The 144,179-nt window shown below is 44.7% G+C and overlaps 1 protein-coding gene across 4 annotated transcripts; it reads right to left on the bottom strand.

Moving 5' to 3' along the window:
• Nucleotides 1–46,756: 46,756 nt before the first annotated feature.
• PKDCC (protein kinase domain containing, cytoplasmic) lies at nucleotides 46,757–107,931 on the bottom strand. Of its 4 annotated transcripts, none has more exons than XM_077337916.1 (7): nucleotides 106,939–107,925; nucleotides 85,459–85,581; nucleotides 84,336–84,607; nucleotides 79,442–79,521; nucleotides 78,196–78,303; nucleotides 57,912–58,085; nucleotides 46,757–49,245 (listed from the first exon to the last, which is right to left on the bottom strand). In XM_077337916.1, exons 1-7 carry the CDS (start codon nucleotides 107,656–107,658, stop codon nucleotides 49,160–49,162), a joined length of 1,563 nt encoding a protein of 520 aa, XP_077194031.1. In that variant the 5' UTR covers nucleotides 107,659–107,925; the 3' UTR covers nucleotides 46,757–49,159. The 4 variants fall into 4 exon arrangements, 2 of the variants coding, with proteins under 2 accessions (XP_077194031.1, XP_077194040.1); XR_013231070.1 differs by lacking the exon at nucleotides 46,757–49,245 and adding an exon at nucleotides 61,595–63,402 and having other exon boundaries at nucleotides 57,952–58,085; nucleotides 106,939–107,931; XR_013231069.1 differs by lacking the exon at nucleotides 46,757–49,245 and adding an exon at nucleotides 58,283–63,402 and having other exon boundaries at nucleotides 57,962–58,085; nucleotides 106,939–107,931.
• Between the last annotated feature and the right edge of the window lie 36,248 nt (nucleotides 107,932–144,179).

Raw genomic sequence — 144,179 nt, forward strand, 5'->3', positions numbered from 1 at the left:
AGTACTGCCAACTTTCCCCAGTAAATACAGTGGAAGCATTACTGTCAACATGGGTGGGAATAGGCCAACCAACACTTGCCTTTTTGCATCTTCAAATACTGTTAAAGGCAGAAACCTGTTTGTAACTCTGACAGAGAAAATGAGAAGTCTGGCCCATGTTTTCCATGGGGGCCATACATCAAAGCCATCCTAAAGGGTGGGAGGGAACAGCCATCTGGAATATTTTCATATCTAGCCATTGTTTGATTAAGTAGCCATTTGTAACATTTGACAAAAACCACTAGCTTAAATACTACACGGCTGCTCTCCAGCATTTATTTTTCTTAGCTGACTTCCAAATCTTAACAATCAATCTTCTCGCAGTTTGGCTGGCCTTTGGCGGGAAGGCTTCTTGCGCCTGACAAATTGTTCGTATCTTTTACATAGGGGAAGCCTAGGACGTGGGCCTATAGGTAAAGATTAGATTAGTACTGCTGTTTAGTTCAAAGAATGTACGGATAATATCATTTTATAGATAGACAGAAGATATATAGATATAGATAATATTATCCTTACATTCTTTCAACTAAACAGCAGTACTAATCTATCTACCAATGCCTGTCTCGTTGCCAATAATTAAATATATAATTAAATTTCACCAAAGCAGGGAATGGAGGAAGTCTGAGTGAGAGATGAGGAATTCTGCATCTCTCTTTGAGTCAAGATCTGATTCAGGGGGAACAGATCATTTATATGACCTCTCACCATTTCTGTGAAATGTTCAAAACCACTTTGACTATCACAAAGGGAACTCAGACAGTTCCTTTGCATTGTGTTTCACACAGGAAAATCCAGCTGCCAAAGCACATTGAAAGTGCATTATCCAATATGTGTGTAATGGGTCCTGGTTACAGCATGGGGCTTCGGCTCCCCCCCCCCCTTTGCAGGCTGGGAGCCCTCTGACCGGGACTGATCTCTGACTGGAGAGATGGCTAGGGTGTTGGCCTCTCCCATGTTTTTGGAGAGGGGGATAGCATCCAGCCTCCTGGCCTAGAGACCCAGGAGGGTTGCTGGGTCCCGGATGTCCATACAAATACATTTAACAATCTTTTAAAAAAACCCTTTGATTTGCAGACCTTCTGAAAACACACATGCACACACACACACACAGAGCCTATTCCCACTGTCTAAAAGGAAAGAAATTCTCTGCTGTTATGCTGCCAGGGACTGTTTTTTTGTGATCATCTACAATTGAAAAAAGCAACTGACTGCTACTTCAGTGAAGTTCTACAATTGTGCTGCTTCCCCTTCAGACTCAAGAAATGGCTTGTGCTGTCCAGAAAATACCTTTAAAAATAACACAGATTTTTTGTATGTGTGTGAGGAAAGGACAAGCTGATAGAGGATGATTGTGTGGAGGCGGGGGGGGGGGTCAGTCAGGTGTCTGAAACACAGGAAATCCTTGCTGTGAAAGCAGCCCTAGATCATGTGTCAGCCCTTCAAACAGGGAGATCGTCCGTGATTATGATGAGGAACAATAAAATTAGGCCATCTCCCTGACTCAGATCTCCCCCTCCCAAGATGCTCTTTACATGATCATTTTCTCACTCCCTCTGTCCCCTCCCCCTTTTCTGCTACTCAACACACACAGCATTCTGTACCCCCTAAAGAAGAGAAGAAGAGTTAGTTCTTATATGCCACTTTTCTCTACCCGAAGGAGTCTCAAAGTGGCTTACAATTGCCTTCCCTTTCCTCTCCCTACAACAGACACCCTGTGAGGTGGGGTGCGGCTGAGAGAGCCCTGATATTCCTATTTGCTCAGAGCAGTTGCATGTTCAGTTCTCATCGAGGTGCTTTTGGGAGACAGTTTCTTCTCTACAATTTATTAATACTTTCCCCCATATCAGAAGAGTGTCCTGAGTATGTAAAAGTCCCCCCTTTCAGTGGATGGCCTTTGTCACACTGCTCTTCCAATAGGCACTTGACTATTGTGTGAATTTAAGGAAATCCTCATGATGTATCACAAGTCACAGTAGGACATAAATGGTTGGGAACTCCCCTGCAACCTAAACCACCCACGCCACTTTAAGCTCTTAGGAGTTCATGTACACATGCATGTGTAAGCATGAAGTATCATCAAGTGCTAGGTAAATAATGATGGAAAGAAGTGGAGAACTTGCAAAGACTTGTGATGAGTCTCTTCATTTTCCCTTTTAATCCCCTTCCCCACACTATTTTCTCACCTTGGTCTAACCAACCAGTGTTAGGAAAATCTTTTTATATATCTATACGTATATATAAATAAATGAGGGAACATACCTGAGTGAGTAGGGGAAAACAAAAGCAGATCAGCCCTGAACTTCTTGTGTGAACAGAAGTAGCTGCTGGCTTCTCGTTTCAAACATCAATAAGAAAGGATAAATCTGGGACGTCCATCATCTTCCCATGCCAGGAACTCAGGAATCATGAGACAAGCCACATCATTATCAGTCCGGATCATCTTCACAAAGAATGACTGTATCTGATGGAGGAATCTTCACATACTCCAAATTCAACAGTATATTTTGGCAAGTGGTTGTGTATTTTTGCCTTCAGCCCTGCAATTCCCGTCTGACATGACATGCATCACTTCAAGAAAGTAATATTTCCAGGCCTTCATTACAGCAAACAAGGCTTCTTTCTTACACAAGCCATCGGGCCCATCGTTAGATATCCTTTTCAAGGTCTTTCCCTTGAACCCGTGTTGAAGGGAGCAAGGACTGCCAGTAAAGTCTGTCTTCCTTAAGGTAACACTATTACAAAGTAGGGGCTATTTTATTTAATAAGATGTTATTCATTTTAGAAACAACCCCGGAGTCAATCTTCCTGCCAAGCAGACAGCCTTGTTTTGATATCTCGGTAATAAATAGCACCTTCAGCCTTGACTGTTACAGACTCTAATAATGTTGAGTTGGCACCATTCTCATGTTTTAAGGTCCTTTTATTTTCATAGCAGAAAAGGACCAAAAGATTTTTATCAAGGCATAGTGTACATTCCAGCAGAATGGACAATTTCTGTACTGTGAAAAGGGCAGGTTTTTAAAAAATCTATACAGTCTACCTATGGACAAAAAGTAAATCTCTAAATACAGCTGTATTGTGTTGTTTCCACTATTATTTAAACATAGAAGTCTGGCCAAGAAATATACAAATGATTCATAAAAATATGGCCATACTACACATGTGTGCACCACATGGAGTGTGGTGTACATATTTCAAAAACAGGGGCACTTTTTATTTTTGCCTTTGTGTTTTGTTGAAATCTTTAATGGTCCCATCCTAGACCGTAGTTTGAATGGCTATGCCAGAGCTCAAGAAGTGTGGAGCAATTACTGAAGGGAGATAACACAAATGTTTAGAAGCTGGTTTCTAATGGGAAAATGTAATCTCTTCCCACATGGAACTTTTCAATTAGTTTATTTTAGAACAGCTGAATAAAGTACCTGAAGCAAAATGTTTCCTTGTGAATACAAGGACATTAATTGAAAGTGGGATGTTTGTTTGTTTATGATATTTCTATATCACCCTCCCTTCTGGCTCAGGGTGGTTTACATATAACATGTTGATTCCATGTTTGCACAGATGCAGTCTCTGGTATGACATCTCAAACTGGTGTTTGAGGTTTTCATTCAAGCTTTTAGCTCCACAATTGCAGAGTTTCTTGGAAAGGCATGGGAAAAGTTTCCTGAGAAGTCAAAGAAGAGAGTAGGCTTCATAACTTTGCATTACACCTTGCATTTGCCATGGAAAGCAAGAGGAGAAGGTATGAACAACAAGTAATATGCTAATTGGTTTGATCAGCAGCCCACCACCTCTACCAGGCTCATCACCCTGTGTCCTGGCCCTGAGTCTGACATCCACAAAGGCCTCCATTCAAGAAGGGAATTTGTGGATTGGTGGACACCTCTTCCTTCTTCTCTTGCCAATTCCCTTCCAGAGCAGCTTGGAGTAGGTATCTAGGAGCATTCCCATGGGTCTTTTCAGCTTTTCATGAGGATGCCTCTTCTTGCTAGAAGCTCTGCCTTGATTCAACCTCTCACTGAGCAGCCTCAAGACATGACTGATCAGCTGTTCCAGCACTAGTGATGGACCTTTAAAGAAAGAGCTCCACTGTGGCAGCCACATGAACGCTCTTCCAGCAGAAGACAGCCCTACCAGTCAGAAATGGGGACTCCCCAGTGGGTAGTTCTTTGTCCCTGAGGAAACATAGTGGAGATCCAGTAGAATCTTATAGCTAGGAGTTTGAGCTATGATCAGGGAAATTCCTGGTTTGAATTTTGGTTTGGTCATCAATTGACCAGGGGACCTCAAAACCAAACCAATGTGATACTGGGAGTTTCACGAATGAAGCTCCCAGCACTTTCCCCACCTTTAAACTGCCACACTTGTGAGAGTCCAATTCAGACCAGAATCTCAATATTCTAAGGTGCTATATACATGTTAAGCACTGTTGTTTTATATAGGGCTCAGCTATACAATTCCCTTCTTCCAATGAAGAAAACCTTCTTTCATCTAAGAAGTCTTTCTCTGTCAAAATAATATTTAGTGGCAAAAAGCTGTATAAATAGTAACCCTTGGACCCTTCGGGAGAAGTAGAGGGGTTGGGGATGGAAATCTTGGAGGCTGCAGCATTGCAGCTGATGCAGAAAAGAGTGGGGAGTTCTGCCATGTTGCAAAGGTGCTCTCATCAAAGAGACCTGAGGCCAAGAAGCTGCCTCCTGACATCCCATCATCCAGCAAATCAGAAAGAAATGGCTGTGATGTGAAGGAAGTGGAAAGCTGTGTCAATGGTACAGATTCAGTCTGTTTTCATACACAAGTACCATTAAGATTAGGATCTTGCGCAGCTATTTTTACATTTCCTGCTCTGGGTGCTCCGGTCCAAATAAAACTCCAGCTGACCCTGGATCAATGGAAGCAGCAGGAATGAGAACTGGATTGTGACTTACTACAAAGGCGGGATAGGATCTAGAGAACTGTAGGTTAAAAAAAAAACAACCATCATGATTGTTTGTCAAGCATTTCCAAGCATAACTTGGTAGGAATGAGGCCTTATAAAATCTAAAATAGTGCCAGACCAAGAACCTGGAAAGCTTTATCTGCTTTTCCATTTCCCTCTATTACTTCCTGCAAGAACTGATTTAAAAAAAAAACAGCTCAGAGATCAATAAAACTGGTGATGAGGATGAAGGAAACCAAACTCTCCTGGAAGTCCTGTCAGCAGTGGAACTTCTGGGACAACAAGATATCTTTACTGGGGCACACTTTGGGTCAAAGCACAAATAGCACCAAAAGTCATGTATTATACTGGAGGTATAGCAGCTAAGGCAATGTTAATGTATGTCTTCTTTCCTCCATAAAAAACTTAAAAGAGTTTCCCCAGGGCTCCCTCCCTGTTGTGGGGAGAGGAATGGGAAGGCGACTGTAAGCCGCTTTGAGCCTCCTTCGGGTAGGGATATAAGAACCAACTCTTCTTCTTCTTCTTCTTCTTCTTCTTCTTCTTCTTCTTCTTCTTCTTCACATGAGAAGTCAGATATCAATCTGCTCAGACGCTTAGTATGGGAAGTACATGAGGCAGACTGGGAGTACTGAAGCTTTTGTTTTATTTAGTTTTATTCACATTTATATACCACCACTCTCAGACCCAGCTGGCTTGTGGAGGTTTATAGAAAAAATCTTTAAAACCCTATAGAATACATATAATAAAATACATACCAAATACAAAGTTTCCCATTGATCCTGTGTCTAGAGCCTAACTTGTTCCAGCATTGAATATTGCTGGTCAAGGGAGAAGATTGGGATCATGTGCTACCATCAAAACCTCTGTGTTTTGGTTTTTGCACAACAGCTTTATATAGGAGCAGTCTACCTGTCTGGTAACAACTTGGAATTTTAAAAGTTGTTCCCATCAATATCCACAATCACTCTGTTACCAATTGCCCTGAGTCACAGCACAAAGCTTTATAGACCTCGAACCTTCTGTCCAGGGTAAGAGAACTGGAAACATCTCCTATACGTCAGAGCAAACATATAGACAGAAAACAATGCATTTGCACATTGACACAATGTGCAATGTACATGCCGCATATATAGTTCTTATGCAAAAGTACATGTTCACTTTGGCTTGGCTGTCAGAGACTCCGCAGCCACGGAGAATGCCACAGGAGATAAGACACACACTTCATTGTTCACGCTACAGGTTTCAAAGGCTGCCTGCTCCGAGGTATGGCTTTGTATCAGAGGCGGCAGTGTCAAGAGCAAGTCTGCTTCCAGCATGAGTTCCTGGTGCCAGGATCAGCAGAGACTTCCTCCAGTTATTTTCTTTTTCCAACCATGAAAAACAGGCAACAAAAGTCCTGGCTTTACTGTATGAGTTCACTGATCTAGGTTCAGTAGTTCCAATGCACCACGTTACAAACAGTTCCATAAAACAATGTGAAGAACAAAGGCAGCTGTGGTGTTGAAAAGAGTGAGACATGCACAGCCCTGCAACAGGGACTCGCTCCGTGCATATCAATAAAGGAAGGAGAAGAGGCTGGAAGAGAGAGACCTGCCCAAGTGGCTGACTGCTGCACCTGGGACTTCAGAGCTCCTTCTCTTCCTCTTTAACTGACAGTAGCTAATAGCCAGGCTTTCTCTCGATGCAACACGGAGCTCCCTCGATTTATGAAGTGTTTCTCCATGAGGCAGGGCTGCGAATGAGCAGGGGGAGGGGGACAGACACCAAAGTCCAGCATCGAAATGGAAGAATCGTGTGATTTGTTTTCATGCAATGTTTACATTGCCTTTAGGTGATATGCAGGGAGACCAGAAGGAATCTTTGTCTGGGGGACCCTGGTGGCTCTCAGCAGTCCTGCCATGAGGCCTATTATTATTATTATTATTATTATTATTATTATTATTATTATTATTATTAGATTTATTCCCTGCCACTATCAGCAAGCCATCTCATGGTGGGTTACATGATACAAACCCCACATAAAATATAGCAATTATAATACCTCATTGAAATTTTATACCCCGGTTGCAAAAACCTATCTTCCCACCCCCACAGCAACTAACTCCCTCTCGGAATGCTATAGGAGAATCTATGGATGCTGGCAGTCTACCACAAGGTGATGGCCTGGCCTCATGGTGATTTCTCCTGGAGAGGCCCCTGACCTTCCTTACTTGACCTCAACCAGATAACAAAGGGCCTTAAAGGTCAAAACCAGAATTTTGAACCTGATCCAGGCCACAACCAGTAACCAATGTAGCTGCCTCAGCACAGGCTGGATATGAGTCCTCCAAGGTGTTCCTGTGAGGACCTAGCATTTTGCACTACCTGCAGTTTCTGGGTAAGAGACAAGGGCAGACCCACATAGAGCAACTTACAGAAGTCAATTCTGGAGGTGACCGTCACATGGATCATCATGGCAAGGTGCTCTGAATACAGGTGGGGTTCTAGTAGCCTCGCCTGACATAGTTGGTAAAACACCTGACAGGCTACCCTCTTGACCTGTGCCTCAAGGGATAGTGAGGCATCCAGAATCACCCCCAAATTTCTGGCCAGGGGCGCAATGTTAAGTTGCGTCCTGGCCAGAGATGGTAAATGCACTTCCTAGCCACCTTCTTTCTTCCAAGTTATAGGACCTCCATCTTGGAGGGGTTGCGTTTGAGGCAACTCTGTTCGAGCCACCCAGTTACCAAACATCTAGCAAATGGTTCGGGGGGGGGGGGAGCCCAGGTGGCCATCCATGAAGAGATAGAGCTGGGTGTCATCTGCATATTGATGGCACCCCAGACCAAAACTCTGGACCAGCTGAACCAGAGGGCACATAGAGATGTTAAAAAGTGTAGGGGAGAGCACTGCTTCCTGTGGGACCCCACAAGGGAGTCAAAAGGGTTATGATAACTCATCCTCCACTGCCACCCTCTGTGTCCGGTTCTGCAGGAAGGAGAGCAGCCGTTGAAGGGCTGTCCCCCATATCCCAGTCCTGGTGAGGTGGTGGGCCAACAACCCATGGTCAACCACATCAAATGCAGGTGATAGCTGTAACATCATGAGGATGGCTGAACCACCCCAATCCAGCTGGGTGACAAACACCATCTCCAACCCATGGCCAGAACGGAAACCAGACTGGTGGCCTGTTCAGCTACATTACCCAGAAACACAAGATGTGATACTGGGCAGTAGCTGGCTGAGTCCCATGGATTCAGCAATGATTTCTTTAGTAGAGGGTGAACCACTGCCCCCTTCAGCAACTCAGGGAACTCTCCAGTAGACAAGGAGAGATTGATACCATACCTGAGTGGGCCTTCTATCCATTGGCCACCCTCTTTGGTCAGCCAAGATGGACAGGGATCTAGGGGACAAATAGTTGCCCAAACTAACCCCAGCAACTTGTCCACGTTAGTTAATGAGAGTTGTCTGAAGCCATCAAATGTCACCTCCAAGGGCAGCCAATGGGCCTCTAGTTCCCTATCTGTATCAACCATGGCAGGAAGGTTGTGGCAAAGCAACAAGACTGTGTAAAAAAACTCCTTAATGCTTCACAGCTAAAATTCAATTTACTAACATTTACTAACATTTTGTCACCCCACCTCAAGGACAATAATAGTCTAAACTACCTTAAACAATTGTGCTGAGTGAGAACTTGGGGATGCAATTTCTGTGGCATAGAAGTCATGTTTTGCCACTTTCACTGCAATCTCATATGCCTTCATGAGCATGCAACAGGATGTTCTTGCCGCTTCATCATGAGTTTTCCACCACACTTGCTTTAGTTGTCTCATTTCCCTTACTCTCCCAAAGCTCCCTGGTATACCATGGAGCCTGTTTCAGGCAAGGGTGGAAATGATGCCCCCCTCAGCCAAACAGGGGAGGGGTAGAATCCTGAGCCAGGTCCACAATACATAATGGTCTGACCATGGGATGACAGACCATGGACCAGATCCACCTCTATCCCAGAGCCAAAGATCAGATTGAGGGTGTGGCTGGCCTGATGGGTGGGACCGGTAACAAACTGCAAGGGGCCCGGTGTCACCATGGTTGACACCAAGTCTGGGCCATGACCCATGAATGGCATACACACATGGACATAGACATCCCCCACAACTATAAGCCTGGGGAACTACAGCATCTGGGTGGCCACCACCCCAGCAGGCTCGACAGGGCATCTGGTGGGAAATTGGGCTGGCGGTACACTAATCAGATGGCCAAGCCCTCAACCGAGTGCCATTTTATACTGACACACTGCACCCTAGAGATCACAGGTGCTGGGAGAGCCCTGTAGGAGGTAGCCTCCCAGAAGCTGCCCTGGCTTTGTGGAATGAGCTCCTGGATTAATTGAGAGTACTTCAGGGTCTTGTAAAATTCCACAGAGCCTGTAAGACAGAGCTCTTTTGCCAGGCCTTTGGCTGAGGCCAGGTGGAATTGGGAGAACTTCCCCTCCTCTGGTGTGCCATTGATCATCTCCTGGAGAAAAACAGACAGAGGGCCAAGGGGTGGGGGTTGTGGGGACTGATGGGGGTTGGGAGGGTGGGTTGGGGATTTTATTGTTTTATTTTGTAAATTTTATTTGTTGTTCGCTGCCTTAAAGCATCTGTGTTGGAATTGGCGGCATATAACTATTAATCAATCAATTAATATGAGAGAGAGAGAGAGAGAGAGAGAGATCAGCCTCCTGAGTTTTTTATTCTTCACAGCCTCCAGTTTTTCACAACCTGGAGCTGGCAACCCTACTGCTCTTCTTTTCCATATCTCATTGGTACTTAAATCCACAACTCCATTAGAGTGGGATAAGCAGTAGAGCTTTTGCTTTAGTCTTAAAACTGGAACTTGAAGCACTAAGAAAAAGCTACATGCTTTCCATTTCCCCCCCCCTCCCCATACCTGCCCTGCCCACTTTTTCTACCCTGGAATTTTGTTATTGGCCTTTAACAGCAGTAACTCTATGTCATTGCAGGCAGACTTCACTAGAACACAGGATTGTATGGGCCTTCTAATTCTACGGGGAGGAAAGCCTTGAGGGTACTGCATTATGGCTGCTGACAGAGTTGCCAGTCTCCAGGTGAGACCCAGGGATCCCTTGGGATTACAGTTCATCTCCTGACTACAGAGATCAGTTCTTCAGGATAAAATGGATGCTATAGAAGCTGGACACTGTACCTCACTGAGGTCCCTTACACCTTCAGGCTCTACCCCCAAATCTCCAGGAGTTTTCCAACCTGGATCTACCAGGCCTACCCCCCCCCCTCATCCCTTGCAGATGGCCAGGAGGGACCTGGTAAGCCTACAAGTTAGCATGCTACAGCCAGGGATGCAAGTTATGCTTATCTGACATTGCACAAGCTTGTCACAAGTACAGGGAACAAACCCTGGGCAGCTGCTTTGTCCAGGGAAAAAGATTCTTCTTGTGCATGCACAGCAGGAGAGAGAAATTATAGTTTCGGAGAGAATGTAGCTAGGGAACAAGAAAGACATGTGAGTGTTACTGGCAAGAAGCACATGCTTGGAATGGCAAAGTTTTTGTCGTGACTTTCCGAGGAACTGATTCTGCTTCAGCATCCTATGACTGGATTATATTCCGAAAGAACATCCTAGAATATTATGATTTGGTTTAATAGGAGGATTTGACAGAATAGCAATAATAAAGGTAAAGTCCTAAACATGGGAAAGGGGAGGAATAAATTGCAGGGAGGATGGAGTTTAGATTCAGGGCAATTATGTTATGTCAAAATTTGTTTGGGGCAATCACATATACATCTAGGGAGATTTGCTGAATACAATACATGTCTTTCAAGAACAAACAAGAAATTTTTGGCCTAGGCAACTGCTTGTTCCCCTCGAATTAAACTTGTATACTCGTAATATATCTGTCATTTTTCACACAAACAGTTTCAGGGCATCCTTAAATGCTTTTCACTTTCAATGAAAGGGATGAAGTTAGACTTTGGAATGTTAGACCTGTTTAGTCCTCTGAAATGGGGATCTGCACACATACAGCAAGATCGGCCAATATTTCCAAAGGGGTTTATTGGGAGGCAGAATCCATTGTTTAGGAGAGGAAATGAAGGAAGTTTGCCTGTAGTCCATGCATATCAGATTTGTTTATTATTGAAACCCAGATGCACATTAATTATGTGATTCAAGCGGCTGGGCAACATCAGCAGACTTGGGTGCTGCATGTCGGAATGTCATTATGGCTCATGCAAAATGACCCATGAAAGGACCACTGTTCTGCCAAAGATTAAAACGGGACAGTCCTCCATCTCCACTCCTGGCATGTTATGGTGGCTTGCACTCAAGCCTGTGCCTCAAAGCCCACAGCCCTCTTTGATATAGCGAAGGGGTGCAGCAGTGTAGCTTCAATTTCACTTCTGTGTTGTGATTGTCCCTGAAAGATCATCTGTCATTGTGAGTTCTTGCAACACATTTGCAAATAAGGTCAAACAATTTGTTCAGAGGTGAACCCGTAAGTATAAACACATTGTAAATATTTTAGTATGAGTTTTATGGTGTTTGAGAGCCACACACACTCACACATTTTTTAAAAGAAGGGTGGGAAAAAAGAGCTCTGTGGGACTGAAAAACAAATTAGAAACTTACACATTATTTTAGCCTTTGGTGGGCATTCATCATCATTACGAATGTGTCTGTTTATTTTGACAGACTGTAAGGAAAGTTGGACATGCACATGCAATTTATTATGTCAATTCACTGTTTGAAAGAGTCCCCCTGATCTCCCAACCACTTCATCCATTGGTTTCAACAAGTATTGTGTCTGTTTATAAACTGATTAACTAAGATGTCTCACATTTTGAGTCTCACCATACATATGTTACAGCATCACTGCTTGCAAAAGAACATCAGATCCTAAATTGTTGACTTCTGATGAGCATGAAGCTATGATGCATTTTCAGGGGGTGCCCAAGACTATGGTGAAAACCCAAATCAGGAAATGATAAAGATCTTCCCTGTTCCAAAGGGTAATAAAGATCCAATGAAAAATCAGTTCCTAGATAGGAATTTTCCCCACAATGTAGAATTGGGCTGAGGAGATGGAGGTGTGGGATGGGCAGGAAGGGACCAGCCATGTAAAGAGGAGCCAATTTTTAGACTCTAATTTGTTACTACCAAAGGGAGGTCCCAAAGTGGCTTACAAACACTTTCCTTCCTCTACTCACACGAGACACCCTGAGCATTTCCACATGGAGGCAGACAATGCGTGCTACCTTCTGACTGTAAACTGCGCATTTGGCTGCTTCCTGATGGGAGAGACCGCCCTCCACGTTATCCCACCATCTCATCATGGCTTTTCCTTTCCCAGTGAGTCAGTGGAGAAGACGAAAGTGTGGACAACCCACAGGCTCTCCACTACACCTCGGGTTGTCAATCAATGCAAGTCACCAATCCCCTCACAACCGTGGTTTGGGGGACTCAAACTTTCTCTCCCCCCCCCCAGTCCCTAAATTATCTTTAAAAAAAATACAGTTCTGCATTGCTAAGGGATCATGCCGCAACAATAAAACATTTTTCAAGATTTCTTTTCTGGGTTCTTTGTATAATTGTCTCAAATTATGTTCAGGTAGATTTCTGATAGGCTGGCCATGGTAATTGGACCCTGATGATGGTGTGTTTACGATAAAGATTAACAATACAGAATGTGGACACCATGCTAATACAAAAAGGTCTGCTTCATCACATGCCTCCCTTTCCCCACTCATGCTCTACCACCAGAAAACAAAAACATTTGTGTGTTTTAGATGGTTGCTGCCCATTCCCAATATTATTGTGCAAACTAAAGAGAATGTGACAGTACATTTTATTTCCACTGATACACAGGCATGTCGCTTTGCGGTCCCATAGCAAATGCTGATGTGCCCCTCCAGGAATCTTGACTGATGGACTGATAGTCCATGTAGAATCAGGTAGTATGGTGTAATCATAATTGGCCAGGTGCCAATTGAGTCTACCCAAATTTTAACATTGCTAAGGGATGCCCTACTGAATGTGCTTCCAATCACTGAAATAACAGTGCTGGAAGTGTACATGGAAAGCTTACACCTGAAATCAGAGGGACTGAAAAAACTCTTCATTTTGTTAAATCATGTCTTTTTTCTCCTTCAGGCAAAACTGGGAGAGGAAATGCTAGTGAAAATAAATTCAAAGATAATAAGGAGGACCCGTGTGAAAAAAAAAAGTTATGCCAGAATGAAATTATTTAGGACCATCCATTGACCTCTAAAGACTTCCTAAACTTTCTACTCTCTTCCTCCCACTTCATAAACCACAAGGCTATTTTTTACTTTTAGAAGTCTCACAATCATAAATTTCAAGTTGTGGGATCCCCCATTCTCATTCTTCTGTGCTGGCGCTCTCAAAGCAATGTATCATGAGGCTGTCATGCCTCCATTTGATGTATGACCTGTGAGCATGGCACTAGCCAGGAAGAGCAGGTCAAAAAGAGTTTTAATTTAATCTCTTGCAGCTATAGATGAGTCAACTTTTAAGAATAAAATAAAAAAATAGCAAATCAATGCACCTCATGATTCATGAGTGGGAGGGAAAGGATATTAAGAAAAAGGAAGCTTCAGGAGCCACGGACAGAGCCGAGTCAGGACACACGACTGCTTTTGGTAGATTACCAACACGGAAATAGCAATGCTGAATATCGACACACACTTTCTTTCAAATCTCCACTTTGCCATAAACTCCCCAGATAGTCAGGGCAGCCATGGTTTCTCTGCCTTCTGCCTCTTATATGGGGATAATAATTTCAAACTGACCTTCAAGAGTTGTTCAAGGACTGCAATTTGCATGAAGCACAATCAAAACTTTGAAGAGCTGTGTAAATTTTAAAAACTATTGTTTGGTCCCTAACGTATTGCCTTGATCGTCCTTAAAAAGAAGTGTCTGTCTCCACCAGTGGGATGTTACCAGCTTCTGTTAGCTTCTGAACTATGGAAGTAATTAGACATGTAAAGTTTCTGTTATCAGATAAAAACGAATTCATACTGAAAACTGTTGCCTGGGCCCTTGACAGCTATAAATCAGTAGAATGTTGACTGATGGTAATGAGTAATCTTAATTTCCATCAGATGCATTATCTCTCCAGCTATTCATATAATCCTAGTCTTCTGACAATGGCCCGAAGACACCTGGTGTAGTTCCAGTTCTGAAGGTAAGCAAATCTGAAGATGCATTTAAGAACCTCCACTTATGATCCCTTGATCTCAAATAATGGGTAGATTACAAACAACCTGCATAAATAAATACAGCTAGGTTGTTTTTTATAGTGCTTTATCAATGCACATAAAATGTATAGTGCTTTATCAATGCACATTGCAAACTTAAATGGACTCTGGGGAATGGTAGAGGACAGGAAGACCTGGAGGATCACTGTCCATGGGGTTGCGATGGGCCGGACACGACTTTGCATCTAACAACAACAATCAATGCACACGGGTATGCAGGTGACACAGCAGAGAAAAGATTGAAACAAACTAAAGAAGCCAAAAGCTACAGCCATCTGCACATGATCCAGTTCTGGAATGAATGAACATAGTGGAGGGAAAAATTCCATTGCAACAGAAGAATGGAACTAGGGAATTTTGCTCACCCCTATTCGGAAACTCCCAAGGGAACAGCAAATAAAAAACAAATGTGCAATAATAGAGTAATATTATTAGATCAATTTTATCCCATCCAGCATGAGTCGTTATGGGGACTCAGTGGAGGACACATATAAGACCTGTGCTCTCTCAGCTGCACTGGCTCCAGATGGGAGATCAAATCAGATTCAAGATTCTGGTCATGACCTTTAAAGCTCCGAATGGTCTGGGACCATCATACCTACAAGACCATCTCTCCACATATGACTCCCAGAGAGCTTTAAGATCTAGTGAGCAAAATTTGCTCAGGAACTTGAGCCCCAAGGTTAGATTGGCCTCAACACTTTTCCAGATTAGATCAGAGCTCTGTGGGACTTTGAACGGTTCTGTAGGACTAAAATAACATCTGAATTATGCTGGTCTCCACACCAAAGCCTTATTTATATATCAACATGGATGAGGAAGATCCCCACCCCCAATTCCTCTCTCCATCTTTCCTAGTATGGCAAGAACTACTAGAAAGGTGACTCAGTTTTTGTAATATTAATGTATTTAATTTCATTGTTTATATTTTACTGACATATTTTATCATACTGATACTTATATATTTTATAAGGTAGAAATATATAATAAATACCCAAGGAAGCATACCTCATTCCCCATTTGATCACAACTCTCAGAGATATATTAGGCTATGGTGCAGTGTCTCAGTATTTTTCATGGCCAAGCAGAAATTTGAACCCAAGACTCCCTAGTCCAATTTAGTATTCTAAGCACTGTACATCCCTGGTTAGTTGGGTAATTGTTAAATCTAAGTGGCTCTTTGCTAGATCCAGCTGGTCAACATGCGGTTGCCACATTGCCTTCAATGAACCACCTCCTGGAGGATACTAATGTCAGCAATATCAGTCCCCCCAGCAACTGCTTCCTAGAGTTGCCTTCATTATGGTTGGCCTCTGCAAGAGACTGCTTATCTCCTGAGGTTTGATGTGCAACTGCACCTTTTACTGTATATTGAAAACAAAGTCTGTAAGAAACCCTGCCAAAGGCCTTTAGAAATCCCAAGTAAAAGCCAACTTGGTGTAGTGGTTAAGAGCTGTGGCACCTAATCTGGAGAACCAGTTTGATTCTCCACTCCTCCACATGCAGCCAGCTGGGTAACCTTGGGCCAGTCTCAGTTCTCTCAGAGCTTTCTCAGCCTCACCTACCTCACAGGTTGTCTCTTGTAGGGAGAGGAAGGATAGGCAATTGTAAGTCGCTTTGAGATTACTTCAGGTAGTAAAAAGCAGGATACAAAAGACAGCTCTTCTTCTAAATGGTGGTCAGTGCAAGGTTCACTTTTAGCCATTACTTTTGTATCTCTTTTGAAACATTTACATCAGCAAGAAGATGCTACACTCTGTCCTTACAGAAGCTGAGTCAGTAGGAACTTGCTCCACTGTGCTTATCTTAATGTTCAATCAGTCCTGGAGAAGTTTCCATTTGGCGCCTGATCTTCTCCAGCTAAAAACAATTAAAGAACAAAGTCTTTTATGCACTGAAGAACTATGACTCATTCACCGTTAAATCCTCGGCATACAAGAAGCTTGCGCCTGCACAGGGCTGAACTCATTGGCCCATTTGCACAAAAGCAGTTACAACTGGCCTAGTGTGATCCGTTGCCTGTTTACTGCAGAGCAACTGTTACTTAAGAATGAGGCCTTTGTACACTTGCATTGAATACATGGGGACAATTTAAAAAGTAGCCCCAGTACTTATCTGGAATGTTGATTCACTACAGTGTAAAAATGACCAGGTGGATGGAAGCTACCACAAGCAGCAACCTGTAAATGACACATGTACTTTTCTTCTCAGGACATAACTTGCCCATAACCTGTAGCATATGGAGCAATGTATGTAGGAAAGCCTGAAAAAGCTATTCCTTTTTAGGCACAGAGCTATTTAGCATGGCCTGATACAAATTTTGAGCAAAGCATTAAGGCTAGGGATGGATATGAACTGAGAAAACATGATTTGGTTCATAGGTTGTAACGTGCAAGGTGGACCGTCAGGAATTTTTGTGTGGTTGATGAACCAGTTTGGGTTTTTTTTTTTTAATTTCATGACTGGTAGAATGTCCCCCTGGCATGCTACAGGCACCAAACTTTCAGGGCAACTCTCACTGATTCCCCTTTCATGCCCACTAAGTTTGGTGAGAATGGGATTTACAAGTTATAGCCCCACAAAGAAGGTGTCCTCAGGAAAGTACATTCTGGAGAAATAATAGGTGCAGGGCTAAGAGTGTGTGGGATGGATCCTATGCAAGCTAGAGATACCAAGGGGCTTTTTGCACGGCTTCAAAATAGCACAATGGTTGCTAATTGAAAACGCTACTAATTTGCCTTAACGCACGACGTCGTAGACAATCTGCAACACTCCTGAAACCGACCAGCAAAAAGCGCTTCGTTGTAGCGCTTTCAGGGGAATCCCAAAAAGTGGATTCACCCTCCGGAAAGCGATACACTCCTGCAACCAATCTGCAACAATAGCGATAAAGACCTGTGCGTTAACATTGTTGCGGTTTCTTCAAAGTCCCTCCTCCTGAGCCTGTCCTCCAAACTTCCGGCGAAGCGATCGCCATTTTTTTTTCCCCGAGTGAGTGGAGATCAACGCACCGGCGAGCCTCCGTTTAGCCAGTGAGGCTTCCCAGGCTGCAGTCCCTCCTCAGAGCTGTTTACAGTCACTAAGCACAAGAAGCCCGCAGAAGCCCGTTTGCTGATGTATTTTCCCTTTATTTTTCACACTGTTTCGGCTGAAAATCGCGCCCGTGAGGGGGGGGAGGGGGGATTTTTTTTTCCCACTCGGAGGCAGCGTGGCCACGATCAAATGACAGCTCAAACAGAGGCTTCCCGGCTTCAGTCCCTCCCCTTCAGTCACTAAGCACACACATTTCACACATTCCATTCAGCCGAAAATCGGGCCCGTGAGAGGGGGGGGGATTTTTTTTTTTCACTCTGAGGCAGCGTGTTAACGATCAAACGACAGCTCAAACACCCCAGGCAGCTGGATGGGTCTCTCCGTTGCAACGAATCTACCCAGATTCGTTACAATGGGTCTGTTTTTTTTAAAAAAAAACCTTCCTTAAAGGGAAAGGGGCTGTTTGGGAGCATGCTAACGGCTGCCCATTGGCTGCTTGACGGCCAGGGGCGGGACGAGCTTGGCAATAGCGCTTCCTTTCTAGCGATTTCTGCCGAGACCGGAAGCCTGTGGGAAACGCTAAAAAACGCAACTGATTCCACTACAAAGGCAGGTATGCATAACAACGAATTCCACTATTTTAAATGGCGATTTTTCATTCAGTGACCAATTTGCAACAAAGATCCCCGTGCAAAAAGGCCCCAAGTTTTCAACAGACCTCCGGATGACTCTTGCCCTCCAACTTTTGTGAGGATTGGATATATTTATCACACTTCTGTGACTTAGTTCCCCAAATGCTAAGGGTGGTTGACAACATTTTAAATACAATAGGTTAAAACATTACATCATTAAACCATTTATTAAGTTATTACAGCCTTCCAGATAAGGTACTCCATCTTCCATTTTTCCAATGGACTAAGGTCAAATCAGAGAACTTTTCAGTAGAAACCAAGGGGGAGCATTTTTGCAAGCCCAGCAGACCCAGTGCACTATGTGCAGCAAAACCTGGACCACTGTGGAACTGCAAATCCAATAGGACTAAGGTCATGCTGAAAAATGGCCTTGGGGAGGAAAGGTCAGGCACAGGTTCAAAACTGCATACAATGGTGCCCCTGCAAGCGATGCGCCCCAAACACACAGGGAATCTCACCCTTCTACCCACTCCTCTACAATGTATCCAGTGTAGAGGTGGATTACACTTCTGGGGTTCCAGTTATGGACCACCTAAAAAGATCTCTCTTGGGCAATCTCTGAAAAATACAGTGCTGTTACAGGAATCTATGGAACTGCTCAGGAAAAAGCCAGTGATACCAAGCTCACAGGGATATTTCGTCTGGGCAGACACACACAAACATACACACACGCTAGCCAGACACTGGAAGCAAGAAAAGCACCTCCCCAATATTCACAACCTGCTCAAGTCTCCAGAGGCAGGCTCCAAATGAGAGAAAGGCAGACAGCCGCAGAGTTTCAACAGGGGCTCCCCAAAGTTACACCAGGACAGCTTGGTGGGTGCCCCTGCCCTTCTAGACCTGCAGCATTCAGAGTTTTCCAGAGCTTTCTGCAATGACAAAAAGGCAGACATGACAAGAGACTTCCAACAGATTCTCCCCAAAGTAACCCCATGACAACTTGGCAGCCAGGACATCCCAACCCCACCAGACTAGTGGGAATCAGTTTTCCATGTAAATTGACTAGTGATGCCAGCCACATTAGAAAGGAAAACATCTGACAGACTTATGATGCTCACTGAAGGTTCACTGAATTCTTGGAAACGCCCTCTTCTCCCTCCTGAAAAGGAGTGGGCCTCTTTGACCTTTCACTGGCTGACCTTTGCAGTTGTCTGTGGAAGATGGAGGAGGACAAGTATTGGGTAGCATGAGTGTGAATGTCATTGGTTTAAGTCCAATAATACCTTTAAGACCAACAAAGATTTATTCAAGGCATGAGCTTTCAAGTGCATGCATTCTTCCTCAGACAATGGAATAAGGATCATAAGAGTACAGATATAAGGAAAAAGTAAATTAGTAGCAAATTAGTAAACTGTGTCATAACATCCAAATTATGCAGTATGATAATTCTTTGCTTAAAAAACTAATCAGTCTTTGGGTTCAGTTGTAGTTCACAAAAATACAAAGCTGCAAAGGAGTCACTGAGGAGGGTGCATAAGTGTTCCCAAAGTGTAGGCTGCTACCCAGAAGTGTATGTTCCATCCAATATGCATCCTTGTCATTTTTGTGACCCAGATGTAGAACTCTACACTTATTTAATTGATGGAGGCCCTGTGGATTGGTAGGAAAGGTCCAGGCAAGAAAGCACGATTGCCCTACCTGGATGGGATGCAGCTGGATTATGATCTTTGACACCTCTCCTTCCAAAGAGGAACAGATCACAAAAATAGCTCAGCTAATGTTCTTCCAACTACACCAAGCCAAGCTACTAGCACCCTACCCAGAACACCTAGCTACAGTGACCCAAGCAACAGTCACCTCTAGGCTGGATTTCTGTAACTCGCTCTACACAGGCCTACCCTTAACCCTGATCCAGAAAATTGAACTGGTACAGAATGCAGCAGCCAGGGCTCTTACAGGAACATCTTGGAGGGCCCACATCTGGCTTGCACTCCAACAGCTGCACTGGCTACCAGCTGACTACCAAATCAGGCTTAAGGTTCAGGTTCACCTTCAAGGCCATACGCAGGCCCTGAGTAACTAAGAAACCACCTCTCAACCTACTCCTCCCCCCCACAAGAGCATTATGCTCCAGAAACATCAACAAATTGGTCATCCCTGGCCCCAAAGAAGCTTGACTGACCTTGACCAGAGCCAGGGTTTTCTCAGTCCTGGCCCCCACCTGGTGGAATAAGCTCCTAGATAACATCAGGGCCCTGCTGGAGGTAAAACAATTCTGCAGGGTCTGTAAACTGGAGATCTTCCACCAGGCAAAGATATAAGTTGACCAGTTAGAGTCCAGAGGTCCTTTCCATCACCAATTTGCACTCACAGAAAAGAACCACAGTGCAGAAAAATGGAGAATTGTCCTATTGTTAAATGTTGATTTTGTAAATAATTTCTATTTGACACAAGTTCCTATTATCAAACTGTTATATGTTCAAACCAATATGTTTATTTACAATGCACTGTTTCATGAAAATTCCATATAAACCACCCTGAGTCACAAGGGAGGCTCACAAGTTCTACAAGGGTTCATAGTCCCATTTATTTCTTACATTCAACTGGTAAATCAACCATCTACTGGCCATATTAAAATCCAAAGTATCTCAGTTGTAGGGATAATTCTGCCAACACAAAACCCATCAATTACATGTTAATCCTTGCATGAAAACATTCTTCCAATCCAACTTCTGCTATGCCTTCCACAGGAATTTGTTTTGTTTTGTTTCAGATTCTCCAAATCAAATGCAATCACTGTTCTTGGTTCAGGCAATTGTGTTCTCTTTGAAGTTTGTTTCTTTTTTTCCACCTTTGGTAAAGGTCAAGAGAGGATGCCCTCCCCCTCTGCTTCCTCCTTTGGCTTCTGTATTCAGTCAAGTAACTTGGGGTTTAGCCATGCCTGGTACTATGAATCAAGCTTTCCCCTCCAATTGCTGCATTTCAAGCTGCTCCCTGGGCTTTCATTCATTTATCTCCTCTGACACACCAAAAGAAATTGGGAGGCAAGAGAGATTATTTGTATTTTAAGCTAAATTGATTGCACATTACATTTGGGCACAATCTGGCAACATGCTGCATTTAGGCAAAGCAATGCGGATATATCGTGAATATTTCCAGCTTGGTTGCAAGTATCCATCAAAGCAAATATCAGCTTGTTTCCACATGCTACTGCTTGTCGGTAATGCTCTCATTACAGTCTCCCCACTCTTTAGCTGCTAGAATAAACTCTGATGAGCATAACATTCCTTGAAGGAACCATATGATCTCAACGTGTACAGGAAACATTTTGGTGACAATATAGAAAGACAAGCCTATCGGAGATTGACCTTGAGTGCTTTTGCTCATTCTTAGCTGAGAGATTCTAGAGTGATAAAAGTACATCCTCTCGCACCCCTTTGTTCCCCAGATCTTCTATGTGGTCTTTGTCCTTTTCCTATCAATGTGCCTAACTAGGAGAGAAGCACAAAGAAGCACAATATAGCAAACAAAAATAGCTGTGTTTCTCCTTGTGTCCTAGCTCAGGTCCAGGATTTTGCATGAATGATGGATACAAGTATCTTAATAAACTGATTGAAAGTCAGTCCAGAGTAAAATAATAATGACTGGCAGGTCCTGTCATTGAGGACCGGTAAATTATCATCACCTGTTACAATAGTATTGGGCTTATCTGCACAGGGCATTGAAAGCTCATTGGGCTTGGTTTTTTAAAAAGCCATTTGCACCTGACCCCGATCTCAACTCTGATGCTGCTTGGGTTTTTTCTCCAATCTGCATTGCTCAGAATTGACTCTACTTGTTCCCCAGCATGTCCATGAGTGGGTTTTCTCTGCTTCATCAAGGAAATGCAGGCCCATGGCACTGTCTTCCAGGTGCAGATGCCTTGCCTCTTTTGGATTTTCTTTCCCCCCCACCACACCTCCAGCACAGGCACTGTGTAGAGGTCTCTGCTGATTGGTTGGTTCCTGGCAGTAGCAGACCCTTTTATTACTGGTGCAATTTCACACTAGCCCATTCATTAAATGCGTCTCCCTCATTCTTCCACAGTGGCCAGGAATAGGAAGATCTGATTGAGACTAGCTTCTGTGTTCAGCACTGAGGGCCAATCTCAATGTGACATCTTCTTTGTCACCATCATGGGGACATGGTCACACTTTTAAAGTAATTTGAAAAGGCTGCAAAGGCCCAATCTTGATTGGCCTGCAGCACAGTGGCTAACAAGAGCACCACACTGCAGGACTGATCAGGTTCAGGTTCTGTCAGCATTTTAAAATCACTTTAAAAGAGAATCTTTTAAAACTGAATCTATGATTCTATGAGTCATCAGTCTAGCTTGGCCCTATGGTGGCATGGGCCCATTTTAAATCATTATATTTTTCAGTATTTTTATTATATTTTCAGGATAGCCATATATTTCTTTTTCTCCTTCTCCCATGGTACTAGAACTCAGGCTCATCTGGTATTCAACTGATGCAGGATGAGCAACAGCACAAAACCCTACTTGACTCCATGAATGATTAAAGTATGGAACTCACTGCCAGCAGATGCAAGGCCAGGGAAAAGGGGATGTAGTGGAAATAGGGCTGCCAGCTCTGGATTGGGTAATACCTGGATACATTTGGAGTAGAGCTGGGAGTGGGCAGGATTTGGAGTGGGGAGGGACCTCAGTGTCACATAATGCCATGAAGTCCACCCTCCAAAACAGTCATTTTCTTCAGGGGAACGGATCTCTTGAGTATGAAAGATGACCTCTAATTCTGGGGGATCCCACTTGGGAACTCGCATTCCTAGAGGAGAAAAGTTTTGTTCTTGGTCTCCCATGAGAGGAGGAACTACTGGGCTTCTGTAACTCACTGCATCAGTCCTCATCAGGGTCAGATTGCAGGCCAGGGAGGAAGGTAGTATTGGTTCTCTCCATAGGCTTCTGGAAAGAGGCCAACTAGCAGAGGAAAAATAAGGTGAAAAGAACCCACCTCTCCTCTTTGTACCTGAGATCCTGCAGGTCCCAAGTTAGGAACAACCGAGATTCAACCAAACAACAGGGTATGAGCACCTATCAATCATATAGCAAAGGAATCCTAACTTGGGTGAGGTGGGGGGGGGGGTGGCAAGTCTATTTGTTGTTCTGATTACTATTTTTCTATTTTTTAGTTTTTGTGTCTTTTAATGTTATAACTTACCCAGAGGCCAGGGGATATAGTAAGACATTTAAATGAATGAATGAATGAATGAATGAATGAATGAATGAATGAATGAATGAATGAATGAATGAATGAATGAGTGTAGGGTACGGTCACCAGGCCTGGTTCTCAATGGGAGGGTTGTGGAGGGGGGTGGATCAGAGTCCCAAGGGGGAAAAAATTAAAAGAAAAATAAGGCCTTGTCAACTTATGGAAAGTTCTTTCCTGGTGATTTCTAGGTCCATTCCACACGACTTAAATATAGCAGAAGTCTTACCTTTGGTAAACGCTACAAATTCAAGGTTCCGTATGACATCACACACAATCTGCAACACTCCTGCAACACTCCTGCAAAAAGCGCTTCGTTGTAGCACTTTTCGGGAAATCGGAAAAAGTGGATTCCTCCTGAAAAAATCATTACACTTCTGCGCACAAGCTGCAGCACATCAGCAAAAGACATGTGTGTTCTCAATGTAGTGGTAGAAAGGAAGTCCCTCCCCCACTCTCGCCCCTGAACTTCCGGAGAAGCGATCGCCATTTTTTTCCCCTTAGACTGGGGAAAGCAACGAACAAGCGAGGCTTCTCATAGGCTTCTCCAGCTAAAGTCCCTCCACAGAAGTGATTAACACAGAAGTGATTAACTCAGAAGTGATAAACAAAGCTCCCTACTGCAAGTGTCTTTAAAGTTCCCAAGCACAACACAGCCCCCTGTTCAGCACTGCCTGTAATTTCGGCCACAAATCATGCCCGTGGGGGGGGGATTTTTTTTTCTACTTGAGGAGCATGTAAACGATTAATCGCCAGCTCATACGCCAGCAAAAATGTCTTTCCAATGCAATGATTGAACACAGATTCATTGCTACGGGTGTGTTTGGTTTTTAAAAAAACAGTTCTTAAAGGGAAAGGGGCTTTTCGGGAGTATGAACACAACAGCCCATTGGCTGTTCTGTTTGATTGACGGCCAGGGGCGGGAAGCACAGAAAAAAATCGCTTCCTTTGTTGCGATTCCAGCAAGACCGGAAACCTGTGGGGAATGAATGAAACACTACTGGGACTTCTATATTCTGCTAAAAAAAAGGTATGCGGAATGACGAAATTCCACTATTTAATATAGTGTTTCTGCATTCTGTGAACAATTGGCAATATTGGTCCTTGTGCAGAATGGCCCCTAGAGTTCCTGCACAAAGGGTAGCTGGTGATTCCTAGAGTTCCTGCACAAAACTCTATCACTGAGCTTTCTGGAATTCTGAGAGCTAGCCTTACTAGACCTGAGGGTGGCAGCCTTAAAGCAGAATTACATATATCCTTGTAACCTCTTCTGGCAGTTGAGAAACTCTGGTGCAGGCTTGCTTCCTTCAGCCACTGTCTTTTCAGTGGCTGCAAAATTTAAAAAATTCCTTGTGCCATGTGAGCTAGAATCCAGTTGTAGTGACTTCTCAGGAAGCCAAAAATGCAGGTAGACAAAGCCATCTCTCTTGATTATCCACAGTTTTCCATCAATGCAGCAAATAAAATTACTTCTGCAATTCTGTCTTCAAGTCATTTGTTTTTCTAATGTTCTAGCAACCCTGACATTTCCCTTCCTGATGGCTAAGGGTTATTTGCAGAGCTGCTTGAAGGTGCACTGGCTTATGCCTGATTAATCCCCTATACAACTTTCTAAACACTGGGAGATGCTGTGTGCCATAATGAGAAAGCTGCTTGCAGAATCTATTCTGGCAAAGGGCAGCGTGTAAATACTTCAGCCTGTTTGTCCACTGAAAAGGAAACAAATCCTTCTTGCTGGAGGTAGGCATGAGCGGAAAGGCCTGAAGAGATGTTAATCGCCTGAGCAGTAATCCCTTTGACTATTCCGCATGCCCTACTCCAAGTTGCTTTGCTTTATCGGGCTTACTTAAGCACTCTGTGCTCCACCTTCCAGATAAGCAAACATGAGATCCAATAACAGGCAACTTGAATGGCAAAAGAGCCCTTAACAAGACCTTTCTTTGTAAGGTTGACGGCTCAAGGTTAGGAAATTCCTGGAGATCTGAGGGTGGAGTCTGGGGAGGACAGTAACCTCAAAGGAGTACAAAACCATAGAGCCCAACTTCCAAAGCATCAATTTTCTCCAGGGGAACCGATCTCTGTAGTCCAGGGGATCCCCAGGCCCCATGTGGAGGCTGGCATCCCTACAAAGCAAAGAGCCTAGTCACAAGACTGAAAGAGAGAGTGCTGATTAAAATGTGCTTCTTTTAAATCTATTATTGATCTAAAGGATTATCTGATCTAAAGGATTATTATTGAATTAATTAGTGGATTAAAGGTTAAAATGTAAATAAAGTTATTAATTGACAGAAGGAAAACAAAGCTTTAATTGTTTTTTTGGGGGGAGGGAAATCCTCCCTTTTTAACTTAATATAACCTAGATCTTACAAGATCACAAAGTAATTGTGTTAGAACTATCTCTTTGCCATAAAAGGGCATAAGCAGTACACCAAATAATGGCACAGGTAGGCTAAATTTTGTCTCTTCCCCATGCCGTGAACCTGAAAGTGACTTCAGTCTTCTCTGGAAACCATATAGTTTCCAGAGGTTCCAAGAGAGGTTGTGACATTACTTCTAGGTCTTGCTGTTTCCCTCACCCACCCAAGTCTCCTGCTGATTGTTAGGCCAGGCCAAGCCTGTCTGGAAACCCTAGTAAATTATCTGAGAATGTGCATTAATGGAGGGAAATGAAAATATTGCATATGTTTAGTTAATTTTTAAAATATATATACTTGGTTTTCTTCCTACACAGAGTGCTCTGGTGTGTGGGGAGAGTAATGGCTCGGAATGCCTGACTGAGGACAGCCCGACTTTTCCCGCTTCCGCATGGCCCAGCCACAACAGACACCCAATGGAAACCAAGCCAAAAAATGGTACACAGATTTCTGAGAATTCCCTTAATGTGAACCAACTGAGGGGGCAAGTTGGAACAACCCTGGGACTGCCCCTGAAGGAGCTCATTTCCATGCAGAAGTGTGGGGGGGGGGGGCAGATGCAAGCAAGTTGAAATCAGAGACTAATTGGTCATGGGTAGACTGTCCCATGGCAGAATGGGGATTCAAACCTGGTTCTCCTCTTACAGTTTGCATCCCGGCAAGTATATGGCTTATCAGAAACACTGCACAAAAATCTTTATCCACTCAGCTTTCCATTGCGGCTTCACTGTTTGAACCAAAAGTTCAAAGGTGGTGCTATATTTTTCTCTTAACTGCCTCTTTGTAAACTAGCCATTGATTCTAGCTTGCTGAAAAGGGAAACATGTTCTAAGTCTGCAATTTCAAACCCTCAAATTGCCAGTCTTGGGATTATGTCTAAAGAGTTGGCAGTTAACGGTTCACATTTGCTGTCCCACTTAAATCAGGTCTGCCTTGAACAGAAACACCTAAATTGGAAAATGAGAGTGGCTACAGGATACAGTGTCCACTTGCTTATTTGCAATGAATATAGAATTGATGTAATGAGTACTCATTTTTCCTGCATTGTGCAAATTCCATCTTAAACCCTCACTGTTAAACAGTAATGAGTCCCTTTTAAAACCAAGACTAAAACAGATGCTAGGGATGTTTTGTTTGCAATCAAGATTCCATGCATTTGTCTTTTGAACCTTGGAAATGAATGTCCTGAAATTGATTAACATGAGGTATACAATATCATCAACATCTTTAAAGTGGGTGACTTGTGTTTGGTGGCCTATTGGCTGTTGTTCATTTCAAAGCAAATGTTCATTTCACTAGATTTTGAGCTGCAAAGCTTCCCTATACCGTTTCTGCATGAGGGATTTGGCTGCCCTCCCCGCCTGTTGGGGATTGGGCAAAATTCCCGCTTCCTGATGATGTCGGCGCCAGGCTGGGGCCTTCCCAAGCCTGGCCCAACTCAGGATCTCATTTTCCCTGCAGCAACTACATTCCTTTTTTTGCCTTGGGCATCAATGGAGCATATGTCAGGCCTGGGCCATGTGTCTGTGGGAAATCTGGGCTGTCCCCAGTTGGAGCTTTGCTCCTACCTTCTCCCTCCCCCACCACCAATCACCACTTCCATTATCTACCGTTGTAATGTTTTTTAAAAGTCTGATCACATTACAAGATGATTCCAAAGTAATGAAATCTGGAGATGAGCTGTAATTCCAGGGAGTCCCCAGGACCCATCTGAAGGCTGGCATCCTCATAACCTGACTCTCAGGTCTGTCCTCCACTTTCTGTCCTGTATTAACCTCCCTGAAGCAACCTACTCCAATCTAAAAGTTGCTTTCCAAAAGGGTTCCCCACATCAATGCCCTTCAGAAGTACCGATACAGAACGTGACCTTTCCCCATCAAGGTGCCTCCACTCCTTTCATTGCAGAAGAAGCTGCATGTCAAGCAGGATGTTGCTATGCCCTTCCTTATCATTGGTGTGTGATAAAACAATTCCTTGGCACCTGTCAGAAAAATAATTGCAATAGCACTTTCCACTCCAGCAGCACCTTTTATCTGCAGACTTTTAAGTGCTTTAAAATTCTAGCCAGAAGTGGGAGTGTTATCTTCAAAGTGTCCCGACAAATTCCAACTTGGGTAATTCCATTTATACCTACACAATAATTTCCCTCTAGTCTTCATTTAGAAAGGATGGGCTGTTTATACTTTAAGCTAAAAAAAATCCACAAGCAGCGCCAAGGCAAAGTGTATGTATGTGAATCATGTTCTCTATGGAAACAGAATGAATATCCTGCTTTCGTTACTCTTTCTGACTCTGATCTGTGGAATTAGGTTGAAGTATGCAAGATATCTAAGGACACGAAACGCATCAGGCAATCAAGGTAAAAGCTGGGAAAGGGTGACGATAGGGACTGAGAAGGTCTGACTGAGAAAAAGCAACAAACTGTTGAGGGACACCTCAGTCTCTGTACTCCAGAAACCTTCCCAAAGTACCTCTGAGGTGCCTGGATACACATACCATTGTGGGAAGATTTCCCATTGCCTGCAGTGCCCTATGCAAAGGTTCACCTCCTGGCTGCCAACAAAATGGACTGGATGGAAGCTACCTTCCTTTCCTTCTATTCTATATACTTGAATTAGGTAACTCTCTTCAGCCTAGGCTTGGCGTAGTGGTTAAGAGCATTGGCTTCCAATCTGGAGAATCAGGTTTGATTCCCTACTCTTCCTCCACGTACAGCCAGTTTGGTGACCTTGGGCCAGTCATAGTTCTGCTCAGAAGTCCCTCAGCCCTACCTACCCCACAGGGTGTTTGTTATGGGAGAAGTAGGGCAGGTGATCATAAGCCGCTTTATGCGGCTGGGGACTTACCTCACCCCCAAAGCCGCTATTGTTGAAGTGGCAGGGAAGGGGAAGAAGGGCATAAAGAGCCCCGAGGAGGGGTGGGACCAGCGGCGCAGGGAGGGCGCAGTGCGAGCGAGGTGACGTTGCAGGCTCGGAGCACCTATTTAAGGTGTGGGCGCCGTCGCCTCACCCTCTTTGTCCCTCCCTCCGGCAGCAGCAGCGGCCAGCAGACGTTCCCACCCACCCACCCTCTTGTTTGGTTTTGCTGAATTATCATTTGGTTGCTGGAGTAATGTTTGAAACCTATTGTAACAGCTTGAAAGGGGCGGAATGGCACAGTTAGAGAGCACAGGGGGAGCTCGATTGAGCTTCAAAGGTTACATCGGGGCCTCAACATTCAAGGCGGCTTGGAGCGAGTCAGACCAACCTGGAAAGGGAGGCTGGACACTCGCTGAGCCAGGTGGCTGGTGATGTCCCGAGGAGGTTTGCGCCTCTCTCGGGCACATCAGGAAGGAACACTTCCCAGGGGTGGCTCAGCGCCAGAATAGGGTGTCCTGCGCTCCCAGGGAAGGAGGCGGGGGGCACCTTGGTGGCGCAGCACCAAAACAGGGCGGCTGAGGCTGCAGGAGAGGCTCTTCTTAACCGTGCTCATTTAATGCCAACAGAGTGGTACTCAAATAAAGCTGTGGCCATGTTAAATGCCATCCTTTGTGTAGTGTCGTTCTTCTACCCAAAAATCTGCCTGCAAGTCAAGAGACTTGGAGTGGAAGAGTAAGGAGGTCTTTCCTTTTGGCTTCTGCAAGAGACAGGCAATGGATGAAACCACTGAGTCTCCAGTCCTTTCTCAGTCTCCAAATGTATTCTAGCTTGTTTGAAAGTTGGTTTTATTACTTTATTGCATTGTTTTTACTTTGTGGTCTGCCTCAATTGGACCTCTGGGTGAAAGACGTGTAATTTTTAGATCAGTAAAAACAGTCTCTATTTTTTTAAAAATTAATTCCCAGGGATCTGGCCTCTATGACATTTTCACCCAAGTAGTATAACTTCCAGCTGGTTTGAGATATATTTATTTACTAGGGGCAAAGCCCGTTGTATCCAAGAATACAACGGGTGCTAGAGCTTGGCAGTGGGAAGAGGAACAGGAGGAGTTGTCCAGTCTGTAAGGGCATGGGGTTGAATGTGTGTGTTGTGTGGGGGGTTGCGGTGGCGTGGTGGCAAATGAGGGCATGGGTGTGGAGATATGGGTGTCAAGAACCTGTGGTGTGGAATGTTCGTTGAGTGTGGGAGAAGAATGACCTTTGGGAATTTTGGCATAGTGGTTACAGATGAGCATTCCAGAGCCATGTCCTCAGATATGTGAAGGGAAAATCAGATAGGAGACTCTTCTTAGGGGAAGATTACATGGCAACCAATTCCTCCCAGTTCTGCGTCATTTCCCTTCTTGTGTGAATTAGGCCACATTCACCGATTTTGAAGTCCCACCTCCAAACCTCCAGGAATATTTCCAACCCAGGGGTAGCCAACCTACAGGTGTGGCCTGGAGAGCTCCTGCAATTACAGCTCACTTGCAGAGTATAAAGATCAGTTCCCCAGGCAGAAAGGGCTACTTTGGACAGGGTTGTGATAGAGAAGAAACATTTAAGGCTTCCCACAGAGGTTGTTGTTGAATTGAAAGACTTGAGGCCTACTGCACAGGGTTGTTGTGCAGATGAAACAGGAGACAAAAGAGCTAGTTTCCTCTGCAGAATAATGCTGTGCAGTGGCCTGAAATCTGCAGAGAGTTGCAAAGAAGAAAGACACATGGCTTGGCTGTGTCTAACCCCTGGCCAGAGCAATATTTTAAGTGAGTAGGAGCTTTTCTGTGGCCTCCCTGTCAGGCAACTGTTTGGCAGAAGGGGTCCCCCCCTTATCTGGCCGCAGTGCTGTATTAAAATTTTTAAAAAGTGAAAGTCCACCCCCTCTCAAAAGGAAGGCCCTCAGGCTCCCCTGTGTTGCTCTTGGAAAGGCCTCCTTTCCTCAGTCAGGCCTGTCAGAGGCTCCTTTGCAGCAGGCCTGAAGTGGGAAGGGGGAGCACTCTGCAGCCTCCTGCCAGCTCTGTCAGGGTTCTGAGGCAATTTACAGTTGGACAGCCTTGGGGCGAAAAGGGCTGGCGCAGCCTGTCCAAGCCTCTGTTCTCATCCCTCTTGGCAGCCCTACTGACCTCCTCTCCCTGCGGTGGTCAGGAGCAGACTGGCAGCCAGACTGGGCTGGGTGAATGGAATTTTGGTCTGTCCTGGTGAGGGGCCAATAGGAAGGCGCTTTGCGCACCTCCCCATTGGCTGCTTGGCCCAGAATGGACACTCGGAGGGCCAAATCAGGAGCCGCTTTGCGGCTCCTGATTGGGCCCTCTGAGTTTTTATCCTGGACAGGGCCCACCCTAACTCCTCCCCAGGTGGCCTTACCCTTTTATTTAATACTGCAGGAGCGGTTAAAGATTGGTTGGTTGCAGGGCAGGCTCGGGTATCAGTATGCCCCACTTAGTCTTTAAGCAAAGGAGAAGGCCCTTTTCTTCCTATCAAAATTTTCTGTCACTACATAAGAGTAGAGGGAAACAGCCTCGTGTGATTCCATTGCAGACCATGGAAACTAGGGAGATTTCCACACCCTTTAAAATAGGTACTTACCTTTTGTTGTCATTATATTCTACCCCTCCACATAACGTTGCCAAACATGCAGCGTCTGAGCAGTAAACGGCCGGCTACATCCTCCATTTTAAAGCACTAGTTGGTGAATCCCAAAATGTGGATTCACCAACATATGTAGTGCTACCACTGGAGAGCAACCAGCAGGCCACTAGAAAAAAAATGTATGGAGGCGAAGAAGCGCTCTCTCCACCTCCAACATCCTACCCTTGCACCTGCCTCCCTCTCCCTTCTCCTAGGGATGGGAGTTGTTGTTTTTTTAAGTGAACTGCCTGGAGCAATGAATAAGCATTCAATCATGCAGGCAAAGGCAAAAAAAATTCTTCCCCAAAGTTGTAGCAGAAAGCATGCCTCTCTAAGCTTCCCCCCCAAATCAGGAATGAGATTTATTTTTAAAAGAAGCAACATTCATGATTCCATTAGGAGTGGCAATAAAGAAGCTCTGTGCATCTATGAATAGATGCATAGGTATTTCAACAGAGAACTACTGATTTTTTAAAAAAACAGTGGGCATCGTGGGCCCTTTAAAGGGATTGGCTGCCTGGCTTGATTGACAGGCGGAAGAGAGTTGCATATAAATGGCGTTGCTCTCTTCTAACATTTCTAGCAGCACTTGTGGAGGGGGAGAAGTGCAAAATGGTGGCAGGGAAGAGCGAGACAGCAAAAAAGGGAAGGAGGGGCCGGGAGACAAGATTATATGTAGCGTTACGCCACTCAGGTAGCATAACGCTTTTTTTAACAATGTGCGGAAATGCCCTTGATGATAAAGCCAGCAGAAGAGAATAGATACTTTCCAATTTGTAACCTATAGCAGTGGTTGTCAACCCCCGGTCTGCAGCCCGGTGGCGGGCCGCGAAAGCCTCGCCACCATGCCACAGCGGGGGAGAGAGAGGCACCTCCCCCCCGCGCAGAGCAGCGCTCGCCAGGCCTTCACTCAAGGCCTGGCGAGTGCAGCACTGCGTGGAGGGAGGCACAGCTGCTGGAGGGCACAAACGCACTTGCACAGAGCTCCGCGAAGACGCATTTGCACCCTCCAGCACTGGCCGGTGCAAACGCGTTTGCGCAGAGCTCCACACAGGCACGTTTGCATCCGCTGGTGGGGGCGCAAATGCGCATGTGCAACTGCTTCAAGCATGCACATTTGCACAGAACTTTCATGCATGCACGTTTGTACCCCCAGAAGGCGCAAACACGCATACGTGAAAGCTCTGCGCATGCATGCTTTCATGAAGCTGCTGCACGTGTGCAGTGGCGCTGCACTGCCCTCTCCATTCCTCCCCTGCTAGCAGTCCCCAGCCTTAGAAAGGTTGGGGGCTGCTGCCCTATAGCACCCATCTGAAAATGGCTCACAAAGGAAGCACATCCCATTTACAGAGATCCAGTGAGAATTGTGATGAGCTGGCAGAAGAGCCAATAAGAGCCAGTCTGGTGGTGTAAAGTTCCTCCCCCTAGGCTAGGCCTTTCCATCTAAACCAGTTTTTTCATGGTGTGAAGAATACGATAGTTCTTGCTTCCTGATATCTGCCTGCTTATCTTTATGCCATCCCTTGGCCCCATTGCTTTACTGGACAAGAGAAGAGCTGAACTGGGCTCGAAAAGCCAGGATCACACCTAATTTACTTCACAGAAGCAACTTAGATAATGGATCATGGACCAGCGGTGCAGTGGGTCTAGGCCTTCACCCTGCAATCTATCTTTCACCATACGTATCAGTGTCCCTAAGGTGGGGAGATAATGCATTTCTGTAAGCTCTGTGCATAGATACACAAAGCCCAATACTAAAGAGAACATATAATAAATGGACACATAAAACCATCCAACTCCAAGTTATTCCACCAGCTAAAAGGGCCAGTCACTTCCATCCATAGAAATGAAAATGGATTATCAAGCCTTCTCCATCCTATCCAGGATGAAGTCTTCCTTGTTATAAGATCTGTTGCTCTCAACAGACCTACATGATGCATGGGCCACTCTCTCCATTTGTCTTTTTTATAAGTGCATTCTACTTGTGGTTCACAGTAGCTTTGTTAATGGCCAGTTTCCTTTTCCCCATCATTTGTGGGGCGGAGGGGGACAGAATCCAGGCATGCAGAGGACACAGACACAAATACATTTTTGGCATGAATATGGCCACAGCATTATTGTCATGCAAATCAGTGTCGACAAAAACACTTGGGTGGATCCACCCCCTCCGGCCTGCTGACCAGTAGGAAGGCAACCCACCAGCAGGCCATCCCGAGGAGACCAAGTAACACATAGGCCAAGTTCCTCCTACCATCAGGCCTGTTGGGCCATGGGAGGGTGACGTGTGGCAGGAGCACCAGCGGTGTCAGTTTCTATTGGTGCTCCTCCTGGTCACCTGCAATACAAGACACCACTGCCCAGCATGCACCCAACCTCTTAACAAGACCCCCATCCTGATGGAGCCTGGCATGCAGCCATGGGCTCTCACTGAAAAGGATCCACTCCCAGCATAACTGCCAGGATTCACAGTGGCAAAACAACAGCATAACAGAATAATGAAATAACGTAACACCACACTTTTTATAAAGCAATCAATATCTAGCACCAACAGAAAGGGTGGGTGCCAGGAGGGAGTGAGCAGAAGGAGGCTGAACATGCAAGCCACCAACACTTATAAAGCTGGCCCTGGAGCCCTGACCAGCCCATTTCTCACTGGAGATCATGTGTGACCACATCTGGCTTTCCACTGGGCTCCGTCAGCATAGCCCTCCACTTCTCCTTCACACTGGATATACATTTTATAGAGTTAGTTAATAAAATCATGCCTGGATCCATCAGTGTGTTTCCATTGATGGAATGATTTCTACTCATGGAGAATGACTTTTTCTCCTCCCCTTTCCTGCTGCAGCCCAAAATTCTCCTGGAAATGCTGCTCCTGGGGAACAGAGGAGCCCCATGAGCAGTGTTTTGGAGAACATGTTGGACTATAGGAGGGAGGCAAGAATCCTTCCATCTACAGAAATGCTCTGGTACATCCAAGACAAGTCAAATCCAAATCCACAGTTCTACAATGAAAATACTGTATGGGTAATCTTTTCACAGCCTTCTTACAACAACCCAGGTCTTTGATCCCTCAGATGGACTCCTAGTCCAACATCCTAGCCACTATTTGAGGTTGGCTAAGTAAGGAGACAGGAGCCAGCATCACCATGTCACTGCCCGTCTGACAGTATTTACTTCTTGTGTAGTCCTCTGAGGTGTGACCATGCAGTTCCTGACAAGCTTCTCATTCACCCTTGGGATCACATTTGTATCCCCTAACTCTTACGTCTTCTTATATAAAGATTAAATATTATGCCAATATTTAATTCTTTAACTAATGTTGAAGTCTATTTCTTGCTTGCAGTGAAAAGTTTACTAGTGAATAACAATGCAATCCGGAATGCAACCAGCAATCTTGTGGAAGCACTTTAATTACTAATACTCAAAAAACCCAAGTCCCACGGAACCTGTTTTCCTACCTCCACCTCATTTATCATTTCATACAGGATATTTACACAAGGAACGCTAGCGAGTTCAAAGAGCATTCAAATGTGCAAGATGTTAGGGGCATGTGGGCAAGAGAACGTGCTCTCTTGAAAGAGACTATGCAGAGACTAATGCTGAGGTGCAGATCTTAAGTATATCCAAACAATCAATCACCAACACTTTATCTATTATCCCACCCCACCAATTTGATGCACCAGAGGTAGAGGTTACACTTTGTTCTTCCATTCGTTCACATTCTAGGCAATCCCTCAGGACTGTGCTGCTGCTGGATATGTAGGAGGAGAGTGTAGAATATTAGAAGCAGTTGAAATGGCATTCTTCACAGCCTTTTGATAAGGAGCCTCCTCCACACTGTCCAGGCTGAAATGAATCAGTGTCTATGCTGTTCACTTTCTTATTGTGGAAAACATCCCTGACCATTAGCTTGAAATTATACAAACATACATATACACACACACATAAGGAGCATACTGGATGTCTATGAGTTTCAGTATCCAACCTCTGTGTTTTCAGTAAATGAGCTACCTGAGAACATGAATAAGCACAGCTGGTCACACAGAAGGCACTAGAACAGATCTACCACAAGTTTGACTTGGTATAAAGAAGTTCCATATATTCTTAAAACTGGTCTCATGCCGTGGAAAGATTGTAAAATATAGGGCCTGATCAAGACAACACTACTTTTTCCTAAGAGCCAGTGACTTCAATGGGAAAGTTAAATGTACACTTCAGTGTCTAAGAAACACTTTGGCATTGTGGCAAATTGTCTCTTTCATCAGCCATATCTTGCTTGTCAGTGATTTCCCTTTCTGGATCCAGACAAACTGGCCAGACAGATCAACACTATTATAATGTGCTTCACATAAAGCTGTGCTTAAAGACAACTGCTGGAAAATGCAAAATGAGGCCTTTATTTGTTTAGATAAGCCAATACAAGCATACACCAGTTCTGGTGGTTGCCGATTTGTCTCTGGGCTCAGTTTAAGTTAGTGGTTTGATATAAGACCTATAGAGGAAGCAAGAAGGACCATGTGTCTCAATATGAATGCATGTGCCAATGGCATTCCTTTTTTCAGCTCTAGTTTGCTATTCTGCACCTAGGATTCAATTATTTTATTTATTTATTTTTATACCGCTACTCTCCAAAGGTCTCACAGCAGTTTACAAAAATAATAAAAATACAATAAAACCGATAAAAACACCCTGTAATAACAATTACAAATTAATCCCAATTAATCAGATGGCGATTTAAATCCTGTAAGAGCCTGAACCCTCACTCCCCTCTGTTCAGTCCAAGGGTCAGGTTTCTTATACTAGAAGTGAGGGCCACATCTAATCAACATGGGGGGGGGAATCTTCTGTTGAAAACACCTGGACGCCGCCCCAGCCTCAACCGTATGCCTGGCATAAGAGCTCGATTTTGCATGCCCTGAGGAAAGCTAACATCTCCGCCAGGGCCCTCAGCTCTTCTGGGAGCTCATTCCACCAGGTTGGGTCAATTGACCCTGGCCAATACCAGATGAACATCCCAGGGGCCCAGGACAACCAGCAAGCTTGTACCCACAGAGTGAAGAGCCCTACGGGGGACATAAGCAACTAAGCGGTCTCATAGATAAGTAGGACCCAGGCTGCATAAAGCCTTAAAAGTTAATGCCAATAACCTGAACTTGACTCGGAAGCTGACTGGTAACCAGTGCAGATGTTGAAGCACGGGCTGAATATGGGCCCTCCATGAAGTTCCAGTGGTGATCCTTGCAGCTGCATTTTGTATCAGCAGCAATTTCTGGGCCAAAGTTAAGGGTAGACCTGTATAAAGCAAGTTACAGAAGTGTAATTTGGAAGTGAACATTGCATGGATCATTGTAGCCAAGTGGTCAGAGGACAGGTAGGTTACTAGTAGCCGTGCTTGGCACAGGGGGAATAATGCCATCTGGGCTACTTTCATGACCTGAGCCTCCATTGAAAGGGAGGCATCAAAGGTCATCCCCAGATTCCTGACAACTGGTGCAGGTGTTAGTTGCATTCCATCCGGGCATGGGAGGCACACTTCCTGGTCCTGCCCTCTTCTACCCAGCCACAGGACTTCTGTCTTGGATGGGTTGAGTTTCAGATGATTCTGCCTAAGCCATCTGGCCACTGCTTCCAAACATTTGGCAAATGTAACTGGGCACGGGGGGGGGGGGAGTCTGGCCATTCATCCATTAGAAGGTAGAGCTGAGTGTCATCTGTATATTGATGACAACCCAGCCCCGGACCAGCTGAGCTAGAGGGAACATATAGATGTTAAAAAGTATGAGGGCGAGTATTGCCCCCTGTGGGACCCCACAAGGGAGCCCTACAAGGTCCAATAATTCATCCTCCACAGCAACCCTCTGAGTCTGGAGACCAGCCATTGCAGTGCAGTCCCCCTAATCCCAGTCCAGGCAATGCAGTGGGCCAATAACACATGGTCGACCAACAGATCTAAAAGCATGAGAATTTCGAAACCGCCCCAATCCAGTGGTTATCTTCCTCAGTCATAGCATGAGCCTTTTTGATGTGGAACATCTACTGGTGCTCTCCCTCAAAAGGAAATGTAGATGGATGTGATGTCCATCATCCCACCTTAGGGAGCATGCCACTATATGGACTGCAGCAGCAGTGGTGGTGCCAGAGCAGCGAGGTGCTCTCATTGCTCTGGTATTGCCACTATTGGCAAGGTCACTCCCACTCTCTGGAGAGCAGGTGCAGCCTCGGAAGACTGGCAGTAGCAACAGCAGCAGGCTGGTGCTGCATCCGCTGGGCTTCCAAGGCCACTCCCCACCTCAAGGGACTCGTGGGGGTGGGGGCAGTCCAGCGAGTCACAGTGCTGGGGCTTGCTGGCCTGGCCCCACCTACACTAGGCTTCCAAGGCCACTCCCACCCTCCAGGTAGTGGTAGCGGCCTCAGAAGACTGGCGGAGCAATGGCAGCAGGCACACCTTTCTCTTCTCCAAGTAAGTTCCCCACTGGCCAACTGATTGACACCTGGGGGGCAGGGACTGTCTATGGAGGAACTGTACCCCCATTGGGGAGGTCTGTCAACCTTACCCTTGGGACAAGAAACTTGATTGCCCATGCCAATCCATAGAGCACAAATATATTGATGCAAAATTATGTCCATATTTAACTGCAAATTCAGTCTTCCCTCCCTCACTCCTGATGATATTTCTATTAAAATATATTTTGAAAGAACTGTAACTATATACATTCAGTAACACACATTAAAAAGGGAAAACACTTACCCTTTTAGTATACAGATGTAGCTCTCCTGCAGTCCAAACTAGCCTCTGGAAGTCAGCATCCTATATTGGTTATGTCAGTATTGTCAGGGACTTCCTGAGTTCACAAGATCTTGCCTCTTCAGTTTTATTTCAGCTTGAAGTTTCACTTCTACTCTGAGAAGCAGTACCAGTGGTGAGGAAGAGTCATTGTGATATGGAGATACAAATACACAATTGAGCCACTGCTGCTCCAGGCCAAGTGAGGATGTTACTCTAACAAGTCTCGCACAACCTTGCTACTACAGTGGAGTGGGCCCTGGGAAAACCAACCCACTTTGTCTTATGGTAACTTGCTCTTAAAGCATCAAGCTGATTTAGCATCCTACCATCAACAGAGCTATGACCTCAACAGTTTACATACAAAGCTGTTCTAGTTTAGTCACTGGTCCATCTTGTCCAATACTGTCAAGTCAGGTTGACAGCAGCTCTTTGGGATCTTGTGCTTCTCAGTTCCTGTGATTCATTTATTAGCAATGTCAAGGTATGAATTTTCACCCTTCATCCTACAAGGGCATATGCCATGTCACAGAAGTCTCCTTCTCTCCATCTTATCCTACCTCTTTTTTTCCCCCAAAGACCACTGGAAAATGTACCTCTGTTTAATAGCAGCCAAAACATAGCATTACTATATTTATTTTAAAAATGAGCCAGAGAGCAATATTCAGTGTCTGGAATGTTGAGCTCCTAATGAATTTGGAACATTTCCTACAGAATGCATCAAGACCGTGTGAATCATGTACAGAGGAGTATTGTAAAAACATACTAACTATAGCAAGGATAGTTTTTGCTAAATATTGGGAAAGGCAATTGTTTTCTAATAAACATGAATGACTATCAACAGTTTGGAACACAAAGAAAATGGCAACGCTGACCAGATGACAACAGTCTAGGAATATCAAGTACAGTATTTGCTGGTGTATATGACTACTTTCCCCCCTGAAAAACATGCCTCCAAGTGGGGGGGTCGTCCTATACGCCGGGTGCACTTCAGTTGGGATAGACATAGTTGCCCATAGTGGCCCATAGTACTGTAATGTAATGTAACAAACTCTATATTTTGAGTGGAAATGTTGGGGGATCGTCTTATACTCCCAGTCGTCTTATATGCCAGCAAATACGGTATATGGATGAGAGCTGGACACCTTTAGTTCAGAGTTTGAGTTTAAAAGTATTATAGTTTGGGTTTTATGCCAATAAAGGTACTCTGACTCTATTATAGTTTGGGCTACCTAGATGTGAATGTGTTGAAAATACTAGTGAAATTGCTGTACAGAAAATAGATTGAAATATGATGGAAGACTGATTTATGTATTGTGTTTATAAAATAAAATGATTTGAAACAGGGAAAAGAAACATCACCATATTTAACTTTTAATAACCAGTCTAGGGTGGTAAGTGGGATATGGGGGGCAGGGAGTGTTGGTCCATCTATTGATCTGAGAAGGAGCCCGTCGGTATTTAAATTCATTTCTCAGAAATTACAATGGATGCTTCTGCCTATGAGTGCAAAGAGATGATGTCTGTAGAATCAATCATCCCCCATTGACAAGTCTGGTTAAATTATCAGGTTGTATGAAATTTTATTTGAGTGTAGGAAAATGAAGGTTACAGCCAAGAGCTTGGTGGGGTTTTCTTTCCTGAGACGATGATTTATTCCTCTTGGCTTCAATAGCTACGGTGTCAGGCATATTTTAGATTTCTCTAGCTTTGACACTTCAAACATTTGATTTCCCTTTGCAACTTCCAAGCTAAAACATGTTTCCCATTATGGATATTCAAGCAACTGCCATCCACACACTGACTCATGAAGCTGTTTTTTTATTCTCACAAAATATATAACCCTATTTGAATAAAATACAGATGGCCTCCAATGTGTTAAACACAGCAGATTTGCCATTTTCTTTCCTCCCTCGTCATCCCCTCAGGTTCTACCACAGGAGTTTCCTCTGGGCAGTACTATGAAATGTTATCACCCTGAGTCTACATGCATCAGAGATGCAACAACAGGACTGGGTTTGAAATGTTATTAAAAGCTTGTGTGCAATACAAACCAATTATGTACAGGTAGAAGGGGAAAAATAATATGAAGACTTTATCTAGGATGCCTCAGGATGGAGTCAGAGAACTTTATCAGAAGAAGTCCAGTGTTCAGTGGATTAATAGTGTGAACCTACACAGAACTGAATAAATCAACAGTGTGTCATTCAGCAGCAGCCAACTCATGGCAACTCCATCCACAGCACTGGGAAACCAATATGGCAATAAAATATCCAAATTGGACTATATAGAGTCTTCTCTCTTCAGTAATTCTTTTATTCTTATTATTTCACATAAGTCCCGACACATTTCGCCTTACAACGTTTTCAAGGGACGGTTTTTATATTTAAGGACCTACTTCAACTTATTAAGGAATCTCTTGATAGAGTATAAGGTCATGCTCACAATAGCTAAACTTAGCTTGTGGCGCTTCAGGTGTCCCACCCCTCCCAGTTCATTATTTTTGCAACTCCATCCACAGGGCATTCAAGGAAAAAGCGCTGTTTTTTAAATACCTCACATCACTACCTGAAGAATTCCCAAAACAGCTTTCAATCACCGTTCCAAGGTAGTTTGCTATTGTGCAGTACCCCACTTTTCCTTGGTTGCTTCCCATGCAAGTATTGAGCATTGCCAATCTATCTTAGCTTCCCAGCTCCAACAAACTTAGGCTAAGCTGGGCTATTTGTGCTACTCCCTTCCAAACCACTTGTAATCAGTAGGCTTAGAAGGGTATATCTCTAGGTTTGCACTATAAATGGATTTATATCGACACCATAGTCAGCTCTTATTGGGCAAGTGACATTTTCTCACCTTTACCCATTGATGTTCGGTATAACTAAATGCCTAAATCAGTCTTTTTCAACCAGGGTTTTGTGAAACACTGGAGTTCATTGATGGCCCTGGAAGTGTTTCCCAAATGGGTAGGAGTTAATTAATATTAATATATTTTTTAAAGTTTGTTAAAAATTAATTGGGTGATATGACCATATATCGTCATGTCAACCAGTCTCCCCCTCCTGAAATGGCCAATGATGGGCTGGTAGGGGCAGGAAGGGGAGGGGGCCCAGGTGGGCAGGTACACAGCTATGTTTCCCAACCATATTCTGCACAAGCACATCACTTATGGGCTTTCTCGAGGCCTGAAGAATGTTTCAGGGGTTTCTCAAAGGTAAAGAAGTTGAAAAAGTCTGGCCTAAATAAATACAATGGGGCTGATCCTACCCACGTGGTTCTGATGTTCACTTGGATATCGCAGCTACAAAGAACAACAGCAGAAGAAAGAAGTTTCCACACTACCAAAAGTGAACACAAAGGAGATGGACTTTCTGTTGTGGTCATTGAAGTTTTCAGCATCATAATTTTAATACCTGTCTATCTGACAAGCAAACAGTGGAAAGGACTCCATTCATTTTGAAGCCAACAGAAATAAAATATGAACTGACAGAAAGAAACTTCTGGGCAGCTAAATCCAAAATGGTGGCTGAGTGAGCATGGTTTTATTTGCATACAGAGAGCATAAAATATCCAGTGACTGTGGCTGAGAGAAGCAGCAGGACTCAGGAACCAAAGGAGGGTAAACACAGACAGACCTGGACTGCAAAAAGAACAGAGGAAATTCTTAAGGAGCTGGGAGCTGAAGCAGCATGAACTGTGCTATATCCTGATTTGGCTTTGGGGAATTAAAAATTAATCCTTTTTTGAGTCTCCGAGTGGAATTTCTGGTGCTATTTCTGTCATGCAGCCACAACCAGTTTAGCACATGGAGCGAGCATCTACCGTGTCTTTGTTCGAGCCTGACTGATATATTTCTTCTTTTGACACGTTCTATTCCCCTATTCCCTTTACATATCACCTGCAGGATTAGATCTGTTTGCCAGCTTGTGCCAGAAGTATGATTTCAATATTATTATCCTTTACACAGGTAATGCGCCTGTAAATACGACAATCCTAGTATTCTGCTCTTATGTCCCCTGTAGATTTCATGTGCTGTTAGAATTATCACTGTGTTGCTTCCTCTGGCCTCTGCCTAGCCAATGGCCATTGGAATTGTGCAAATGTTGCCATGAGGAATGCTATGGCAAGCATCCTGTATGCTTCAACCAAATCTCACTGCTTCCTGAAGGTAAGGGGAGAAGCAATACTCATACCCAAGCAATTCTTCCCTTGATGCTGGGTATATTCAGGGCCCAGGATGACCAGTGTCCCTCACTCTAACAGAAGCACAGATCTTACTGCATTATTTTATGTGTTATGTTATGTTAAAGAGAGATGCTAGCTATGGAAACACATGTGGTTTGTGGCTGTGGAAAAAGAGCAGGATGACTGAAGGGTGGTGAGGACAGTGGAAACACATTGCAGAAATATATTATGAAAATGTGGGGTGCAAGTCACTGGAGCAATGCTGTCTTAAATGGTCATTTCATGACTGAGATACAGACTTATTTTGGGAGGAGGTGCCAATCCATTGTATAAATTTAGAACTTAAATACCGAAGTATGCATTTTCTAGTATGTATAGTATGTTTACTACAACTTAGCCTTTTCTTTATCCAGTCTTTTGTCTCCCTCCTGCAATTTTTCTTCTCCTCTATGCCCTTTTCCAAAACATTGCCCTCTTCTTCCAGCGTTTCCCCAATTGGCCACAACCTCCAAGCCCCTTCTGTTGTCTTCCTATTTCTCCATTTCAGGTATTGCACCCTTTTCTCTGGTGTAGTTCTGCAATAAACTTTCTACTACTACTATTGCCTTGCAGGGTGGGAGCCCTGGGCTCAATAAATACGCTGACACATATTGGCGTGAAAAAGGCCACAACTTTATTCACCGCCACCCCAGCGAGGGTTGGCATGGCAGAGGATTAGGGGCCGGAGCAGTCAGCCGACTGCCTCTTTTTTCCTGGCAATGGCTTCACCCTTCCCACTCATTCCCGTCCGGGAACGCGGGTTCCCCAGCCATTGCCCCCACTATCCGGGAAGTGTCCCACCCTGGACGCCGGAGGAGGCGCAAAGCTCTTCAGCACCCGTCCAGGGCCACTTGGCTCTGTGAAAATCTGTGCCAAGCCCAGCTGGGCTTGGCACCCGCTCACATCCTGCCACCCCTTTAGAGGGGTCCCTTTCCTGGGGAGTGGGCCACGCAGGGCGCACTCCCCCCAAAACCGGCTCCGTCCTCTGCCACCCCCAAAGTTGTGACAAATTGCTTACACAGTGTACCCATAATATAACTAAACCAAAGTTCCAAACTTGAGTAACTTCGCTCCCATAAATGTGTGAGAAGCTTTGTACCGCCCCATAACATAATAATGGGAGGGAGGGTGGGGATCCCGTTCGCGTCCCAGCTGAAGAGGGCCAGAACAGCACGAGGCGCTCTCCTGTGCCTGCGCTGACCCTCCTCAGCCTGTCACAGCGTACCACGCCGCCTTTGGCAGCGCGTGCGCTCGCTCCCTCTCCCTCCCAAGCGTTTTTTCCCACCCGCCCCACCCGCCGCGGCAATGGCGGCCTCGGCTTAAGCCAAGCCGCTAGTTATTGCTGCTGCTGCTGCTGCTGCTGCTGCTGCTACTCCTACTACCACCACCCTTTGGAGAGAAAAAAAAGGATTCTTTCAGTCAAATGTCAGACAAGTAGAAGCAAGCCTCATAGACAATTACACTCATAGACAATTACACTCAAAACTTATTTAAAACTATGAACTTTTGTTTTTCATTCAAATAGGATCCTGGGGATTATATCCTGGTCACCACAAATGAAGCAGGTAAGAATTCTGGACAATTCCAGAAAGGAGTAATTTTTGTTATTGTTTTCAGGTTTCCCAGTGTTGCTTTAGATGGGAGGTTGCTGTGAATTGAATACTTTCTACCTGAGTGCTAGCTTCTGTAGCCACCTGTGGTTGCCAACATGGGGGGAATTGACCTGCCCTTGAATACAGGCCTACTGTGTGCAGTGAGCAGCTGAAGCTTTTCATGACCTAGACATAAAATAATGTCATTTGGCAAATGCCATCCTGTTAAGCCTGTATTAAAGACATTTTCCCACCCTCCAGGGTGTTGTTAACTCCAATAGTAGCTGCTCTCCTAGCACAAATAACCAGGCTGTTACAAAGATACCTTTGATCTTCTGTTCCCAAATGGAACAAATCCTGTTAAAGTCTGTCATTAACATCAACAGTTTAGGGAAATCAGAACATTAAATCAATTTTGTCATGTTTTCCCAATGAAACTGAAACTCAGATTCCTGTTAAACTTGAACAACTTGAATATATAAGGTTAAGTTTTCTGAAGAACGCCCGCCCTTTTATTGACTGAGTTCTACTTTCTACTCTGCTCCATTTAAGCCATTCATTGAGGTGCCAGATTGGTCATTTTTTAAGTGGCCCCTTTGCACTGCATTGATGGCATCTCTCCATTCTGATCTGATAATTTTTCTTTCTCTTTTATCCCAAAGATCAATTGTTCTCTTCTTTTAGTGTCCTTACCTTGGAACTCCAGGAAGCTGTTTGAAGAAGCCAAGAAAATATGTAAACTAATAATATATTGCTACAAGAGAACTATATCTGCATATTGCCTCATGTCTACAGGAATTCAGCTGGTCTTTCTTTCCTCTGAGTATCTTTGAACCTATCACCTGTATTTGAAAAAGAGGTTGCAGACAGCCAGGGAAATGGGAGCCTTCCCCACTTCATTAGGCTGGCCATTCCATATGGGAGAAATACAACAGAGAATATATTTGTAGGGGCAGTTGTACTGGTAGAGCATAGATGGGGAGTAGGTCCTAAAGATACCAGGGTCCAAAGAACATGAAGAAATTTTAGTGTAACAGTTAGTGCGTGGAATTCAATCTGTCAAGAGACAGGCAGGACATGGAATGGAAGCAATATTTAAGCTCCGCCTAATTCCTGATAATAACTGAGCTCTGGAATTTTGCATCAGCCCTGCTTTAAGAAGGGGACGACAGAGAATGAGGTGGCTGAATGGAGTCACTGAAGCAGTTGGTGCAAACTTAAATGGACTTCAAGGAATGATAGAGGACAGGCCTAGAGGATCATTGTCCATGGGGTCGCGATGGGTCAGACACGACTTCGCACCTAACAACAACAACAAATTGCCCCACCAGAATGGAACACGGAAAAATCCACGATCCCTTTTTTTAAAGTGGGGCCCAGCTCCTCCCTGTCTTATGGTGGCCCAGAGGGGGCAAAAAATGCCCTGGTCAGCTTCGCAACGCTTCTGCGGGGACATTTTTGAATTTTGCAGGGAGGTGGGATTGCATTTCACACAAACACACCATCCTGAAAAATAACCCCCCTGAAGCTGCCCGGGGGGCTCTATCTGCCACCACTGCATTTCCTGGGGAGACACATTTCAGTGGGGGGACCAGGTGCCCCACTGAAATGTGTTCCCCACGAAGACATATTTCAGGGCTGAAGCAGATCCAGTGTTGAAATATGTCCGCTATGGGGACACTGAAAGCTACAAAGCTCCACAGCCCCACACCATCGGTGGCATGGTGCAGCCGCCATGTGGAATCAGCCAAAGAGTGTCAAAGCAGCTTACATTTGTCTTCTCTTCCTCTCCCCCCTCTTTGGTAGGTAGGGATGAGAGTCTTTTGAGCAGGACTGTGACTGGCCCAAGATCACCAGCTGTCTGCATGTGAATGAATGGGGAATCCAATCCACTTCTCCAGATTAGAGGCCACCACTCTTAACCACTGCACCAACCTGGCATGCAATTTGATCACAGCCTTGAAACCACAAAAACCATTGTGGCAGGACTAGTCTCTATTGGTGAATCTATTCTCAATTAATATGTAATCCCTTTCCAATGTGATTTAAGTTATTCTGATTTACTGGCTTCCAGCATCATGCAGGACCATGGTTTAAATTATAGCTAATGCGATTGTTTGAACACAAGCCAATCCTTTAACTATGGCCATTTAGGATCTGTCAGGATATGGAACTATGATTTGGAGTTGGTTTATGAACCAGGGTCTTAACTATGTTTTTGTGCGATTTAGGATACAGATATTCAAGCTTCATCTTAGCTTCTTCTCCAAAGATACCTTTATCTACTTGCAGATTACAGAGAAACCTGGCCACAGCAAAGGTGATCAATATCTGTCAAGGCAAGCCAAACTTTGAGTGACCACTGCAATTTAAATTCTGGTTTCACAATTCAACACAATTTTGCATTATATCTTAAGTAAGGCATTGTTTCTGCTTCTTGAATAATTTCTATCTAATCAAGTGAGATAGGGAGCAAGACAATAATATGACCCTTTCAGTGATAGTTCTTAGATTATGAAACCCACCTGAGCTACAGTCTAAAAAATCTTTATTCTGATTTTGTATAGCCACGATGTCAAATATCTAATTTTCAAACTCCATGAACCACCTTGAACATATTGTAAGAGCCAGTAAGAAAGAGATAAATGTAAAATCGTCTCAATCAGTTAGAGAATCAGTTAGAGGTTCTATTAAAGATTTTCGTTTCATTCTTATAGCCACTAGTTGCTAGAATTGCCAACACCCATGTGGTGGTTAGAAATCTCCTTGGATTTCCAGGCAACAGAGATCAGTTCATTTGGAGAAAATGGACACTTTGGAAGGTGGAAACTAGGGCATTATACCCACTGAAGTCCTTTCCCATCTCCTTCCCCACCCTTCTCAGGCTCCACCCAGGTTTTTCCTACCCCTGAACTGGCAACCATAGCGGTTACAGAAGAATCTCATTTAAAGAGAGCTGTAGTCCAGAATAAATCAGTTCTGCCATTTTTTAGAGCAGCAGAAAGAAGAAAATGCTTCAATGACAAAAACAAGTTTGTCCATTTGATTTTATTTTCTTACAAAAATAAACAATTTAAAAACAAAAGTACAAAAGATCTGAATGTACAAACTAGAAAACAGTATGACATTTGTCATTTTTAACATCTTCTTGCTTGCTTTCATTGAAAGCATATTATTTAAGACGCACATCACATGTAAAAGGTTTGCTGTTTCTATTGCATTATTAAGGCTCGGGTTCATTTGCTGTGGTTCTGGTCATTCATTCTTAAAGCTTGTAAGCAGCGCCTTCAAAGAACCAGCAATATAACTGTGTAACCTGTTGTACGATACATTTGGGAAATTGTGCTGCTCCTTCTTATCAGCGGATTTGCTGATGCATCAGAAATACAGTTCTGTGTGAATGCTAAAGACAATGGCAATGGCCAACATGACATGCTGAGGTTTTTCAGGTGTTCTCCTGATCATGTGCGGAGGTTATGACCATATGAATTATCCACATTGCTCCCCCTAAGGCATATAATTATTAGGATGCATGAACAATCCAGAGTACCTCTCACAGTTGAATTTCGAAAACAATGACACAGGTGACCCATTCTGCAAACCTGAGTATATGAGCCTTACAGCTGAATCTGTCGAATATCAAATATATGTGTCTCCCACACATTTGCCATGCAGTTCTGAATGCACTTACACTCTACTAGGCCCACTGATCTCAGTGGATTTACAAGGGTGTAACTCTGCTTATGACTGCACTGCATACTTAAATCTTAGGGCCAAACTAGATGTGCCATCTCATGACTTCCATGAGCACATCACTACCATTTTCAAGTAGTTATTTACAAATGACTGTGACAGCCTACACTGTGGTGAGGTGCTCTCTCCCACACACACACACACCTTATTACCCACTACCACCCATGTCTCTTTTGGTACTTTAAAATGGGGAGGGAGGAGACCAAAGCACAATGCTGGAACCCAATCAGGATTGGGCCCCTCAGGAAATTTTTAAGTGACTTTAAAAAGGTGGCAGCTTTCTTCTGGTAGTCACAAAGACACCATCACATCAAGTTTGGCCCTTACTTACTGCACAACATTGGTCAACATCAAACATTTAAATTGCACATTAAGCTGAATCTGAGATGAGGCAAATGAGAGACGTTCTAGTCTTAAATTAAATTACAGAGCTTTGATCAGCTGAATATATATATAGCTAGCCACTCCTGGATTCTGTCTCTCTGTACCACACTCTACCATGACCATGGTGTGGTGCCTAAGAAGAACCTGTGTAAAAGTGAAGACTCGATTGTCAATGGCTCTCATAAAGTTATAATTATAAAAATGGCTGCAAGAAAAATACTTCCCTAGGCAAGAAGCTAGGGTCACGAAGCCCACAGCTCAACAGTATGAGTTCACTTCCCCCAAATAAGGACATGATTTCTACTCACTCCTTTGGAAAAAGTAAATTGTCTGCACTTAGGGACATCATTGAGCAGTGAAAATCCATGTCCCCCATTCATGAGGATAGGTGCTATATAGATCTGTCGGACTCATTGTGCCAACCCCAGAGGTTTCCATTCATTTCAGTGATGGGTGCTCTGCTGGTTTACAGTAAATGGGAAGTTGGTTGTACAGTGAATCGATCTATTCTGCTTTGATCCACTGGACAAAGATCATAATAGGTTTTGGTCATGTATATTTGGTACAACAAACCATGAGCATTGATTGTCTCCCAAGAGATTTGATCTTTAGTTTTGAAACACATGAGGTCTTTCACTGCTGTGGTGATTGTACTTGTCCACATAAATAATAACTGAACAGAGGTCTCAAGCTTCCTATGGAAAGGAAAAATTTCCATCCCAACCCTATGCAAAAAAGCAACATAACATTTATAATCCTAATAGGAAAAGCAACCTAAGGCTGATCTTTGCTTTCTAACAACCTATGGATAGCCACACAGTGTATCACATTCTGGATTTCATTCTGCCTTTAAAAACAAAATCACATTTTAAAAATGTCATTCTATTGCACATTCATCCTGGGCCCATTCTGCACACATTGGATAGTGCACTTTCAATGTGCTTTGGCAGCTGGAATTTCCTGTGCTGAACAAGAACATCTACTTCTAAAGTGTATTGAAAGTGCATTATCTATTGCATGCAGAATAGGCCCTGGCCATACCGGTGCCTTCTTTAAAGTTTGGTTTCACACTCCATAGATGAGAATGAGTGATAGTGCAATGCCCTCGCCACACTTAGCTTCCTCGGATGCAACTGCGGTCTACATTTATATGCAAACTGCTACCTTTACTGACTAGCTGGACTAGGGCAGCATACTGCCCTTTACACACATACTGGGGAGGAAGGCTGATTGAATTTCATGGGAGATACTTTTGAGTAAACTTGCATAGGATTGAACTCTCGGTCACGTTCTCTTTCAATGCATCACTTTCACGAATGTTGTCTTGTCACGATCAGCCATAATGGACGTGGATCCCATCTTGAAGTAGACAAGCTGCCGACCTATAGAGAACAAAAAAGAAGGAAAGAAAGGTTAATAGAAATAAAGTGCACACTCTAGATCCGACAATACCCTCTGAAGTCATCCAGGAGTGCCCTCTGCATTTACCATCTATTCACCGAGTCAAGATGACAAAAGTAGATATAGATGTTCTCAGAGGCTGCTCTTCAGTTTTTGGATTCTCTTGCCTCAAAGACTCAACAAAGTCCAGATCTATGCATCTCCAGGAAATGGCATAAAATAGTTTCAGTCCAATTAGATTTGGATCACTGGGATAGTGAATGGAAGGAGTATGATAAGGGCTTAATCACACTTAATCCTTCTGACAAATTCTTACCTATGCTGATCCATTGGGAAAAGGCAGGATCATCAAATCAAAGAAACAGAAATAACATCACCATATTATGGCCACTGACTACTAAGGGGAGGATGTACACATTACATTCATTTTATTTTTTTCATTGTTTGCTTATAGGCTGCCTTGTTCACCCTCCCTCCCCCCAAAAAAACTAAGGCATGATACAAAATCCTTAAATAGAACTGATCAAAATAAGAGATGGGTCTGTGATCGGAAACCCTTGTCAATGTGACATATATGATAACTTTACCCATGTTGTAAAGTCATTATATTGTGCACTTCGCTGCCCCTAGAGTGAGAGTGGGGAGAACCCACAATAGAATGGCATCATATTAAGTATGTTGAAGTAATGCATGGGGGAGGCAAAGAATTCAAAGCAGGGATGCCATTAGTGGGCATCTGTGCTCTAAAGTGCAGGGACAATCTACACATAATTGTGAGATTCTGTGCTCTGAATTCCATATGTGTTGTTCTATTACCAAACAACCATGGAACAGGCTTCCTCAGGAGGGTTCTCCTTCTTTGGAAGTCTTTAAGCAGAGGCTAGAAGTTTTTGTGAACTTTGGCAGATTATGAGTGGGTGGTCAGGGAGGGATGGGCCAGTGTTTGTCTCTTGTGGCCCTTCCTTGCATAAAGTGTACCTAACTGTCAGTGTTAATGACAGATTCAAATGGGTAGCTGTGTTTAACAGTCTTTAACAGGATTTAAGTTCTCCAGCTTTGGAAGGTTTTAAGCAGAGGCTAGATAGTAATCTCACAGAAATGCTGACTTATGAACTTAGGCAAATTGTGAGGGGTGGGCAGGAAGGGATGTGCCAGCGCTTCTCTCTTGTGGCCCTTCCTTGCATACCCAGGGAATTGCTGATTTCCGCTGTGGGTCGATGAGTTTCTTCCAGGCCAGGCTGAATTCTGAAGATTTTTTGCAGGTGGGGGATGGGAATCACTTGTGCATGAAATTGGGGCCACCGTGGGTGGTCAGGTAGGTGTGAGTTCCTGCATTGTGCAGGGGGTTTGACTAGATGACCCCGGAAGTCATCCAACTGTATGATTCTATGTATGAGCCACAGTGGATCAAAAAAACCATGCATGAAAGCCACTGAAGGCAAGAATGAAGCTAGGTGTGTATAATAACCCAAATTATCAATAAATATATATCCATGGGATTAAAACCATCAAAAATAATTAAACAGTGGTTGCACATACAACTGGGGGGGGGGGAGTTTGGATGGCATATTGTATTGCCAAAACAATCCAAGTGTCATATGGAAATGAGGTGACACTGGCCACCCTGAGCAGGCAACAGATGGCTTTGGCTAGCCTCCCTTCCCTTCCTACTTCATCTCCACCTCCCTTTGCTGAATAGGACAGGACTGGAAAGGGAAGAGAGAATGAAGACTGGGTGGGGGACCAAGTGGGCAGGTGGACAGAGGATGGGAAGGAGGCAAAAGCAGGCAGGTAAGTAGACTGGGCAGATAGAAGCAACACCAGGCAGATGGGTGGGTAGAGGGAAGGCTGGGCACATGCAGGAAAGCACCGGTGGCTAGAAGAGAAGGAGGGATGATCATGCAGGAAAAGCAGTTGAGTGGGGTGCAAGAGGAAGAGGGTGCAGGCAGGTAGGCCAATGGATGGGTGGGAGAGGAAACAGTAAGAGGGGGAGAATGAAGGACAGGGGGGCAATAGGATTAAAAGCATACTGGGTGTCCTGACAAGTCCCCTCTTCTTGAAACTAAAAAAAGTAATTGTGATGGGAGGAACAACAGTGCTTCTGGTGAACCCTTCCCCTCTGCACCATTCCCTCCTGCACACATGTGTATTAAAGCAGCTTGTCAGGGAAGACCGACAGATACTGCCAGAAGGTGCAGGGAGATTTTCATCTAAAGAAATGGAATGGGGGGAGGGGAGGGGGCAGGAGAAGAGTTTAGCTCCTCTTGCTTGTGATTGTGTCCTAACATATACCAGGAGTCCCCCATAACTAATTTTCAGAACCAAATCACATGTTTAACGTTCCCATCATAGAACTTCAGTGTCACATGCGGTTTCACTCTTGTGCTTGGCCAGCAAATTAGGTGTTCAGACACAAAGTCAGAAATTGAAACCCAGTTGCTGTTGCCAGGAGGGGCAGGATATAAATCGAAAAACAAATAAAATAAATATATTTTTTAAACCCAGAAAAGTCACTCACAATTTCAAATTCCAAGATGTATGAGGAAAAGTTGAGAGAGCTTGGTCTGTTTAGCCTGGAGATAAAACAACTAAGAGGTGATACGATAGCCATCTTCAAATACTTGAAGGGCTGTCATATAGAAGATGGAGCAGAGTTGTTTTCTGTTGCCGCAGAAGGTCTAACCAGAACCAATGGGGCGAAATTGATTCAAAAGAATTGTCAGCTTAACATCCGGAAGAAGTTTCTGACAGTTATAGCAGTTCCTCAGTAGATCAGGATTCCTCAGGAGGTGGTGGGTTCTCTTTCCTTGGAAGTTTTTAAGCAGAGAAGTTTTAGATAGCCTTCTCACAGAAATACTGATTCTGTGAATTTAGGCAGATTGTAAGTGGGTGGGCAGAAGGGATTGTGTCTGAGCTTGGCTCTTGTGGCCCTTTCTTGCATGACCAGGGAAATGCCAGTCACCATTTTAGGGTCAGGAGGTGAATTTCCTCCAGGCCAGACTGGCCAGGGATTCTGGCTTTGGGTATCATCTGGGCATGGAATTGGGGTCACTGTGGTGGACACGTAGTTGTGAATTTCCGGCATTCTGCAGGGGGTTGAACTAGATGACTGTGGAGATGCCTTCCAACTTTATGATTCTATGATTCTAGATCCCAGCCTATTCAACTGAGAAATATACTGTGCCGTGTAGGCCAAACAGTAGTTTTGCCAGTTTTTAAACATTTAAGAGTTTTTCCCACATGTTTAGAGTTATCATTTCAGTTATTATTGATTAGTATCATATCGTTATTATGGATTGATTGTTGATTGTCATTCCTCGTAAAGTGCTTTGCTGTTCTAGGACAGAAAAGAGATTTTAAAAGCAAAATGAAGGAGCCCAACATACCAGACTCAACATGAAGGACACCTCGGACACGCATTCTCCCTGAGGTCACTTGGAGCTGTCCTTCAAGACAGGTTGTCTTTGTTACTATCTGTTAGTGCTGAGACAGCAAGCTTTGGCCTCCAGCCCCTCAACGGAGGCTCCTCCTCACATTTCATCCAGCTGGAAGCAGTCTCCTTGCACACACATGCTAATCTCGATGGCACTCGCCACGACCGATAAAGGGAAGGCGCTGGAATGTGTTCCACAGGATCACTCCTGCAGCTGTTCAGCCTTCCTCTACTTTCACAGTCTCACCATCATGCAAAGGACCCTAGCCTCTCCCATATCCTGCCCCTCATGACTGCTGCCACCAGCAATGTCATGAGGTGTTCCAAATACGGCCAAAGGAAGTTCTGTATATTTCACAGCCATCAAAAACACAGATACTGATTTGCAGCTAATTTCTTAGTTTCTGGGGAAGTGTTTGTTATTTCCCACATGTCCTCAAGACAATTAAGGGAATGCATTGGGTTCTTGCTAGAAAGATCAGTTTTCATCTTTAAATTAATATAGTCTTAGCTCTTGTGACAGAAGTCCAGCAGATTGCTTAGGCATGTAAGATAAGAGCAGTAAAGGATCCTTTTATGGGGGGGGGAACAGGCTAAAAGGAAGGCAACAGTTTCTTCAACCTATTGTTGAAGTTTTTCCTCCTTTCCCACAAAGTCCATCTGCTGTTCTTTTAACAAAAAAGACCAGAGAATCCTCCTCAGTTCTTTCTTTTTAATTCCAAGGCTATGGCAAAGAATTTGATGCTGACACAGAGTGTGACATTTCAGATCTAAACTGCTGTGCTTGGACCAAAGGGCAGAACAAAAGGCCACATCAGCTACTACTAAAGGTAAAGGTATCCCCTGTGCAAGCACTGGGTCATGTCTGACCCTTGGGGTGACGCCCTCTAGCGTTTTCATGGCAGACTCAATACGGGGTGGTTTGCCAGTGCCTTCCCCTTACCTTCAGCTACTACTAGATCCTTTTAAATAGAGATCTCCAGGATTGGGTCCTTCTGCATGCCAAGCACATGTACTACCATTAGGTCACAGTCCCAGCACATGATTCCCATCAATGTGTCATACACCTCCTTCACTATGGGACAGCAAATGTTTAAGGATCAACCTGATTAATTAACATGTGGTGACAATATAAAAAATAATAGGTCAGGAAAAGTTTTTTAAAAAATTTAAATAACCTTTACATTTTTTCCGTCACCAACTCCCAACTGCCTAAGTGTGTTTGTTTATGTCTTTATTTATTTTTACATTTGTATTCCGCCCTTCCCTGAAGGCTTAGGGCTGATCACATCAGATAACTCCCATTCAATAAATAAGATAAAATTAAAATTCTGAAATTATCATTAATTTGCATAAAAGCCGTTCCCTTCTCCCGGGAGAAAGGAGGGCACGTAATATATACCTCGATGGTTGGATTTTGGGCAGGAAGGCCAGGAGGTTAGATGCCATTTCAAGACCTCAACAATAGGCCTGTCTTTAGAGGAATTAGTTTCAGGGTGAAGTAGGCATCTCAACCTCATATGCACCAAGCCAAATGAAATAAGACTGACATGACAGCAGCCCACTAAGAGACAGTGTGGCATGCCGGCTATAGTGTTTGATTAGGATCCAGAAAATCAGTGTTTGAATCCACATTCTGCATGGAAGCTTGCTGGGTAGACCATACTCTCACAGCCTAGCCTACTTTACAGACTGTTGAACAGATAAAGCAGAGGAGAGGAAACTAATGTAAGTTGCTTTGGATCCCCCACTGAGGAGAAAGGCAGGGATGTAAATAAATAAACTTACCAGCCTCCTGGTTTTGCTAATGGCCTGAGAAAGAGGACTGTTGATCACTGGCAGACCATGTAATAGATGACTGGTGAGATGCATGTGGCTAAGTGAGTCAGGACTTGTGCAAATCAAGATGAAAGAAAGGCTCAGTGTGGCAGGAATAACACACAGTAGGCCTCAGGAGTGAGGCTAGGACCTGTGCATGTGCCCCCTCCTCTATAAAAAGAATAATTCATGTCCTCCTCTTTTGCAAAGGATCATGCACACATCTGGGGTCACACACAATATTCTATGAACAGAGGCAAATTCACAGAAAACTGAGGTTTAAGCTATATATGACAGCAGCAGACCTGTTTGTTGAAACCTGGGTCTGTCCCCAGTCACACTGGAAACAGTGTAACGGAGTAGATTTGTGGAGGGAGTCAGAGGAGTTGAATCTGGGCCATGTCTGCCCTGAAAACACAGACGCAGTTAAAGAGAAAAGCGCCTGGTGGCACAGATACTAAGAATATAAACTGTAAAATCCATCTCTCTTTATCCACTTTCTAAGCAACTGGTAGATCTAATTTTAAATATTCAGTCTGCTGACATCAAGGCTGAACCTTGTTCTTGCATCCACCATGGACCCAGCCTTCAAACTGGTTAATAAGACCAACCCATTCAAAAGATATTCTGTTCTGACTGAGATTGTGGGTGGCAGAAGAATGGGGAGAAATGTGATTTATAGAATCATAGAATCATAGAGTTGGAAGGGGCCATACAGGCCATCTAGTCCAACCCCCTGCTCAATGCAGAATCAGCCCTAAGCATCCTAAAGCATCCAAGAAAAGTGTGTATCCAACCTTTGCTTGAAGACTGCCAGTGAGGGGGAGCTCACCACCTCCTTAGGCAGCCTATTCCACCGCTGAACTACTCTGACTGTGAACATTTTCCCCCCTGATATCTAGCCTATATCGTTGTACTTGTAGTTTAAATCCATTACTGCACGTCCTTTTCTCTGCAGCCAATGGGAACAGCATCCTGCCCTCCTCCAAGTGACAACCTTTCAAATACTTAAAGAGGGCTATCATGTCCTCTCTCAACCTCCTTTTCTCCAGGCTGAACATTCCCATGTCCCTCAACCTATCTTCATAGGGCTTGGTCCCTTGGCCCCAGATCATCCTTGTCGCACTCCTCTGTACCCTTTCAATTTTATCTATGTCCTTCTTGAAGTGAGGTCTCCAGAACTGCACACAGTACTCCAGGTGTGGTCTGACCAGTGCCATATACAATGGGATTATGACATCTTGTGATTTTGATTTGATGCCCCTGTTGATACAGCCCAAAATGGCATTTGCCTTTTTTACCGCTGCATCACATTGCCTGCTCATGTTTAGCTTACAATCCACAAGTGCCCCAAGGTCTCGTTCACACACAGTGTTACCTAGAAGCATAAACCCCATCCAGTAGATATGCTTTTCATTTTTCTGACCCAGATGCAGAACTTTACACTTATCTTTATTAAATTGCATCTTGTTCTCATTTGCCCATTTTTCCATTGTGTTCAGATCTCGTTGAAGATCTCGTTATCTTTGTAACCTGCACAGACTGGTAACAAAGCTCCTGGATATGGTCTTTTTTTCTTTGCACAGTTCAACTAATTGCAGCATTACAATCTGTTCATGGCTACAGGTCAGGTGACCTCCCTTCAGTACATAATGCTGTGCTCACAACTCTAGCAGTGACCTGTGTGGAATCTAGTCTTTTTTATAGCCTCTATGCTGTTTTTAGAAAATGATAGCTGCCTCCTTCATTGTGCTTTTGCATAGTCCTGCCAGCTTTTTCAGCTGAAGGAAGTGGTGGAGAATTTACAGCTCACAAGCCAGATGTGTCACCTGCCTATTTCTGCATGAGCAAAACAGTGACTATCAGACATGATCTAACCTTTTGGTACCATTGATAGACTGCACAGTTTGGCAGCCACCAAATTAAAATGCACTTTGGGACTGAGATTAAAGGATTCCCCTTCCATGCAATCCAGTATCCTCCCTGTGCCTACTATGATGAAAAAAGGATTACAGATAGTGGTTTCCTAACATTTCATACCTAAACCTTGCAGACATTTCTGTTTCAGAAGCATGAAGATCCACTGGCAACATCCAAGTTGTCAAGTGCCATGCATCCCTGTTGATTAGACTCGTTGGGTTGGGAATGGATGTGATATTGTGATTCTGCTCTTACTTGACTGGCCACTTTGATAAGTAGTTGCTGGGGGGGTGTAGTGATGTTTGGCCCAGTGACCTTTATGCTGCATGTCTCTCATGAAGTTTAACGTTTACATGGAACCTATGGGAGAGATTAGCTAGGGATTTGAGTGAAGTGCCACCAATGCACAAATTATACCAAGTTCTATTTCTCCTTGACAGTTGTGTGCAGTGGGTCTGTGGAAGTGCTGAACAGGGGTCTAGAGAAGACAACAGGAGCACAATCCCCACAAGACTAAGGTGCTATTGTTCAATGGCAAAGGCACTTGAGGTCACAGTAGTTAGCCCATTGGGGGGGATCGTTCCCTCTAAAGGAGGTCTGTAGCTTGCCAGTGCTACTGGATCCTGCTACTGGGGCTCAGTTCTGCAGCATGTAGTACCTTTGTTCCAGTTGATGTACCACCTACATCCACTCCTCAAAGGGCATGATCTGGCCACAAGTTTTGTTCATCCACAGGTTAGATTAGTGGAATGCACTGGAATGCACTGCCTTTGAAAATAGTCTGGAAACTTTAAATGCTGCTGTTGGGAGCTTGATATCTAACACTTGGATTTTCCAGTAACTCTGGCCCCAACAACAGTGAGAGTAATTTGGGGGTGTAGGTCAGCAAGACAGCATCATGCAATGTTGCTTCCTGCTCAGAACTTGAAACTGATATTGCCACACTAGGCTTTCCCCTGTGGTATGAACCACAATGATTGAGAACACTCCCAGAGTTCTGTGCACTGCAGCAACATCACATCTGGATTCCTAGGTAGGAGAGACAGGGTATAAATGAAGTAAGCATGCATATAACAGTTTCCCCCCATTTGCAGGGAGGGGTGGTATAAAAATGTAACAGATAAATAAATAAAATCTGCAAACAAGTCTCACTGCATCTCCTCTTCCTGACAATTTCGCTGGTATAGAAGGAGAGTCGCCATCAGAAAGATGAGAGAGGAAGGTACTGGGTTTGGGAATCTTGTTAGAAAGCCTACTCACATCTTCCAAGTTCCATGGGAAAAAAATAGTACAGGAGAGGTTCTTTCAATGAAAAGCTTAAGGAGCATGTGACAGCAGCAACAAATAGATGATTCCTATCTCCCTTTGTTTGTTTCAAAATGCCAATTTCTGAATGAAAAGCAAAGGCACAGTGCCAATTTCAAATAGTCCCATCATTTGGTGAGCATGTAACTTCAGCTTGGTAGCACGTATTACCTGTCCATGTTGTTTGGTTGGTCAGAACAAAAGCTTTGCACTGGGAATGGCTCTCACAAACGTCCATGGCTTCATTAACATCAAACACAGAGAGAAGGCATCCCTTGTGATGATACGATGGCCAACATCTGTAATTCTCATTGACAATAGTGGCTTCAGGCATCCTTCTATAGTCTATAATTTTTAAAAAGGAAAGTAACAAAAAAGGAAATGAACATTCACTTCTTCAGTCAACCATGAGACAAGTTGGAGGGCTTCAACAGGCTCTTTAAAAAATTGTTACTGAAACACTTTTCAGTTTCTGCAAAATGCATTACTTTTTCTTATATGCGCCTAGCTTGACACATTTGCCCCCAAGAATATTTTGTTACCTTCATTTTGATGAGGAATAACGTTGACAATATGCTCTTCCCCAGCTCCATCCCTCTCTTCCTGCTCGTCCTACACAAGCTGCCGATTTGGTCGGGGCCTTTATGGGCCGTGAACAACATCCAGTTGAGTAAACCAGACAGTGAGCTGAACTGTCATGGTGAGATCCAATGAGGCATTCCCAGCCCCCCTTCTGAGGCAGGAGAGCGTGGCTGTTTTTCTCTTACTTTGTGAAGAAAAGATGGGGGCTTTAATTAAGCCTTTTTTTACTCCTTCCTTGAATTAATACAAAAGGGCAGTTGCTTAATGGGCCCCAGAAGAGAAAGCCACAAGGGAGGGGGGAGGGGAGAAGAAAGGCCACAAACTTTGGCTCTTGCCTGGCACCTCTCCCTTGGCTGTGGATTAACTGACCCCTTTGGCTGCCTTTCAGTCTCCCTCCTTTTATGAGCTCCTTTTTCTCGCTTGTTTGCTGCTCACAGCTCTCGTCCGTTTCCCAGCTGCTTGCGGTCTCCTCTAATGAATGCATCCGCCAAATTAAACTAATCATTTGTAAATATTTCTGCTTAGCCCTCAGACACACAAAAAAATTCACCAGGCAAGATCACGAGCTTCCAAATTGTACAGATTACAGAAACTGTATCGGGAGTCTCAGTTTCACGGCTTGCAAGTCTCTGAGTCATTTCAGTTCAAGGGCTTTCGCCTGCAAGCTATGAAATTTCAGCCTGTCGACATTTGGGAAAGGGTTTCATAACGCTGCTTCCAATGTAACAGGCACGGAGGTCACTGTTGGCTGCAATTAGGTGCCTGCTCACCTGGGGAGAAGTGGGATCTATTCCCAGCAAACAAGCATGGAAGAAAGACCACATATCCCAATAGACAATAGAGCTAATACACAATTGCTCTCCATTGCATTTAGTATGCATTCCATACACTATTGCTGGAATATGCAAGATCTGCAGATCTGAGCAGAATATAAAGGGTGTCCCCACAAGGGGCATTAGAGGAGATGTATTTTAGCATAGATAGGACAGAAACTTCCCAATTATGATCTTCAAATTATCTCCTCCTGTGGCCTGATTGGCTCTACAGGGGACTTCCTGCTTTTTGAGTGTAGAACAGCAGTTGAACAGAAAAATAATAGCAGACAACAGCTAACAGTTAGTTAGGTCTCTTCTCTCCTCTTTCTATGCATAGTTGTCTCTCTCCTGAATTAAAAAACTATTTAAGTTGTTAAGCTGCCTGGTGCTGCACCCTCTCTGCACAATGAAACCATGCCAACAGCTATATCCTTGTAAAATCTTGTGATCTGTTTAGTGAACACAGGACCACGTTGCACAGTCTTCAAGTACAGTATTTGCTGGCATATAAGACTACTTTTCCCCCCTGAAAAACATGCCTCCAAGTGGGGGGGTCGTCCTACACGCCGGGTACACTTCAGTTGGGATAGACATAGCTGCCCATAGTGGCCCATAGTACTGTAATGTAATGTAACAAACTCTATATTTTGAGTGGAAATGTTGGGGGTCGTCTTATACGCCCAGTCGTTTTATATGCTGGCAAATATGGTAATTCCTTTCCCTATGATGACAAAAATACAAAGGCATACCCCAGAAAACATTCTGCCCAGATATCAAAGCTGTGTACTTTCTGGCTTCTTTAATTCTTCAAAGTAAAAACTGTGCACCAAAAGAAATGATACAGTTGGCAACCTACATAAATTGTATAATTGGTCATTGGCTTGTTTTGCCTAACTCATTTTGCCTCTTTTACTCATAGGCAACAGATCAAATATTATGGAGAGCCCTGGGGTGCTATGCCTGGAACTGATGCTCTGTGAGACAGGTAAGAGAGTAATGCTGAGATGAAATTGTAGGTGTTGCTGGGTGTGCAGCTAATATTCAGGACTGATTTTAGCACTTCTAGTCACCTTAGAACTAATATAAACGACTAAACCCAAAAAACTTCAGACAAAGCACATTATAAATAGGAATACTTGACTCCCTGCACGTCAGGGCATTTGTAATGGAAATGAGCTTGAAAAATAAAGCTACTTGGGAAGAAGAAGAAGAAGAAGAAGAAGAAGAAGAAGAAGAAGAAGAAGAAGAAGAAGAAGAAGAAGAAGAAGAAGAAGAAGAAGTTGGTTCTTATATGCCACTATTCTCTACCTGAAGGAGGCTCAAAGCGGCTTACAGTTGCCTTCCCTTTCCTCTCCCCACAACAGACACCCTGTGAGGTAGGTGAGGCTGAGAGACCCCTGATATTACTGCTCGGTCAGAGCAGTTTTCTCAGTGCCGTGGCGAGCCCAAGGTCACCCAACTGGTAGCATATGGGGGAGCGCTTACCAGATTAGATAGTCCCCACTCCTAACCACTACACCAAGCTGGCTCCTAGGTCTCTTAGTGCTCAGGGATGGTGTTTGGGAGTGGAGGGATGGGGGAGGCAGAAAATGGCACCCAAATGGTCAGGGTAAGGGCCTGTCTATATGGCCATACCTCAGAGGTCTAATGAATGGGGGCTTCATCAGTGAAATCTCTCAAGCCAAGCAAAAAAATGGAGAACAGGAGAACAGTGTAGGCTGTTTTCAGTCACCACTGGGTAGAAAGGTAAAATATAAATGAAGGAAATTAAATAAATAAAACAGAATAGCCTGGTTCCTTGCTTCTGGCTCCTTCCCTGGATAAATTTCTCCCTGCCAGTAAGGTAAAGGTATCCCCTGTGCAAGCACCGAGTCATGTCTGACCCTTGGGGTGACGCCCTCTAGCGTTTTCATGGCAGACTCAATACGGGGTGGTTTGCCAGTGCCTTCCCCAGTCATTACCTTTTTACCCCCCAGCAAGCTGGGTACTCATTTTACCGACCTCGGAAGGATGGAAGGCTGAGTCAACCTTGAGCCGGCTGCTGGGATTGAACTCCCAGCCTCATGGGCAAAGCTTTCAGACGGCTGCCTTACCACTCTGCGCCACAAGAGGCTCTTTCAGTCACCACTGGGTAGAAAGGTAAAATATAAATGAAGGAAATTAAATAAATAAAACAGAATAGCCTGGTTGCTTGCTTCTGGCTCCTTCCCTGGATAAATTTCTCCCTGCCAGTATACTACTGCAAATGCCAGAAATGTAACGTTCAATAAAACTGCAATGCACAACAATACTAAACCAACAGTTTGGAATTAAAATGCACTTCCCCCGAGACCTGATCTGCACATGCTGCTGAATAAGGTAGACAAATTCTGAGGTAATAGAAAGGATATACCTTCTCAAACTATAGACAGGGATATTTAAATTCTACCCTTTCAGTTTCCTGTCACTTCATATCACCTTATTCTCCATGTATAGACCAGGCTTTAAACTGTGTTAAAGGAGTACAGCAACATCTTTCTTCTCCCTCTCTCAGAAGCGCACACACATTTTCACAGCCTTCTGGCCTTTTCAAGAAGTCATTGTTCCAAGGCTGCTAACAATCCAGAAAGGGCATGGTAAAATTATAGAGTTTTTGATGACCCCTGTAGAGTTATCATTTTCACATCCAGATATTCCCCAGGAGCAACATCATGCTACGGTTGCCCCCCTCCCTGCTAGTTTCCAAGCATGACCTGCAACCCCACAGGGCCCAAAGCCTGAAAGCAGTTAAATGCAGTTCTCACTCTCAGCCATGACACAGCCTTACTTCCACTCCCCAGCCTCTGAAGCTCTGACCCAGAAGAACCTTTATCCATCCCTAAGCAACTCCAATCATCCTGTCGAATCCTGCAAACTTCATGAGGAGATGCTTAGGACTTCCGTCCCATCCAAAAATGTCTTGCAATGCTCTGTTCCTCTACTGTGTACACAAGCCAGTCAGTCCGTTATCTTGAATACATCATGCACTCCACACCAAAGACAACTGAATATGAGACAATCAATATGAAAGAGATAGAAGACAGGATTTCTCCAGGTTTTGTGAGATCCAATCTAGTATCACCAAAAACGGTGACCAGCATTAAGCTTGAACTGCCACATCAGTTCCTTAATCAATCACTCATCATCCACTTTCCTCACTGATTACAAAACAGAGAAAACAAGACTTCCAGCAACCATGCAGTAGGACTAGGATCACAGAAACCAGCAAATAATACAAGCAGAAAGTTGTCCAAGGAATAACATTCTATAAACAGTGCAGCGAGTGAACGACAAAGGTACAATACAGTGCGGGAAAATACAAAGGATATGTACTACAAATATAATGGACAATAATACTATTCCTCTATATACTTGTCCAAGGCTAATGAACCTTTAGGTAGAGCCTACCACTTTCCCAGAATTACAACTGCTGGCCAGTGAGGGTTGCCAAATCCAGCTTGGGAAATTCCTGGATATTTGTGAGCATAGTTTGGGGAGAGTGGAGCATGGCAAGACAACTTAGCAGGGATGGAATGCCTCAGAATCTAACCCTCAAAAGATGCTGCATTCTGCAGAGGAACCAATCTCTGTCATCTGGAGATCAGTAGCAATCCTCAAAGGAAGCAACCTGGAGGCTGACAACCCTGCCTTTAAACCAGAGACCATTTGTCCTGGAGGGCACGGCAGCGTCAGAGGGCACACTCTACAACATCACACCCCTGATGAACTTCTTCCCCTCCCCAAATCTGCTGCAAATCAGGAAATTTATTTTTATTTTATATTTATTTATTTATAATTACATTTGTATACCGCCACTCTCAGGCCTGCCGGCTCATGGTGGTTCACAACATACAAAATAGCATCTATCTATAAAACACAGCCATTTAAAATACCCCAATATATTAACAATAAATCCCCAAAATACCTAAAACCAAGGTGGTGGATTAATGCAAAAACTTGTCCCAACCTCACACGCAGCTGAACCAGTATGGGCTGGGAACTGGAGATAAAAAGAAAACTAGAAGACTAGAAAACTAAGAGGGGATCAATCAGCAGATCCAGGCCGGTCTAATACTTAAGCCTGGAGCCAGGGGAGGGGGGACACGGGAGGGGACAGTGAGAAACAGCCAGATACTCATCCATTGTGCTGCAGGTTTCGCTGTGAATCCCCTCCTCACGGATTGTTCACACTGAGTCACACTGATTTGTCCCATGAGCAGTTTTGGAAGCCAATTCTGGCTGAAGGGCTGGACAAAAATATTACAAACCAAATTAAAAAATTTCACCACTCACAAGAGGAGAAGGGAATGTGAAAACCTGAGAATCCACCAAAGCCTCAACCAAGCTTCTGTGTCCAACTTGCTCATGTTAGAAGTTATACATTATGTTCCAGATTCATTAGAGCCATTAAGCAGGGTTTGTATAATTGGTTTTGCTTGCAGAATTCAGCATTCTGGTTTGTGGAAATTTTGTCTTTCAGCTTTCCAGAAATCCGTTCCACCCTTCCTGCACTCAGAAATGTCATTACCCAGAGACAGACTAGCTGTAACTTTGGACACAGCCCCTGTGAATTCAGTGGTCTAAATAAAGCTCTTGTAATGTTACCTAACATGTTCTGTTCCTGTGAAAAGGTTCAGGCAAATAAAGTAAATCTTTCCACTCTTGGCAAACCCACATAGGTATGCAGCACAGACCCATCTGTCAAATTCCTAGAGCCCGGAAGCCACAAAGGTCTACAAAGGTCTCCAGGCTCTGGACTAATGTAAATAGTATGTCATAACATATTTAGTAAATGGTAATGCAAGCCACACGCAAATATACAGAGAGGAGAAAGAGGACTAATTGGGTCCCGAGAAGGGAAGTTAGTGAACATGATGAGCTGGTCTAAGTTGAAAGCTTCCCATTGACAGAGAGAGAGCCTTGAGGAGAACCACAGCAGGACAACTGGAAGGCCCTCTGTCTGACTGAAGGGACACAGAACAGCTCTGTTTCAAATGGGTTTTTTGCAAACTTCCAACACGGGCACACTATTTGGAACAGCCAATGATTTCAACAGTTGTTATCTTTCTTCCAGACTAATTAAATGAGGACTCACTGAGGCAAGGCAATTAACAGGAGTCTGGGGAGGTGGGACATATGGGGGGTCACTGTTGGATGACCATGTGATGTCACTTCCAGGGGAAATCCAGGAATGCTCTCAGTTATTCAAGAAATTGACAGAAACTCTATGGAAGAACTATAGAGTTTCCAGCAATTCCTACGCTGGACTAACATCACTTCCAGTTTTCCCTGAAAGCAGTGTAATGTCATCATCCAAGAGCAACTTATGTCCTCCCATTTGCCATTGGAGAGGTAACAGGAAATAGGAGCCAGGTATGTAGGATCCCTCCAACCAGAACATAGGAACTCTGGAAGCAGTAACACAATAAATACTGGCTATTAAGCTTGCCAGCCTCCAGGTGGTGGCTGAAGATCTCCTGCGATTACAACTGATCTTCATTTGACAGAGATCAGTTCACTTTTTAAAAATGGCTGCTTTGGAAGGTGGACTCCAAGGCTTTATACCCCACTGAAATCCCTTCCCCTCTTCAAACTCTGCCCTCCTCAGGTTCCAACATCCCCTCCCCCATTTCCAGGTATTTCCCAACCCAGAGCTGGCAACTCTACTTGCTAATCTCCTCCTGAATATGAAGAGCCCAAACTCACATATATTTGTCAACACTGACAGAATCGAAATGTCAGTATTCATTTCTATATGTTCAAAAAGCTGGGAACTGGATGTTTTTATGTTTTAAGCATTCATAAAATTCCCCTGGGGTTATTGGCATTCCCATTTGAATACCGACATTTACCAAAGTTTTCTGTAACTAATATTTATATCTATATATTGTAAGTGGCATCAAGCAAATCTCTGAAGAGGAGGCATAGAAGTATTCTAAATCATCATAGCTGCTCACTGAAGCCCTGACAAGACATTCACAGCTGGAATATGTACAGTGTAACTTTCCAAGGTGCACCAAAGAGCAATCTCTAATTCTAAATTAGCTTTGTAATGTGTGGCTTGCCCAGAGTATGGAGCAGTTGACCTTGCAGAGCTGCTAGGTTAAATTCGAATGCCATGAACTTTGCTTAACCAGAGCTGTTAAATAGCTCTAAACAAAAGTCTTGCCAGCGAACTCCAGCTCCTGTGTCAGCAAACTGAACAGACGCCTAGACTTTACAGAGCACGATACGATATACATCCAGTGTAAGGATATATATCTTCTGTTGCCTATCAAGTATGCCATTAGAAAACATCCAAAAATTGTGCATTTCAAATGCATTTACCTGAGGCTATTAAAATATGTATGGCTTCATGATTGTTATGCATGAAGGAGTCAGTGAGCAGAACAGCTCCAAAGTGTCAAGCAGGAGAATTGATCAACTTGTCTTATTTCCTCCGTATCAAATATGCAATGTTAATACAAATTATGTATACTCTGCTTTGTGCCTTAGACATAACCACTCTGTGAGGTTAGCAATTATCGTTTTCACTTTCCAGATGTGGAGGAAGCTGGAAAATAGGGACATGCCCAAGGCCACCCAGTGAGTTCATGGCTAGGCCAAGATCTGAACTCAGCTTAAAGTCCAGTACTCTGTCAGCTGGACCACACTGGCTGACAATTGGCAGGACACCCTGTGGAGGAGAGGAAAGCCATGGTGTTGGCACTCTGGTTTGCTTTTGTCTTTTGGGAATGCAATTACAGGAGGGTATGCAAGCAGCAAGTATTCAGGCTAGCGGATGGAAGAAACACCCCACACACCCCCAAGCTCCACATCAACTGGAAAACAAGGCTCACGGGATCCATAAACCCGTCAGCACATGCTAGATGCCTTGACACACAGCACAGATGGATGTGAATGATTAGACAAAGAGACAGACAGGGTGGCTGTAATGGCTTCTTAAGAATTAGGCACACTGGAAGCTTTACTATACCTCCCCCCTCCCCAAAAATATCACTAAACGCCCAATGGAAGAGAGCCTCTCCAGCCCCACGGAGAAGTACTTTATCCACAAGCAGTTGCCAAATTCTTAGTCCTGAAGTGGGACACACCTGAGAACATTGCATAAGACAATGGAGATAAGTGAGGGGAAAACAGGGAAGGAATGCAAATTTGCCCAAAAGGAACAAATGAGAGAGAGGAGGAATTTCAGGGGCCCCAAAGATAAAATCACCAAAGTCAAAACATGTTAAAACACTCAAGTCCAAACTGTTCCAAATTTTGGCTCAGCTGGTAATGGTGTTCATTGTCCCTGCTTATCACTCCTTTCTGCCAGTGGCTGCCCCCTTCCAGGAAAAACCTCTGCAAAGTGACAGGAGAAGCTTTTGTGGAGAATGCCTTGGTTTGCCACTAGAAGCCTCGACTGACTTGAAAGCTTCTAAGCATGTTTAGGAGATTCAGGTTCCCCTGCTGCCAGTTCTCCCTGCCATTTGTTCCCTCACCCCTTTGCAAGGGGGGGGGGAGTAGAGCCATGAGTGGGCAGGATTTTTTTTGGGGGGGGGGGGCTCTCGATGGAGTATAATGCTACTGAGGCCATCCTCCAAAGCAGCCATTTTCTCCCGGGGAAATTATCTCTGTTGCTTGAAGAGTTGTAAAACTGGGGGATCCCCTGGTCCCCCTTGTTATCAGAGCCACCTTGGTGTAGTGGTTAAAAACAGTGCATTCTAAACTGGAGAGTCAGGTTTGATTCCCCACTTTTCAACATGCAGCCAGCTGGGTGATCTTGGGCTAGTCTCAGTCCTGTCAGAGCTCTCCTAGCTCCACCTACTTGATAGGGTGTCTGTTTGAGGGGAGAGGAAGGGAAGGTGTTTATAAGCCACTTTGAGGCTCCTTTGGGTAGTGAAAAGCAAGATATAAAAACAACTCTCCTTCTTATAATTAATCTCCACATGACCAAGATCAATTCCCCTAGAGAAAATAGGTGCTTTGGAGAGTAGCACTAAATCCTGCTACTCCCCTTGCCAAGTTCCACTCCCCAAAAGCTCCCCTTGCCAAGTTCCACTCCCCAAAAGCTCCAGGTATTTCCCAATGCAGAACTGGCATCCCTGGTCTTGATTATTTGAGCTTTGTCAGACAAAAGCTTTAAAAGACTAAACCTTTTTCTGAGAATTCTCAGGCAAAGCTCGGGGGGGGGGGGGAGTAGAGATCAAGGAATTCTGAAATGAGCCAGATGGAGAACATACCAATTACTTTAAAGTCCTTTCCCACAATTCAGCATTTCCTACTCATACCTTGCCTGTTGATATGAAAGATAAGAAAGGTTTAATCCAGCCGATATACTTGCTCTTCTATTATTTCCCCCCCACTCCTGATTAGGATCCCTTGAGCCTCATTCTGCTAACAGCAACTGAGGTGGTAAACGTGTTGACGGTACAAATTTAGTTTACAAGCCAGAGCTTGCAATTATTTGAATTTTTATTCTGCACATAGTTTTTAAGAATTGAAATCTACTTTGGACCTGCACAGCAACATCTATCAAACTAGGCCGGATGGCCAGCCCCTGTTAACAATTGCTCAGAATGATCAGCCATTCTCAATCTTTTTCTGGCCATGACCCTTGTAGGAGATCTTCTCTGGTTCAGGGCCCCCTGCAGTAGACTGCCTGTTTGTACAGTGATCTAGGCTAAAAAAGGCCCAAGCTAAGACTGAACTAACTATATTCAAGATACCTTGTCTTATATATGTGTGAGACAGATTTCTAGAAGCACTGTGTTCACTTTTTTCTTGACTGTATCAATTCAAGCACACCCAAAGGAATGAATTACATGATTTCTGTTTCTTTCCCTTGATTAAAGTTGTACTTTCTAGCAATGACATCAAACGTGACAAAAAGGGTGCTTCATCAGTTCAATTACCAAGGGCCCCATAAACCATTGGGCTCCGCATCTCACATTTTTCAGTCTGTGGCCCCCTTCAAATGTGCCAGGACCCCCCAGGGGACCATATGGCCCCTGTTGAGAATGGCTGTTCTGACAGAGTTCAAAGTGCTGAAATTGAGGGCATTTCCGCACATTATTTAAAATAGTGTTACACCAGCTGAATGGGGTAATGCTAAATATAATCATGCCTCCCGGCCCCTCCTCACCTTTTGGTTGTCTCGCTCTTCTCTGCCGCCATTTCACTCTTCTCCCCCTCCACAAGTGCTGCTGGAAATGGCGGAAGGGAGCAAAGCACTTTACACGAGACTCTCTTCCGGCTGCCAATCAAGCCAGGCAACCAATCCCCTTTCTTCATGATTTAAAGGTCCACTGATGCCTGCTAATTTTTTCTTAAATACATACATTTGAACAACCAATTACCCCAAGTTAACTATGCTTATAGTGAGAAAGTGTTGACCTTAGCAACATTAAGGGCTGCACAGGTAGGTTTTTTCTCTCCCCCCCCACCCCGCTGGTCTACGCACCTGCATGGGTGCTGCTGCCTTTCCCCACCCCCAGCAAACACACTCACTCCCCTGTGAGGGCTCCCTGCTGCTGCCTCCCCTCCCCTTCATGCACACAAACACACACACACGCATTCCGTAGAGTTCCCTTGCTGTGGGTGGCCAGGGTGCCTGCCTGGGGGCCTCTCTCACTGGCTGGCTTGCTCTTGCCGTGCGCTTGCGGCTCTTCATCCTGCCTCCCCAGGCACCTCTTGGCTCTCTGCCTTCTCTGAGGGAGGGAGGAAGGGAGGAGAGAAGCCTCTGATGGGAAGGCTTCTTCAACGCAGATAACTCCCAGGGCAGGGGAGGACGGAAGAAGAACTTTCTATGGGGAGGCGAGGGGGGAGAGGGCAGGAGCTATAGAGAGGCATGTTTTATGCTATGTTTGGAAAAAATTCTTTCTGCCATTGCCTGCATGCTTGTCCACCTATTCATTGCTCCAAGATGTCAGACATCTGTAAAAAGACGTTCTCGTCCCTGAGAGAGGGGGGGGCAGGAGCAAGGGCAGGACAAGGAAGGCACCTTTCATGCATTTGATACTCCATACCTTTCTTTGGCTGGTGGGCTGCTGGTTGCTCCCCATTAGGTAGTGCTACATAGGTTGGTTAATCTACTTTTTCGGATTCACCAACTAGCGTTTTAAAATGGAGGATGTAGCCAGCCGTTTACTGCCCAGATGCCGCATCTGGACATCGTCATATGGAAGGGCCGGAATATAACGACAATGAAAGGTAAGTATTTCACTATTTTTAAAGGGTGCAGAAATCCCCTGAGTCATGTTTTTTTGAGTTGCATTTTCACTATGAGTGCTATCAGAGCTTCTGCTTATTCCTTGTTTTATTTCCTGTAAATATGGTAAAACACTCAGAGGGCGTGTTGCATGGATGTTTGAGCAATATACTTCCTTCACATGCATGAGTGCACTGCAGTTTCCAATTGGAAAGAATGCATATGAGTAAAAACAAAAGTGCTCCTTTGTCTTCTTGATAAAAAGCAAATAATAATAATATTCTTCCAAACATTCAACATAACTGGTGATCCAATTATGCTTTGAGCTATTTTGCTCACTGTTAATCATATTGACCTGCATTACAGGATTGCCCTAAAGGGTTCTCAAAGGATATGTTCAAAGTGCTTTGAAATTGCAAAAACTGCTCACGAAATGATGTTGACAATGATGATTATAGCATCTGAATCTTTGAGTGGTATTTTCCAAAATCTGTCCCCAGACACACACCAACTCTGTTTGGCAATAGGAAACCATCTCGTAATCTGGCTTTATTTCAACTTGATATACTTGAATGTAATTTAGGAATAATCGCCTGGATAAGTGGCAGCTTTGGTTCAGGGTTCTTTGTCTTGCCAAAACCTGAAACCTGCGTAAATGGAGTTCATGGAATTTGAAGGCTCCCTGCAGTAAATCACATCATAAAAAGGTCAAAGTTCTGCTTAATTTCCAGACTAATGGTGTTTAAAACCAGTAAATACTTGCCTCATAATATAAAGGTAGCAATAAATTTATATTTAACATATACACACATGCACATATAAGTTAACACTGCATGTGAAAAAGCCACCATTATAATGTCATGCAATGGTACTGCAATCGGTTCACCATTAAATGGAATGATAGCATAAGCCAAACTGTTCAATTTTAGTTATTTTAAGCTATTCCTGTAAAAAGAATGAATATTGACAACATTAGTTTTCATTCTGACCATCTTTTATAGATCTTCTAGCAACTGAGATCTAATATATATCAATAGCATATGATTGGAGGAGGGGGGGGGTCTTCAACCTTTTTATAATTGAAGAGCTAAACTACACCAAAATGTAGGCCAGGAGATCAACAAAGAGCCAGCATAAGAAAGCCTACTTGTGTAACTGAAACTCAGTGCCCTTTCACATAGCTGATAATTGACTGGCTGACTAATAAACCATAACGTTTCTGCAGTGCCAAAGCCAAACACTGGTGGTTGCGAGTCCTTTTTTAGGAAATAGTCTCACAATAAGTATTCCAAATACATAGGCATTGTTTTAGTGCACCAGCATAAACCTGAACATGGTTCTCTCTTGGATTACTTGCAGCTGTTCGCCTCTATCAGTTCCCTTTTTGTAAAGCATCCCTATAAAGCCCCCTAGTCCAATAAGAATATTTTCCTGCCATGGCATGATTTTTATGCTTCTGTCTACTATTAATAATTTTTATGCTTCTTGTGAGTATATTGTATTGGTTTACATTGCGAGCCACCTTGAGCAGGTCTCTGAATAGATAGCATATACATTTTCTAAATAAATAAATTTGTTTCTAAAAATTAGCTTATATTTTACCATTACTGCTGTGCAGTTTCTAGAGTCTCAGCCTGTAGTAAAGCCATTAAACAAATGTTTGGCCATAGATTCATGGCCCATCTTGTTGTTCCCCGGTCCTGGTTAAATGAGTTGTAAAGAAACAGCTACCATGAGATTTCTGTTTTTGTCAGTCACTGATCAATAATTATTATCCTTTATAGCAATCAAAGCAAATTGTAGTAACAACCTGCTTTCCCAAATCCACCTCTGGTAATTAGATTAAGATTGGCATGACAACCCCCTTCCACCCTACTTCAGACTCACGGCACATAAATAAACTCCAGGGCTACAATATAATATAAATAGGCTGCGGTTTCCTCCTTTTAACTGGCTTGAGTCACCCTCAATCTGACTGTAATCAGTCCTAATGACCATTTATTTCATCCGCAGCAGCCAGATTGCATTTTTTTTAAACAACCAACTGTGGCTACCAGTTGGAAAACTGCCCAGCCTCCTTTTCTAGTTATCACCTGCCAGTATACCACGTTCAGGGACACAGCAGTAGGAGCAGGCATCCTTACGCCCTTTCCACATCTCATCCAGTCTAATAACAACAGGAAATGCCAAAAGCAGAGGCCTAGGAGGAAACAAATGAAAGTGACTTCAGTAGAACTGAATAGATTAGAACTGCTAGAGACAATTTGAGTATACGTTCGTGACAAAGACTTCAAACAATTTTGGGAGAAACTAAACCAGCTCTTCTTTGCTTCACAAATTCTGGAGTGTTTCCCCAGTTTTCCATTGTTTTGTGTTTTGGTGTCTTTCTATCACTGTTTTTCATCCCATTGTTTGCTTCTACATGTTTGAATTAGTCAAATGGCAAAATAAAACTGGGTATTATCTGATCATATGAAGTCCAACCATTACTTCATCTTGCTCAGCATTATTTGCTCAATAAGCAGATCTGAAGACATTTTCTACCATAAGACCTTCTAACCAATGATGCTAAGGACTGAAAATGGGACCCTCAGCATGCAAAGATCTATTCTCTCCCAGAGCAGTTGTTCTGGAAGAAGAAGGAAGCTCTGCAGAAGAAACATCCTGGAGAGCAGAGAAAGGGGTGAGGGTCCCCTATATGCTATGCATGGTTTGTCATCTATCAGATAAGCAACAACTTATACATGACCTGAGCCAAACAAACCAGTCCCTGCCTTCAGTCGGAATCTCAACTGTAGAAGAAACACAGAGGCAGGAACAGGAAAAAAGACAAAAGGATGAGTTGGATGTAGTATGCAAAAATGTAGTTAGACATGGTGGGTGAACCACTGCCCCTTTTAGCCCTTCAGGGAATTCTCCCATTGCGAGGGAGAGGTTGATGATTTTCCATAGAGGGCTTCCTACCCGCTGATTTTAAAGAGTCAAAAGGGGCAGCTCCACTGAACAAGGAAGGTTTGTCTGTGTGTTGCTACCTTCAGCCTATCAATCCTGGCAACACAAGCAAAACTTGCTTGTCTGTGACTGAAGGGCACTTGGGCAGTCAGATGCCAGGGAGGTGCCTCATCTTGTCCCTGCTCAGTTTAATGCCTATTTTTTATTTAGTTGGTTTTTTTAAACAGCTTTCTAATTTTATCATGTTTTAAGATGATGTGCAGTGAGTCACCTTGAATGCCATTTGTACAACAGGCAGTCAGGGAGTAAATCTTCTATGACTAGGTAAATAAGATCCTTCTAAGTGTACAGGCTGACAGTTACAACCAAACACACAACCCAGTGAGAGAACGACGTCTGATTCTATGTTGAATAAGTTTCCAAGCTTTCTACATAGGTTGCTATAGCATTTTGGAAACACCGTTGTACTGTAAATATTTACACACAGCATGGCCTTGCCAAACCGTCAAGAGGGCAAATGAGAACATCTGAAGTCTTACCTTACAGGCAGCCATTGCATTCCTTTCCTCTTTCAGAAAGCAACTCTCCTCCCACCCACCCACCCCCACCACCAATGCCGCTCTCATTTAACCTTTGCAATGACAGTTGCTTGCTTTAATGAATTTTTTAAAAAGAATTTGATTCTTAACTGCCTGAGAAAGGTCTCTTGGGTCAGGCAGCCTTTGGGGCTCTCAGGTTCCTCCTGACAACTGGCAGGGGATGGGGGGAATTATCTAGAGCAGGAAGGAGCCCAGAGGACATCAGCAGTGCTTGTGCTGGAGCTGACATCATCACATCCCAGGATCATAGCGATGCACAGTGATGCTTTTACAAAACTCTGACGTAAAAGTGCTTTCTACCCTACAGTTTCTGCTGAAATACCAGGGCATTGCCAGGACATCACCGACATGATGATGTCACTTCTGTTGCACTCCATAAGTGATGTCACCATGTTGCCAGCAACGTAATCTGGGCTTCATCACTCTGTCAGCCAGTTTCAGGGCAGGTTCTAATGTTAGGGAACTGCTGCCTCCACCAGAGTGTGTTGTGGAGCTATGGAGGACTCCCTGAGGGACGGATGCAGCTGCCAGGCAAAGGGCTCTGGCCAGAACATGGCAGGTTGGAGGGAGCTCATTCTACGACTGATTGAATGGTGATGCTCCCTTCTGATTCACGTCTCAGAAGCACTCAGAGAGGCTGCTGCAGAAGTCGTGCCTTGGGGCCTTCCCTAAGAGACCCCGATGCACTGGCTTGAGAAAAAAAAATATTTTGCATGTAATAGACAAAAAATTGGGTGGCACCTCTTTGTGATGGGAAGAGCTTCAGAATAAATCATCCATTTTGAATAAGCCCTGCCAGGGATTTTCTTGGCCTCATAACAATTTTGATGGGGGCAGAATTATTTCCAGAGAATTCTTGGACTTTGTAAATAGCATTCCCCCCCTACTTATTTGATATTATTGTTTACCCTGGTTAACCCACTCTGCATGGGTAATGAAGTCATACAATGCACTCATCTAATAAATAATTATGCAGTGAAGGGAACAATGCCACAATAATATGTAACAAATTAGATTTAGTTATGCAATGTCATCTGTGAGAGCAAGTGAAAATGATAGAAAAGCCAGTGAATAACTTGCCTTTACACAAGATGCCAAACATTTCAATTTAAAAGAGAAGCCTTTTTGACACTGCTAAAAAGGTACACCCCCCCCCCCAAAAAAAAAACACCCCTGTGTAATTCTGGTCCAGATGTAGTTTAAATAGCTACATCAAACAGATGATCACAAACCAGTGTTCTTGTTGATGTCAGAGACAGAATATGTGAATAGTTCATTAAAGGATTGGGGTTATTGTTTCTAATTTTTTGGAAACACGTAATTCCGTTCAGAAGGAAGTGGCTTGTGTTTTTCTGCAACCATCACCCATGTTTTGTTTACAGTTTAAATGTATACGTTCCAAGGTTCAGCAGTATTAATAGAGCATTTTTGGACATGATGTCACTTCAAACAGCATTGCCTCCAGATAACCAACTTTAATAATGGGATGATTTACGATTAAAAAAAAAATGACCATTAAAGCTTCTCGCACCCCCCCACATATGCTTTGTTTTTGCATCACTAAAGCAAAGTCCAAAGAAGAATATAATTTATGGTACTATAAAAAGGTTTACAACCGAAACATAGTGAAAGCTTAAGACCCAAGTCATTCTGTAACATGACCAAGGTTTATCTTGTTAACTTTTATTTATGGGAAGGCTCAGATTGACAAGCGCTTTTATGGAGTAGCTATTCTACTGATGGTTGGTACCACTTAAATTGGATGCTCTCTCTCTCTCTCTCTCTTTCTGGAAGAGAGTACAGGTCTGTTTCTCATGTTCTTTAATAAAAATCTGGGCTCTTCCCCAAAGATCAGCATCACATCTTATAGAATTTTCCACACTGCCTCATTAGAGACACTCCAGTTCAGCAATTTCTTACAGCTCCACCTATAAAAAGATTCTGCATGGGTAATGAACATTCAGTTTCATGTGCATTGACTAAGCTCTTAAAACAATCTTGGAAGATAAGTCAGCAATTAGGGATGCCCAGTCCCCAGATGGGATCTTGAGACCCCTCAGTTTTACAGCTCAACTCCAAGTGACAGAGATTAGTTCCCCTAGAGAAAACAGCTGCTTTGGAGGGTGGACTCTACAGCACTAGACTCCATTAGGTCTTTCTCCTCCCCAAATCCCACCCACTCCCAGCTCCATCCCCCAAAGTCTCCAGGTATTTCCTGAGCCGGAGTTGGCAACTCTATCAGCAATACAACCCACATATTGCAGATGGGAGGCTAGGGCCTTCTGGATTGGCCCCCAGAAAATTGTGGCTACGATGAGAGCTTAGGCAGCGATGATCTGGGATCACAGCTCATGCTCTTTGCCACTCTGCTGCATGTCTTCCTGATAACAGCGTGCTCAGTCATTTCAGTCAAAAACGTCATTGGGCATTGCTTTTGGCAGGGAGACATGCATTGCTGAACTGGATGAGGCAGGCAGTAGCTACACAAAGCTCATGTGCATATGTAGGACAACATGCTGGTTCTAGATAAGAATGGGTCAAGATTTCAGGCTACTGAGTGGAATTATTTTTAACTATGAACAGTAGAATGAATGGTTCCATTTAAAATAATTTAAATGCAATCCCACCTAGTCATTATTTGGTATGGTTTGTAGGAGAAAAATCCAAAAGAGATTGGGCAAAATACCTCCAACTACTTTTAACCAGGGCTGGGCTGGGCTGGGCCAAATGCAGCTGGTGGTTATTATACACTGTCATTTGTTTGACTTTCTAGGAAACCAAAAGAGCCCATACATGCAGATCTAGAGCCTGCTGTCCCAGCATCCTGTGCCTGTAATCCTGTTTCATCATAACCAGGCAAAGCAGGGTTTATGCTCCACAAAGATCTTGTGCTGTTCTAATAATGCCTTAAATCTGGATGCAGAAGGCAGCCTCAATTACCCTCCAGTATCCCAGCAGTCCCTCCACAAAGGATGGATTGTATGGCTAAATACAATTTGGCTGTGTTGACAGCTGTCACTCAGCAAAGTTTGTGATGAAAATCTGCAAATTAGAAAGTTAAGTGAACACCTGCTCCTGTTCTGCTGCCAATTCCTTACTGCGATGTTTGTTGGAGAGTTCAGGACTGACAAACCTGGTCTCATACCCAGCTCAGAAAGGAGCTCAGAATGGTAGCCCAGGTACAACATAGTCGTCTTCATCCTAGCCCAACCAGAAATCTCAGCAAAGCATCCAGGATTAGAACATCTTCCTGATCTAAGACATTCTCTCACTGGAAATGTCCCCATTTGTGTTCCTGCTCCATGATGCTAATCAAAGCCCATCCATATGATTATTCTGTAGATCAATTGGCTTTAAAGTTGCATCATCCCCATCCCCACCCATAAGAAAATTATTATATCAGGAAGAGTTGAGTGTGTCATGAGGGCCCAAAACCAACAAATCTAAGAGGAATGGACACCCTACATTAATTGTTAGGATTCTAAAATGTCTGGACCATGTGAATCCACTCCCCCCAGCTTCCATGTCCTGTGGAGTTGTGAGAAGCAGAGGTCCAGAAGGTGACACTACTTTGACCTTTCTTCACCCACCATCAAGTGCCAGTTTTGAAATACCACCATCAGGTTCAGTGGTTTTTCACCACAGTAAGAAGCCCAAGTCGTTATCAATAAAAGTTTGTGGAGGGTATCATAATGCACTGCTCCACAAAAATATATGCTTAATATGTTGGTTTTCAAATTGTTGTAAAATATCATCAATTTCTTCACATTTATTTCCTAACCAGGAGGAATTTTATTTTCATTATTATTATTGTTGTTGTTGTTGTTATTTTTTATTACCTGCCGCTATCACATAGCATCTTGCAGCGGGTTACAATAAAACGATAAAAACCACAATCTTTAAACCATGGCGCCGCGGACTAAATAAAGCAGTAAGGGCTGGTGGGGAGGAGTTAGGGTGGGCTCTGTCCGGGATGAGGAAGGGTGCCGATAGGCCCCTACCCCAGACTGACAATCGAAGGGGCCAATCGGCAGGCGCAAAGCGCCTGCCGATTGGCTCCTTCGATTGTCAGTCCAGCGGCAAGGGACCAATTGTGAGCCGCACACAGCGCAGCTTGCAATTGGTCCCTTGCCGCCGGACTGACTAATCGGGAGGCGCTTTGCGCCTCCCAATCCGCCCCCTTCCACTCTCCACACATTCGCCCGCCCGCCGCCATTACCTGTCTCGCCTTCCCGGAGGTGGCGGCACAGCCACCGCCAGCAGAGCCGCCGTTGCCGCCGGGGGCCGGGGGCAGCCAGCTGTGGCAGAGCCGCGAGCGGCGGCGCAGATAGCGGTGGCGGCTGAGCCGCGAGCAGCAGCGGATACAGCAGCGACTGTGGCGGTTGAGCTGCGCGCGGCGGCGGCGCCCCGCCCGCACACAGACCCGCATGGACTCCGCTCAGACAGGTATGCCGCGCCGCGGGGGAGGAGGACACACGCCTAGCGCCCGCTGTATCTAGAGTACAGTGGGCTTATTTACTAGTTTCAAAATAAAACCAAAGCCCGCTATAGGGACGAGACAATCCATAAAAAAACCAAGTACCCTACTCCCTTCCTTCCCCAGCACCTTATTTGGAGGTGCTGACGTTCCTAGTACAGGAGGTGGGAGGTCCCCCCATCTTCCATGCCCTGTCCTCAACTGAAAACTTGGCAGAAGAGCTCTGTCTTGCAGGCCCAGTGGAAGTGCAAGCTCCCACAGGGCCCTCAGCTCTTCCAGGAGCTCATTCCATCAGGTCAGGGCCAAGGCCAAAAAGTCCCTGGTCCAGCTTCATAACAATCCTACAAAATATATTATATTGGGAGAGAATGACCAGCCTAAAGCATCTGAATCCAGACTGCTATAGACTTTATTCAACACTCTCTCCACCATGTCACACTGGTTCTCTCCAACCTGGAACAACATTTCCATTCTTTTAGCTAATATAGGAAAGTCCACTTGGAGCACCAGGATTTTTTTACAAATTGAAGAGAACAAAAGAGTTCATTCTGTTACGATTTCAATTTATCTGGAGTCCAACACTACATTGTCCCTGATAGATACGAACCTCACAGTTACATTATCATTCAGAATGTGTCTCTTAGATGCATTGCCCCCCCTTCTCCAAATTTTATTCAACTCTTTGATAACTTAGAACATGCCTGGAATTGCATGCAATGACCTGGAATCCCATTTCCCTTTTTCACAGCATCATGGCCCCTTTAAGCTCCCATCCCTTTCAGTGCATGACTTTGCCACAAATCTACAAGCAACACTATACCAGATCTTGGAGTCCTTGTCGCATTCTTGAGGTAGAGCCCACTCTTGTATAAATGCAAAACTCTTTCTAAGTGAGCAACAGTTGTGTCTATTCCCCAATGAAGCTCTCCTGAAAAGGGAAGGAAAACATAGATTTTGTGATGCAAAAAGTAGTTGGCAAAAGAAAAAAAAAGATGTAATCATTGTGTGGAGTAATGGGGAGGTAAAGACAGGTCCAGCTGGGAATGTTGCCAAGCATTCAAACAAATCACATACATTATTAATTTACATGTATTGCCTTCTCCAAGAAGCTTAGGGCAGTATTCTTGGGATGATCTTATTTTATCCTGAGAGCAACCTACTTTAGCTATAGGTATTGGCCCAAGGTGAGTTCAGAGATGGACACAGATCTCAATCCCTATACTCTGTTTGCTACACCACACTGGCTCCTAGACAGCCTCTACAGAAGACCAAAGTCCCCTAGGGTAACTTGGTCATTTGAATCAGTTGACCACACAGCAAGTACAGATGGTAAAATAGTCACCTCAACCACTAGGGCCTCTTAACCATGTGAGTAGTCCAGCAAGTGGCTCTCAGAACATGCCCACACAGCCACTTATTTAGTTCTGTGGTGCTAAACTTAGCGGGGTTTAGATATCCGTACAAAGAAAAGAGCCTTCAAAAAACCTTTCTCTGCTCAGAACACAGAAATGTTCTATATAAAGAAGAAGAAAAGGAGTTTCCTTTTATATCCCACTTTACTCTACCCAAAGGAGTCTCAAAGTGGCTTACAATCACCTTCCCTTCCTCTCCCCACAACAGGCATCCTGTGAGATAGGTGGGGCTGAGAGAGCCCTGAAAGAGCTGTGACTGGCCTAAAGCCACCCATGTGGACACATGTGGAGGAGTGGGGAATCAAACCTGGTTCCCCAGATTAGAGGCCACTGTTCTTAACCACTATACCATCCTGGAGAAAGTTTTCTATCTCATTTCTTTCTTGCATGAAGTGACTTACAAATTAAAACAGCAGTGATGGTTAAAAAAGCAATACAAAATCTATCAGGCCACAAAATGCAAATCTAACAAAATAAAATGCTCTTTCATGACAAGAGTTGAAGGCCTTTGATATTAACTGTTTTTAAATTGCACTGGAGTTTCCTTGGGACTGTCAAGGTCTTTTGGATCTTTCAGAAAGATGCTGCTGTCCAATAAAAGCCATTGTGAAAGACAGAGAGGATGAAAGAGGGCTCACAAGGTCTCTGGTTTACCTGTGGCATTGACTATCACATCCAGTAACGGTCTCAGGGATGCAGGGGCACTATGAGGCAGAAGATACGTAAAGAAAAACCTACAAAGAAGAGAAACTTGTTAGGTTTATGAGAGTTGAGAAACCGCAGAACACCATAATGAATAATAAAATTCCCGTAATTTACAAGCCACTGAGCTATCCAGGAAATAGAATCATATTCTATAATTAAATGCATAGCTGCAGGTATGTCCACACAGCTGCTGGGTGCTGCTTACACAGGCTTGCTTTGCTCAAGGCCACCTTATAACTACCTGTAAATGTTTTACGAAGGTAAAAATTTGCTATAAAACCCCACAGATTTTGCCTTTTTGCAAAGCTGTCTGTCTCTGTGTGAACAAGTTATTTTTGTAGGGTTTTTTTTTGTAAGAGCTGTAAATGTAAAACTTCTCTCACATTTCCAATCTGAGAATTAAATAATCAGGTCTTTACCTGTGTCAAGTCAGTAACACTTTTAGCAGCTTGCTACATATAGTGAAAGCCAAGTAAAGAAGAAGAAAAGCTAGATTTTTTAACATTTTACTACCCAAAAGAATCTCAAAGCAGCTTATAATTCCCTTCACTTCTTCTCCCCACAACAGACACCCAGTGAGGTAGGTGAGGCTGACAGAGCTCTTAGAGAACTGTGAATGGCCCAGTATGCTTCATGTGGAGGAGGAGCTGAGAATCAAACCTGGTTCTCCAGATTAGAGGCCTCCGTTCTTAACCATGTTGGCTCTCTACAGGAAATGTTGTATCAAAACAAGGTGAAAGCTGTGAAGTCTGGGTTAGATCTCATAATTCCTTTCCATGTGCAAGTGGTCAAATTGGTTGGACCAAGCTCAGTGAGACCTTTCTTGAAACTGCCAACAATCTTGCTGTAAATCAAGAGGCTAGCCACTCCTTCTTAGTTTGGCCTACCACAAAAGATTGTTGGAAGGTAAAATCAGAAATGCACAATCTGCCCTGAACTCCTTTGAAGGATGGCTGAAGACAGATTAAAACTTCCTTTGACAGGGAGTCTTACCATCAGAGAAAGGCTTAGTTGAAGTAAGACATCAGATCTAACCTCATGCTCATTTACAGGATTTAGAAGAATAGCTGGTTTTTATACCCTGCTTTTCACTACAAGGAGTCTCAAAGTGGCTTACAATTGCCTTCCCTTCCTCTCCCCACCTGAGAGCTGAGAGCACTCTGGCAGAACTGCTCTGTGAGAACAACACTATCAATGTTGTGAGTAGCCTGAGGTCACCCAGCTGGCTGCATGTGGAGGAGCGGGGAATCAAACATGGGCCATTAGATCAGAAGCCACCACTCTTTTATTTACTTTATTCTGTTACTACCAGTCATGGAGAGGACAGCTACACAGAGCATCACCTAGCCACTGGGAGTGCTGCTGGCAATTCCTCAAGCTTCTAGGTTTCGTTAGGTATTACTTTTAGGATTGCCAGTTTCCAGGTGAGACCTGGGGATCCCCTGAAATAATAGCTTATCTTCAGAATAAAGAGATCAGTTCTCCTGAAGAAAATGACGGCTTTGGAGGGTGGACTCCAACAGCATTATGCTCCACTGAGCTCTCTCTCTCTCTGACCCAAATCCCATCCACTCAAGACTCCTCCCCCATAGTCTCCAGGTATTTCTCAACCCAGAGCTGGCAACTCTAATTACTTTCAAGCCTGTCTTCACAGCCATAAGGCTACAAATGAGATTATTTATTTTTCCAAAAAGCAAACAAACAAACCCAGAAGCATGGGTTTTTTTATTTATTCGAATTCTATAACCAATATTTTCTATGGTTTATCTGTGCTTCCATATAACTGATATCTATACGCATCATTTCAGAGTATCCCCATGCTAGATCTGACCTTGCTGATGTGTGCCATTATTACATATCACTATTTTGAACCTTTAAAAAATCAGAGTCCAGTAGCCCCTTTAAGACCAACAAAGATTTATTCAAGGTGTGAGCTTTTGAGTGCAAGCACTCTTCCTAGTCTGAGGTCTTCAAGGTGCTACTGGACTCTGATTTTGTTGTGCTACTTCAGACCAACATGGCTACCCACTTGAATCTATTTTGAACCTTATTCAAGAGCATCAGAATTCCATAGCTTGAAAAAGATGTCTTTCATTTCAGGCTCTCCAAGTACTAAGAGTTTCCTTGTCACTAAAAAGTATATCAGGGTAGAAGAATGTAGGAGAGAACATCTTCATAAACAGTCATCTGCATTATCCAGTTTTCTGCCAACACAGTGAGAGATTTAGGTTGACCATATACAACTGTTTTAAGAGAGCGAAAATATGAAAGAGGCTAGTTTCCCATGGTGTGCACAGTTTCTCTGGCCACACTATCTCCTCCAGTCAAGTAAATTTCACATGGACTGAAACGTTAAAGGAACTGCAAACACAGTTTAATAGAAAAGAAAAGCCCTCTCCATTCATGAACTGGGAACCTACCAGCTCCACATATTGGAAGCAGGAGCTGCAACAATATAAAAATCATATAAAAGTCCAGCAGTGCCAAATTCATACAAGATGCCGACTGACAGGATCACACTCCCGATATGTGTGGCTGGCAGACTCCCAGTTTCCGTGAATAGAACAGAATGCCTATAAGATGGCTAAAGTGAGAGGATTATACTGTCATCCAAACAACCTTCAACCATACAAAAATATCAGCCTTGGGATTATGAGAACATAGAGCTCAACCAAGGGCCCTTGGACTGGTAAACATTATTCAAAGCCTTCAGTCACCAATAAGAAAAAATTAAAATGGAAACAGAACCTAGAATCTCAAAAAATGTCAGCACCTTTCATATGAAGGGTACAGATTAATTCCAGAGGGCTTAACATTATCTTTACGTGATTTATTATGGGATATGTCATTCCATTCCTTCTGAATCTTCCAGCCAAATCCCATGGCATTATAGTCTACCAACTCACTTTCAAAGTTACTTTTAACAAGTCTAAACTGGAGCATGAGGCGCAAATATTGGGTTAAGAGCAGACTGGTAACATAAATAGGAAATTTCATGGGATGCTGCCCTGTTCACCATCTATCCTAAAAAGTAATATAAAGATTATTTTTGATATACATAGATCACACAGTCATATAAAAAGAAGCCATCTTTAAAAAGTAGTCAGATCACATCCTGGGATGAAAATAAGATATATGCTATGCTAATATTAAATTTAAAAATGAAGTAATACAGAAGTGTTGGTACAAGGTTCTTTGCTGGCACTAGGTGGCATTCTGGTTGTTAGGCTCAGTTTTTTCAAATCACCTTTTCCCTTCATCCTTTAATTGGAAATGCCATGTATTGAACCTTTATTTATTTATATTTATATACCACCCTCCCCTGAGGTTCAGGGCAGTTTAGATGGAAAGTAAAAACTAGGACCTTCATGCCAGGCACTGAGCCAGAGCTCTTCCCCAAGCAACATCTGTTAAATGCATGTGGGGAGAAGTAAGATCAAGGGCTACTCCTATCCAGGCCATCACAGAGGTCCAGAGAGGACTGACTGACTTCTACATTTTGCAGCCCAAGTTGGAATGTAAAAATCTAATGTGACAGCACATGCTATGCAAAGAGTTGCAAAACTTCTAGAATACCAAAAAATTGATGTGTCCAGATATGAAGGCCCCTTTGAGCTAGAGACATGGACCAAATGGCCCTCATGACCTTTCCCTGGACAGCCCTGGGCCCAATAGTACCCCTTCTCAGCAGTGGTAGCTATTCACTGAGTATACAATTGACTTTCTGTCCAATATGTTTACACCGCTAACTGCAAAGCTAGAATCACTCCACGGGAGAGTTGCCAGCCTCCAAGTGGCACCTGAAGATCTTCCACTATTACAGTTGATTACAGGGGATTGAGATCAGTTCTCCTGGAGAAAAATGGCTGCTTTGCAGAGTTGATACTTTGACATTGTACCCTGCTGAGATCCTGCCTCTCCCCGAGCCCCATCCTCCCAGGCTCCCACCCCCCAAATCTCCAGATATCTCCAGAGCTGGTAACCCTACTCCACAGGTAAAGAATTTCTTAGAATGGCTATCACCCTATAAGATACAGCCTCTGATTCAGTGCATAGCTACAGTTATTGTGGACAGTGGGCTAGATCCAAAAAGCTGTTGGTGGTTAGTGGTAGTCAGAGAAATTTAGCCATGTTTCACCAACAGATAAAAGCCACAGATGTTGACATGTTTCAGCCTCTATGTGTGGGATGTGGATGGGTTTAGAAGACACTTCATGCCAGCAAGTCAGTTAAGCTGGGCATCTGCTGGTCACCCTGGAAGAATTTTAAAGTTTTGGCCAGCCATGCCAGACTTGGAAGAGGAGGCAGAAAATAACTGAAAGATGTAGAGGCTGACAAACAATTGCACTCAGGCAATTGTTTGTGTGGCATCACTTCCAGGGTTTTATTACAGAGTTTCTGGCAATTCCTAGAGAGGTATAATATCACTTCCATGTGTTCCCTAAACTGACATCATCACACCACCATTTGATAACACCATCTCTATCCCCTACCCCATTTCCCACCCTGTTTGCTAGGCTTGGTCAACTTAGACCAGCAAGTTCAGGCTTCTAACTAGGCAGGACAGGAGTAACTTTTGGGATCTGAGTACGAGGTTTCATCCCAGTTGAATCCCATGAAGCTTGGGTAGGCTGTGGCTGCATTTTCCTCTTGTGCACAGAAATCAGACAGTTGCCTTTGTGCTCTGCTGGGGCGGGGGGGGGGGGGGAGAACTGACATTGCATTGGATGACTTTTCCCTAGCGTAGCACTCATTCACTGGCAATAAACATGCTCTTCTCTCCGGGAAAGAGCAGTTATTCCAATGGAAAGTAACCTCTGTTCACATGCAGCTGACACTTTACCTGTATGCATTGTACAGATTTCTCTTCTCATTCATGCTCTGACATTTCCCTTCAACAGAGCAAGGCAACGTGAAGTTTCTCGCTGGGAACTCCATGAAGCAGTCTCCATTGCTAGTACAAGACATCTCGTCAATGCTGGCATCATCGAGATCGGTCACCTTGAGCTCTCCATCCACTATCACAAACTGACGAGGTCGGAAATCCAACAGCGTCACAGAGCCAAGAGGTGAGTGGGCCAGGTAATGCAGAAGCTGGACTAAGCTGAAGCATATCTGAAAGAACAAAAGCCAAGCAGGGCAATCCTAATGGTATCTGCTTACCATTAACACGGAGAAGGGCAATCAGAAACAGACCCAATGGCTGCGATCCAAAAGAACCAAATGCACATGTCTGAGTCTCTCTAATTTGTCCTGAATTTCTTGGGGTATAGTAGCTTGGTTCTCAGAGCTCTCTGGAGAGAAATAAAAACTGAAGCCAAAGATGCAAACACAGAAGCAGGTGACATGTAACTTGCCAGTATAATCCTGGGAAACCTTCAGCAAAACCTGGGTACCCCACATACTAAAAACTGATGTGGCCTTGATTTCCCAGGCCAGTTCGAGCAAATGTATGCAGACAAAAAGTTCCAGTGAGTTCAAGACCAACAGAGGTGTCCCTCACATAAAACGATTACAAATATAACTAGCATCTGAAAGGGCAAGATTCTGTGCTGGTCTAACCCCTGAATATGCTAGAGCTTTTTACATTGAAGCCACTGGGCAAGATTGGCTGGATCTTTGGAGCAGTCTAGCTATGCCTCGTTCATCAAGCAACTGGGAGGTGCTGTCTGTGTTCCAAAGCCCTGTCTAGAGTCTACTGTCACGTGTTTGTAGCTGAACAGGCTGAGGCTGAAATTCAGACAAGGTAGGTGTAATGTTGGAGGGATACCCTGTGGAGGTGAGATGTCCACTGTAACCGATGGGGCTCCTATAGGCTCAGCATCCTCCCCATAATGATGGATTCTCCATCGGTGCCAGGTCTACAGCTGCAGTCCCATGCCCCATTCTGTACATTAATCCATCCTTTCTCATCACCTGCACTGGGCTGTCTCTCATTACAATCCTTACTTGGATACTGTACTTACTCGAAATCTGTCCTCCCAGGAAGTCTGTAAAAGCTGTATCATCTCCAGTGGTGAGCCTAGTTCTGTGATGGTGGTCAATGTGTCTGAGATGTCATTGCTATCCTGGTAACAGTAGCCGTAAAGCTGCAAAGGTACATGAGGAAAAGGAGATAAACATACGTTCTGTGTCTACATTCACCATCTTTAGTAAACCTCCGCATTTCAAACAGTGGCATCTGAAGCAGGGCTGCACCCATCTGAGCCCACTGGCTTCACTGGAGGGGGTAACTTTGCCTGGAATGGTATTGAAAGCCAATCTACATTCACACAGTGATCACACAGTTCACTAATCTGGCTGTGATCGCACTGATTCGTGAGTAGGATTGCCATCTCCCCAACTCCAGACAACAGAAAGAATCTGTTCAATGGCTTAATCAAATAATATTAATATATATATATATATAAGAGTCTCTGTTATCCCTTTATTATTATAATAATTTCCACCTGGACTCAGCCAAAAGGGTGTCTAGATGTTTTTTTCCGTTTTCAATTTAGTATCTTTCATCAGTAGCAGTAATGAGTCCTCCACAAAGTAGTATTAATAAATTCTATGTATTCGATTTCATTGTATTCTATCGCCCTGCTTATCTTTTTGAAATATAATTAGTGTGAAAAATGATCACATGGTATGGAAAGCTAATGCTGTATAATGCCATGTCTAGAGATTTTTTGGGTGGTGGCGCTTAAAGAGGGTGGAGTTTGGGGATAGAAGGGAGCGCAGCAGGTACAGTACCAGAGTCTACCTGCCAGGTAGGCTATTTTCTCCAAGGAAGATGATCTCTGTCATCTGGAAATCAATTTTGATATCAGATCTCCAATACCCTACTGAGGTCCTTTCCTTCCCCAAACCCTGCCCTCCCCAGGCTCCACTCCCAAATCTCCAGGAATCTCCCTATCCAGAGTTGGCCAGTCTTTAATGCTACAGGGAAATCAGTTTTATCGATGGGTCATAGAGGGTGAGAGACAGTTGTTTGTTTAGGACCACACAAGACCAAACTACAGATGACACTGGAGTCTATGAGCAAAGGCCATCAAGTCACAGCCAACTTATGGCAAGTCCATAGGGTTTCCAAGGGAAAAGACAGTAGTCTTTTATATGGCAGTAGTAGCTGCATAGCAACCCTAGACTTCCTTGATGGCCTCCCATCCAAGCACTGGCCAGGGCTGATCCTGCTTAGCTTCTCAGATCTGTTTAAACTGAATTAACCTGGGCCATTCAGGCCAAGGTAAGAACAGAGTACCCAGCATTTTTTCTCCCTTCAAATAGTAGACATGGACTAGTTGATTCCAGGCAGGTCCACAATGCAAAGTGGGGGGGGGGGGGGTTAAGCATCAACATTTGCTGTTTTTCTCATCTGTAATAGCCTTGAGGAACTGCTGTTAGTCTGGCTGGGCAAGTGTACATAGCTATTTGTCTTATGCACAGCTTTTAGACCTAACAGGGCAAACAGCAGCTCCAAAGGGGTGCTTAAGACAAAGAAAAGAATATCGGAAAGGAGAGGCTTGGTCTTCCTCTTGCACCACAGTCCCAAATGGAATCAACAGCTGATAGTTGACTCCAAAACCAGAGAAATCTCCACTTAAAAAGCTCCTAGCATTACATCTGGGCTGGCCCTTAGACAGCTTGTGGAGGAGGCAGCCCCATTGCTTAAACATTATGCTCCACTGGCTTTCAGTGTCATGGCAGAGTTCCATGGCAGATACGTCACTTCTCAGTAGACAGATTGATGTGGAAAGTGTGAAAACTACTGCCAGATATGTCTTTGTCTGGGGGACTGGTGGTTAGACAAAATGCCAAAATGCATAGTTATATGAAATAATTACCCCTTTCCTGAAATAAGCACCTTTGAACATGAGTTCTTTCATATATCTATATTAACATCCGACAAAACCAAAAGGGAATGTTGAAAAAGGAACATTTGAAAACTAACAATAGAAACTTGGACAGGAAATATGGCATTTGCCTTAATTTCTGGGATAGCCAATTTAGAAATGTGAAGGGGATAGCAAGAGAATAAAGCAACAAGAGGGAACAAAGTAGCCCAACCTGTATGCACAAGTTAGGAATCTTAAAGGTTGAGCAGCAGCAGAACAGGTATGAATGTAAAAAATTAAAATGCAGATATTACAATACATGTGCACTTATAAAACTTAAAAACATCAACATCTATTACACACTATTGCACAAATCCAAAACCTTTTGACACATGGATAAATGACCAGATAACCAAACGTGTTTCAACCCCCCTTGGCGTCTTCTTCAGTGGTCTAATATTTAAATGCACTCATGTGATGTAATAATGGGGACTATAGGGTGGCAAACAATAGGCTCCCACACTAATGAAAAGTATCCAAATATATCTCTTGGAGCTCTCAATTTAGAATATTTATTCTTCAAAATGCCATCCTTGTGGAAGCCCTCTGTTGCTGAGTGTGTCTCATGGACATTTTCACCTTGTCACTACATTCCACTGAGAAAGAAGAAAATTAGATAAGAATTGTTTGGAATTCAGTTACATCGTAAAGATAAAACTACAGAACTAAGGTTCACTTCAGAAAAAGTTACAAGGAGTGTGGTGGGAGTTGGCCATTACTTCCATTAATCCCAGTGGTAAAATGAAGCTTAATTTGAAATAATTATTCTCCCCTTCCATTGCACAGAGAATGATCAGCCATGGAGATCTGCCATAGTATGGTGGCAGAACACCTGCTTCTCATTCAGAAGATCCCAGTCCCAATCCCTGGCTTCTTCAGCTAAAATGCTCAAGTAGAAGGTTCTGGAAAAATCTCCACATAAGATACTTAAAAAAAATTGCTGCTTGATGGCCCAATGCAGTGTAAGACAATGTGAGATAACTTCATGTATTCACATAGAACCTACATGAGATATTTTTCACATCCCAGTTAGGTCCCCGGAGTACATTGATAGGTGTAGTCTAGAAGTTTCATCCTTAAGTGCTTGTGGAGCTTATCAATACATGCTAATACTGCAATTCTAAGCAGTTACATAGAGAGTCCCTTGATTTCAATGGACTTAAAAGAGTGCAACTCTGTTCAAGATTGTATTGCAAGTTTCCCCAGTAGGGCTACCAGACCCACTAATGGAAGTAGGGATCCCCTGCCACAGGGCCCCACTGCCAATCAGCTGACCAGAGAGGGGACTTGCCAGGAAAAAGAGTGAGGCTCAGTTGATTTTGCAGCAACATGTCCAGTTCCAACACGACCCAGAAGTGACATCATCACGTCAGAGCAATGCTCTGGTATTTGGGCAAAAACTCTATGGTGGAAACTAAATATACCATAGAGTTTTTGCCCAAATACCAGAGCATCACCCCAACATCAATGCATGATAGTGTCACTTCCAGGTCACGTTGAAAGTTACATGGCTTGTCTGAACCTCCCCACCAGTTACCAGGAGGCACCTGGCAACCCTATTCTCCAATGGTATGACCAGGGTGAATTCAAATTGGGGAAATGGTTTGGTGGGAAGACAGGCCTCCTTTCTTTACATCTTGAACTGAATCAGAACATCTGGGAAGTTTGAGATTCCCAGACTATATCAGTTGACTAACCTAGGGATGTACTTTGGAAAAATGTATCAAGAAGAAGTAGTAAAGCTGAGTTTTTTGTACCATATTTTTACTACCAAAAGCAGCTTACAATCACTTCCCCTTCCCCTCCCCACAACAGACATCCCATGAAGCAGGTGAGGAAGAGAGTTCTGAGAGAACCATGACAGGCCCAAGGTCACCCAGCTGGCTGAATATGGAAGAGTAGGGAATCAAACCCAGTTCTCCAAATTAGAGGGCACTGCTCAACCACTTCTCTAAGTTATGCCCTTCTGTCCCAGTTAGGGATGATGATGCTGAGCAGTGAGCATAACAAATTCTTCATTATTCAGTGGGGGGGGGATGCTCCACATTAATTTTAAATCAAAATAGTCTTGAAGACTTCATTACAACTTTGGAATCGTATGAGAAATGCAGTGTTGCCTCTAGACATGCATATCCACAAAATCCAGAATCCCTAAAGCCTCGGATGACTTCACTACATCACTTAGCTACAAAACTAACCCCTTCAGATGTAGAAGAAAGCCATGTCCCAACTAGACACAGGCCAAAATGTTTTCTGCAGGAAAAGGCAAAAGAGAAAAACTTTATGAAGGTGTTTTCTGTGCATAATGATTTGCAAACAACCCCCCCCCTCACCACCCACCCCTCAGTTTACTGTGGTTTCCAGCACTGGATTTGCAGAAATGCACAAGATAATAAGGACTCAGAAAAAGTGTTACTTTTCTTTATGCAGGTGGGGAGGGAGGAACAAAATATTCCAAAGAATAAGTCTAGTATCTACATCAAGTGATTGGTCACAGAGATGGATGTTTTGCTAGTATACAAACTTGGATTAATGTATGTTTCCCAAAACAACAGGCTACTGGAAGCTGATGCAGTCAGAGAGGTCTAAGAGATGCCAAGTCAGCACTTATTAGGCCTCAACCATAGGCCTGGCGGAACAGCTCTACCTTGCAAGCCCTGCATATCTCCTTTGCCAGAACATTCCAGTAGGCCAGAGCCAGGACCAAGAAGGCCCTGACTCTAGTTGAGGCCAATTTGATCTCTTTAAGTCCAGGCTTCCTAAACAAGTGTTAGTTGCTGGACATTGCCCTTTAGGAGTGTAATGAAAGAGGCAGTCCCAATGTTAAGGACCTTAAAGGTAAGAACCAGGACCTAGAATCTGATTTGGTCCCCAGTCTGGAGCCAGTGCTGCTGAGCAGGCACAGGTGTTATATGAGCTCTGCACGCCGCTGCATTCTGGACCAGATGGAGTTTCCAGGTCAGTCTCAAGGTTAGCCTTGCATAAAGCAAGTTACAGTAATCCACTCTGGAGTTGACCACTGCATGGATCACAGTGGCTAGGTCGGGTGTCAACACAGAGCACCAGCTGCTGTGCCTGGCAAAGATGGTAGAAAGCTTGGTGGGCAGCACTTGTGACCAGAGCCTCCATCAATAGTGAGGCATTCAAAATCACACCCAGGCACTTGCTGGTCATCGAAGACATTAACTGGGTCCCATCAAGAACCAGGAGTTGCAGCGGTCCATAGAAGGTCTTTGTGAAGGCTGATCAGGTTGGACGTGATTGGATCCTTATTTACGCAGCAGAAGCAGCTCTCTTTGGGAATGATTTTCATCATACAGAGAAACAGAGGAGCCAGGAGAGATCTCATTTGCCAAATTAACAGGATTATCATTATATTAGGAAACACAGTGTTGAAACAGAGCAATGAAGCAGATGCTTTTGAATCAGCATCAGGACACGTATTTTGCCTTGTGAAGGAAAAAAGTATACCCATCCTGCTAACAGCACCACAGCTCCAACTACCCCTTCTCTCCTCTGGTGTCTGAATTGAAGAAACGACGACGTTTGGCAACTTCAGAGCAGAGCCACACGGCCAGTCTCATACAGACATGGATAGTTACGGTTGGTTTACAATTGTATCAGTTCTGGCCTTCCCGCAGCAGCCAAGTCCTTGCTAACAGATCCTTTCTTCACTCTTAAAAGTTCAGGATAACATCTGGGCCTTTGGGGAAGCGTTCTTGCAATAAAGAAGCACTTTGTGTGATTCATCTTTCCTCGCCAAGCCACATCTGTCTGCTCCTCCAGCCCACCTCCTGTCTCTTCTCTCCCCAGCCCCCCCCCCAACCCCACAACTCCCTTGAGGTACAGAGGAGGGAGCACCAGATGGTCATCTCCAGCAATTCACCAGAAGATGGCACTGTGGTGACCCTTCTCCTCACCTTCCAGCCAGAGCCAGTTTCAAGAGCATGTCTCTTCAATGTCTATCTGCGAAGAAAGGCAGCCAGGCACTCAGCCAGAAGTGTTGTTGTAGGTCGTTCACGAGGCAAAACAAAACTAGAATAAAAATGTGTGCAAATAGCTTGGTAGGATTTGTTTTGTGATGCTTAATAAAATTATTGTTTTGTTTTTGCCTCTGCAGTTTCTGGCCTTTCTCCCATGAAGCTCCACATCATACATGGGATTTTCTGTTTTACCCACCTAAAACCCCTTTGTGAGAGACTGCAGCAGGACTCAGATAACCCAGAGAGCTTCATGCCTGAACAAGCATCTGAACCCAGGTCTTTGGTCAAAGCCAATACTGAGTCCAGAACATTGCACTGAGTATCAAAGACATTTTCTGTTTTCAAGAAATTGCCAAGTGCTTCAGCGAGACCTGAGTGCCTTCGTAATCCATGATCCACAATTCTGGTATCATGGAGGTGCCAACTTTAGGGACAAGTGAACAGAATATTGCTGACGCATTTCTTCCTATATGGCTCCATCAAACAGAGAACTAGATACTTGCACTTCAATGGCTGGTCTATCACATTTCAAAATATGTCTCCTTCGCATTGCCTGTTTATGGCCCTAAAGATAACAATCTTTTTGAAGTTGACTCAGCTTGTGATAGTTATAACTGCCCTCTCCCCACACACAAACACCCCACCAGCGTTCTTAGGATTAATTGCAGGACTTGCTAATCAGAATGTGCGGACAGGCATAACCCTCACCCACGTATCTGGGGGAGGGATATAATTATACATTTGGCATGCTCATGCTCCACAAATTCCAGAAGAGTCCTATGCACAGACTCCAGAGTCAACCACTAGCTCTGATTTTATTCCTCTGGGTTAACTACGTGCCAGCACCCTTTAGGGCAGGATTTCTCCTCGCAGGAAATTGCCAATCTACCTGATGTAAGCACAAGGCAAGTGGTTCTCCAGGACCTGACTGTACACCTTGCAGCTCAGAGACAGGATGCAAAGACCTGCCCAAGTTTCAAGCCCTGGGGGAGGTGCGGTGTCATGAGTGAGCCACCTGTGCCAAAAAAGCATCCCTGAAATGGATGGATTCTAAAAGCAGTTTGTGATGTGGTATGGCAAAGGGCCAGGGAGAGCCACTGCTCTTTGAGGGGAAAAAGTCTGCTCAAACAAAACCCCTCTGTACATGCAAGTGGTCTCCAACCCTACAATAGCTCTTGGGACCCCAAAGCAATGAGGCTGGCAAATAGCCAGAAGCCAGTGTGTTGTAGTAGCAAGACTATCAGATTGGAAGGAGAACCAATGCCCTGAGCCCCTTGGAGGAAGAGTAGGATAACAATTGGAGAGATAAATCTGTAGGCTAAACAAAGGACGGTGATTAAAATTCCCTGTAACCACTTATATTACAGGGGCCAACCTATTTAAAAGAATTTGTTAAAAAATCAATTAAATTAGAATAGACTTGCCTATTACCAAAACCTAGATATACGGCTATTCTCCCCAATATCTAATGAAGGGTGAGAACACACCCATTTAATAAGCACAATGCAGCAGACAGCTACTGCACAGTGTTAGAATGCCCCCTGTAATATAAGAATATAGGAAGATCCCTGCAGGATCTGACCAGCAGTCCATCTAGCCCAGTATTCTGTCTCACACAGTAACCAACCAGCACCTCTAGAGCGGGGGTCATCAACCCCCATTCTGTGGCCCGCTACAGGGCCGTGAAGGCCTCGGTGACAGGCTGCCACGCCTACCTCCCCCCCCCCGCAGCGAGAAGCTCACAAGGCCGCGAAAGATGCGGCCACCAAAGCAGCCGCTTTGCTCTCGGCCCGGATAGCTTTTTGCTGTGACAAGGGGGAGAGGCAGGCGCAGCCGGCGGACACAAACGTGCATGCGCGGAGCTGCCGCGCATGCATGTTAGCGCCTCTGGTGGTGAAAATGTGTATGTGCGGCAGCTTCGCACATACGCGCTTTCACAACCAGGGGGCGCTAACGCGCATGTGCGGTGCCCGGGCCGCCAGCTCTTCCCCACCCCCGGAGGAGGTCCTCAACCCTAAAAAGGTTGGGGACCGCTACTCTAGAGTGCCAACAACAGAGCATAGAGACAAAGGCCTTCCTCTTATGTTGCCTTGCCTCCCAGCACTGGGATTCAGGGGTTGACTGCCTCTGGATGTGGACGTTCCCTTCAGTTACCACAGCAGGTAGCCGTGGTAAGTCTATCATATCTCCTTCATAAATCTAATCCTTTTGTAAAGCTGCCTATGCCTGTGGCCATCACTATACCTCCTGACAGCGAATTCCACATTTTAATTACTTGCTGTGTAAAGAAGTACTTTCTGAATCTCCTGCCCATCAGTTTCATTGGGTGCCCTTGAGTTCAGTGGTTTGGGAGAGGGAGAATTCTCTTTAACAACTCTCTCCATCCCATGCAGAATTTCGTCAACCTCTATCATGCCCTTCTTTACTCATCCCTTTTCTAAGCTGAAAAGTCCCAGCCTCTTCAGCCTTTCCTCATAGGGAAGGTGCTCCAACCCCCATCCTAGTTGCCCTCCTCTGTATTTTTCTCCAGTTCTGCACTGTTCTTTTAGAGGTATGGTGACCAGAACTGTACACGTCCTTCCAAATTAGGCTACACCATGGATCTATAAAGGGGTATTATAATATTTGTTGCTTTATTTTCAATCTCTTTCCTAATCATCCCTAACACAGAGTTTGCCTCTTTCACCACTGCAGCACCCTGGGTTGATGCTTTCATTGAGCTATTCACTATGACCCCAAGTTCTTTTCCCCTCTCAGTCTCAGCCAGTTCGGACTCCATTAGCCTAGACCTGAAGTTGGGATTTATTTATTTATTCATTCCAGTGTGCATCACCTTAGACTCCCCAACACTGAAGATTATTTGCCACATTCTCACCCAGTTGGTAGAGATCCTCTTCACAGTCAGCCTTGATTTTCACTATCCCAAATAATTTGGCATCATTGGCAAATTTGACTACTGCACTACGTACTCCAAGCTCCAAATCACTTGTGAACGAATTAGATAGTACTTATTCTAGCACCAATCCTTGTGGAGCCCCAATGGCTTATCTTGTTTCCAAAGCCAAATCAGGCACCGTAGAAACACCATGGACTCAACCTTAACCTCAGTGGATTAACACTTGTCCTTGAGAATTTATCAACTATATCTATACTAGTTTTCACATTGTCCAAATTAGGCTAAACAGATGGATAAAACGTTGTAAACGTATACATATCAGGTGTAGTCTTTAAAAAAAATCACAAAATTTACTATAAAATGTGGCCAGACAATTTGGCTGCTGTGTTGAGCCTTACAATTCTGACCTATTTTATAGCAGCTTTTTAATCTCACATGCCTAAGGATGGTGCTTCATAGCATTACCACTGTTCAGTCCACTTCCCATCCTGTTGTAAACCGTACAAAAACCCTGACTGGGAAGCTGGTATTATCCCAGCGTTGCAGAAGGGGTCTGAGAGAGTGCCTGGATTCCAGAGTGGGAGCCAGGGTAGACTGCGGCAGCAAAAATAAACAAGTCTTCTTGTGATGCTGAAAAAGGCTACCTTTTACCCCACCATGAGCATCGGCAGACTTCAGACCACTTCCTCGGATTGCAGCTTAGTCACCAGCTCCCAGACAATAAAAGCTATGAGCTACGCAATGGTTATCAATGACAATAGCCCTTAAAATTGTGTCCCTAGATTAGCCGGCAAGCTTGACATCCTACTTGATGAAGAGGTTTTCTTTTCCTGTACTGAGTACCTGCATTAAAAAGGATACTCTTTTCCAACATTCAGATACTGAGGGATCCTCCTTCCTATTCTCTGCAAATTAGAGATACTGCTGGCTCCCATGGGCACCTGGGGCAGCTGCCTTCTGATGTTATCCCCCATTCGTCCTTCGGTGAGGGGGGAAGAAGGGAGGAGACATTATATGTTATCTCCAGTTCTCACCTTGAACTGTGCAGTCTTGGGCTGAGCAAGGCCCCTTTAAAACCCACCAGTTTTGTCAGGTTTCCAGCAGCCCAACTGTAGGACAGGCACTCTCAGCTCCTCCTACCCCTACTGGTTGCAACAATAAACAGGCTGGGGAGGTAATGGGGGAGTTGTCTTAGGACAGACTTGTTTGCTTATCACACCAGTTGTGATCAGGCCATTTAAGAATGCCCCCTTTAAAATGCATGTGGTTTTCCAGAAGAGACTTAGGCCCATGGTTACATTTCCCCCACTGAAGACCAGTGGAATTCTTTTATTTAAAAAAAATACTGCACTGTAGTCGGGCTGGGTCTACGGTACACTGTTGATATTTGTTGGTAGCTTTTTACAAACCAAAAGTTCCCAAAGTGACCTGCAATTAACATACAGGAGAGCCATTGCACTACTGAACCAATCACAATTTAATTTAAAAAAATATCTTTAAAGGCATGGAATTGCAGATCTAAAAAAGGCCCACAGGCAATGCAGGGACGCATTCATTATGTGGAGGGAAAAGGAGGTCGTTTGTGACAGCGACGGGGAGGAAAGAGACCACGCTTCCAAGGCGCTTGTCAGTTTCCAGCCCTCCCCCCCCCCCCCTTCTCGAGGGAAGAAAGAATCGTTTGCGGAGAACAATCGCTTTCCGACGAGCTGCTTCGGGACCGGCTGGGCTGAGCACAGACCAGGCTTATAATTATATTTGATTACAGTAAATCTTCACATCGCCATTGTCTCTCGACAGTCGAAGCCATTGTTCGGAAGCAACCAGCGGTTGCAGTTGGCTTCTCCCCGTGTCTTCTTCCCCAGAATCCAGCGGGTCTCTCTCTTTTTTAAATAATAATAATTAAATGAAAACAAAACCAAGCCACGGACGCGTCAGTCTGCCGCTGTAACTTGTGGATAGCAGAAAAGCCTGGGAGAAATCTCCCACCCGCGCCAGCACCCACCCGAGCCAGCAGCAGCCACGGCTTCTGACGGAGAACGGCGGCGAAGCAATTAGTGGGGGCTGCCGAAGCCCCCCCCCCCACCCACCCCATGCGATAAATCAGGGAGCGACCTCCCTCCCTCCCGTTCCCAAACCACCTTCACTTCAAACAAGGCTGCGTGGCCCGCTGCTGCGAGCTGCACCTGCCCAGCTCTACGGTCGGCACCAGAGGAATGCGGATTCGGCGTGGGTGCGTGCGGAAGGAGGGCGACACAAAATTGATGTGCCGCGATAAATGCCCAGCTGGGCGGCAGACAATAGCAGCTCAAGTATTCTGTAGAACAGCCCCTTTCCTTGCTAGGTCAGCCCAAACAGAAAAGCCTTCAGCCGCTAACCGCTCCCTTCAATTGTCCCTTCCCTTGGTTCGACAGTCCTCCCCAAAAGGCCCTGCTTGATGGGAAGGTTGCAGATGCAGGGAGAAAAAAGAAGAACCCCATGAGATGTTCAGAACGCCTACTGCCCCCCCCCTAAACAGCATACTAAAGCTGCAAATTTAAGATGATATCAATATCATTTGCACAGAAATAAAGCTCTTTGATTCCCCTTTGTGGAAGATGTGAGGAGGATTGGCACATCTCTGGTGCCCTTTTAAAGCCTGGCACCCCCCTCCATATCCATCTCTCTCTGGGGTGCCAAGCAGATGGCATAATGGAACAGCCAATTAAGTGTGCTTTTTAAATAAATTTTTAAAAATTAAAAAATAAACTGCTGCCCAGATTAATCAGGGGCACCTTTAATAACCTATAAATGTTTTTAACAGAAAGGACATTGGTTAGCATAAAGCAGACATTGTGCATTTTCAACAAAGGTGGGTTGTTTTTTCTTTCAAAAAATTCAATCCTGTTCAAGTTGACAAAAGGCAGGCCGAGGATGAAGAGCGGGATGAGACAGTAGAAGAGAATGGCTGTTGTCTTACAAGCCACACTTCAAACTGTCAGCCAACAGAAACTTACAAGGAAAACCCCCATTCACTGGAGTCACATCCGCACCCAAGGGACACATAAGGTTGCATCTTGTATTTTACCAGGTTCTCCTGAAAGAAAGACTCACAAGCCTACTTGGTTTCAATAGGCCTCGGACTGGGTATTATTTGGAGGGGAGTGACCAGCTAGGCAAAATTACAAATAAAACATGACATTATTTCAGAGACATAGTTGATACATTGAAGCAAAGTGCTTTTTCTGAGGCCATATTAAGGTGTGGATGCACACAAAATACTATATGCAGCAAAACATGGCTAGGAGATGCAGTCCAGATAGTTGGATGAAATAGATTAACAGAAATCTCATGCATTTGGACTGTGCTGTTTCAAACAGCACCAGGATATGACTGTGTGCTGAATGTCTTCATGCTCCTGTACACAAATTCAGTGTGCTCAGGGAAAGCCAGCATAATCTCCCTGAGATGCTAATTTTGCAGATGTGGTTAGAATGTGCATTTGGACATTAACTACAAGCACAGAGTGCTTTCATCAAATTATTAAATAGTTATATTCAAATCACAGTTGATAACATAGATTTGGATTTGGCCACTGTTCTGTGGCCTGGTTGTCTGGTTTCTAGTTCAAGAAGATCACAGGTAGGCAAGAGAGAGCCAAAAGTCTCAACAGATATGAAACTGGAAGGAAATGGATACAGAGAGCAGACACTCCGGTTTGTTAGCCTGTTCTCTCTTAGGCTGCACCAATGATGAAAAGAGGCAGATCTTTGGCTTGTATATTCTGGCATGTAGCAGGCCTCATTGCAGTTTAGATAGTGCAAACTTTTCATACCCCTTTGGCATAGCTAGCATGGCAGCTAACCGGAGGGAAATTCTTTGCTTTTTTTTGGGGGGGGGGGAGAGGGGAAGAAAAAGGACCTTCTTGGAACTGAAGGCTGGGGGTGTAGGAGACCAATGACCCATATACAGCTCCAGTTTAAGTTGGCATCTGCTCTGTCACCTTTATTTTTGATCAATAACATGAAAACAGAAAGGTAGATAGAGCCAGGCCCTAGGAGAGCACTATAATCTCAGGGATACTTCTAGCATTCCATACAAGCAGATGAGGGATCATTTTCATAGTGGGAGGTAATTTTCCCCCCCCCTGCATCTTATCCACAGTAAAACTTCTTCAACCTGCTTGGAGGCGAGAGAAGCGACCACCTGCTCATGTGGAAAGAAAGCGAGGGACAGGGTAATTTCAGGGGGCAACTGTCTTGGTTTGCAGTAGGTAAGCTAGATTCGAGTCCAGTAGCAGCTTAGAGAGCAACAAGAATGTTGGCACATACGGTTTTGAGAGTCAAAACATTGTTAGTCTCTAAGATACTATGGGATGAGATGATTTCAGTGCTAGAGAAAGTACAGACATGACAGAAACACAGTTGTTCTGGTCATACTACCACAAAATAAGAGAGACTGCATCCATAGAGTAAATTGCCTTCTGCAGGGAACCACGGTGGAAATCCTCACACACGGGAGGTGTCTCTTTGACTCAGGGAGCTTGCCACGTGGTACTGCCTTAACGCAGTTCAGCTTCAAGTAGCCCCTCCGTACAGCAAGGGCTATACATGAGCTGGGCCTAGGTTTTCACATGGAAACAGGATCTGCTCAGGCATAAGAATAAAGTTGAAGTCCAGTCAGGCACCTTTAAGACAATGTTTTGTATTCAAGGTATTAACTTTCATTTCCTCAGACAGTCTGAAGTATGCCGTGCACATGGAAGCTTATACCTTGATGAAAACTTGGTTGGTACCTGACTGGACTCAAACTTTGTTCTACTGCTTCAGCCCAACACAACTATCCATTTGAATCTAGGCATAAGATTACAAACCTCACTATATACCTGGCAGAGGAGTTCTCATTGAACTCAGTGAGGCTCCCTTGCATTGCAGACTGGGTACAAAGTCCTATGAAATTCACTCCTTTGAGTCAAATTGGTCAGAATTGTTGGCACCGACAGAGGTCAGCATGCTGTGCTTGTTCACACAGAATAATTTTCTCCTGTCTGTCTCCTTGCCAAGAAGCTTGACCCAAAGCCTCAGCCATTTCCTTACCTGTGTGTCTGTGCCAGAAGCTAATGTGGGGACATGGATTCCCATCTCCCCTCCCCCTGAACTGGAAAATTCGAAAGGTTTTTGTCTCCCCTTTTAAGAGAGGGAAAACACAGAAATCAGCTTAGCTTTTCCAAACAGCCTGCAACAGGCCAGTAAGAGCCTGGCAGCACTGAGACAAGATCACATTGTTTTGCTCCAGAGGAAATCACCCTGTGCTAGTTCCATGCCCCACCCTCAAGATCACAGCCTCCAACTCAGCATCAACTAACTCACAGTCACATCCAAAAACTTATCAGTCACCCCTATCAATTAGGAATCTGCTCTTTGCCCGCCATACTAGCAGCAATAAATTCATTTTCTAGCCTTCTGGGAATGTTCAAAATGTTCCACCTGCACAATCCTTGTCATTTATATCCATTGTGCATGTTTCTGTGCCATATTTCCACTAAAAAAATAATTGATCAGGGCAACTTACCCTTGTGATTGGTCAGCATTTACGTTCTGCAAACAGAGAAGCCTCAGGATTGTGAGGCCCTGTCAGGGGAGAAATACCTTGATTGACCAAGAGGGTGACTCAGTAGAAGGAAAATTCAAAAGAAAATGTACCCAAACCCCAACTAAGTCCCCTCCCCTGGGTAAGGCTTTAATTATGCTGAGCCAGTTTTTAATAGAATGTTAATAACTTAAACTGAATTGATAATGTATTGATATTCTATTTTACACAAGTAATTTATTTGTAACTGAATGTTTTTAAACCCTGATGTTACCTACTCTGAACCAACTAGAGAAGAGTGGGATACAAAACTAAAATTAGTTACTATATCATTATAATTATTATCCAGTTCAGAATGACTCTCTTAAAGCCGTCAAAGAAGAACTGCTGAATGCACTGCATAGGGTCCAGTAAATCATTTATACACATACAGTTGCATCTTGTATTTTACCTGGACACCATTCTCTTGTTAGCAGGGTTTCCCTCTGGGTTACAGTTGGCCAGTGCACCAAGGTGAACACAAGAGGCCCAATGGTTAAAATGTTTTTAAATAAGGCAGGGGGCCATATGAAGTTCTGTGCTTTTTTCCCTGCTGATTCAAGACACTGACTCCAAAACTGTCCCAACAGCTCTATCAGAGGCTACACTGGGCTTAACAACACAATCCATTGCAGAGTTGTTCCAGCAAACTAAAAGGGCTTGGAGGAACTCTACAATAGATTGCACGGCAATTCTCGTAAATGTGGGCAGAAACAGGAGAAAGAAATGCTGTTCACTTTTGCCATTCTTTAACTGTCTTGGTTATAAGCACAAGATGATACTAAAAGATGCTACGAGGTAAAAGAAATTGAGATGTTTATCATTAATATAACAATTGCTCACGTTCATTCTGGGGAATGTTCATTTCAAAAACAAAGCACTAACCGACTGGCTTGAGCTTACACTCAGTGTGGAAATGCTGCCAGTCTCAGATTAGTATACGTAGGCAGAAGACATGCTGTTGAATTTCTCTTTGTTGCATTCCCTTTTCTCTTGAGAACATTGCACAAGAAAAACCCCAGGAATGATGACTCCATTCTTAACAGGCACTGGGGAACTGGAAGTAAAGCCAAACCATCTCAAGCGGGTCTAATGCTAGGGCTATTCAGTGAAGCTTATACCCAGGAAAGGATTCTTGGGACTGACCATCCTGCAAAATGAGGCAACAGCCTTATAGCTTGGATACAGCTGAACAATGCTGGGTGTTCAGTTACTTTATTTACTGTTACATTTTAACTGGGAACAGAAAAATGTGACTTGGATTTTCAGACTCATGTCCAAATATCCTCAGCTGTTCTCATTAGGAAGGAATTAGATGAGGGAATTAGTGATTGCATAGTTACCCCAAATGTATGAGCCATGCTTTATGAGATTCTCAGCTTCATGAATTCACTAGGTGGCATCCAGCCCCTCTGTAATTTGTGGCCTTCCTTGCAGGGCTACTGTAAGGATGACAACAAGTCTGTTTATATGAAGTGCTTTTAGCGCTGGAAGTATCGCCCTGGTGCAAAGCCAGCATGGTGTGGTGGCTTAGTGGATCACACTTTGGATTCAGAGGACCCAACTTCAAATCCCCCCTCCCTCTGCTATGGGTCAGTCACTCACAGCCTACCTGGACTCATAGGACTGTTCTGGGTTTAAAACAGAAAAGGGGGAAAGGATATTGTAAGTTGTTTTGGGTTCACATTGGGGATAACAGCCCAGTATAAACATCTAAATAACTAATATTCTCAAGGGGTCAATAATTGCTGTTAACTGATGCCAGAGACAGAGAGAAACACTTGTTTCCCAAACCCTCAATTCCAATTTCTGATTAGAGTTTACAGGCTGCTTCAGACTAAGGGACTATTTTTGGATAAATAGCCTAATTCACGAATGTGTCGGAGGCCCTTGGCAACCCATCACTCACCATTCGATGGATGTGCTGCTGAGCCAGGGAGAATGGGTGGTCTCCTGTGTATTCCTGCACTCGAGAAAGCAGCAAGAAGAAAAATGAGGGCCTGTTCTCATAAGCTCTCAATGCTTGCTTGGGACGCCCAGAGCTTTGCTTTAGGAAATTTGCCTAAATAGGTTGGGCTTATTTAGAGAGCCCATTCCTGCTGTCCAAACTAAATGAGAAGCCAGAAGGACCTGGAGTGAGGTGGCAGGAGATTGGGTTTCAGAACGTCCCCAGAAATGTACAGAAAGAAATACCTGAAATGTTGGATATTACTAATCACAGAGAGGTGAAAAATTAAATTTGGTTTGAGATCCTGCAACTGAATAAAATGTAAGTCAAGGTTCTAGAATCGCACCGAACCCAGCATGAAAGCCGAGGCAGAGCTAAAGTGTAACAAGAAATCTCATTTAGCCCCTTCCCAAATAGGATAAAATCCACCTGCACTTGAAATGTTCATGTCAGCATTCTAGAATCTTAAATGTCTAATCAAATTTTCATACTTTCTAAACCCCAAATTTTATAAGATCTCATCAATTTGGAAAGGACAATCTGGAAGCACCAGTGTTATTGAGGGAATGTATCTCAATTCTCTGGAGCAGAATCCAGGATCTAACAGCCACCTACTAATCTGAGAGAATGCTTCCAAAACAGACTCAAATCCCATTCAGAAACAGATGGCAATCCAATTCATAAAATTCAGGCCCAACTATCCACCCAAAAACCTGTTCCAAATGCATTCTAAGCAGCAAATATTCCGGGTGGGGACCACACGCCCTTCCAGAAATATCTGCCCAGTTTCATTTTTTAAAAAATTTAGATCCTTTTCCAATAATGCTTCAGCAAGCAGTTGGCAATTGTTTGCCTCCCCCCCTCCCCCATCAGCTGCAGGATTTGCAGAATTCAGCCAGATTTTTCTAACCAGACCCACCCGTGCTCCCTGCTTGTGCACTGGGCAGCCAACACAGATACCCAATGGTGACGCTGTGAAGTCGAAGGAATCCAAGCCCTATCACAAATATGATTCTCTTTTGGTTTTGTTTCTTATCTGGGCATACCTAGTTAACCAGGCAAGAGAGGCCAACTCCAAAAGGACTAACTTGGAAGGCTAATAAGCCTCTCCCAGAGTCCTCCACACCCAGTGATGGCTCTGAACGGGGAGGACAAAAATGGAGGCTGTTCAGAATGGTTCCCAGTCACTGTGAGGTTCCACCTTTCAGAGCAAGCAGACATTCTCCACGCAAACCTTTTTCTACACAGTCAAGACCAGAGTGGTGTCCACAAAGAAGACTGAAGGCTGATGTTTGTATGCATTTTGTGAGTGGTGTGTCCAAATTATTCTCCCCAAAACCCTTATTAAGAGACAGAGTCCTCACAGAGGGGGAAATGGCTACACTTTGGATGAAACTGGATCTTAGCCGGAGGGGAGGGGAGGGGAGGGGAGGGGAGGGGAGAGACTACCCTAGAATAGCTGTTCTTTTAGGGTGTAACCCTAAAGCACAATCCCTTGGAAGTAAGACTGTAGTCAAATATACTTATTTCCATGTAAACCAGCCTCAGCGTGCACTGTGGGTTGGCTGTGCATATGGAAGCTCTTACAAGATGAGAAGCATTGTGGGGGCATGTAAGGGACCATCTACCAAGTGTCTCAGGAACATGGAGGGGGAAGTGGCTTACCCCATGGACTAATGGGGAAGATGGGGCCACAGGCACATCGACAAGGAAATGGGATTGCATGGGGGCTTACTCCTGGGTAAAACATGCACATAGCTGCAGCCGTGCAGTGGCGAAGTGAGGAAGAGAGATTTACAAATTGGTTTTAAGTGTGACATACTTTATGGACATTCCCAAATGTGGGGAACTGACTGAGCCTCCTTTGAACACCAGTAGTTCTGTTGGTGGGGGGGGGGGGGTTAAGCCCAAAGATGGGGAGGGGGGAACTTTGCCTGTCAAGCTGCATCCTAGCCTTGTCTGCACTTTTGACAAGGCCAATTTGATGTGCTCCCTCCAAAGGCCCGCCCGGAGTGCAAACTGCTAACAGAGACCCCCCTCCTCCTAGGGCTCTCGCTGCTGTTTATAGAGGGGGAGACATTTCTTCCCTCCACCTGGTCTGTCCTTCTCTCCTTGCAGGGATGGAAGAAACAAGGCATTTATCTTTCCTGGGCAGACCCATTGGCAGCAAGAGGAAGAAGGAACACAAGCAAAGGGAGTGCTGGGGGTTTGGCTGATTTTACATGCTGATCCTTCACTTTACTCAGAGACACAGTTAGGACTGTGGTGAATCCTGCCCCCATGGCACCCAGAAAGCCTGTTTAAATGCTTAACAGCTCTATGGACTGTCAGCAGCCATTTTTTGACAGTATTACCATAGCTCTTAGTGGGATTTGCACGCATGTAGACCAATCGGTTTCTGTGCCACACATTTGCTATGATGGATTCGCTTTCCTCTACTCCTTAGATCCGTTTGCGATCAGTAAGCGACCAAGTCAACCGCAAGCTCTAGGAAAATGATCCAGACGGGCGGAAGCCCTTCCCAGTTGACTCTTTGACACTACGGCTTCGTTGGATCGTGTCCCGTGCAGACGCAGCCCCCCCCCCCCCCATCTCCGGACCGGAAGGCTTCGCACGAGTCGGTGCTCGAGGACCTGGAGCCGGGGCGAGAGGCTGTTCGGGTGCCAGGAGGAGGCACGCCGGAAAGAGGCCAACGTTTCGTGCTTCGCCGAAAGGGCGGCGAACGCAGGGGCCCAACGCCTAGCGGCGCTCGGGCTGCCCAGCAAGACGGGGGCGGCGGCGGCGAAGAACCGGAGGGCCCGGGACGAGTTCGGCGGCATGTGCGCCGAAGGTTGCCAACATGCCTGGAGGAAAGGCCGCCCTGTCCCTTTAGCAGAAGCTTCGCGCCTGCAACACACGAGCAAGTGGAGCCGGTCAGGGCCCGCAGGCCAATGGCGTCCCAGGCCACCCCCGGGCATTTTGTCCACTTTCCTTCCAAAGAGCACTGCGGGACGGGGAAGCGTGCGCGCGGATCGGCGCCAGGGGACTGGTCATGCCTGGCGCCTGGCCTTTTTTCTGTTGGACCCCCACGGCTGGAAACCCCTTGTCTAGAAGAGCGGGGGGGGGAGTGGTTTATGCCCCGCTTTTGACTGCCAGACGGAGTCTCCACATGGCTTAGCAACACCTTTCCCTTCCTCTCCCCACAGCGGACACCGGGTGAGGTAGGTGAGGCTGAGAGAGCTCTGACAGGACTGCTGTGTGGGAACAGCTCTAAGGTCTCCCAGCCGGCTGCACATGGATTAGGAGTGGGGAAGCAGACCCGGATCAGCAGATGAGAACCTGCTGCTCTTAACCGCGGCTACACCATGCTCGCTATCTCGTCGGCAGCCCTTGCTATCCCGCCCACCCGGGGAGCAGCTCCTCCGGCCGCCACCCTCGGCTCTGAAGCAGCATCCCAAGAAGGAGACCAGGCTGATGGAGTGGAGTTCAGTTCTCTTCTGTCTCACGAACCTCACCTGGTCACACACACCCACACACCGCCATTTTGATCGCTTTCGGAGTATCCTGCCTCACAGGGTTGTTGTGAAAGTTAAAAAGACAGGCACGCCACCCGGAGCGCGCTGGAGATTGGAAGTTGGGTTTCCCTTCCCTCGGCGCTCCAGTTTCAAGCCGGCCCCGCCAGGGTTGGAAGCCAGGCGATCGTTCCAGCGGGGAGCGGCAGCCTATACGTCTAGGACTACAGGCCCAGTAGCCCGGTCCATTGCCGCCGCCTTTCCCATCCCGCTTGACCCGCTTTTCGGCCATCCCACCCTCACCCCGAGCTACTTTTGCCCTCTTGGAGAAAATATAGATGTCTTTTTCAGAGATAAACTCAAACGGCGAAAGGTTCCCATGCCGGCCGCCGCTATACAATGGCGCGGTCGAAGCCCGCCAAAGGAGATCTTTAGCGGGCTCGGTAGACAACACAAATCGCCGGGCGCCAGGTCCACTGCCGGCTGAAGAATTCTGTACATCTCCCAAACGGACCTGCTTATCGTCTCCAAACTCTAGACTCGATCCGGTCGGATTCTCAGTAGCTAAGCAGAGTCAGCCCTGGGGAATATTGGATGGGAGACCTCCAAGGAGTATGAGGGGCGTGACGCGGTAGCAGACAAAGGCAACCCCCCCCCCCAACGAATGTCTCTCGGCGGGCTGACAGGCACTCCTACGTCGGATCTCCCGGTTCCACTACACACTCACACCCCATACAATAAATCAGTGCTCCGAACTCGCACTTCCTGCACTGTTTACATCCGGCTTTCCTGCTTGTCCCAGTCTTTCGATTTCAAACACGTTTATTTGGAGCCTGGGACGACATGCAACAGTCGAATCCCTGCGATCCAAATGTGCTGAGCATCGCAGTCCTTTCCGTTGGATGCCAGCCCTTCAGTCCCAAGCCTGGCTCGATCCTCCCCCTCTCCCCCCACCCTGATGGTTCAGATGCCTAACCCAAGAAAGCACGGCCATGCGGGGGGTCTTGAGAACACTTCCCCGGGCTAAGCCTCGCTGAGTAGACTACAGTCGGAGGCTGATGGAAACTGTTTAGGATTGCACTATTCGGCTCCAATCCTAATGTTCGCTTGCCTACTTCCTTAGCGCAGCCAGAATTACTGGTACCTAAGACCGCAATCTCTGGGACGTGTCTTGCAGTGCAGGCCTTAAAGATCTCAGCGTAGCATAGCGGGGGAGCTTATACACTCAGCAAGATATGGATCCGACCAGACAGAAATACATCGGTCCCATTTATTTGAGGGAGCTACACGTAAGCAAATCCATTTAGGATTAGGGGCACCCACTTCCCACGGTGCTGAGACGAGGTAAAAGCAAGGCCTGCCAAAACTTACACGTGGCCCAGCGGGTCGTTGACGGCGGGGAGGCTTCTCTTCCCGCCCACCCGGCTCTCTTGGGGTTGCCTAAAGCCCGCTGGCTCCTGAGGCTGCAATCGCAGCCTACCCCACCCCCACCCCCACCCTCACCCTCACCCTCACCCTCACCCTGGTCTCACTCGCGAATTGACTGTCATTCTGCTTTTCAATCCGGGTTTCCCCCCCCCCATCCCGGCCTTGCGCTCCAGCCGCGCGTTGCCCCCCCCCCCCCGGCTGCTTCGAGCTTTCTACCTGGAGAACGTTGGGGTGCCGGAGCCGCTGCAGCAGGATCATCTCCTTGATGATCTTGTAGGACGCCAGGCGGTAGCAGTCTTCCAGGTCGCCGTAGAGCTTCACGCAGTGTTCGACGTCGTGGCCGCCGAAATCGACCGCCTTGAGAGCCACGGCCAGGCTCCGGTTGAGCACGGCTTTGTAGACGGCCTTGGTGTAGCCCGAGCCCAGGTAATGCACGTCGGTCACATTGCTGATGTCCCGGCAGCCCAGGCGCAGCGCGCCCAGAGACAGCTCCAGCTTGGCGTTGGCCTCCCACGGGCTGCCTCGGGCGGCCGGAGACGCGTTCGCCTGGGCCGACCTCCGCTCCGACGAGGACGAGGCGAGCCGGCGAGGAGCTAGGTCCATCAGCCGCCGCTCCAAGGGGCGCATCAGCAGCCGGGCCCCCGTAGACGCCGCCGCCCGGTGCTGCCGCCGCTGGTAGCGCAGCACCTCCTCGTAGCGCTCCCGGATCTGCTGCGCCAAGTCCCAGCGCTGGCTGCTGCCCCTGCGCTCTGCCGCCCCCGGCACCTCCGAAGGCGAGCCCGCCAGCGAGTGCGTGACGCCCGCCGTCTGCTGTTGCTGCTGCTGCCGCCGCTGCTGCTGCGGATCAAAGGCCGGAATGAACAAGACGTTCAGCAAAGTGCCCAGCAAGAAGGAGAGGCAGAAGCCGGCTGCCACGGCCAGCTTGCGGCGCTTCATCGCCCTCCGCCTCTCCGCCTCGTTCCCGCTTTCGCCGTTCTGGATCAGCTCGGCTGCGATCTTGCCTGCAGCATTCCAGATCTGCAGCAACAGCGAAGATCCCTATGTGCTTCTTTAAAAAATTAGAACAACAACCCTCCCGAAGCCGCCTCTTCAGGCTACGAAGCCTCCGCGCTGCTCCTCGGCCAGCCGCGCCTCCCGCATGACACTTGCCGCCCGCCCGCCCTTTATAACCCCCCTCGAGCGCTTATTATTAGCTGCACCCCTGCGAGGAAGGGAAGGGGAGTGGGGGGGGGAGGACTAGACTCTCGCTCCGCACAGATGGTGACGCCACCTGATTGACTGCTGGCGCTTTCCAGTGGAACTGGGAGACCCGCCGCGGGGGGGCAGCTGGGAAGCGTAGTCTTCTCGCCGCTGGCCACGGAGCCTCTATGGCGGCGAAGACTACAACTCCCAGAGGCCGCTGCTGCCCCAGCTCGAGAGGCGGCAACGCACTTGATAACGGTGTAGGCGAGAGGACAGCGGTGAATGGGACGGGATGAAAGGAGCCCTTCTTGCGGGATGGAGCGCCGTTGAGGAGGGCGTTGTGGTGATGCACTGCGTCACTTTCGCTGCAAAATAAATACATAAAATATTAAGGCAGCTAGGAAAACCTTGGAGGACAGGAAGATGTAAAAGGAGAGAGAATGCCGTCTCCCTTTCCTTCTTATTGTAGGACATGGGTGTCATTGTAAAGGGGAGGAGGCAGGGGAGTGCACGAGAGCGCCCAGTGCGTTCTTTGGGGGGGGGCGCTTTGGAGAGGGGATAGGCTAGATGACCTCCAGTTTCTTTCAAACCTGTGGTTCTCGGATGACTCATGCTGTTCAGTGTCCTCACTCAAGCCGTTTTGTGTGCGGAGGGTGTGTCTCATCTTGGCCACGTGTCTCCATGTCTCCCACCCCCACCCCAATGCTCTGGCACCGAGACAGACACCCGGTCAGTCACAGAGGAAAAGCCTGATGGGGGAGTGGGGGAGGGCTGCGCCCGCATCGAAATAACGGCCAAGGAGAAAATCGTGTAAGTGGGCACAACAGAAAGCAAGGAAGGAAAGCTCAGACTTCCCCAAAAGGGCAACCAGAAGGACTACGAGAATTAGGAGCATCAATTCACGATCCCTTGGTCATAAGTGCGATCTGCAGCGTTTCTCGACAGCTTTTCTCTCTCTCTTTCTCTCTTCGGCAAACGCATCGTCTTAAATGGGGTCCAACTTGTTTTTTTTTCTTCCTGGGTTTATTTTTGCCAAGGCGTCTTTCCGTAGGTATAATGCATGCCGTCTACCGGTTCATCGCTGGCGTCTCCTCGCTCTCACGTGCCCTGCCTCTCAGTAGGCTAAGGTCGGCCTTTGAGAGCCGCTTGAATGAAGCTGTCTTAGCCGTCATTGAGGCTCGACGCGCTTGATCGCAGCGGCTCCCCTTGAAGGCTGTCGAGTTACAGGGGAGGAAACCCACGAAGGATTCCGTTCCCACGGCTAGACGTTCCTACGATCGAGCGGCACGACGTCCATTTAATATAACACAGAAAGCCCATTTAATGTAACACAAACACAACACTCGTCTGCGTCCGGGGCCATCAAAATCCAGGTAGATATTAGTATGAGTAGCCCACACATATTAATATAGCTGGTGAGATGGACTTTAACTCAGCAACGCTTATAGCAGGAGGGAGGAAACAGTCTTTTCAGGATCCTCCTCAAGTCTATTCAGTGGGCCTTACTCTCGGGAAAGTGCTTTGAGGACTGTACGGGCGATCTGCTAGCCCTAAGGCATCGCACGACTCTTTCTCATAGGGCGACACATGAGGACGCTCGCGGGAGTCCTGCGGGGAGCGTCGAGGGAGCGGGCATCCCGAGGAGAACGCGCAAAGTGCTCCTTCCAAGCACGCACCGTCGAAAGGATCCCGGGATTGCAAGCGAGATGGCTGCGGCGTCCTCTATTGGGAACCGCCGCGCTTCTCAGGAGAGGCACGCTGGTCTCTTGGGCTGCTTTAATGACGCCCTCCCTCCTCCTCCTCCTCCCGCCAATTATTCAAATCAGAAATCACCGGGACTGCTATCTCTCTTAGAGCAAACTTTGCAAATAGCTGGCTGAGCTGAGCAGGGACCGAGACCGTCGCGCTTTATAGTCCCACTGAACACCAACGAATTCATCTTCCGCAGAGCATGGTTGGTCGTCAATACGCTTGAGTAGATCCATGTGCTAGAGAAGGGATAAATGTTGGACCTTCGTTTCTCTCGCCAAAGGACACGGATTTTCATCACCCTTCCCAAGACTGGAACTCGAGAAAGCTCGACATTTCCCTTCCTATTCTAAAGGAACAGAAAACGTCGGCTCTTCTCCTCCTCCTCCTCCTCCGCTCGAGCTGTGGCACGGAAGGTCCCCGGCGGCGAGTGTGCTCCCCGCCCCCCTCGACACGGCGCGAGCTCTGCAGGGGGTCAGCCCGGGCCCCGGCGGCGCTGCGAATTGCAGGGCTGACTGAGCGCTAATGGCGCGCTTCTCCGCCGAGGGCCGCGCGACGGGGCTGTTAGCAACTCATTAACAGACGCAATTAGCCCCCAGAAGCGACACAAAAGGGAGGGCGCAGCGGCCGCGCGGGGAGCCGAGAGCTGCCATTCCAGCCGCCCAGGAGGCTGGCGGGGAGGCCCGGAGGACTCATTCAAGTCGCGCACACAAAGGAGGCCCAGTTGAAATCCACATGCGGGGGTTGAGGGCTTTCCCAGCACAGCGCTCCCAGGGGGCACTGGCGGGGGGGGGGGCTCTAATTTGGATAACCGGGGTTGCCATTTGTGGGTTGGGAAATAGTATTCCCGGCTCCTCCACATGCAGCCCACTGGGGTGACCTCGGACCAGCACAGTTCTCAGTCCCACCTATCTCACAGGGTGTCTGTTAGGGGTGTCTTTAATGCACCCTCTCCATTGCCTAATCCTGACCCAGTGGCTGCCACAAGTGTGGTAAAGGAAGGCTTCTCATTGGCTTCTCCAGTTGTGTTGGCTTTTCATGACCCACCAGCAGATAATAAAAATGAAGGAGAGTCCTCGAAACCTGCTGTAGGGAGCTCATGCTTTGAACACAGATGGTAAGCACATTGTCTACAGGCTATGCATTCTTTGCCCCTACACTGGAGTAGCAGCCTCAGGGTACCTGGTCCTTGCTTCTCCTTGTGAATGAGCAGTCAGCCTGCAGGGCCTTTCCACCTGCCCACCCACCTCTACATGCTCACCAGTTCTTCAAGAGGAGGAAGAGAAACTTTTCCATGTATCCCAGTTCTAAATATTTTGGGGCTGCTGTCCCATTGATTTCATTGAATCCTAGAGTTGGAAGGGGCCATACAGGCCGTCCAGTCTAACCCCCTGCTCAATGCAGGATCACTCTAAAAGCATCCAGGATAAGTATCTGTCAATGCTTAAAGACCACAGTAAGGAGGGGCTCATCACTTTAGGCAGCCAATTCCACTGCTTAAAATTTTTTTATGTCTTATTGATGTAGTTTAATCTTTTATAAGCCGCCCTGAACCTTCATGGTGTTGGCTTTGCTTTCTTTTAGAAATCCATAAACATGTATTGTTTTCATTGAAAGAACCACATGACAGACACAAACATATGTTTGTGTGTGTGTGTATATATAATCGATGTTATTTATTTCACTATTTTTTAAAAACACACCTTTATCACAGGTGATATTCTCAAGGCAGTCTACATATTTAAAATACACAGTAACTGCCACTGAATTCAATCCAAACCACAAGCAGTAAAACAATATAAATGATGAAGCAGCAGTCACAGAATTCTTAAAATCAACATAGAAGATAACATTATCTTTAAAATTGGCAGCAGATAATAGCAGCACAGATGCTAGGGAATGAATGACTTGTTCACAGGGATACTAAAGTTGCCATAGCACTTCAGGACAACAAAAACCTAACATTTATACAAGGCCAGTCTATTTATTCAAAACATCTAAAAATGCAAAATGTTTCCATCTTACTCAAAATGGGGGACATAGCATGTACTCCCCACAAAATATTGCCACATTAGTCAGATCAGAGGAATAGGATAGAGGAGAAACAGAGAATCTAACCTTCCTTTCCCCAGCACAAGGCTTTGATCCAAAAAACTCCATGGCTACACATTATTCATTAGAGTGAATTACATATTTAGAGATCTAGAATTTCAGGGATGTATAGTTTCTCTCTTTCTCTCTCAAACACACACACGCACACATTTCAAATTCTGTGCTCCTGGGGCCAGGATTTGCCTTTTGCTTCTGTAAATGCATCCTGTGTGTAGATGCCATTCAATCTATCTGCTGCTCTCCAGAGAAGGTATTATCAAGAATTTCTGGGCCCATCTAGATGTAGAGGGTGCAATCCTGCATACACTTACCAGGGAGTAAGCCCTGCTGAACTCAGTGGGATTCACATCCAAGTATATATCCTTAGAACTGTACTGTTAGTGCTATTTGGGTGATCAATAAGACCCTGCTGCATTTAGTCCAGCTAGGAGGTCTACCCAGCTCTCCTTTTCTCTCTTCAAACAGCACTAGACTATGGCTGCTGATGTCTAAATAGGACACAGAACTCAAAATCTTCTACCAGATTGTCATTGTGCAATGGGATCAGTGATGGAATGCCAATTTTTCTAATTTTCCTAAGGTACTGTTATGAATGGCTGATCAATCCAGATCTCCATTTGGCCTTCTAATAGCTAAATGTATGATCTTCTCAGACCCCTGCCACCTCATGAGTTTCTGAGTTAGAACTTCAAATTAAGGGCTTTCATGTCAGCTAGACTTCTGGAACTCAAAGCATTTACATCATAAATATTTTATGGGCTATTACCTCATAACAGCCTCTCTCATGAAGAGGTAAACAAGGATTTGGCTTGGGAAATGAGGTGACTCTTAGTGGTAACTTATGAGCAAGAATGATTGCAAGACTGTTTGGTGGTGGTAGTGGTAGAAATTACCCTCAAGTTGCAGCTGATTATGGCAATCATGTACAATTTTCAAGGCTAGATAGCAACAGAGGCTATTCCATGAATAGCAGCCCTGGAATTCCTTGGTGGTCTTCCATCCAACCACTAGCCAAGGCAACTTCTGAGTTCTGACAAGATCAGGTTTACCTGGTTCATTACTTTCACACTTTGCCTGTAAGTATGAACTGATTACTTCCATTCCATGACATTGTATCTGAGGAAATGGGCATGCACACAAAAGCTCATACCTTGAATAAAATTTTGTTGGTCTTAAAGGTGCCACTGGACTCTAAATTTATTCTGGTCCATTCAGGTCAGCCTTATTTATTAATATTAAATACACACACATACATGAGATAGATATAGAAACATATGAAATGTAGGGCAAATTCTAATATAGTCACACACATCTGACAGATAGAAATTTCACTAGATCATATATGGTTATACATCCAGCTATCAGTATAAAATATGGTATATGCAATATAATTAGATACAAATATCACCAGAAAACTTCCAGGCTGACTTTTCTGATTAGCCCTCTAATGAACAGTTATCAAAATCATGATAAATTTCTAGTGAGAAATTAAAGATGCCAAAGAGTGAAGCTCAAAAATATGGTCCTGATTTAAATGCAATATTCTTTTAATTAGATGGCATGCAAACCATGAAGTAATAATTAAGAGAGTGGAAATGTGATAGATAACATGTAGAGTGCGTCTGAAAGAAAGAAATATGAAGTTCCATCCAAGACACTCCAGATTCTCCCACCCCCAGACTTTTGTAACTGTAATAAATTCAAGTCTCGTACATAGTATTTCTTATGACTTACTCATAGACTCTAGACTCAATATGCTGCCTATTAATTGAGCAGACATAAAGGTTTCTGATTATGTGTGTGCATGACCCGCAGAAGAATGTGCAGAATTCCTCCTCACCCAGATTTACGGCTATTTGCTTTTCAACCAAGTGATAAATTATCATTCACCCTGAGAGTCGTGGTTAGTCACTCATGATACAAGTGCTTCTCGGCACATTGGAAGGCAGAGAGAAGCAGCCGCCCGCTCCATTCCAATGACTTTTAATGAGCATCAGTTTGGCCCCAAAGCCTAACTAGAAGTACAACCTCAAATAAAATGTTGGTCTTAAAGGTGCCACTGGACCCAAACTTGGTTCCGAAAACAAGCAAGTCTTAGGAAAGAGAATACCTTAGTGATAAAACTCTGTGAAGGCTTAACAAGGCATTCAGTGCCCTGGGAGCATAGTCCACACACCTCACAGTGGTCAGCTACAACTTTCATCCTTGTCCCCTCTCTTTCACAGGCATGGATTTATTTATTTATTAACTTTATTTATTAAATTTATTTATTAAATTAAGTGCCACCTATTGATATTTGCTTGCTGCTGAAAACATCCTAAAAACACCAGGCCATGGGGTATGGGTTAAGCAATGTAGGATGCAAGCGATTTAGGCTGTAGTTTTCTTCTGCACATTAGAAACAAATCCATAGAAACAGTGCTTCAAAGTTTCAAAGCATCTACAAAGTGGGAACATGACCACCACCACAGTAGGAGGATGGAAGGTACTCCATAGAAGAAATGTCAATGAGATAACTAGTTGACAGGAAAATAGACATACATTGTGTTATTAATATTAACAAATCTACCAGAACTGTTCGGGAAGTCTTATGAAAAGAAGTCAGCAAATGGTTCCAGGTCTGTGTTGAAGAATCTGCTAATGCTCTCTGAGCTACATCCTTTTGTATGTGTGTGTGGTTATGTTGTGCCATTGAGTTGCTTCCAAAATGACCTCTCAAAATGTCTTATCATTAACAGCCTTGCTCAGATCTTGCGAACTGAGAGTTGTGGCTTCCTTGATTGATCCCATCAATCCCATATTAGTTCTTCCTCTTTTTTTGCTCCTTCACCTCCTCCAGTGACTTGTGTGGAGAGGAAAGGCTGGGCTGGTGGCAACATGGCAGTGGGGCTAATCGCCACTTACATATGACGTTGCCACGAACTCGGCCCTGGCCCATTTTAGGGCCTCCAATGGCCTGTAGCATTTTTGCTGCAGCTGCCATTGATGGCCAGGCTGGGCCTGTGCACACAGGAAGAGTGTGCTATGGTGGCCAGGAGGGGACTAAAAATGCCCCACTCAGCTCTGCAACGTTTCACATCATCACAGGGTCGAATGGGGTTTTGTTTTGCTATTTTGTGTTCTCACACAATCCCACCTTCCCGCAAAATAACCCCCCCCCCACACACACACACACACACACAATGGCAGCCCCCCACGCAGCGGAATCTCTTTGCTGTGGCATTTTGGTGCAGAGCTGGTCCATTGCCAAAATGTGCCCCCTGCTGCCGTGCATAATAGGTCAATGTGACCAAAGTACAATTACCTCATTTTAGCTTCAAGGGAGAGTTCAGGTTTGGTTTGGTCTAGAACCCATTTATTTTTCTTTTTAGCAGTCCATGGCATCCGTAAAGCTCTCATCCAGCACCACATTTAAGATTAATAAACATTCTTCCTGTCAGTTTTCTTCATTATCCAACATTCACATCCACAATAGAAATGAGGAGTACTATGGCATGAATTATCTTGAACTTGGTCACCAATGACACATCTTTACACTTAATCTTTTCTAGTTCCTTCATAGCTGTTCTTCCCAGTCTCAATCTCCTTCCATTTTCTTGATTTCAGTCTGCCTTTGGATGATGATGGAGCTAAGAAATAGAATATCATGAACAATTTTGATTTTTCAGTAGTCCTTATTTTTGTTGAGCTATAATCCTGCTTCAGCACATTATTCTTTAACCTTCAACATAGCATTTTCAAGGGAAGAGGTGCTTTTGTGCAATTTTAATAATTGAAATAGTACTGTCATTATCTATTAGAGCCTCTTGTGGCGCAGAGTTGTAAGGCAGCAGACATGCAGTCTGAAGCTCTGCCCATGAGGCTGGGAGTTCAATCCTAGCAGCTGGCTCAAGGTTGACTCAGCCTTCCATCCTTCCGAGGTCAGTAAAATGAATACCCAGCTTGCTGGGGGGTAAACGGTAATGACTGGGGAAGGCACTGCAAGGCACTGGCAAACCACCCCGTATTGAGTCTGCCATGAAAACGCTAGAGGGCATCATCCAAAGGGTCAGACATGACCTGGTGCTTGCACAGGGGATACTTTTTACATTTACCTTTATCTATGATAGATCCTCCACCCATGTCATCTCCCACTAGTACTGCTGCCCAGTAGCTAGCCTTCTAGGATTCCTCCACCCCATCACCAATAGAATGGTCCCTTCTCTTTTGCTAATGTGGCCATTGTTCTCAGAAGGGGGTGGTCTTAGTCTGGAAGCTCACTGAGGTGGTCTTAGTCTGATGTCTCAGCTGTGACCATTCTGCTTTAAGCAAAAAAAATTAAAAGGGCAAATGAGAACAAGATGCAATTTAATAAAAGTGTAAAGTTCTGCATCTGGGTCAGAAAAATAAAAAGCATGCCTACTGGATGGGGGATACGCTTCTAGGTAACACTGAGTGTGAACGAGACCTTGGGGTACTTGTGGATTGTAAGCTAAACATGAGCAGGCAGTGTGATGCAGCGGTAAAAAAGGCAAATGCCATTTTGGGCTGTATCAACAGGGGCATCACATCAAAATCACAAGATGTCATAGTCCCATTCTATACAGCACTGGTCAGACCACACCTGGAGTACTGTGTGCAGTTCTGGAGGCCTCACTTCAAGAAGGACGTAGATAAAATTGAAAGGGTACAGAGAAGAACGACGAGGATGATCTGGGGCCAAGGGACCAAGCCCTATGAAGATAGGTTGAGGGATTTGGGAATGTTCAGCCTGGAGAAAAGGAGGTTGAGAGGGGACATGATAGCCCTCTTTAAGTATTTGCAAGGTTGTCTTTTGGAGGAGGGCAGGATGCTGTTTCCACTGGCTGCAGAGGAAAGGACGCGCAGTAATGGGTTTAAATTACAACGATATAGGCTAGATATCAGGAAAAAAATGTTCACAGTCAGAGTAATTCAGCAATGGAACAGGCTGCCTAAGGAGGTGGTGAGCTCCCCCTCAATGGCAGTCTTCAAGCAAAGGTTGGATACACATTTTGGATACACATTTTTCTTGGATGCTTTAGGATGCTTTGGGCTGAACCTGTGTTGAGTAGGGGGTTGGACTAGATGGCCTGTATGGCCCCTTCCAACTCTATGATTCTGTGATTCTGTGAACTCTGTTAAGAGTTTACCCTCTTCACAGAGTCTAGTCTCCCAACAGTATTACTCTTAGCTTTGTTGACACACACCTTCTGTTTACAACTTTTTATATCCCTCTGTATCCTTGTCCTATAAAATAATGCTGCTCTACAATTATTTCCTCATGAGCATACTTTCCACCCACCCACATCAAACCTACTTCCATAATGTACATCTCAGAGCTCAACAATGAGCCAATAATCAATCTGTGAGCTTTCCCCACCCCTACAATTTGAATAATGTTATCATGCCCTTGAGCCTCTTGTGGCGCAGAGTGGTAAGGCAGCTTGCTGGGGGGTAAATGGTAATGACTGGGGAAGGCACTGGCAAACCACCCCGTATTGAGTCTGCCAATAAAACGCTAGAGGGCATCACCCCAAGGGTCAGACATGACTCGGTGCTTGCACAGGGGATACCTTTACCTTTTTACCTTTATCATGCCCTTGGAGTTTAATTTCCCCATCCCCTTGTTCAGCTTGGGAATTTCCCAAGACTTTTGGGAGTGGTGCCTGTGGAAGGCAAGGAGCAGAGGGTCCTCTGCAGGAGTGTGTTTCCAAAGACTCCTGTGTTGCCATTTTGCCCAGAGGAACTGATATCTGTAGTTCTGAGAGCAGTTGTACTTCCAGGCCCCAGCTCGAAGGTGGCAACCCTTCTGTCAGGAAAGTGAAGACATCCTCAGCAACAGTACAGGGACAAAGAGGAGACCTGTTGCAGAAAAGGGAAGTTGGCAGAAACTTCCACCCCCTCTTTGCCAACTGAAGTGCTGTTTAACCACTATTACTACTGTTGCACTGGCAGAACAGCAATCTGTATGCATTTATAGAACGGTTCAGCTCTTTCACATATCCATTCAGGATTGACATTAAGGGTGCCTAACCCTTTCCGTGTGATAGTCTCCTCCCTCCAGATACTATTAGCTTCAGTAGGGAGAAAGACAGGTTGTTTTTTTGTACTCCCAAGTCAGCTAACAGCAATTCTACTGGGGGGAGTTTAACTGTGCTGTTGTGTGTGCCAAGGTCCTGCTCCACACAGAAACTCCACCTCCTTCCTCATAGCTGTTTTAAATGGAAGACTTGGGGATAATGGCTCGAGTAGTGTCCTAAGTAATAATTGGTAGGGTTAGTCAGTACCAAGGCAGCAAAATGTAACAAGCGTAAGCCAGATCCACCTACAGAAAAAAACTCTTCTTTAAGAGGCAGAATTGTAAAACTGTATGTTTACAATATTTGCATGATATTAATTTCACTCTGTCAAGATCTATTGCACAGATAAGCTTCTGGTGATACACTGTAATATAATTTTTGGTTCCAGAGTTTCTCTCTTAATGATAGGTTTTGATATTTGGTATAGAAGAAGAGTTCCTTTTTATACCCTGCTTTTCACTACCTGAAGGAAGTAGTTTACAATCACCTTCCCTTCCTCTCCCCGCAACAGACATCCTGTGAGGTAGGTGGGGTCAAGAGAGCTCTGAGAGAATTATACGTAGCCAAAGGTCACCCATGTGGCTGCATGTGGAGGAGGACTGGAGAATCAAACCTGGTTCAGCTATGCCACAGCTATTTAGAAGAAGAGTTGGTTCTTATATGCCATTTTTCTTTACAGAAGGAGTCTCAAAGCAGCTTACAATCACCTTCCCTTTCCTCTTCCCACAGCAGACACCCTGTGAGGTAGGTGAGGCTGAGGGAGCCCTGATATCACTGCTTGGTCAGAACAGCTTTATCAGGGCTGTGGCGAGCCCAAGGTCACCCAGTTGGCTGCATGTGGAGGAGCAGGGAGACAAAACCGGCTTGCCAGATTAGAAGTCCACACTCCTAACCATTACTCCTTCTGCTTGGTCTTAGACACAGCTTATTTTTATGTCTCTGTGCTTGGAAATCTCTCTCTCTCTCTCTCTCTCTCTGTGGCTCCAGGGGGAATAAACTTTCCCCATGCTTTAGAAATTGAAACTCTTCCCAAAAACAAAGAGCTAAATCTGGCCTTCTTTCACATCCACAGACACTTCAGAACAGTCAATAAGGCACCACCTTCATATCTTCAGGGAGCCCTCAGTCAGAATTTGCTTTGTTGTGGGAGAATATTTCATATGGAACTTTCCAGTCTATCATGCCTGGCCCTGTTCTCCTCATAGTACCAAGTTTGTACTTTGCTTGCCTCTCTGTTAGCCGATTCAAACTAACTCTGCTCAGGTTTTGTGGTAGGACCTACTACTCATCCTAAACATTCCAAAATTGCCTACAGGGACAAGAAACTCAGGGACCCCTGTAATTACTTTCAATTATTATTATTCATTCTATTGTTGTTATCATCAAAATCAGATCAAAGTTGCCTGTCAAGACCATTGTTTATATCATCCCTTTATAATAATCGGCCTACAGCTCCTTCAGACAACATCGTTTCAAGTAGACTGGAAATGAGCTGTAAAACCAGAGGATCCTCAGGTCCCACCTGGAGGCTGGCATCCCTACATACAACTGAACTGAGAGCCAGCGTTTTATAGTGACTAAGAGTGGTAGACTCTAGTGAACCAGGTTTGATCCCCCACTCCTCCACATGAAGCCAGCTGCGCGACCCTAGGCCAGTTCTCTCAGAACCCTCTCAGCCCCACCTGCCTCACAAGGAGTCTGTTGTGGGGAGAGGGGAACAATGATTGTAAACCATTTTGAGACTTCTTCAGGAAGAGAAAAGCAAGGTACAAAACCCAACTCTTATTCTACTCTTCTTGGATATGTGATTTGAACTCAAATTTATCCAGATACTAGTCTCCAATTTTATATGGACACACATTGGCTCTTTCTTACAAGCAGATATCAGTGCATTCACTATGACTACCTGGCAGGCGTAAGGTCACCCAGCATGCTCCCATGGTAGAATCTCCTAGATTTTACCATTATGCCATGCTGGCTCTTGATGGGAATGTTTACTAAATAGTTTTGCTTTTGACATGGAAAGCCTGTTGAAAAATAATTGCCGATGAGGAATTAGTCAGAATCACAGTCTACTGCTTCTGCAGATGTAAAAGAAGCACCATGGGTTGAATTGAACCAGTTTTTCAACTGGTGAAACAGAGATGAGGGTCCCCTCTGACCACCAAAAAGGCTTTATTGGAGATCATAGAACCCGCATGAACAAAAAGCATGTGGGGTAGGAGCTATACTGAAGGGAATCTGGTGGTGGTGGTGGTGGTGGTGGGGAAATTGGCTGCATTCAGCTCTGTTAAAGCTTGTGGGAAAACAAATGTGGTGATTCCGGCCTATTTCCCTCTTCTTGCTTACACCCTCCCAATCCTGTATTGAAGAAGAGCTTTTAAAAATATACCCTGCTTTTCACTGACTGAATAACTCCCAAAGATACTTACAAACACCCTTTCCTTCCTCTCCCCACAACAGATACTCTATGAGTTAGGTGGAGCTGAGAGAGCCCCAAGAGAACTGCTCTATAAGAATAGCTCTAAGATAACTCAAGGTCACCCAGGTGGTTTCATGTAGAGGACTGGGGAATCAAACACCATTCTCCAGATTAGTCTGCTGCTCTGACTTGCATATTATTCTGAAAGATTCACGCACCCCCCCCCCCCACACACACACACACTCAATAGTGGCCTTTCAAGATTGCTTGAGAATGGGGAAAGCTATACCAGTTATTTCTGCAAACTCTCGCTGGTCACATATTTTGAATTCTGCCTTTAGGGTCTTTTCACACAATATACCCCAAAGCACCTTTAAACCACTCATATGCCCTTGGAATTCTGCATAAATGCTGACAGTGCAGAACAGGAATTTGAAAAGAGATTATATATACTAGCAACAAACCCCGCTGTATATAACAATACAACAGGCACTAGCAGGTCAGGGGCAGGACATCCTTCCTGATTGGCCGTTCATTGGACAGATGGCCAATCAGGGATGGGATAGTCAGGACAGCCTACCTAATTGGTAGGCAATGAGTCCCAAGTCACACACCCCCAGTACCCTCTTACTATTTTATTTAGAGATTCAGATTTTATACACACACACACACATCTTTGCAACATTTAAACTTGCCAACACCAACATCACTTCTCGTGTTCTATGTGGAAACACCTTTACAATCTTATTAAATGCCACCCTTGAGGCAGGTTACTGCAAAGCCCTCCTGATTTTTCATGGTGTGGATAAGATGGCTCTATCAGCCTCTTGGAGGTAGAGTAGTCTTCAGGATTAGAATTCCCCTGGGTTGCTGGCATTGTTTTCAGACACCTAACAGCTATTTACCCACCTCACATTTTAATTACAGAACCAATTTAGTGTGGATTAGCAGCCTTCACACCATAAGCAAAGGAAAACCTCCCATCAAGCACACAATGGAGGCTTTTCCACCTGGAAGATTTCTTACCAGATAATGGAGCAAACATTACCTTATTGAAAAAGCTTGTTTAGCCTGGTGCTTTGCATCACAATTTTACCTGGGGAGGTTTAGGAGCAGGAATGTCAATAGGCCAAAGTAAAAGTAAGAAGGTGGGGGGGGGGGGGGCTGGAGTAGTCTGTTTGAAAGACTACATGCTGACAGCAAAATTGAACTTTACTTCAGTTTTTTCCACAATCAAGAACAGTAATTAACCTTCTTTAAATAGAAGAGAGGTCCATCAACAGCTACAAGCCTCCATATACACAAGGGGAAGGTCTGTTAGTTTAACTTCCTGAGCCTTTGGTTGGCCACTGTTGAAGCAGGATGATGGCTTACATTAGCCTTTGTCAGCTTTTTTTTTACTGTTGAGAAACCCCTGAAATATTCTTCAGGCTGCAAGAAACCAAGAAGTGGCATGATCCACTAAATATGGCTGAGAACCATACCTGTGTACACACACCGTCCCATTCCCACCCCCTCCAGACCCATTATTGGCCATTTTGGGAGGGGTGGGTGTGTTGACATATATGGTCATATCACCCAATAAATATTTGACAAATTTAAAAAATATATAAAAATTAACTCCCACCCATTCAAAAAATCCTGTCAAGAAACCCCAGAGTTTCACAAAACCTTGGTTGAGAAAGCCTGGATTAGATAGAGCGCTGATTTTATCCAATAGGGTTCTTCTCATGTTTGTAACATATGACCTGCCTTGATGTATCAGATCAAAGGATAATTTTAATCTATCTGTCTCCAGCAGTAGCCGGCCAAGAGAGAGTGAAGGTATCTGTCATTCTTCAGTGTTTACTTCTAGTAACAAGACTTCTAAAGATTTTAGATATCAGGTAAGGTAAAGGTATCCCCTGTGCAAGCACCGAGTCATGTCTGACCCTTGGGGTGACGGCCCTCTAGCGTTTTCATGGCAGACTCAATATGGGGTGGTTTGCCAGTGCCTTCCCCAGTCATTACCATTTACCCCCAGCAAGCTGGGTACTCATTTTACCAACCTTGGAAGGATGGAAGGCTGAGTCAACCTTGAGCCGGCTGCTGGGATTGAACTCCCAGCCTCATGGGCAAAGCTTTCAGACGGCTGCCTTACCACTCTGCGCCACAAGAGGCTCCTTAGATATCAGGTACTCTTCATTAATTCATCCAGTTCTTAAAACTTTTCAGCTGAGATAGATGACATCTGTATATCTTATTTTTAAAAATACATTTGGGTCCGACCCTTCCACCAATGAGTTTGGAATAGTATTTTATCTTCAGAATAGTCCCAAGAGGCACGAAGAGAATGACCGTTTACGCACTGGAGGTTTCATGCTGGGCTGTAGGCTGGAGTTTTAGTTGTGGCAGGTTGCCCCCACTTCTTCCTGCATCCACAAGAAGGAGCATTTGGCCCAGTGCACCTCATCTGCCCCCGATTTGTACTCCTGCATGAGAGCTGGGGCAGTGAAGTGCCCAGTGCATAAACGGTCAATGACAGAAAAGTGAATTCAAACCTCTTCCTCTGAGCTTCATGACTGAGCTTCATGAACCCCAGTTCAAGCCAAATTCTTGGTCCACTATACCACACTGCATTTTTGTTACATACCATGTAACAAACCTCTCTGAAAGTTAATTATGTGTTGCATGAAGAAACACTTCCTTAGTTTCCTAAGGTAACCCCAAAATCTAGGTATGTGTAGGATGAAGAAGAAGAACCTTCTCTCCCTATCAGTATTCAAGATGAGCATTAACCAGCCTTCTCCTCCAATGTAACTCATTCTCACTGCTTTTACACAGTGTTCCATTGAGTCAAAACTGACTGTTGGTGATCCCAACCCTTATAGGGTTTCAAGGGCAAAAGATGAATGAAGGTGATTTGCCATTACCTTCCTCTGTACAGCAGCCCCAGTCCTTCTGAATAGTCTCTCAACCAAATACAAACTATGGCTGACCCTGCTTAGTTTCCAAACTCCAATGAGATTAGGCTAGGTTGGGCATTTAGAGTGTTGTCCTTTTTAGATATAAACATTATACTTGACCAAAGAAAGACCTTAACACTAAAGGCCTTTTCTGATCTCATCATGCTTTTGTTTTCATGTTAGAAGATACCAGTTAATCTCTGATGTTATCACAACTTTAGACATCAAAGATTTGTCTTCCTGGATGAACTCTTTCGAACTCTGGAATGAATCATAAGCATACTGGAGACAAGGAAGAGCAGCTGTAGACTTTCATAAAATCCACCTTGTACAGATGTCTGGAAAACCCTTGCTGTAGAAAATGCTGTGTGATACTGTTTGGCTGCTGGTACACTTTAAAGGAAATAATCTTAACACATTTCAAAACTGAATATTTATGAAATATGATACTGGATGAGTTTTATTTTAATGCTTCAGTTCTGAATGATGAGATTCTTTCATGTTCTCCCTTTACCTTTGGGCAACTTATATGTATACTGAAAAGTGTCTGAATTTTTTATAGCTGATCCATGAAATCAAGAAGAAAAGGAGAGACCTATCCCAATGGTAATATGATAAAATATAAATTAACAGTAAAGAGCGTCCCTTCAGTGTGCTTTTCTTTGTCTTTTAAGCAGCAGGACTTCTGCCAGAACAGCATCCATTTATAATATCCATTTTCAGTGAAAACACCTTCCTCAGTAACAGTCCTCTAATTCTTAATCATTTGCATCAGTGTTTAAAGATATCACTTGATTTTTAACCTCCAGGCTCACAATAGTATGGGGATATCGGTCTGGAGTGACACATGTCACTCAGCATATGAAAGGCTCTGGGGAGCCTGTGCATTAAGGAACAGTGTGTCTCATAGCTCCTTAGCAGCATTCCAAAGCCTATCTGTGCCCAAGATTGCTGGACTCAACCTAGACTGAGTGGCTTTATTGGGCTTTGAGGATATTTTCCCCCTCTGGCCTGAGGAATTTGCCAAAATAAAAGATTTGATGAGATAGGCCTAAAGTAGGTCCACTCTAATTGTGAATCAACAAGTCAATCACAGCTTCACTGACTATGTATTACCGCCTGCTTGGAGCTTGACCACACACACACCCTTGGTGTTGCAGTCCAAGACAAGCAACAAAACTAGGAGGTTTAGTAAGGTTGTTAGCTGGGTGAATCCCAAATTATACAGGACTGATCTAAATAATTAACAATCTGTTTTGTCCGGGGGAGGATCTACCTTTAGTTTATAGAGATGGCACCAAACTGAAATGAAGACAAAAATTCACATGGATTCCCTATTTATTAAAGGAATCAATAAATTATAAAACATTTCCAGTCTACTTGGTCCACTGACTGACATAGCTATGTAACTGTCAGGTACATTCACAACACAATGCAAAGTTGAAACTGCTTTGGGTCCCACATTGGGGAGAAAAAAGAAATATAAATATCTAAATAAAATATTCTTTGAAGGAAGGAAGGTATGTAATACATGAAGCAATAATCCTCACAGTGTGGAATGATCATGTAGATGTTCTATAATGAAATATATGATGACCTTTATGACTCTTGAGATCTTTTAAAAACATTACGGAGTTAATTTTTCCATACTTTCACATGATGGCACTGCAAAGTCAACCATGTAGGTCCTTCCCACAACATTGGTACTCCATACTTAAAAGACAGAGCCTCTTGTGGCGCAGAGTGGTAAGGCAGCAGACATGCAGTCTGAAAGCTCTGTCCATGAGGCTGGGAGTTCAATCCCAGCAGCCGGCTCAAGGTTGACTCAGCCTTCCATCCTTCCGAGGTCGGTAAAATGAGTACCCAGCTTGCTGGGGGGTAAACGGTAATGACTGGGGAAGAAGAAGGTTGGTTCTTATATGCCGCTTTTCCCTACCCGAAGGAGGCTCAAAGCGGCTTACAGTCGCCTTCCCATTCCTCTCCCCACAACAGATACCCTGTGGGGTGGGTGAGGCTGAGAGAGCCCTGATATCACTGCTCAGGCAGAACAGTTTTATCAGTGCTGTGGCGAGCCCAAGGTCACCCAGCTGGTTGCATGTGGGGGAGCGCAGAATCGAACCCGGCATGCAAGATTAGAAGTCCGCACTCCTAACCACTACACCAAACTGGAAGGCACTGGCAAACCACCCTGTATTGAGTCTGCCATGAAAACGCTAGAGGGCGTCACCCCAAGGGTCAGACATGACCTGGTGCTTGCACAGGGGATACCTTTACCTTTTACTTAAAAGACCCAAGAGACTGGCCCCTCCCACATGATTGGCCGTCCCATGTCCAAATAAGATTTAAATAAGGTTTTCTCAATCCAGTCCAGGTTGTTTAGCCACTAAATTGTACCAGCTTTCAATTTCCAGCTGTCAAGTACCCTACAGTTCTATGTTACTAACATAATTCAATAACATTAGTCCAGCTGTATTTTTAACTTTACAGCCAGAAAAGGAATACAAGCCTCAAACATCATTTTTTCAATGTACTAAAATGGGCCGCCTGTTTGGTTTTGTTTTATTTTTCACATTTGGCTTCATTTCTGACTCTGTGTTCTTCTTTATATCACTCCTCAACAGACGCCACAGAATGTACCATTCATTTCAATTTGGAAGCAGACCTCTGGAAGATGGCTGGCCTCAGAAACACTTTGATGCGGAGGAGGTAAGATAGAAAATGTTTCTTATTATGGACTCCTTTTAGATCTGCCACTGATTAATGCCCTGGTTTACCTCTGCCCAATGGATGGGAAAGGTCTTTACAAACACCTAACTCAGAATCAGGAGTGAATTTATGCCAGCTGCCATGAGTGTACTTAATTATTCTAAGCTGGAAGAAAAGTCAACAAGGGCTTATAAACAAAGCTACTGTCTGGAGTTAACAGAGACCAGCAAACAGGCTTCCCTGTGTCAGGACTTTATGTTTACCTCTGTAGAGAAGGATCAGATGGGGGGGGGGGGGGAGAATGACAGAATTTTCAGACTGTGTATTAAAATCAGACAGACAAGACATTTTAGGGTTGCCAGATTCAGGTTGGGAAACTCCTGGGGATTTGGGAATGATGTCTGAGGAGGACAGAGACTTCAGTGGAGTACATTGCCACAGAGTGCCCGCTCCAAAGCATCCCTTTTCCTCAGGGAAAAATATCTCTGTAGTTTGGAGAGGAGCTGTAATTCCAGGAGACCTACAGGTCTCTGGAAGCTGGCATCCCTAAGATATTTAATTCTCTAAATCAGTTTTTTAATTTTTATTTTATTTTGTGCTTCTGAAAATTAGGAAATGAATCATTTTCAGATGCTATAGTCTTGTGTCCTGGGAGTCTACCAATCACATGAGTATATGAAGCTGTCTTACGTTCAATCAGACAATCAGGGTTGATGCTCTCTACTCTGACTGGCGGTGGGCCTCCAGGGTCTGGCTGAAGCCCCTTCCTGATCCTTTTCACTGGAGATGCTGGGGTGGAAGCAGGGCAGATGCTCCACTACAGAACCACAGTCCAGTTCTTGCAATACAGTCAGCATATGGAATCTGTGAACAGATTTGAGCGGCTACTAACTGTTCGTTTTTCATGTCTGCCTTTCCTCTCAGTCATTCCCCTGAGGAAGAAAAACTTGGAAGAATAAGTTCTGCTGTGGGGATTCCCCTCCTAACCCCCACCAAAGCATTTGCTCTTTATTTGATCTTGACAGTCTCTTGCTATCAGTATCTTGAAAGCCAGGGGGATCAAACACAGAAAAATTAAAACCATGCTTCCCTGCTAAAGATGACAAAGGCTGCAGCAATGTATTGACTGACTCTTAGGAAATTATTTTGTTGCTTCACAAACCACAGCTGTCCATGGGGAAAGAGATAAAGAAAAAGTTATGTTCCCATGACCGCGCATGAGAACAATGGGTTGTATAGGAGGGTGAGAATCGAGCCTCTGCATCAATACTATGTTTTCCCCTTGGCTTTCCAAACTGCCCCATTCTGAAGGATTAAGGCAAGTAACAATCGGAGTTTGTAACTCTAAGAGTAGGCTAGGCCTACACTAAGAGCCTGAAAAACAGGAAGCAACAATAACATGATGAGAGCATGTAAACCATGTTTTCCTATAGGGCAAGTTTACAGTGCAACATGGGTCGGACATGATTTCACACCTAACAACAACAACAAATTGCAGTTCAGTGATTTGGATGCGATTTTGCTGCTCCATTATAGTCTATGTGGCCATTAAAGTCAATGGGAAATTTTACCTTTTTGTCTATTTAGTGGACTGGGGATTTGATGTAGAAGCACCAAATTTGCATCATAGCCAATGGAGTGTCTCCTCAAAAGGACTCCCAAATTCCAAAAAGATTGCACAATGGGGTCCAATTCTATAAGCCCCCAAAAGGGTGCCTCCATCCAACCATTATTACCTGTGGTTGGGGGAAAAAGACAAGAACAGAATGTTTCTGATCTTGCCTTTTCTCTCACCATAGAAAAAAGAGTCTCAGATGTGGGCACCCTCTTTGGTTGCCTACAGAATTGGACTACTATATTCAGTGTTTTTGAAACTTGGGATTGTTTAAAAAGACAGGCTCCCATAGCTACATGGCAAATTTGGTGCCTATACCTCAAATCCCACTCCCCCAGACTACAGAACAATGTAAAAGGCAAAAATTCCCATTGACTTTAAAGGCACCATAGATTTTAATGGCACAGAATAAATTCTGCTGAATCCAAATAATCTGAATTGCTATATCGAACCATTGATTTGGATTCAGCCAAATCAGTTCAAGCTGAATCGGAAAAGTACCACATTTTTATTCAGTGCACATCTCTATGGCCACTGTGTCAGAAAGGATGCTGTACTAGATGAACTATAGATCTGATCCAACAGGGCTCTTATGTTCATATGAAAATATGTGAAATGTAAAAGCTTTGGTGGGATTTTCATGTAGCATTTAGAGCCCCCACAAGCCTCCTTTTCACTCTGAAAATTTTCACTCAAGAACATTCAACTCAGCCATAACTGGGTAGTCAAAGCAAATCACAACTTCCCATTGCACTGAATGAGTCATGAGTAGTTACCACATGAAATCCTTACATAATGCATAGGTTTTCCTACATGGGTCCATCATTAAATTAGAAGCAGTTCTTAGCTACAGATCACTGATTTGGAAATACAAAATGCAGGCATCTGAGAAGGTCATAAAATCTGGAGATTATTACCATGAATCTAAAAACAAATCACTCATATGGATAAAGAACCATAGTTTATGAAAGAATAAATCTCATCTCTGTAACCTTTTGCTGGGAGTTAATAGTGACCAAAAAGAATAAAGGGATGCAATTCATTTAGACAATCAGAAGGCATTGGATAGACTGAATTGAGCAGAGGTTATTAAAGAAACTTGGTAACCCCCACAGAGTGAGAGGTAACAGGCTGCCATAGAATCAAACTTACCTGTAATTAGCCTGAAATAAATAGGCAGTTCTAGGTCCTGAAAAAGATTAGTAATGGGGTATCCCTTGATATTGTTATAAATAAGGAGCAAGAAAAAACTAAATTAGAAAATGGTAAAATAAGCTATTGGTATGGAATTCTTTAGCTATGACTATAAATATATTTGTGAAGAAACTCAAGTGAGTTTTGTAAAATTATTGCAGTCATAACTTCCATTAAAATGTTCAGGAAAATCACCAGGGAAATATTTTTGCCCTTTGTACTGCATGGGAAAATGATCATGGGGCACAAGATGTTACTGTTTCCATCTATATTCCAGCCTTCCCCACAAGGGATTGGATCCTATACTGAAGTTTTCATCTGTGGAACAGAACTTTCCAGCCTCTTCTCTCCACTACAGCTGATCACCACAAAATGTTGGTCTTGGGAGATGAGGGATCCTGAGAAATGACATGAGGGCAAGCCTGCAACTGGAAAGTAGAGTGGAAATTGACAGCTCTTTCTGCATCCAAGTCTAAGATATCAGGATAGGATATATGCCCCATTGATCTTCACAATTCTATAAGGATAGTTAGGCCTAGAGGTGTATGGATGATTGTATATCCACAAGTTTACATAGAACAATTATTGTACTTCTATAAATATAAGTTATAATTGGATGACATAAACTAAGTAAAGGAAAACCAATGATGTGAATACTCTACGTTTTCTTTCATCTGTGAGTTGAACATATTCAGTTGATTGAACTGCTATTTTCCATATCATGGGAATCCAATATTGCAGGGATGCCATAAATTGTCATCTGTTGTAAAGAGAAAGAAATTAGTTCAGTATTATGTGTACATCCATTGACATGATCCAAAAGAATGGTCAACTGTCCACAAGCAACAAGTACCCAGCAATTAATCTGATTCCATATAATATCCCTTTTCAAAAGATAGTAATCTTAGAACCTCCAACATGTACACAAAATCTTTCATAGCTTGAGAGCACCCTTGCAAGTATTCTGCACACCACAATATATTTTACATAATCCACATAGAAAGATATAAACAGTAGGAGGGACAACTGACAAACTGAGATAGAAATAGATACATTTAACTCCTACCCTCTGTTTGGAATGAATCCTGCGAAGCAATCAGTGACCCTTGGTCTGCTAACTGGCAGTGAGTCCTCCCTGTTAAGAATTTTCCCCATGCTTTCAGTTAAGGATTGGTCCAAGATTGGCCAACAAGGTTCATGACTGAACATGGATATGAATCCAGATTTCTCTACCCCAAGCAGAACTCTGTTCATAAAACCACACTGGCTTTTATATCAGTACTAGAGACAAAGGAATACAACAGGTGCTAGCACATACACCTGCACTGAAACCTACTTGGGTTTTGGCCCAACTTCCCCCACTCCCTGCTCAATCTTGAGATCTAGTGTGGTGAAGTTTTCAAATAATAGACTATCTCAAGAACTGGATTTGATTCCTGACTCCTCCTCCAAATGCAGCAAGCTTCCAATTGGAGGCCTGGAAATCTTCAGGACAATGGAAGAGAGGAAGACAGGATGAAAGAGAAAGAAAGGGACAGAGAAAGAAAGTGAGAAAGAAGGAGGGAAGGGAGGAGAGAAGGAAGGAAGGCATCTGTTCTGGAGAAAGCAGATGCCTTGGAGGAGCACTGCCCCCATATTCCCATACCTTACAACAGTGTCTACACAGGTCTCCCCACTGTCTCCACCTTCCAATCCAACCTCACATCTTCCAAAGCCCAGGCCAGGCAGGCCATGGATGGGTGCGCTGCAACCTTCCAGGCCCTCATATCTCCCAAAGGCCAGGCTGCTTGGGAAAGGCCATAGGGAATGGGCTGCCTCATTACCAGCCACTCCCATCTCCCAAAGGGCAGGGCAGGCAGGGAAGGTTACAGGGGGAGGCTGCCTTCTTCCCAACCACCCCACAACTCCCCAGAGAGAGAAGGCAGTGGCCAGCTGCCTCCTTCATGCCCCTTTCTCCACATCTCCAAAGGCAAAGCTCGTTGGGGAAGGCCATAGGGGGACTCCCTCATTCCCTCCCACTCCCACATCTCCCAAAGGCCAGGCTGGGTAGAGAAGGCTGTGAGTGGGTGGGCTGCCTCCTCCTGCCCCCACATCTCTCAACAGACAGGCTGGACAGGCTATGGGGGGGCTTCCACCTTCTCATCCCCCACATCTCTCAAGGGTCAGGTTTATCGATTCCCCAAGCCCCATGAGAAGAGGTAAGGTGAAGAAGTGCAAAGAGGAATCCAATGGCCAGCTGCAGGACTATGGGGAGGTGTTGTGAGCCAAGGTCCTGTTATTAAGGACTCACAGAATCACCGAGTTGGAAGGTACCTACAGAGTCATCTAGTCCTGCAAAATGCAGAAACTCACAACAACCTGTACATACACAGTGACCCTAATTTCATGCACAAGTGATCCTTCCACCAAAAATATCCAGAATCCAGGCTGGCATAGAGAAATTCACCTATCATCCCACAGTGGCAATTAGCAATTCCCTGGGTATTCACAGAAGGGCCACAAGAGATAAACACTGGGACATCCCTTCCTGCCCATTCATTCACAATCTGCTTAAGTTCATAAAATCAGCATTTCTGTAAGATGACTATCTAGCCTCTGCTTAAAAGCTTTACCTGACCCTCAAGTGGATGAGAGCTTAGATGGTCAACAGGAAGAGCACTCTGACCAGCAGGAGGGAATGGAGCTGTGGACAAACCGAGGCATAGATTCCAAAATTGTTGCAGGAGTTCCTCATTCCTCTGCTGAGCCTCCAGCTACAGCTCCCTGCCTTGTCAGTCCACTTGGCTCATCTGAGTCAATTAAGCAATGTCAGCTATGTGATGGAAGACAGCTCCAGTCTAAAAGGCACCACACCACATTAAGAAGACAGATTTTGACTACAGAAAACTGTGTCATCACAGACTGAAGACTAAAAGGCTGCTGACAGCCTATATTAGCTTGAGGCTGGGAGACCTGGGCTGCGGACCTGCTCCTTCTGCTGATGCCCTTAGACTGCCAGAACAAACCCTTGGCTCCATGGACTGAGTTAAGATATGCATTGTATTCTGTCTTTTCCTTGGCATTCTGTTTTTAAAAGACTGCTTCTCTCTGTGTCAGCTCATCTCTGCATCTTCCCAGCAGAATACTGAAACCTGAGACCAAAGGAAGTAGCTGGCTTCCCTACCTTGTTTGGGGGAGATGAATGGTAGGAAGAGGCTAAGGATCAGGTAACTCACTAGCAGCAGGGTCTTTCAGGGAGGCTGGCACCTCTTCCACCCAGCAAGCAGCAGGAAGATGAAGAAGAGGACAGATAAACCTTGTGATTAGCCCTAATTGGGAGAGTGCTCTCTCTGTGTCGCCAGCACAGCCCCAGGGAGGGCCAATCGGGTAGGGTGTATGTAATTTGAACTGATTAATCCTCATTACAGCAGTACTTTCTCCCTATCTGCATGCAATTTGATCTGATTGGCCCTCATTGGGACAGTGTTTTCTCCCTACTGGCAGCACACCCCCAGGGAGGGCCTATCAGGTAGGGAGTGAGTTATCATCTTGAGCTTTATGTTTAACTAGTAATCAAGCCCGCTGCAGCTAAATGCAGCGGGCGCTAGGAACTTACTGTGGGTGGGTGTCTTTCCTCGGCGTTGGTGTTTCAGCGGTGGCTGGCTTGGTTGGCGGTGGCTGGCTTGGTCGTCGACGTCGGGCCTCTTTGGGCGGCGGCGGGCTTCTTTGGGCGGCGCCGGCCTGACGCGGTGAGAGGCGCTTGGCGGCTTTCGCCGCGCCAGGCCGCCAGGCCGCCATGCAGGGAACCCCCAGCAGCCGCGCTTTGCGCAACTGCCGGGGGCTCCCTTGGGCGGCGGCTTGGGCGGCGGCGACAGCGGCGGGCTTCTTTCGGGTTACTTCTGGTCTCAGTCTGGAAATGGTTTATCAATTGTGAACATGAATGCGGGGAAAGTAGATAAGTTTTCATTGTAGCCAGTTCTAAATTAGTTACTCTTCAGCTTTCCAATTCCTTTCTTAGAGAGACATATGCACATCCTTGTATGATTGCTTGGGAATTCTAAAGTGTACAGCATGGGAGATGCTACACTTCCTGAAAGGAAGGTCAAATGTGAGATGATAACCTTCAGAACAAGGTTGCAAAAGCTGTTTCTTTCTTTCTTTTTTAAATCTCCACATGGGATCTTGTTTACATTTTTGTAACTATTCATATCTGATGTGCACAGGTTGACCTCACATTTTTTAAATCAATCATTTGTTGGTCAAACATTTAAATTGATCATATGATCTTAAAGATAGATGTATTTTCCCCTCAAACATTCATACTTGATTTTTCTTCATAAACCAAATGTAGAGTTCTTTAGCATTGTATGACACGTATATGTATAGCCCACTCTTGAGGAGTTAATGAATATTGCGGGGCAGGAAAAAGGAAAAAAGGTTGAGTATTCTGTAAAATGCACACATTCCATGCATTAAATTTCAATTCCAAAATTAATGTTAGCAACACACAAAGATGTGTCAACACATTAGCTGCCTTAGAGCACCCATTATGAGGAATGACTACCGCACAGATGCAGAAAGAACACATGTTCATTAGTGTCTTAGTTTAAAATTATAAATAGAAGTACTGGGCAGGGAAAACCTGTGTGGACATTATGAGTGGAGTAAGTTTGTACTTCAAAACCCTATTTAGCAGTTGTTGTTGTTATTGTTGTTGTTGTTGTTGTTGTTGTTGTTATGTGCGAAGTCATGTCCGACCCATCGCGACCCCATGGACAATGATCCTCCAGGCCTTCCTGTCCTCTACCATTCCCCGGAGTCCATTTAAGTTTGCACCTACTGCTTCAGTGACTCCATCCAGCCATCTCATTCTCTGTCGTCCCCTTCTTCTTTTGCCCTCGATCGCTCCCAGCATTAGGCTCTTCTCCAGGGAGTCCTTCCTTCTCATGAGGTGGCCAAAGTATTTGAGTTTCATCTTCAGGATCTGGCCTTCTAAAGAGCAGTCAGGGTTGATCACCTCTAGGACTGACCGGTTTGTTCGCCTTGCAGTCCAAGGGACTCGCAAGAGTCTTCTCCAGCACCAGAGTTCAAAAGCCTCAATTCTTTGATGCTCGGCCTTCCTTATGGTCCAACTTTCGCAGCCATACATTGCAACTGGGAAGACCATAGCCTTGACTAAGCGCACTTTTGTTGGCAGGGTGATGTCTCTGCTTTTTAGGATGCAGTCTAGATTTGCCATAGCTTTCCTCCCCAGGAGCAAGCGTCTTTTAATTTCTTTGCTGCAGTCCCCATCTGCAGTGATCTTAGAGCCCAGGAAAATAAAATCTGTCACTATCTCCATTTCTTCCCCATCTATATGCCAGGAATTGAGAGGGCCGGATGCCATGATCTTTGTTTTCTTGATGTTGAGTTTCAAGCCAACCTTTGCACTCTCCTCCTTCACCTGCATCAACAGGCTCTTTAGTTCCTCTTCACTTTCTGCCATTAGAGTGGTATCATCTGCATATCTGAGGTTGTTGATATTTCTCCCTGCAATCTTGATCCCAATTTGTGACTCCTCTAATCCCGCATTTCTCATGATGTGCTCTGCATACAAGTTAAATAGGCAAGGTGACAGTATACAGCCTTGCCGAACTCCTTTCTCAAATTTGAACCAGTCAGTGATTCCATGTTCAGTTCTCACTGTTGCTTCTTGACCTGCATATAAATTTCTCAAGAGAGAAATAAGATGCTCTGGTATTCCCATCTCTTTAAAAACTTGCCACAATTTGTTGTGCTCCACACAATCAAAGGCTTTAGCATAGTCAATGAAGCAGAAGTAGACGTTCTTCTGGTACTCCCTAGCTTTCTCCATGATCCAGCGTATGTTGGCAATTTGATCTCTAGTTCCTCTGCCTCTTCGAAATCCTGCCTGTACTTCTGGAAGTTCTCGGTCCACATATTGCTGGAGCCTAGCTTGTAGGATTTTGAGCATAACTTTGCTAGCATGAGAAATTAGTGCAATGGTGCGGTAGTTTGAACATTCTTTGGCATTGCCCTTCTTTGGGATTGGAATGTAAACTGACCTTTTCCAATCCTGTGGCCATTGTTGAGTTTTCCAAATTTGCTGGCATATTGAGTGTAGCACTTTTACTGCATCGTCCTTTAAGATTTTGAATAGTTCAACTGGAATGCTGTCACCACCACTAGCTTTATTGTTGCTCAGACTTCCTAAGGCCCACTTGACTTCACATTCCAGGATGTCTGGCTCCAGGTCAGTAACTACCCCACTGTGGTCATCAGTGATGTTAAGCTCGCTCTTGTATAGTTGTTCTGTATAATTTTGCCACCTTTGTTTAATCTCTTCTGCTTCTGTGAGGTCCCTACCATTTTGGTCCCTTATCATACCCAACTTTGCATGAAACGTTCTCTTCATATCTCCAATTTTCTTGAAAAGATCTCTGGTCCTCCCCATTCTATTGTTTTCTTCTATTGGTTTGCACTGTTCATTTAAGAAGGCATTCTTATCTCTTCTAGCTTTTCTCTGGAATTCTGCATTCAATTGGGTGTATCTTTCTCTTTCTCCCTTGCCTTTCACTTCCCTTCTCTCCTTAGCTATTTGTAAAGCTTCCTCAGACAGCCATTTTGATTTCTTGCATTTCTTTTTCTTTGGGATGGTTTTAGTTGCTACCTCTTGTACAATGTTGCGAACCTCCGTCCACAGTTCTTCAGGCACTCTGTCTATCAGATCTAATTCCTTAAATCTATTTGTCACCTCTACTGTGTATTCGTCGGGGATATGATTTAGTTCATACCTGAGTGGCCTAGTGCTTTTCCCTATTTTCTTCAATTTAAGCCTAAATTTTGCAACAAGAAGCTCATGATAGAATAGAATCATAGAGTTGGAAGGGGCCATACAGGCCATCTAGTCCAACCCCCTGCTCAACGCAGGATTAGCCCTAAGCATCCTAAAGCATCCAAGAAAAGTGTGTATCCAACCTTTGCTTGAAGACTTCCAGTGAGGGGGCGCTCACCACCTCCTTAGGCAGCCTATTCCACTGCTGAACTACTCTGACTGTGAAAAACTTTTTCCTGATATCTAGCCTATATCGTTGTACTTGAAGTTTAAACCCATTACTGCGTGTCCTTTCCTCTGCAGCCAGCAGAAACAGCATCCTGCCCTCCTCCAAGTGACAACCTTTCAAATACTTAAAGAGGGCTATCATGTCCCCTCTCAACCTCCTTTTCTCCAGGCTGAACATTCCCAAGTCCCTCAACCTATCTTCATAGGGCTTGGTCCCTTGGCCCCAGATCATCTTCGTCGCTCTCCTCTGTACCCTTTCAATTTTATCGATGTCCTTCTTGAAGTGAGGCCTCCAGAACTGCACACAGTACTCCAGGTGTGGTCTGACCAGTGCCGTATACAATGGGACTATGACATCTTGTGATTTTGATGTGATGCCTCTGTTGATACAGCCCAAAATGGCATTTGCCTTTTTTACCGCTGCATCACACTGCCTGCTCATGTTTAGTTTACAATCCACAAGTACCCCAAGGTCTCGTTCACACACAGTGCTACCTAGAAGCGTATCCCCCATCCAGTAGGCATGCTTTTCATTTTTCTGACCCAGATGCAGAACTTTACACTTATCTTTATTAAATTGCATCTTGTTCTCATTTGCCCATTTTTCCATTGTGTTCAGATCTCGTTGAACTCTGTCTCTATCTTCCGGAGTATTTGCCAGTCCTCCCAATTTGCTGTCATCTGCAAACGTGATGAGTAGTCCCTCCACCCCCTCATCTAGATCATTAATAAATATGTTAAAAAGTACCAGGCCGAGCACCGAGCCCTGAGGTACCCCGCTACTCACCTCTCTCCAGTCTGGTGAAACACCATTGACAACAACTCTTTGAGTGCGGTTCTCTAACCAATTCCCTATCCACCTAACTATCTGAAAATCCAGATTGCAGTCCTTCAACTTATCCATCAGAACATCATGGGGAACCTTGTCAAAAGCTTTACTAAAATCCAAGTAAATGACATCAACCGAATTTCCTCGATCCAGCAAACCTGTTACTTGGTCAAAAAAGGAAACTAGGTTGGTCTGGCAGGACCTGTTGGAGACAAATCCATGCTGACTTCCTTGGATCACCAAATTATCCACCAGATGTTTGCAGATCACTCCCTTTAATATCTGTTCCATTATCTTCCCCACAACGGAGGTCAGACTCACTGGTCTGTAGTTTCCCGGGTCATCCTTCCTCCCTTTTTTGAAGATCGGAATAACGTTTGCTCTTTTCCAGTCCTCCGGGACATCTCCAGTCCTTAAAGAGGTTCCGAAGATGATGGACAAGGGCTGTGCAAGTTCTCTGGAAAGTTCTTTGAGTACTCTAGGGTGCATTTCATCTGGACCAGGGGATTTGAACTCATCCAGTGCAGCTAAATGCCTCTCGACAACCTCTCTATCCATGTTAACCTGCCACCCAGACACTATCCTTTGGCTACAGCCATCTCTAGATGTGCCTAAACACTTTGACCTGTGGGAAAAAACAGATGTAAAATAGGCACTAAGCCTTTCTGCTTTCTCTGCATCTTTCGTTAGAGTTTGTCCATCCGCACCCAACAGCGGGCCTATTGCCTCCTTTACTTTACGTTTGCTCCTCACGTAACTGAAAAATCTTTTCTTGTTACAGTGGGCTTCCCTGGCCAATCTTAGCTCACTCTCAGATTTGGCCTTTCTGATGATTGATCTACAGTGCCTAGTAACCTGTAGGTACTCTTCTTTATAGCTCTGTCCTTCCCTCCATTTCCTGAACATTTTCCTTTTCTTTCTTAGTTCCTCTTGAAGTTCTCTGTTCATCCAAATAGGCTTCTTAGAGCTCCTGCAGTGTTTTCGTCTTTCTGGAATAGTCATTGATTGAGCATGCAATAGCTCTTGTTTGAGTAGCGCCCACCCTTCACATGCTCCCTTCCCTTCCAGCATTCTCGTCCATGGTATGACACTCATCATGTCTCTGAGTTTATTAAAGTTTGCCCTACGAAAATCCAACATCCGCGTCTGGCTACAAGCTTCCTTGGCTCCCCATCTCAAAAGGAATTCTATGAGGACATGGTCACTTCCCCCTAGGGTCCCCACCTCCTTCACCTCATCCACCAACTCTTGCCTGTTGGTCAGTATTAAGTCCAGTATGGCTGAACCTCTTGTGGGTTCATCTACCATTTGATAAATGAAATTGTCAGCCAGGCAGGTCAGAAACTTGCATGACTGAGGACGCTTCGCAGAGTTTGTTTCCCAGCACACATCTGGGAAATTGAAGTCACCCATGATGACAAGGTCCTGCCGTTTGGATATTTTCTCAAGCTGCTCACAAAGTGCAGCATCCACATCCTCTCGTTGGTCAGGCGGTCGGTAGCAGACACCAACCACCACACTGTTTGTTTTCCCCTTGCTTATTTTCACCCAGATGCTTTCCACTGTAGATATGCTCTCCTTCACTAGAATTTCCTGACAGGTAAGCCCTTTCTTCACATACAGTGCCACTCCTCCACCTCTTCGATCTATTCTGTTTTTTCTGAACAGTTCATATCCATCCACCATTACATTCCAGTCATGAGAATCAGTCCACCAAGTTTCTGTGATGCCTACTAGATCATACCTTTCCATCAGCATGAGAAGTTCCAGCTCTTCCTTTTTATTGCCCATGCTTCGGGCGTTAGTATAAAGACATCTGAATCCTTTTACTTTTGGTTCCCTATGAGCTGGCCTTGCCGGTTGGGCTGCCTCCGATAGTTTTCCTTCCATACACTCCCTGATCTGAACCACAATCAGCTCCTGGTCTTGTTTTTATTGACTGGATAGAACTTTTCCATCTTTGGCTGCAGAGCACATAGTCAATCTGATTTCTGTGTTGACCGTCTGGTGATGTCCATGTGTAGAGTCGTCTCTTGGGTTGTTGGAAAAGAGTGTTTGCTATGACCATTGTATTCTCTTGACAAAATTCTACCAGCCTGTGCCCTGCTTCATTTTGTACTCCAAGGCCAAACTTGCCTGTTATCCCAGTTATCTTTTGGCTTCCTACTTTAGCATTCCAATCTCCCATGATGATAAGCACATCATTTTTTGGCGTTGCTTCTAGAAGGTGTTGTAGGGCTTCATAGAACTGATCAACTTCATCCTCTTCAGCAGCAGTGGTTGGGGCATAGACCTGGATCACTGTGATGTTGAATGGTTTGCCTTGGATTCGAACTGAGATCATTCTGTCATTTTGGGGATTGTATCCCAAGACTGCGTTTCCTGCTCTTTTATTGATTATGAAGGCTACTCCATTTCTTCTGCGAGATTCTTGTCCACAGTAGTATACCTGATGGTCATCTGAATTAAATTCACCCATTCCTGTCCATTTTAGTTCACTGATTCCTAAAATGTCGATGTTCAGTCTTGTCATTTCTTGTTTGACCACGTCCAGCTTGCCTTGATTCATGGATCTGACGTTCCAGGTTCCTATGGAATAAAAATCTTTACAGCATCGGACTGTCTTTTCACCACCAGTTACTTCCACGACTGAGCGTCCTTTCGGCTTTGGCCCAGCCGCTTCATTCATTCTGGCGCTACTCGTACTAGCCGTCTGCTCATCCCCAGTAGCATATTGGACACCTTCCGACCTGAGGGGCTCATCTTCCAGCGTCATATCGTTATGCCTATTGGAACTGTCCATAGAGTTTTCATGGCAAAGATACTGGAGTGGTTTGCCATTGCCTTCTCCAGTGGATCACCTTTTGTCAGAGCTCTCAGCTATGACCTGTCCGTCTTGGGTGGCCCTGCACGGCATAGCTCATAGCTTCACTGAACTACGCAAGCCCCCTTGCCACAACAAGGCAGCGATCCTTGAAGGGGGCAATTTACTGATTTAGCAGTATCACTATTTAATACCACAAAGCAGTGAAATCTCTAAGGGAGGTTTTGCAGCAGATTTAAATGTACTGATAGAATCATAGAGCTGGAAGGGGCCATACAGACCATCTAGTCCAGCTTCCTAGTCAATGCAGGATCAGACTTAAACATCCAAGATAAGTATCTGTCCAGCTGATGTTTGAAGATTGCCAATGAAGGGGAGCTCACCACCTCCTTAGGCAGCTGATTCCACTGCTGAACTACTCTGACTGAAAAATTTATTCCTGATATCTAACTGGTACTGTTCTACACGTAGTTTACAACCATTACTATGGGTCCTTTCATCTGCTGCCAACAGGAATTGCTTCCTGCCCTCTTCCAAGTGACAACCTTTCAAATGCTTAAATCAGTAATCATTTCCCCTCTCAACCTTCTCTTCTCCAGAATGAACACACCCAAGTCCCTCAGCCCTTCCTCATAAGGCTTGATCCATAGGCCCTGGATCATTCTCATCACTCACCTCTGCACCCTCTCAATTTTGTCCACGTCCTTTTGAAGTGATGCCTCTAAAACAGTACTCCAGATACTTGAAGACAGCAATCATGTTCCCTCTCAACCAATGTAGTATACAGTGCAACTATGGCAATTTTGATTTGCTACCTCTGTTGATATACTTGCCTTCTTTATCACTACACCACACTGTCTGCTCATATTTCACTTACAGTCCACAAGTACCCCTCGAGATCTCATTCACACACACTGCTACCCAAAAGTGTATCTCCCATTCAGTATGCATGCTTCTTATTTGTGTGACCCAGATGTAGAACTCTGCACTTATCCTTATTGAAATGCATATTTTTCTCATTTGCCCATTTTCACAGATCTCGTTGAAATGTATCTCTATCCTCCCAATTTGGTATTATCTGCAAATTTAATGAGGTGTCATACCCCCTCAGTACCCAGTACTGAGCCCTGTGGCACTCCACTGGTCACCTCTCTCCAAATTGATGATACACCATTGACAACCATTTTTGGGCGCAGTTTTCTGGTCAGTTCCCTATCCAACTACCCATTCAAAAATCTAGTCTACAGGCTTCCAGTTTACCCATCAGAACATCATGAGAAACTTCATCAAAAACCTTACTGAAATCCAGGTCAACATTATCTACTAATTTTCCATGATAAAATAAGCCCATCACTTGGTCAAAGAAGGAAACCAGGTTGGGCTGGCAGGACCTGTTGGACTGAATTCCCTGGATCAACAAACTGTCCTTAGATTTGTTTCCTAATTACCCCCTTTAAAATCTGCTCCATTATCTTTCCTGCAACTGAGATCAGACTCAAATTCTCCGGCAAGCTTACCAGAGAATAATTGGCCTTGGGAGCACTATGTGAGTCGGTGTCTTTTGGCTGTGGTGGCCATTGGATGTAGGACCAAGTGATCTTGAACTCTAGCACGCAGAATGTGCCTGCAGGATTGGAGGAGGTGAGTGCAGTGATCCAGCAGGCCGGTTGAGAGCGAGGAGGTCCTCTCTGTGTCAGGGTCAATCGGCGCTGCAGCTCTTGCTGGGAGGAGTCCCATTGGAGGAGCCTGGGGAGTGACTTCCATTGGGAGTCTCAGAAGCAGTGACTGGCTTCACAGAGAACAAAGGTGGAGAAGGAGAACTTTAGAGACACCTGGTGGTGGCCAGAGGAACTGCCTCCAGAAGAAAGACTCTGCTGCCATCTGGGGGCAGGCTGACTGCTTGCTGCCAGCTGGAGAGACTGAAGAGTAGTGCTGGGCGTTCTGTAGGTCAGAATGGTATAGCATTTGTAGGGTTAGCCTTTGTGAGTTGACTGGGAAGAGGGCTGAGGAGAGCTGCTGGTGATAGGGGGATCCTAGCCCAATGCCCACTTGAGGTTGTGTTAATTAGCTCCTAGATTAGGTTGGGTAGAGGGTGGGACTGGAGGGAGGGCATAGTTTGGGTGGGATTGAGAGTAGGGTTAATTATTAGTGCAGCTTAATAGAGTTTCTTCTTGTTTTAAACTAAGGTTAGATTGGGATCTTGCAGAACATCCTCCCTGACTGTGAACTGGTTGCTACGTTGTGGGTTCCTGACTGCAGACTCCACAGAAGGTGAGAGCTCCTGATGAGGCCATCAAAGGCTGGAAGGAGAGGGGGGGTGTTGGAGGGACCCAGCCCAGGGAGAAGATTCCAGCAATTCTGAGCAAAGAGAGATATGGTGATGGCATTTCAAGCCTCCATCCCCAGATTTGGGGGAGAGAGGGTTAGGGTGTAACCATCAGTTTTTGCTCCTTCATCAGTCTCAGCTCTGTGGGGGTGGCGGTCCTGGTCTGGGAGGCTTACGCCTTCAGGGCTCATCCAGTGCCATCAATTCCAGGAGTTGAATTTCTCAGTATAGGATGGGGGTTTGTTGAAAAGGTGACCATCTGGGTGGTATACCATTCACCCACTTTACCTCTGGATGTCCTGTTGGTCCTGCTGGAGGCGGAGGCTGCCTGGGCATTGCAATTCACAAACTTTTGATTCTGGAGGACTTTAACATCCATATGGACTTACAGTCCCCAGGACTTGGCTCCAACCTGGTGTCAACCATAGCAACACTGAAGTTCTCACAATTTGTTGCTGGCCCCACCCACCAGGTTGGCCATACCTCTGCAAAATGCAGGAACTCGCATTTATTCATGATCTTCCCATTTATTCATGATCTGCTTAAGTTCATAAAATCAGCATTTCACTTGTCTGTCCATAAAATCAACATATATAAGGTAGCATCTGGGCATAGATGGTAATAATAATAATTACATAAACTGAGGATACAGCAGGATAGATAAAAATAAATAACTAGTTATACATTCCTGCATAGTATGCTCCATAAGTAATAGTTTACATCAACAATAAATTCCAATTGTCTAGAATTATTTCTTGTATATCTGATTTCCCTTTCATATCACACTAGGGGCAAAGCCTGTTGTATGCAGGAATACAACGGGCTCTAGAGGGCATGGGGTTGAATGTGTGTGTTGTGTGGGAGGTTGTGGTGGCGTGGTGACAAATGAGGGCATGGGTGTGGAGATATGGGTGTCACAAACCTGTGGTTTGGAATGTTCGTTGAATATGGGAGAGGAGCTGTGGCATAGGGGTTACAGATGAGATTTCCAGAGCCATGTCTTCAGATATGTGAAGGGAAAATCAGACTGGAGACTCTTCTTAGGCGGAGATTACATGGCAACCAATCATCTTCCCTTCCTCTCCCCATAGCAGACTCCCCATAAGGGAGGTGGCATAGAGAGCCTGTTATGGGAGCTGGCAACCCTAAGAGGAAGTCTCTCTGTGCACAGCAATCTTGACCTTAGTAAGGTTTTTTATACTGTTTTTTTTATTTGCCAGGCCAAGGTTGAAAAAAGTCACTTTAGTTCCCATGTCTCTGCAGCCATTTACTTGTTCACTATTTAAAGTTTCAGGCTGTAAATATTCTTTATTTAGATCTTCCTGCACTTTTCAGACTGGTGCTGGTCTGTCTGTCTGTGCCCCAAAATACAAACAGTTGCTGGTAAGGGCTGGCCATAGCCCATAGCCCAGGAGGGACACACCTGCACCACTCAATCCCAACTGCAGGCAAAAATGGTTCCTTTGCTCTCTCCAGCCTTCTAGCAACTCTCCAGTCTTCCAAGAAGTCCTAAATATGATGGACAAGGGTTCCACAAACTTTCCAGAAAGTTCTTTGAGTACTCTTGGGTGAACATCATTCAGCCAGGGGATTTGAACTCACCCAGTGCAGCCAGGTGCTCAACAACCTCTCTGTCCAAGTAAACCCACCACCCAAACACTATACCTCACCTACTACCATCCCTAGATGTGTCCATATTCTTCTGGGAAAATGTTAGAGTCTCTCCAACTTCACCCAAAAGCAGGCAAATTACCTCATTTACCTTATATCTGCTCATCACACCTGAAGAAACTTTTCCTGTCATAATGGGCTTCCCTTGCCAGTCTCAGCTCACTCCCAGCTTTGGCCTCTCTGATGATTGACCTATAGTGCCCAGTAACTTGCAGATACTCTTCTTTAGAGGTCTGTCCTTCTCTCCATTTTTGAACGTTTCCTTTTTCTTCCTTAGCTTCCCCTGAAGTTTTCTGTTCATCCAAATAGGCTTCTTGGATCTACTACCATATTTCTGTCTCGCTGGAATAGTCATAGCTTTAGCACACAATAAAAAAATACTGAAAAAATACCTTACTGGCAATTTTTGACATTTTAAAATCCAAACATAGATTATCTGATCTGTTTCAGCAACTGAAATAGCTGATCTAAATACAAGCCATTTTGCCCTAATTTTTATTCAGGCATATTCAAATATACCACTGGCTGCCAGTCAATTAAATCTAGCAGCTTGACAGGGTGACCTGTCAGCTGTTTGGTTTAATACAATCACCCCAAATGGAGAGAAGAAAAAGAAACTCCTGAAATGGCTTGCAAATATCCCAGCCTTAAGGCAGGTGGGAATGTCTGCCCTGCTGTAAAGCTGGAATGGCTGCAATGGCTTCTCTCCATTGTGGGGAGGGGAGCAAAACAGACCACTAAAATGGCTGTTGGCCATTTA

The sequence above is a fragment of the Paroedura picta genome, chromosome 1 (genome assembly GCF_049243985.1).
Source record: "Paroedura picta isolate Pp20150507F chromosome 1, Ppicta_v3.0, whole genome shotgun sequence".
NCBI lineage: Eukaryota > Metazoa > Chordata > Lepidosauria > Squamata > Gekkonidae > Paroedura > Paroedura picta.

Bases quoted from the DNA above. Each gene is read 5' to 3' on its own strand.
- PKDCC (XM_077337916.1), bottom strand. From the start codon at position 107,658: ATGAAGCGCCGCAAGCTGGCCGTGGCAGCCGGCTTCTGCCTCTCCTTC. The intron at 79,522-84,335 runs GTAAAGTGTCAG...TCTTCTTTGTAG, and splicing joins AATCTGTACAATGCATACAG to GTTTTTCTTTACGTATCTTC. The intron at 58,086-78,195 runs GTATAGTGTTGC...TAAAAATTATAG, and splicing joins GACAAGGACTCCAAGATCTG to ACTATAGAAGGATGCCTGAA.